Below are 129,208 nucleotides of genomic sequence, written 5' to 3' on the forward strand. Positions count from 1 at the left end.
TATGTTAAAAGTAAGTTAAGGTTGCAAAGTCAAGCACTCAGAATTAAGGAAATGCCAGAATTAAGGTTCCTTGGGCAACTTTAACTTGGCCCTTTGTGAGTATGCATTATGATAAAGTCTTTAATTACATGATCACAAATTGTTTTTTCCATAGGATCCCTGCCTCTCAGAAGGCACAATTAAAGGAAAAGTCCTGAACAGCTTCTGCAGCCCCAGGTTGGAGCCTGCTCAGTGCTGATGGGCTCTTCAGAAAATTTAGATGCCAAACTCTATCAAGTCTTTACTGAGCATGTGCAAATGAAGATGTTTTCAAAGCTTTGTAACTTGGTCAAATTTGAGCAATTTTCCTTGGGAACATCCCTGACACCAGGATGATCTCCCCACCCTGCCAAATTTCAAGTCTCTGCACCGAAGCATGGAAACTCTAGAGCTTCTTAATGTAATGGTTGTAAGAATTTTTTAATGTGTGCAAAACAATGTATTTTTCCTTAATCTCATGCTGAGAAATGGCTGAACCATTTTAGCTGAAACTAAACTACACATTTTAGCTGAAACTATTATAGATAGTGTAGTTAGATGTTCTGTAAAGCTTTAACCACCCCACTCTACTTAACAGTATTGTCTGTTACTCCAGTCATGACCCATCCCACTCCATCCCCAGTTCTGATGATGCACCTCAGTCCTGACCTTCAGTACCTTCTGCTATTCCAGCATTGGGACACTACCTAATTCTACTGTGCAGTGCACCTGCAGCTGCTTCTCTTTCTACCAGCCACAGCAGGGGTTCTCCAACTTTTTTTGCTGAGACCCGCTTTGCAAACATTTCAGGCTGTGACGACCCCCCCCCCACCACCACCACCACGCACACACAAAAAGTGATGACCCCCCAGGTCATGCCACCCTTACCAGCATGCATGGGGGCTGACAGCTTGCGACCCCTCCCATAATAACCTCATGACCTCCTGCGGCTTCTTTGTAGCTCTGCCAATGCATTTCCATCCTCAGTTGTCACATCCTGGGCTAAATTCTGTCCCTTGATGTGCATGCTGAGGTCCCCCTGAAGTCAAGACTGACTGCATGCATATATGTATCTGAGAGCAAAATGTCTCTCTCTCTCACACACACATACGTCCCCAACGATTCCAGCCGTGGGCTGGGCTCCCACACTTTTCCTCAGTCCTGGCCTGCTGTCCTCCAGCTCCTCAATGAGCTGTTCTGACACAAGTTCTGTAAGTCACTTTGCTCCAGTAGGCCAGATATAATTTGCTACCATCACACTGCTCACTCTGCTGGTGTGTTCTACCCCTTCCCCCACCTGTGTCTGTCTTGCCTGTTTACACTCTAAGGGCTTCGGGGCAGGGATTCTGTGTTTGCACGGTGCCTGGCACAATGGGTCCCACCCTTGCTTGCCCCTTAGGCACTGCTGTAATAAACATGATTCATTATAATAATGCTGGCAGAATGGACCGAGGGGGCTGAGAGCAGCTGCTTGCATGGTGTTGTCGTTATTACGTAGTACTTCAATGTTGTGTTGCGGCATGTCACAGAGTCTTAAGCATTAAAGGTCAGAAGGGCCCACAGGATCATCTAGTCTGACCTGCTATACATCACAGGTCACCAGCACCACCCAGCAACCGTACACTAGCCCCAACAAAGTAAATGAGAGTCACAGGAGACTAGCCTGTTCTGTGCCCCAGGCAGAGATCAGGAGGGGCGGAGGTGCACCAGTGCCTGAGGAGTGCAGTGGCAAGGAAATAATTAAGTGAGCTATACCCAGATAATCCTGGCAAGTGACCCGCACCCGTATGCTGCACAGGAAAGCAAAACAAAACAAAACAAGGTCATTGCCAATCTGCCCTGGGGCAAATTCCTTCCTAACCCCACTAATGGTGATCAGTTAAACCCTGAGTGTGTGAGCAAGAACCAGCCAGCCAAGCACCTGAGAGAATGCTGGGTGCCACCTCAGAGCCCTGTTCCACTCCGCCCAGGATTGGGATGTGGGTTATTGTGCTTTGTGGTGCATTGTGGTGTCCACTAATGTGCTATGACACATTGTGCCCTGTGTTGCAGTTTTATGGTGTATCACAGTTTTATGTGCTGTGATGTATGCAGTGTCTGGTAGTGTTGTGTGGTGCAATGTGTTTTATGGTTTTGCAGTGTTATGTTTTTTTGCAATTATGCAGCAGTCTGAGTTGTGTATTTTGCGGTGTCGTTATGTTGTGGTGCACTGTGTTGCAGTATGGTTTGTGGAGCTGTAGTGCTCTGTACTGAGCTGCAGTGTTGTGTGCTGTGTTGCAGTGTGGTTTGGGTTGCAGTAAGGGTTGTGTTGTACTGTTGGGTGTTGCAGTGAGGTTGTGTTGAAGCGTTGCAGAGAGGGTGGTGTTGTGGTGCTGGGTGTTGCGGTGCTGGGTATGTTGCAGTGCTGCAGCCAGGGATCCGTTGCACTGAGGGTGCTGCTCCTGTGTTGTGGGTGTGGAGATGGTGTTAGCATCGTATGCTCTCTCCACTCTCCCCTCGGCTGGAGCCTCCCTGGGAGCCTGAGCAGCCGGGCACACGCTGAGGCGAGGAGGAGCTCCCAGTGCGCATGCGCTCCGTGCCCCCCTTCCCAGACTGGGTCGCGACTACATTTCCCAGCGGCCTCTGAGCGGGCGCTGCCCCTCGCTCCTCCCGGCCTTGCAGTGCGGCCGGGATCCTAGGGGTGGCGCTGCGGGCAGGCCCCCGCGCCGCTTCGTACAAAGCGCTGGGGGAGCGCTTCCCTTCTTCCTGTTTGTCTCCGTCCGACGCCGAGGCTCCAAGCCGAGGCGAGGCCGAGCCCGAGCGGCAGGAGCGGCCATGGCGGCGGCCCCGGGGCCCGGCCGGCGCGGAGCCCGCAGGGGAGCGGCCAATATCCTGGCCCAGCTCCGGCACGGGCAGCTCAGCGGCCGGGGCCTGACCCGGGGAGCGCAGGTACCGCGGGTCGGGGGGCCGCGCCGGCGGGCTGAGGAGGCCGCTGGTCCCCGCACAGGACGGGCCCAGCCGGGGTGGCGGGGAGCCAATGCCTGATCCGGGCAGATCTGGGCTCGGCCGCGGGGAACTGCGTCGGGCGGAGGGGCAGGCTCGCCGCTGGGGCCTGTCAGGGTACGGGCAGCGCTGGGCTCCCCCCTGGGGCCGGCTGCAGCGGCTGCTCACGGGGGTCCGGGCGCTGGCTGGGAACTAGCTGGGGCCAGCCGAGCCCTTCCGCCTTCAACTTCCCCAGTTCCCTGCCCTGGCCCTTCCCGCTGCTAGCCGCGGTCGGGCTGGTTGGGACTTGGCTCGTTCCTCTGCTTGGCCTCCGACCCTCACACCTGCCGTGAGCCTGGAGCCCGCAAAGTCTGGTCTGGCCTGGCCTGGCCTGGGACTAGGCTTGGCTTCCTTCCCGGTTTTAGTACAGCTGATTTTCCTTGTTGGTTGCAATATTCAAACTCACGATCGCCCGGAAGTAAGTTTTTCAACCCTCACCTGGGTACTTTACATCTCCCCACTTGGAAGAACCTTGCTTAGCTGGGAGGCCTCAAGTTCTGTCCCTGCTGTACTCTTCAGTATATAGAGAGACAAGCTGGGTAAAGAAGAGCTCTGTGGAAACTCGAAAGCTTGTGTCTTGCCAACAGAAGTTGGTCCAATAAAAAATATGAGCTCCCCACCTTGCCTCTCTAATATCCTGGGACTGACACAGCTACAACACTGTACATCTTCCCTATATAGGCTAGCTGGGGAGCCTCACCATAGCTGCCCTAGTAGTTCTATGTGGAAACTAGATGAATAAAGAGTCATAAAGTGCTGAGCTGCAGAACTATAGCTGAGTTCTCATTTGATGGCAGCAACTGAAGGTGCGACTCTCCATATCCCCAAACTCTCAACCACTTTTCTAATGAGCTCTTGTGCCTTCCACGGACTACGTTTTCTCCCCTGTCAGCTTTCCTAGCCCAGTCAATATTATTCATGGGTCCATCTAGCACTGCCAGCTAGCTCTACAAAGAATTCAGCATTATCTATAGAGAGGAGAATGAACTTACTACTTGTGACTTACTACTTCCCTTTCCCTGCCACCAGGGTATTTGTGTAAAATGGGTTCTCAAACTGGGGGTTGTGACCATAACCTGAGGTTATTATGGGGGTGGGGGGTTGCGAGCTATCAGCCCTCGTGCATGTCAGTAAGAATGGCATGGCATGAGGGAGAGGGAGTCATCACTTTTGTTGGGGGGGGTCATCACAGCCTCAAATATTTTCAAAGGGGATCCCACCAAAAAAAAGTTTGAGAACCCCTGGTGTAAAAGGACTTGAAGAGAAGGGCAAATATCCCCACAACATAGAAATGCTGTTCTGTAGTGGCTTTTTGATTGGAGGCGGGGATGGGGCAGCTCTCTCTTCTGAACAGAAATGAAGCCCTGCAGGGAATCATGATTTAACCCAAAATGGCAAATTTAAGCACGCTATTGATTCAGTTGGCATGCATCACCTGGTGGCTTTAGTGCTGAGTAGAACTCTAGTTCTGCACCTGTTGAGTAGGATGCCTGTTTGTGTGCTTTGTTAAAATAAAAATAACACTCATCAGGACTGTTTGAAATCACTGTTTTCACTGTTGGTCTCATGGACTATTGAGAACAAAGTCTGTTTCTGGAACTGTTTCTTGACTGGGACTTAGTTTGCTCTGTGCGGTCTGTCTTCTTGGAAAGCTGTACATGGGCAAATCTGGGCTGCCAGCTGCTATTAATAGAGATAAAGTAGCATTTACTTTGAAGGAAAAATACGAAGAATTAAATGAACATTGGAAATGGAGACCTTGTTAATACTATATTGGCCCACCCACTTAACTTTCTCGCTGTTGGATGGGGATTGGGACAAGAGAACTACAGTGGAAACAAGGAGTATTTGTATTTAAGCCTGTCCAGGATATTGTCCGGTCTGAGTAAAATGACTTTTTATCGACTTTTGCTTTTCTTTATATTTTGTTAATGTATGAATTTAACCTTGACATGGCCTCTTTAAAGTGAGTTTTTATTTCCACAGATCATTTTATATCTGTAATACATTCAGGATCTGAGTCATGCCTTGTGTTGTATTCACCATAACTCTAACCTCATGTCATACGGATTTAAGTAAATGGTCAGATGTGCCCATCATAAGAGAATGCACAGCAAAGTGTTCGGTCACTTCGGATATCTGTATACCTTCATTTAAGGCACCCTGTTTCTGCACATGCCTGAGACGTGCAGGAGATAGCGCTAGTTGCATTTTTTTTGTTATCAATGCTTTTATAAAATGTTTGATTAAATGTGTGTAGTGATTGGACAAGTGACTGATTAAACTTGTGCAATTACCCACAGTACTTGGTCAGAACCTTTCTGCTAGCTGCATCCCTCCTTTTATAAAACTCACTTTCTAGAATGTTTTAATCATGACTTGGCTGGATTGAGAAGTTTTTAAAGCTGAAGGCTGAGTGCTCTCAGTGCTTAAGTGCCACAAGAACACTTTTTGTTAAATTCTTTGAATTGAGGGAACAATTTAATTGCTTGACAAGTTATGAACTGTATAACTGGCATGGGGTTAGAACTGAACTATGGCATTAAAAATAATTGTAATGGTGCAATGTTAAATGCCACATACCTGTATCCGCTTGCCTGGAGCTGGGAAATAGAGTATTTCAGCAAGTGTCATAATCTCATAACCTGGCATGTATTTCTTTTGTATTGTGGCAAATGTTGTTGCTATTACTGTATTAAACTCCTGGGTTTTAACTTATTCTGTGAAAGGCTTCACCAAACAGTTCACTTGCAGGGGTGGGAGGGAAACACCTTTCTAAATACATAGTCTGTTTTTAATCTAAGTTCCTTCTCTGTCTCTGGGGGAGGTCCATGTGCAAAGCACTTGGATGTGACTCTTGTTCTGTTTGTTTGTTTTTACAAGCAGCAAATAACTGTCCAATCTCTAGGTGCCTTTTAATCAGTTAAAATTCCACATTATCAAAGTATTCAAAATATTTCCCAATAGACTAATTCATTTAGTTCTTAAGCCCTGATCAGAGCAGCCTTCTCAACTATCCTTCCCTCCTCTCCCCAGATCATCAACTCATCCACTCTCTAGATGCCTGAGAGAAACGGCTGGCTTTAAAGGTATATGGAAAGCTAACTGAGCTGGGCTCTGGTAGCCTGAGGGCGGAGGTGAATTCTAAAGTGAAGGAGAATGCCCTCTGTGTCATTCTTTCCTGTTCATAGCAAGGAAGCTCTTTGTCAAGTGCCTCCACTGATTGTGGAGTACAGTACAGTACAGTAAGGGGACAGGCAGTCTCTCAGGACCTGGTTACCTAAACCATTTAGAGCTGTATAGGCCAAAACCAATACCTCAGATTCCATCCAGATGCTGAGTGGCAGTCAGTAACCTTTCTTGAGCAAAACTTATTTGCTGTCAACATGAAGCTCTAATTAGTAAATGAAATAGTGCTGAATACAGGAGTCCAACTTCAGTTTCTGGGGGATCTCAAGATCCAGTCCTGCATAAGAAACAGTATAGTAGGCCTAGTTTCAGCGACAAAGGCACAGATAAATGTTGTAAGGTCTGCATTTGGAAGGTACAGTTGTTCTAGTCTTACCAGGGGAACAGATGGAAGAGCTTGTCTGGCTACAGCTGCTACCTGAATATCTAGCAGCAGTTGGGAACTGGCGAGACCCCTAAACTATGGACATCTTATAACAGATGGTTGCCACATTCTCTTAGCAAGAGTGCTGATCTAATTCTTGCCAGTTCTTTCTGTTTGCTTCTCAAATCTACTGATGTTATCTGGATTGAGCTACAGCCAGCTACCCCTCGTGCGGACAGGCACCAATCATCAATAAAAGACTACGTCAATCCACTGCTGCATTAGCAAGGTCTTACAATGGAGACAGAGAGCAGAGTAGTAGTGCCTGAAACTCAAACAGAAAAGACCCTATGTTTGTCTTCTCAAGTCTTGACTCCCTCTGAACCAGATACATTTTCTTCAAGTAACAATTCCTCACAGTAAGAAAAAGTTGGTGCTAACAAAGTAAAGAAACTGGGATAAATTGAGTTATCAACCCATCAGAACAGTTCCATTGTATGCAACTTTACCTCCACCATAGTTTCTGCAAATAGACCTTTATTTGTCTTCTGTACAGTCACGGAATAAGATCTGAAACATTTTGTTGAAATTTATCGAACTCAAAACATGACTTCCCTAGCCTCTTGCTTCATCTAGTGTAAGTCATATGTAAACAGTTGTGAAATGTGAGGGTGAAACCAGGAGAGAGGTTTCCTAGGGGCCTTTGTCAATAATCATGGAAAAAATGTCATTGTAAAGTCCAACCAGGCCATTGTGTGTTGCCAACAGACCACAGTGAATGTTCCCTCAGCAGTCTCTGAAAACTGGTCTCAAGCCCTGCAGGACTGCCAAGGCCTAGCTAGAATGAGAATCAAAAGGAGTCTCTCCTCTACCCATGCCATATGATCTGCTGCTGCTGGGAATAAATTCTCCAAGCTGACTGCCATCCTTATCCATGTATATTAAATTCCTCACTGCAAAAGAAAAGTTTAATTCCTCAGAAATATACATGTGGTTCTCACCACTACATATTATCGGTACTCTGTACAAATCTCCCCCCTCCCACCCCCACAACACTTAAGATTTTATCTTCTAAACAGTCTTTTCCATTCTGTTCAAGTACTGGCCCTTTAAAAAAGGGAAGCGTCTTCACATCCACATCACCCACTCAAAAAGCATAATTTCTCTTGCAAATTGACAGCCCCATGTAAGTTCAAGCAAAAGGGAGGGATCAGGCTACAAGCAGAGGAGCAGCTGTGACTCTCTTGTAGTCTCACTGGGCTGTAGCAGTTAGGCCTCTGACAGCTTACTCTTCAGGCTGCTGCTCTTGGTGGTTGGAGGACCTGTCTGGGCCCCAGTGAAATTGCTGTTGTCGTGGAAAAGAATCACACAGCTACATTTTAGAGTTGGATCGGGTGCAGCTTTGATTGTGACACACACAATCACATAACCATAGCTATGGGGAATACTATAGCCATAGGGAAAACCCAGGTGGCTATAGGGAAGTCAAGCAGCATGTCTGGATGCTGGGCAAATGTACTTCACCTGGCTACCAGATACAAAAGACTTATATAGGGGTTGCTTAGGTTCATTTACACATAGATCATATAGTGGAATTTGATTAACAGTTTATACTTAACAGGAAAGACAATCACAATGCACAGTGGGGCACACCAGATGCCCTCACAGGAACGCCCAATGAGTCACTTGATTATACAATCAGGTTTTCAGGGACCCTGGTTAACTCCCGAAGATGGGTGGTGACACAATACTTGTTCAAATGCTAATTTGTATGGAGTGAGTTTCTATGGGGCCGGTAAGACAAAGGGGGGCAGGTACTGGTACTTATCAAAACAGGTGAAGTCTGTTCAGACTTCAATTAAGGCTCATAACAGAGACTTGCCTCTCGGGTGTGGTTCAGAGACCTCTTGTGTGACTTTAACATCTTTATCCTAATTTCAGTTGAGGCATTCTGTTAATGGTTTAGCCTGGGCCTTCTATTTCAGTTTCAGGTTACAACTTCAGGCCAGGCCTTCCATGACCAGTTTCAGGCCAAGCATTCTATTAATAAATGTAATGCTTATTTCTTTGATTCCACACTGTTGATAGCTTGCTACCTCTTCAGGATTGGGGACACAAAGCCTGGGGATGTGCTTATGTATGGCAGAAGGGAGATCATGTCTGATGGTTGACTCTACCAAGGTTTTTCGCCTTCCTCTGTAGCATGGGTCACTTGCTGGTGGATTCTCTGTACCTTAAAGTCTTTAAACCATGATTTGAGGACTTTAATAACTCAGTCATAGGTTAGAGGTCTATTACAGGAGTGGATGGGCGAGGTTCTGTGGCCTAGATTGTGCAGGAGGTCGGACTAGATGATCATATTTGTCCCTTCTGACCTTAAAATCTATGAATCTACCATGCTCTAGAAGTGCTATGAAGTAAGTGGTGGATGTTAGTACTCTTTTATACTATATTTAGTATAGATAAAAATGAGTAAAAAGGGAAAACTTTTAGTCAGTTTCAAGGCAGTAAACTTTCCAGTTTAGCTGTCTGAAAGAATGGTCATGGACTGAAAGGTAACCAATGGATGGGGTTGTTTTCTTTAGAGAGAACATACTAGCTGTGTTCTCAGCATTAGACTGTCTAAATATCAGTGGCCTTTTCTGCACATTATCACAGTTGGCTCAATACTGAAGAGCTTCTGTAATTAAGAGCAATCTTCTGTAGCTGCCATGTACACAAAAACCCTGTTGTCTTTAGTGGGATTTCCATGTGGGGAGCAGTTGCAGTACTGGATCCGTTCATCTAGAAAGGCAGACCCCTTAGTGATAGTGGGTTAACACCAGCTCAAGGACATCTGTGATTGGTGATCCAGCAAAAGGGAAATCTCCTAAAATGTTCAGGCATTGAGCTGCTTGTAATAATGGAAGCTGCAGCATAATATGACACTTTCAGTATAGAAGATGTAAAAAGTAAATTGCTAACATTTTTAAAGAATCTTGCATGTAATTAAAAGTATGAAGCTACCGTCTTGAATCTGACAGGCAATGGTATAGGACACACAGGGGCAATTATGCATACAAGAGCTTGAGAGGCAGGAGCCTTTCAAATTCTTTTCTAAAGTAAGGTAACCTTTGAAAGAAAATACAGCATTGTATTATGGTTGTGCCTATACAAACACATAGCAAAAGACAGTTCCTTCCTTGAGGAGATTAGTCTAAATGGACATGGCAGACAAAGCATGAAAGGAGAAACAGGCACAGAAAGGTGAAATGACTTACCAACAGTCATGCCATAGCTCAGTGTCAGAGCTGGGAATAGCACCTTGGTCTTCTGAGTCCCAGTCCAGTGCCCTAGCCACTAGATCATGTGGCCTCTCAAGTAGTATTAAACATGAATAGAGTGCTATAAACATTTAACTCTTTAAAAGACTGAAGGATATATTGTATATAATCTTAATGGAATTTGGAAAGTCTCCTGTAGGTTTGATGCTCTCATATGTTGAGCTGCCCACTGGAGTCCTTGTTATATTGTTATCTACAAAATAATCTTTGCTGTCATTGAGACATTCAACCATTTATTTATGGACCAGCAATTCATCCCTTTTGATTTAAAACTGTTCTGAAAATTCCTTTAAATCCTGATTTAGTATTTCTGTTACCATCTGTGGTGGTAAATTGAACTGGGCTGTCTTCACTTTTTCAGTCTAATAATAGCTCTTTCTGCAGTGAGAAAGTTGCCTTGAGAAATAGCCAAGTTGACATTGTCTTTGTTAGTGATTGAAAGGCCACAAGTAAATTAGTGAACTGAGATGACTGGGCTCTCCTTAAAATAATGAATAAACACTCCTTTGGCAGTTTTCCGGTGAGTGCTTGCTAAGGAATACTAATCTCAGTAAAATACTTAAACAGTTAGTTGAACAGACCTCGACATTCCCTTTTTTTTTTCCAAATAAAATAAAAGCTTAGAAAAATACATCAGTTTAAAAAAACCCTGCAAAAAGTTTGAACATTCAGAAATCACACATTATTTAAAAATAAGGAAGCATGGAAAAGCATATCTGAGATCAAACAACCTTAATTTTGTCCATTAATACCATCAGCTCTACATCCTTCTCTTAAATTTGTAGACGACACTGCTTGAAAAGCTGACAGGTAAAATACTAAAAAAGTGGGAGACTTGGAGTCTATACAGGGTTCATGCAAGTTAACGTACTTGGGACGCTGGGAGATAATCTGAAAAGATTTGCTGAAAGGGAAGAAGCTGTGAAGCAGGAATGGCTGAAAGAGACTTCAGGGTGATAGCAGATAGCCAATCAAATAAATGTATTTGTAAAGAAAATCCAGTTTTGAGTGCAAATGCATTGGCCCCCTGTCACAGAGCAGAGAAAGGGATAATCCTCTCCGTATAACAGCTTGCACCTGGAATACAGCATCCATTTCTGGGCAGTCTAACAAATGCATTTGCAAATTGAAGCAAGTGCCGAGAAGAGGAACAAAGCTGATCAGGGGCTCGATGTAAATAAATATTTTAAGGTTGGGTTATTGTTTAAGGGCTGGTGTACACTAGAGAGTTTTGTGGACAAAAGTCTGCTTTTGTGAACAAAACAGTGGGGGTATACAGACAATCTGTTCTGCTGGAGTGGTGAAATTGACAAGAAAGCCCCCATGAGAGCTGAGCAGCTGGTCTCTGCTCCTGACCGGGACTGGGGAGAGAAGCCAGGGTGCCTGGACCCCAGTGGGGAGGGGGCGGGGGGCAAGACTGGACCCCACTCCCCAGGGGTGAGAAGCCCCTGATGGCTTCCCCCAGTTTCCACGGGGAACAGGGAGGAGAGAAGCCTGGGGCTAATTTCCGGTGGGGAATAGGGGGGGTGGGTAGCCCACTGGGAGCCCAGGAGCCTGTGGGGCTCTCAGCTCCTCACATTGCCCCTTAGGTCAGTGGAAGTACTCCTGGTGAGGACGACACACTCCACCGACCCAAGGAGGGTCGTGTGGACATCAGCCGTCGCAGTAATTACTGCAGTGGCTGTAAGTCGACTTATGTTAGGTTGACTTATTTTTCTAGTGTAGACAAGGCCTAAGATCATCTGAAAGCTGCAAGTACTAGTTATAGTCATTGGGGTACTACAAATAGAAAGAATGGCATGAAATTAAAAGGAAATGTATAACTTTGTTCTTAAAATGCCTCTTTTGAAAGCACACAGGCTGCTAAACATAATTTAAATCTATTCCTGTTTTAATTTCTATTTAGATGGAATAGTGGGGAAAAGCTTCCTGACTGAGTTATCAGGTTTTGTAATAATATCAAGGGAAGTGATGAACTCGAGTTAGTCTAGACTGCACAAAGCTCTAGAAAAGAGCTCTAGGGTGCAGTCCTGGGTGGGCTGGATGACTGAGGTATTTTATAGCTCTGTGTTTGAACTACAATCTTCTCTAAATACAGGCTTCTTATTAGCTTTCAAATGAAGCTGTATTCTGTGCTTTCAGTTTCACGTTGTTTGGAAACACAGAGCTAATATTTGGTTAGCTTGGTCTGTAGAACAATATACAGCTCGCTGGCAATAAAAGCTGCCAGTAATGGAGAATTTCTTTCAGCCTTGTGTGTGCAAGTAAGTTGGGACATCCTCTGCACTTGGAGTCCAGGTAGTCTGCTTTCTGGTTGAAATCCTCTGCAGAATATGAAGAGCTGTAAAGTTACACATACCTTCATGTTGCAGTTTGTTGTAAAATCTGAAGTAAAGCAAAGTAGTACCTTGAGAGACTTGGGTCCCTCAAGACTTTATGTAATCCAATATTAAAACTAGACAGAAGTGTTTAAAAGTTCTAAAGTTTGGTGACTATAGTGTGTGGACATCTCTAGTTTTCATCGAGTGTAGTTATGGTTTATCTTCAGTTAAGCCCTCTTTCCTCTGTAATGTCATTTAAAGCATGTGATGGTCAAAACTCCTGTCACTGAGAATTGGACCCTCTAGTTTAATAGATACTGTCTTGTCTAGTTATACTGCCTGAGAAACCACATTCACTTGCTCTTCATGACCACTTGATCTCAAGGTGTACATCATAGGGGTTCTCCAGTCCAACCCAGTGTAGATCAACAACCAAAGAAAACCCGTAGTCCTTAACAGAGATCAGTGGTGGATTGGGCCTTCTGACAGTGAGTGTGAAGGGAGATAAGAGCTTAGAGAAGGTAGTGTTCTCTTCTGTGCCACTAACACCTGCTAGTTCAGGGGTTCTCAAACCTTTTTGGTTGGGGCCCCCTTTGAATATATTTCAGGCTGTGATGACCTCCTCTTCCCCCCCTCCCCCCCCCAAAACAGTGATGACACCTCCCATGACATGCCACCCTTACTGGCATGCACGGGGCTGACACCTCACGACCCCCCCATAATAACTTCACACCCCCTTGAGGGGTTATGACCCCCAGTTTGAGAACCCCTGTGCTAGTTGATCACTGCTGTAGACTGTTGCCTTAGAGAGGGCTTTGTTTCCTTCCAGCAGACAAAAGGGATGGCGGGGGAAGGGAGCTGACTTCACATTTACTAGAAATCCATTAGCTAGAGACTGTTACAAAAATCACAAGACCAAGGCCTAAACCAAAACAACTGCAAAGAACCAGCCAGCAATTTGGATTGATATAGATGCTTATATAATATCTTCACATTAGCAGATGACTTTCAAAATACTGAGGTAGTTCTAAAGAGATTCTGCAAATTAGCAGAAAGTTCTGTTGCCAGATGCTAGGACTGAACAACATAGGATGGATCACTCGATAATTGCCCCGTTCTGTTCATTGCCTCTGGCATTGGCTATTGTCAGAAGACAGGATACTGGACTAAATGGACCATTGGTCTGATCCAGTATGACTGTTCTTATGTTCTACCTTGCCATTAATTTTTGTGGGGGGGGGGGTAAGAGGGAGGACTTTATTATCCTAGGAAAGAGGACAGATAGAATTGCCTTGGTAGCCTACAGTCACTGCGTCAGAAAAGGGCAGTAATGACTAATGGACACAGGGGAAAACCCTTGCGTATTAAAACCCTGTCCTAGGCAGATGTTTTGAGAGAGGTATCTGTCTTTACGGCTTGAAGCTCTTGGATCACTGATCTGCTTAGTAATGTATTCTGAGTTGAGCTAAGGCACAGCATCCTTGTAGCATCTCTCCCACGACCTGGAGGGAGGCATTTGGGCTTCATATCAGGGCATTGTCCTTGGACCTTGATTCGGGCTCCTTCTTTGTTATTGATCTATTCCTGTTAGGTGTAGTCTTCTGGCAACAGATGACTTGTAAATTTTTCAAGCTCTGGTTAATTAATAGTAGTGAGGTGTGTGCATTGAAGGTTTGGCTACACTAGAATTTTTTTTGAACTTGGGTTAATTGATTGCCTGTTCTTGAACATACTAACTAATTTGGTTTAAGTGTAGTTGGGACACTCCCCAAACTTGTGTTACTGGCTAAGAAGAATTTGTGCTGTATTCTAAAGCGAGCCCTAGTCTAGACTAGATGCATGTGCATTAAGGAAGATGATAAACTGCTACTTTGGCATAAACTGGGTTTTATGTTCTCTCTCTGTCGGATTTCTAGCTCTCAAGTTCTGTTGTTTTCTATATACATTTTTTATATATAGCCATGTGTCCTTCCTACAGTGATGTATTCATGTAGATTTCCTTTTGCTTACCACTAGTATATTCCCAAGGAAGTTCAGAACCTTCACATTCCAAACACCTCAACGTACCACAACTCTCTAAAGCAGGGTCTGACTGCAAGGAAAAAATGCCTGGTCTCTTGGTTCAGTTACACATTGCAAGTATATTGGTGAAAACACTGTAAAAGTTGCTCTGGGATTTTTTTAAGCTGGTTTTGAAACACTTTACCAGATGCCTGCTACACGGTGGAAAGGCCCCTGGCAGCTACGTAATAGATAGCCTGATGTGTCTTGTCTACCATGCAAGACTCCCCTCAGGGTTCTGCTCCTGTGGGACTGTGCCCTCCACTCCTTTGCATACATCTTGCAAAATCTGGAGTCTCCACTCCATGGTGGGTAAGTGGGGAATTCTTTCTTTCTCCTCTCCACTAGGCAGTAAGGTGGGGGAAGGCTTCTTTCTAGTTTCTGGTATCCAAACAATGGTGACTATGAGGATGGGACACCATTTTCTATTCCCTTCCTGTTTTCTCTCCTTCATCCTTAATTTCCTTATCTTTGCCCCTTCCCAAGATCATGTTGGGTTTCTGCTGTTAAGTGAAATTGCTTTAGTCATGCAGGAGAGTTGAAACTTCTGCCAAGTTACAGGAATCTCCTTAGCAGTAATCTACTCTGATGGTGTGTGGGTATCTGTTATGCTTTACAGTAACACTAAATATTCTCAGACATAAGTGGTTTGGGGCCTAACACTTTTAGCCGTACTGAGCAGTATACTTTGTCTTACCATGTGTAACTGAATTGTAATTACAAATATTTAATTATAATTAGCTTTAGAGTTTATTGCCAGTAGTAGTCACTCTTTTATTTAGAAAAAGAATAACTTGTTTCATTGGTGTCTTGAAGTATTCAGCCAGTGTCACAAACTCTCGATTCCTGGCATAGCTGCTCTAGCGGTTAGCACAGACATGCCAGTTATACTTGAAAGTGTTCTTTATTCATGGTGAAAATACTCCTCCTGTTTCACGTTGCTGTGCTGAGCTTGACGGAGTATGCGATTCTCAAATGTAAACTGAACTGTCTACCTCAGTCCCTGCTTTCAGCAACAAATTCACAATCCAATTGTATCTTTTAAAAATAGGTTATTGTGAGGCCCATTGGGCTTCTGCCAAGCAATCACAGTGTACGGGCCTAATGTATTTTAAAAAATAAACTTTGTCCCTTCAAAGGAAAGTGAGCTTTTTGTCGTTGTTCAGTGTGTAATGTTCCCTTTTAGGTTACTTTTCAAATTTCTCCCTCAGACACACTGAAACTGTTTTCTTCCTTGTTTACTCCTATGCTAGTATCCACTCACGTAAGGCTTCTTGGAAATAGCTCTCACAAAAATCTGAAATTCTAGTTAACTAAAGATAAAGCTTGAAAGCCATGAATGTCAGCCTCTTGGACAGGCTTCTTACCTTAGGCTAAGTACTTCAATGAGCAAAGAGCCCTACCATAAGGGGGGAAGCTACAGGAGTGAAAGCTTGTTGGATTTCTAGTTAGAGATGGATTTTTTTCTGTATCGGGAGCTTCAGTTCAGCTTGATAAGATTTAGCTTTAACTAATGAGCCTGCTGTGTAAGTGCTGTCAGTGTGCTTGGCACTATACTGTATATAGTGATGAAGGTAAGGTCTGTGCTTAAAGGAGCTCAAGCCTAAATCAGATGCTGACAGTCAGGCAAGGTGGAAAGCAAAAATTCTGATTGTGAAACAAAGCCAAATGCTGAAACCTCAGTGTTGTGCATCAGGATGAAACCAAGACCTCTTGAAAATTTTTTGTGAAAAAACAAGACTCACACCCTTGAATAGGCATAGACGAGTGGTTAAAGCACTAAGCTGGAATGTGGGTTACCGAGGCTCAAGTCACTGCTTTGCCTGATTCGGAGACTGGACTTGTATCTGGGTCTTCCTCATCGTAGGTGAATGCCTTCACTGCTGGACAATTGGCTGTTCTAAGGTGGGTGTCTCAGATGTTGACCAAATTTCCATGATGGAGGAGAGAAACAGGTATTTCACTTCTGACGAATCAATATTCTCCGATGGGAAAAAAGGTTTTGGCAAAATTGCTGACTGGATGTAGCTGGCATATACAATACGTGGTACTTGATATGAAAGCTCAAGCTTCAAGTGGGGCTGTGTGCACGTGAATGCATTTTATAGCCATCCATCTGTCCATCCATCCGAGAGGCTACATCTCTAGGGTAAAGCCACATGCTTGACAGAGACACTCCAGAGTGTTTTGAAATGTGGTGTTGGTCTCAGCCTGGGTGTCAGTGTTCTCGGATTAGAACAGGAGAGTTGTTGTTCTGAAAGCATTGCTCAGCACATTTTCCTGATTCAGACTACCCATTGTGACTCAATGACCACAGGAGACAAACTTCATGGTAGCATTCTCAGCCTGAATTTATGCATAAATGTGCAGGGGACAAAGGAGGCTAGAATAATCTTACTGAAGAACCCCTGTTTTTTGGGTAGGAGGTTGTCTCCCTTTTCAGTGCCCCACATCATGCTGATCCTGCTGACAGATGGAGGCTGGACATGGTTATGTGGGTGTTGTTCATGAGCTGGCCATAAGGGTAACTGCAGCAATATAAGGTGCACTGTCTGTGAAAGGAATATCATGGGGATAAACAGTCAGCCACCACCATTTAGGTCTGTTTGGGAGAAAATGCTGCAAGCTACTTAACATGCTAATTCTGAGCTAGTATCCCATGATGCTTGTGGGCTTGTCTTGAGTAGTTGGCTCTCGTGCTGGGTATAGCAATTGCAAAAGAAGATAGTGGGGCATAAGTCAGCTATGAAAGTCCTTTATAGAACAACTAAGGCTTGTCTATACTAGCATTTATTCCGGGAAAAAGTTTTGTCACTCAGGGGTTTGAAAAAAACCCCCACCCCTGAGTGACATAAGTTTTGCCAACAAAAACTATTGTGTGGACAGCACTATGTTGTCAGGAAACGCTTTCCTGCCAACATAGCTACTGCTGCTGGTTTAGATGGTTTTATTATGTCAGAGAAAGAGCTCTCTCCCATTGACATAATGCAGCTACCCAAGTCCTCTTACAGCATGTGCCTCTGTAAGTTTTAAGTGTAGACTAGCCCTAATGTAACAGTCTTTAACCTGGCAGAGCAATGGAAAGGAGCATTCCTTGTAGGATGGTGTGTGTTCTTAAGTTTCAAGGTGTACCAGAAGTAACCTGAAATAAAGTTCAGGACTTTGTCCTGCCTCTTCAATTGTCATGCTAATAGAAGCATGTCATATGATGCATCTTTTATTTTCTTTGTTACTGCCATTGCTTGTGACAGTTCCAGGGACTTAGTTAATGAAGCAAACTGCTTGACAGGGAGATTAGCAAAGGTGTATTCTGCAGTTCCTGAAGCCCTCCAATGGATTTCAGACCTTTCTATTAACTTGCAAATGTTGCTGTTTCCATACAAAAGAAGAAGACTGAAGCCATGTATAGAGATCAATATCTTAGGCCTGGTCTACACTAGAGAATTTTGTCAACAAAAGTCACCCTTTGTCAACAAAACAATCCTGGTGTATGCACTGCAATGACCCTTTTGTTAACAAAACTGCCCTGTTTTGTGGACAGAATAAAATCACCTAGACTAGAGGCGTAGAGCCTTTTCCCACAGTGTTTGCAAAAAAGCATGTGTGTAGACACTGCCCTTAGATTATTTCACTAAAAATAGTCTCCCAGTTATCCCAGCACGCCATCCTGAGTGCCGCTCTGGTAAGCAGTTTGAGCTCGGCTGCCAGCCGTCAGCCTCTGCCACTTCCCTTTGAAAGCCCCAGGAAGTTTTCAAGTTAACTCACCCACAGCGCAGCAAAGGGCAGTCCTGCCTGCCCTAAACTACGGGGGGGCATGTAACTCCTGATGTGCTGTGCAGAGCCAGGGAGAGAGGTACACCCCCCCCCCATGGGTGTACCAGGCCTGTCTCTGCTGGGGGGGGGGAAATGGGGGATGCCAGCTATGAGCTGTCTGTCTGTGCAGCAGCTTCTGCCTTGGGATTGGTTGCTTCCAGCTGCTGTTGTCTGAACTTAGAGACAGGATGAGAGCAGATACACTCACTGAACCTCAACATGTGCTGTCTGTGTGTCTCTCTCACACTCACACTCTTCCCCCCCCCCCCCCAGCTTCTGTGGGCTTCTTGTGTTTGTGTTCAGCAGTGTCAACTTGGCTGATGGCAGTTTAAAAGCTGCTGTCACGCTAGTAGGATGCCCATGGAACGATGGGATTCAGAAACCTTCATCATGTGGTGCTGTGCCTGCCCCATGAGGCATTGCAAACCCTTCCCAAAGCGCCCTGTGTGCAGTTGCACAGCAGGATAGCTACTCACAATGCACTGCTCACCTTGTCGACAAAAGAGCTGGTAGTGTGAATGCACTCCACTGACAGAAGGAGACAGTGAGAACACACAAGAGCAATTTAATTATAGCAGTGACTATGCTGGCAAAACTTCTGTCGACAAACTTTCTAGTGTAGACAAGGCCTTAGATTATGTCTACACGTAAACTGCTACATTGCAGTGTAGACATTCATTACAACAATGGGAAGGATTCTCCTATTGCTATACTTAAGCCACCACCCCAAAAGGCAGTAGCTAGGTTGATGTAAAAATTCTTCTGTCGAGGTAGTGCTGTCTGCTCCAGGAGTTAGGCTGGTTTACTTATGTTGCTCAGGGATGAGGATTTTTGACACCCTGAGTGATGTAGTTGGGTTGACATAACTCTTTAGAGTAGACTTGGTCTTAGATTGTAGAGAGCTGGAAAGGAAGGTGCAGGAAGTCTTTGAGTGGAAATTACCTGGTTGTAATTACTTTACATAAGATAAACTTTCACCCTACACAAGTGAGTGGTGTGATATCAGCATATCTTGTGAGCTGAACCCTTTCTACTAACAGTTCTGTAGGCACGCAGTTTCCAACACTCAGAAGTTCAGCAAGTTTCAGGAATTAGCTGTCTGTCTTTGTACTGTTCTTCCTATCTAATGTATTATACGGATGTGCTGGTAGCAACACCTGTGGTGAAGGTTGCCCAGTATTTTCCATTGTAAGACCATGTTTTCAGTTTCTTAAACTTTGCCAAACTTAAAACAATTGGGCTGAAATTTTCCATGCCAGATGTCTGCTTCAGGCTGAATTTTGTTGGAAAATTTCAGCAAAAACAGTTCAGCTTTTTTTCTCACAACGAGGTTAGGGGAAAAAACACCTTACAATCATTTTGTTGAGAAACTCTAGCTTTGTAATGGAGATGTGAAGTTTGGCCAGGGTATCAGTAGGAATATTCCTGTAGTGTCAAGGATTGGCACACCAAGACCTGGCAAACTCATACCAGCATAGGGCTGTTTAGGGCATTGCTTTTAGCTGCTTCTTTCTGGTCACAGGCTGACAGTAGTCTTGTAAAATATGCAGTCCTGGCTCCTGGAGGGGTAAGCCAGACTCCTATTAAATAGAAGGCAAAAGGGGGGAAGACATAAGGAAGGGAAGGAAAAGGACATGGGGAAAGGAGGGGAATGAAATCTCACATCCCAGGTGGTAGTTGGAATTCAGCCTGAGCTGGCAGAGATGGTGATGTCAGCTGCGTTCTCTTTCCGGCCAGGTCTGGTCAGGACATCTCAGGATCAGGATGATGAAGGCTTGGGGTCCCAGGAGATGGTGGGGTTGGAAGTCATGATGGTGAAACTCACTCCAGTAGCCATTTTTTCTGTCTTCTTTTGGGGTCCTTAAAGGGGAAGTGATGGGTAGAATAGCCCATTCCTCTCACTGTTTTGTCCACCAATTAGGCCTAATTTCCAGCTCACCAATTTTGATTTACTGATTTCCGTTTCTACACTTCTCTTGTTTACTAAGCACCATCTTAATGCAGTCCTTGAGTTATATCTGTAGGTCTTTTTGTTTGGACCAATTCAGCTTTTCTGTCTCGCTTTTGCACTTTTTACCATCAACATTTGTTGTTGTGGATTATTATGGCATTTTATGAACGTACACTTCTCACAGCCAAGCTCACAATTAGGGCAAATGTATAGGCCCAATTATCACAACACGCCCAGGTCAGTGGGAGCACTCATGGTAGTAAAGTTGAGCATATGCATAAGTGTTAGCAGGTTGGGAGCCTCTGAACACAGCATCCTGTGAACTGAATGAGACATATGCTGTGGGAGGAAAAAGAGAACATGATCCTGTAATTAGTGTGTATCATAATGCATACACACAAGGGAGCCAAATTAAGGCTGCAGAGGAAACCTTAATTCTGGCATTTCCTAGCTTGAGTGCTTGAATTAGCAACTGTAATGTTCTCTTTAATGTAGTTTTTTGTATGTAAAATTTTAGAGTGCCTGGCATTGTAGTATGGAAGTGCTCAATACAGTAATTTAGATTTGCATGGTGTAATCCACAGACCGTATTGCAGTGGATTATACTGAGTATCCTCCATTTCCACGTTCTAGGAGCTTCGCTTTCTACTAGCTTTTGTAACTAGTTCCTTCTTGGTAACAGCAGGAGAGCTCAGAAAGCTCTTTAACCAGCTCTTTAAGTTTTGCGTGAACCAAGGTTCTTTCCATCCCGGACTCTGCAGCAAAGGCTCTTTGGTGGTGGTGTAAACTCCTTGTGGAATTGGGAGACTTAGAAATGAGAATTTTTAGAAGGGTTTGTGCAGCGAGTATAAATCTGTGCCCTTCCTGTAGGACCATTTGGGGCAGTTTTATATATGCTTTTCAGCATCCATTCCCTCCTGTGCAGGTCCTGGTTTATGAGAATTTCCACCTAAACATTGTGGAAATTGCTCCATCTCTATATTTTAAATTGAGAGCTCTTTGGTGTTTTTCCTAGTGTGTCTGATTTTGGTGCACTGCCCCTGTTAAAAAAAGCCCTCACAGCCTGTCAAGGACTCCTGCCACCTTCTCCATCCATTGTAAGAAGTATTCCACCATGGAAGATCTGTATTTTCTCTGCTGCTATGCATCCCTAGTGGAATCTGCATCAAATTCTGCATCCAGAATCTTCATAACCCTTTCTTTTAACATCTCCTTAATCTTAAAAGTCCATCTCTCATCCCCCTTCCATTTCTGGTTCTCTTGGATTAAGGTCTTTAAATAAACCTCAATTTTTGACAGCACTTCTGTTTTGGATTAACTGCTAGACAACACTGTAAATTGACTCTACTGCAGCAAGTTACATTGCTGTTTAGGGATTCCTACAGTGGAACGCTATCCCTCCTGCCATAATCAGCAAAAAGGAACTACAAAAAAAGCTTACCTTCCTGAATAAATTTGATTTTATAAGCAGGCCCTTTTTCCACTCACTGAAGTGCAGTTAATGCTCAGTCTTGCACAATGTGGATAGGAGCATATTGGTAGCTCATTAAAGAAAGAGAGTGATGTATTGGTGCAGGTATAAGATATTGTTGCTTTCATTGGAATGACAGCTTAGAATTTGGGACTCTACCACAGTGTTCAAATGGGTCATGAAGAGCAGTGTAAATTATTAGAGGGTTGAACATTTAATTGCTTATATAGGTTGAGGTGTACACCCAGGTGGGCCCTCTCCCCCACTATAGCCAGACTCTCCTCCCCCGTCTCTGGTCAGAATCCTATTGTTTTTGGTGAAATTTAGAAAACCCTGGTTTTTGTGGCAATTGGGTTTTTCTGGTTTTGTGACTTTTTTCCATCAAAATCAACAGTTCTGCCCTTTGATGTCTCAAACATTCCATGAAATCTTGGAATTAATCCGATGCAATTTTCAGAAGTTATCACATTACATATGAATAGAAATGCCATTGAGTTGAGTACAGGGCATTGCTTTTCTTGACCTACCACTTTGATTTGTGGAGTGGTGATTTTGAAGGACGGCTGACAGGGTGACCTGAGGGCCTCTGAAATTTGTTTTCCGTTGGCCCTTCCACCAATATACCAGTCCATAACAGCCTAAATCTATTAACCAGGGCTAACTGCAATGCCCATCTTTCTTTGTAAGCTTTCGGAGAGGCAGATTTTTGCTATAGGGCCATCTTGTGGGCACAGTGTGGTTGTGTTGTCTCGGCTCACTGGTTTTGGGAAGGAGGCTGGGTTTGCTGCTTTTGGTACTAGTAGGAGTCTGTATGTTAAACATAGATCAAAGGTGCCTAGAGCCTTTGATAGATGTCTTTAAATGTATCTCAGTCTAAATACTGAGTCATAAACTTAATCCCAGGAATTTACTGTAACAATAGTTTTAAGGCCTTTTGTTTTGAGCATCACGTGGGATAGAGGTCGTGAGAGAAATTTAAACCTGTCATTGTTTTCTATCTAATTTCATTTAATCTTTCCTCTCCCGCTCTTGAGTTCTACCATAAATTTAGCAGCCTCTCCTTTACTGTTTGAAAGCAGCTTGAAATTTCAGTTCTGTGTCAATGATTCTAGTATTCAGTAGCTCATGTTCCCTTGAAGTCTTTGGGGAGAGGGTGAATATGCTAATTTGGCAACTGATAATGTTTTGAGCACAGATGGTATTTAATTTAATTTGTCATTGGACTGTTTTTGTCACTTTCTGTTAATGGATGACTCTAGAAAACCTCTGATAGTTCCACAAAACTTCAGCAAATTCATGTTTACATCTTCACTATGAATCTTCTGCCGTAGATATGTGCAAAGCTTTCCATCCTGTGTGGCTTCTGATATTAGAAGCAATTATTTGTATCCACAATCAAGGGGAGCCTGATGACACCAGATTTCAGATAAGACTAAAGAAAACATATACAAATAGAAAGGCCTTTCCAGCAGCAAGAATTAAACTTCACCGTTCCAGGCTGTCTTCCAAATCATGATGCTAACCTTTCCTACTGATCTCCCTGACTGGATCCTTCTACATAATGAGCCAAGATTATCAAGTACAATGCTTAAAGCAGTGTTTGTGCATTATTTTGAGGGCAACTTCTAGAATTTGAGGCAATGTGGATCATTACTTTGGTCAAAGAGGTTGTGAGGACGCTTGGGCAGTGGGTATTATTGCTTGTTACTTGCTGTTGATAGAGCCTTTATATCTAATTTTATTTTAACTGCAACCTTTTCTGAACTTCACTGGGCCAATATAATTCCTGAAAGAGGAAACAGGAGCTGCCTGTGATTCTGGCAGCCACCACATGTGAGTCAATGTCACAGGGAGAAACATGAACTTACTAAATTTCATGGAACTATTGAGATGCTTTATAGTCAATACCCATACGTATGGAAAGACATATTTAATATACTAAGTGAACACCCATGCTTGAAGATCTCTCTCCTTTAATGCTTTACAACACCTTGGCAAACTAGTATGAACCCTTTCAGGACCAGTAAGATTATTCAGATGCTAGTTCTGGACCGGTGGTTTTAAAGAAGAGATGATAATCTCTGCTACTGGGTATTCTGATACTTCTGTTCTCTCACTCTGTCTTGTGCTGGACTAATCTTATTTGGTACCTAAATATAGATTCTCGTTTTCTCCTTTTATGGTTCATTTAGGTTAAAATTAGAGAATCCCTTCAATTTTCCTTTGTGTCATATGGACATGTTCATTAGCTAAAATGGAGTAAAAGAAGCGAGGACTCACCAAATTTGGGAGCATAGTAATGGTTGGTTATGAGGGGACATGATGGTGGCACGCAGTATGGGGGAAGGAAAATGTTAGTGCAAAAGCCAATGGCATTCTCCTTTGTTATAGATCACTGAGGCCTTGTTAAAGGAAAGGGATAAACAAGCGAAATGGAATGGAATTCCCCTGTTGTTGCAGAAACTGTATGAAAATAGCCATCCGAACAGCGACTTCTCTCAGTGCCAAAGCATCCTCAAGGTAATGTACACTCAGAAATACCACCCTTCTTCTTGGAAGCCATTCTCTTCAACTGCTGCATGTTAAGAAACTGAACTTCATCCAGTCCTAGCCTCAGCCCTTGAAATTGGGCATGTGGAGTAATGCTGGTCTGTGAAGTGGAGTAAGTAAAAATGCATGTAATCACAAGCCAGAATCATTTGATCATCCAGTTAAACTAAGGCACTTACGGAAACTGTACATTGCTAAGCTGTTGTGAGTGAACATGGTTTTGTTTTTTTGTTTTTGTTTTTTTATCTCCTTGCAGGAAATTTCTCCACTTCTCTCAATGGAGGCCATGGCATTTGTCACAGATGATAATAGAAAAACAGCTCAAGAATCCACTTTCCCAAACACATACACATTTGATTTGTTTGGAGGAGTAGATGTAAGTGTTTGGGGCTTTTGTTAAACGTGGCTATAATAGAGAAACTTCTCAGAGGCTTTTAGCGAGAGTAAGCTGTAGAAGAGTCTTTAAATCAGACTATTTGGGGGGACTCTGAATGCAAATGACCTACAATTAGAAGTGTAGAGCTGGCCTTATTACATTAAGGAGTGACTTACTGGATATCTCCAGATATATTTCCATAGCAAAAGAACGGCCATACTGCGTCATACCAGTGGTCCATTTAGCCCAGTATCCTGTCTTCTGACAATGGCCAGTGCCAGAAGCTTCAGAGGGAATGAACAGAACAAGGCAATTTATCAAGTGATCCATCCTCTGGCGGCCAGTCCTGGCTTCTGGCTGTTAAAGGTTTAATGTTGTTGAATATATGTAGTATTATAGGAGTTCTGTATTTCTTGAAAAGATACATCTTATTAAGAACTAACTAAAGCTGTAACCCAAATACAACTAATATCCCATTAGTAGAAGTTAGAGAGTCTTTTCAAGTGGTTGGTTCTCATTTATCAGTAACTAGGAAGACTGAGTGACTGAGATATATGTGAGTCTTGGATAGAACAACTAAAGATCAGCTGTGAATTAATCAGATAAAAGATATTAAAGATAAATCAAAGTGGCAGCACTTCATGTATTTGTAATGAATCTTTATACTGTGGTTTGCTCTGTATTTGTAAAATTAAATTTGTTAAATGTCAGTCCTTTAGACCCTGGAGCAGCCAAGTACTGCTGTAGCTAAACCTGTAAAATCCTCTTTTAAATACAGTGAGAAGTTGTGGCGAATCTTTGCCTATTCCAACCTACATCTCTTTAGAGATTCTTATTAGCAAAGTTTCTCTTTTTGGTTTAAAAGCTGATACAAAACCATAGTCTTTGCCAGATCTAACTATAGGCAATACTCACTGAGATTACCTGAAATTGGTCTGAACTTTTTAAATTGGCAGACTTTTTAAATTTCCCTTCTACAGGTGAGGGTGTTTTTTAGTTTTTTATTCAATATTATGCTCTTGATGGGCAAACACAATCTACTTAATGGTTAGACGACTAAGTTTAACACCAGTGATTTCATGGTGACCTAGTTCAGTTCTTGGTTCCAAACTGTTGAGCAGCTAGCAGTTGGTTTAATTGGTGTCACATGCACTCTTTGAAGCCAACTGAGATGTTTGGTCTTTTGAATCCTCCTTGCCTACAGAACCTCTTGTTCCCTTCATTCATCTACAAATGTTAATATTGTCTTTCTCTTCTTACTATGCCTTCCCCATCCCATCAGCCTTCTAAGCTCTGGCTTCCCTTCAAGACTTAGTGGTCCCATATTGCTACCATAGCACTCACATGGTGTGCAAGTATTTAGCAGCCAGCAGAGATGACGGTGGGGTATGGTGGCAGGTGGTAAGTAGCAAGGGAGGGGCAGAGATTAGATTAATACATTCATAGATTCCATGGCCAGAAGGACACATTGTAATCCTCTAGTCTTATCTCTTGTATAACAAACTATGGAATGTCTCCAAAATAATTCCTAGAGCAGATCTTTTAGAAGAAACATCCAATCTTCTTGTAAAAGTGGTCAGCAATGGAGAATCCACCATTACACTTAGTAAGTTGTTCCAGTGGTTAATTACTCTCATTGTTAAACACTTAACGCCTTATTTCCAGTCTGAATTTGTTTAGCTTCAGCTTCTAGGCATTGGATCATGTTAGACCTTTGCCTGCTATATTAAAGAGCCCATTATTAGTATTTGTTCCCCATTAGAATACTTTTAGACTGTGATCAAGTCATCCTTTAACTTTCTCATTGTTGGATTCAAGGAGCTCAGTCTATTAGTTTATCACTGTAGGGCATGTTTTCTAATCCTTTAATCAGTCTCATGGCTCTTCTCTGAGCCCTCTCCAATTTATCAACATCCTTTTTGAATGGTGGGCATCAGAACTGGACACAGTGTTCTAGCAGCGGTCACTTCATTGCCAAGAACAGAGGTAAAATAACTTCTCTATTCCTACTTGAGAGTCCCCTGTTTATCCATCCAAGGATTTGAATTAGCCCTTTTGGCCACCCAATCACACTGGGAGTGCATGTTTGGCTGATTATCCACCACATCCCCCAAATCTTATTCAACCATTGATTCCCAAGATAGCGACACATACACAATCAGGGACTCTTGCACTCTGTGTTCCTAAATGTATACACTTACATTTAGCCATATTCAAAAAGCATATTGTTTGCTTGTGCCCAGTTTATCAAGCGATAGATTGCTCTGAATCAGTGACCTGTTCTCTTCATTATTTACCAGTCCTCCAATTTTTGTGTCATCTGCAAACTTTATCAGTGATGATTTTTATATTTCCTTCCAGGTCATTAATAAAAATGTTAAATAGTGTAGGGCAAAGAACCGATCCCTGTGGGACCCTACTAAAACATACCTTTTAATGGTGATTCTCCATTTACAGTTACATTTGAGATTTATCAGTTAGTCATCTTTTAATCCATTTAATGTGTGCTATGTTAATTTTGTATCTTTGTAGTTTTTAATCAAAATGTCATATGGTACCAAATCAAACAAGTCACAGAAGTCTAAGTATATTACATCAATACTGTTACCTTTGTCAAACTTATATCCTTTTTCTGATGAATTTAAGTTAGACAGGATCTATTATACATAAATCTGTTGATTGGCATTAATTATATTACTGTCCTTTAATTATTTTTAATAGAGTCAAGTATCAGCTGCTCCATTATCTTACCTGGAATCGATGTCAGACTGACAGGCTTATAATTACACAAGTCATCCTGTTTACCCTTTTTAAATATTGGCACAACATTAGCTTTCTTCCAGTCTTTTTGAATTTCGCTGGTGTTGCAAGACTTATTAAAAATTAACGGTAATGGTCCAGTGAACTCCGAAGGCAGTTCTTTTAAAACTCTTGGTCGCAAGTTATCCAGACATGCTGATTTAATGTTTTTAACTTTAGTAGCTGCTGTTTAATATCCTTCAGAGACACTAGTGGAATGGAAATAGTGTTATATGATATGACTACATCTGTGTTTTTCCCCCAAAATATAGAACAGAAATATTTACTCAACACTTCTGCATTTTCTGCAACTTTATTGATAATTCTATTTCCATGTAGTAATGGATGAATACTATTATTAGGATTCTTTTTGTTTGTAATATATTTCAAAAACTCCTTATTGTCCTTATGCTAACCATAGATATCGCCTTATGTCCTTTTGCTTCCCTTATCAATTTTCTACAATTCCTAGCTTCTGATTAATATTTATTACTATCAACTTCCCCTTTCTTCCATTTGTTAGGTATTACTTTTGTGGAGGTTTTTTATAGATGTCCAAAAAGCCACATTGAAGAAGAGCATATTGGTTAAAAAACTGACCTGGTTTAGTGAGGAAGCAAAGACATCTAACAAAGTGTTCTTAAACAATTCCAAATTATCATTCACATTTTTCTGATTAAATTATTCTTCCCAGATGATTTGGCTTGATTATTTTAAGATTTGTGAAATTGGCCCTTTTAAAGCTCCAAATATGTATATCACTGGTCTGGACTTTATTCTGCTTGCACATTATAAATGTGATCAAGTCATGATCATTTGTACCTAGTTACCATTATTTTTAGTTCTATGATCAGTTCCTCTTTATCTGTCAAGACAAGATGTAATATAGAATTTCCCCCATGTTGGATGCAACACTTTGAGATAGGAAATTGTAGATAATGTTTAGAAATTCCAAGGATGTTTTAATACTGGCAGCCTTCAACGTCCAGCATCTGTCACTCAAATTGAAGTCTCCCATGACCACACAATATTTTTTCCTACACATTGTAGATAGGCGCATAAGGAGGCAGTCACCCCTTCCCTAGGACGATTTGGTTATCTGTAGCAGACATCAACTGATACCCTATCTTGTGTTTTATTGGTTAGGACATGGATCCATAATCATTCAAGCTCATTTTCTTCCAAGTTATCAGTGACTCAAAAACAGGCAATTCCATTTTTGACACTGCCACTCGCCCTCCCTTTTGCCCATTTGATTCTTCTTAAATAGATTATAACCATTGATTTTTAACATTCCAATTATGGAGATCATTCCACCAAGTTTCAGAAATGCCAGCTAGATCAAATTTATGCTCATAAATGAGCAATTCCAATTCTTTTTGTTTGTTACCCAGGCTCCTACCATTGGTAATTATAGAATATATTCTCATGTCCTTTGATTCCTTTAATGATATTGTGCTGTGTGCTCATATCTTCCCTTTTTTTATCTCCCCCTTTAGTTTAAACCCCTCCTGATTACTCTAGCCAGCCTGTCCCCGAGAGGATTGGTCCCCCTCCTGCTGAGGTGAAGGCCACCCAACTATCCAGCCCTGTGTCCCCATTGAAGGTGGACCAATGTTCCACAAAATCATCCCTCCACCACTTTCCTAGCCAGTGGTTCGCTTCCAGAATCTTCTGCCTTCTGTCTTTCTTTGCTCATGGGCCAGGAAGGATCTCAGAGAGGACCACTTGACCTTCTTCTGCGTGCTTCAGAGTTCCCAGAAGTCATCTACTCTCTGTGAGATATCATGTGATGCAGTGTTATTGGTGCTGTTATGCACCATCACCAGTGCATCCTTTCCTATCGACTTCAAAATCCTATCTAGTCTTTGAGTGAGGTCTTGTGCCTTGGATCCGGGAAGGCAGTACACTGTCCTGTTGTCTGTCTGTCCCTTGCGGAATGTTCTTTCAATTCTTCTGAGCATTGAATTCCCAATAAGGATTATCTATTTTCCTTGGATGGCTGGAGAACTTTTTGTGGACAAGCTTGATTTTCTTACAGGTTGGGTCGTGTTGCTATCTAGGAATGTGTCCTGTACTTCTCTCCATTCCCTTGGACTAGCTGGGTCTTGAGATTTATTGTCATCCACAGTTTCCATGTTGAGGGCAGTTGGAAGCTTCTAGCTGTGGAATTCCTCCTGGTTGTCTTCTTTCTGGTGGCCACAGCTTGCCCATGCTCATCTGTCTCCAAACTTGTAAGATGCTGCCATGATCTATTGCTTCTGGTGGTTATGAACTGCCGGGCCTTCTCACTGACTTCGTCTCTCTCTGACTCCTTAATGGCCAGCTCCTTTTTTTCTTGAACCTGGAGTACTGATGTTTTGTGAACCTAACTGACTAGGAACGCCTCAGCTTTTCTGATTCTTAGTAACGTCTCTACTTGCTGCTCCAGTCCAAGCATCATCTTCTCCAGCACAGCCACTGACTTGCATATCATGCACAGGAGATCCCTTCTGGTTTCAGGCAGGAAAGAGAATGTCTCATGCACAGCAGGTCACCACCAATGTTCTGTCACTAGACAGCTTGAAATCTCAAGTGCTGAACCTGGAAGGAAAGCTGCTTACATTCCCTCTCTAAACTCCCTCCAAATCTCTCCTGTTAGTTGTTTCTGTTCACTGTTTGGGAGGAGAATCAGCTTGCTCTTACTATCACAGTAAGGGAAGAAAATTTTAATCTAAAATTCTTTTTGCTTCTGGTTGTAAGGGCAGTGCTGTGGGTGATTGCCTTTAGGACAGAAATGATGCTAAAATCTGGTGCGTTAGTTTTTACTGCAATCTGTGACCTTGAATAGCTGTTATCAGGGATCTTGTTTGGGGTGGAAAAGGGCACTTGGTTCAAAACACACTTCGGCAAGTTTTGAAATACAGTACTTTATCACATCAGTGCTGAAGGACCAACCAGTAGTGGGACCCCATTGTACCATGTGCTATCTCTGCTATTTTGTTCTTGGAAAATGCAATGTGTATGAATGTGTGTGGTTCTGCAAGTGTGTTTGCAGTGCTTGACTTTCTCCAAAACAAGGGCAATGGCTTAACAGTTAGGTTGCATGAAATATCATGCAACCAGAAAGGCGGTAAATTGAGGCAGCCACATTTTTGTTGGTTTACTCACTCTGTTACCTATAACTCCTTACGAAATCAGATTGATTTGGGGCTTGCTAGAGATGAAAAAACTGTGTGTCTCGGGTGGCTTTTAGATTGAGTCTGTTAAAATGACTCCACACTTCAGTTCATTCTCTTATTTTCACAGCTTTTAGTGGAAATTCTTATGAGACCAACTCTTATTACACAGAAAAAGAAACAGAAAAGTAAGTAGATAGCTATTTAAACTTAAACCTTGTTTTTCAGTATTTTTCCTTGCTCCCTCCCTCCCTCCATTTATTTATATCATTCACCTTTTCATTACTAAACAAATTATTCACATTTCCTGAAATAGGAAAACTTAATGCCTGTCACTCTTTGTGGTGCTAGTTTGAGGGGTGAAGTATAGTCAGTGTGTGTTTAAGCCATAGTTTTTTAGCACCTGTACTGTTTCAATGAATAAATTTGCTTTCCAGGCGCTGGTATGTCCACAAATGTTAGAAACTTACACTGAAGTTGCTGGTGGCTATATAGCTCCTATTTAGTCCTTCCAGAATGTTGTCCCTAGAGTACAGAGCAGTTGAGTGAGTCAGTGGAGAGAATCATATGTGCCAGAGATGGCTATTATGAACAGTAATTTCCTAACTATATAGTAAAGGGCGTGTGCCAAGGTGAACTAACTAGTTTTTTCAGAGTAGCATTTTGTCTGCTGGAGCAGCTCAGTAGGCTCAATATTTGTACTTTACATCTTCCATGACACTATCTGATCCTTGCAATACCTCTGAGAAGAAGTAATATGGTATCCTCCCCACATCTCAAATGAAGAAACTGAGATTCACAGGTGAAATAACTTGCCCAAATCAAGATAAAATCTGTCAAAGGCTTTGTTTACACTGGGAAAATGCATTCTGTTTGAAACCATGTTAGCTGGTTGTGTTTAATCCAAGGAGGGAAAGGTGGGGTTACACTTACTAGAAGACTGATGTTTGTGGAACATGGGTCAGAGTTACAATGCCCCCATAACATGTCCTCAGGCCATTAAACTTCTTGGATATACTGGTTGGGTATCTCATTAGTCATTTCTAGCTGCTTGCCAGTTGCAGCTTAATTTTTTTGCATATCTATTTCAGGCTATTTAACTAAATATATAAAATGTCATACACAATGCTCTGTGACTATAGCATAGAAATTAAGTGTTCAGAAAAATGTGTAATCAATTGGTGTCTTATTTTTGCTCTGCAGTAAGTGATGACCTGATCAAGGACTGCTTAAGCATATTGTACAACACTTGCATATGTGTAAGTATTACCTTTTTTAAAAAAATATGTATGTCGATTTTCTTGGCAAACACACATTTCATGCTTCGGCATTGGTTGCATGTACCCCATTATGGAAATAAAGCATATTTGCTTTAAAACATAATTTCAAGACATAATACAACTCTAGTTTGCAACATTTTCCAAAGTCTGGTTACATATCTGGACCTACTATATTCTGCTATTCACTGTGTTTGGGCATTTGTCTAAATGGTGTTTAATTTACAGGCCTTTCTATAATGCACCACGGCAGTGATTCTGACACTCTATTGTGGGCATTTGTCTACATATTCATATTCCTATCTGAGAGCTATTTTCAGCTCTTGTACTTAGAAATGGAAATATAAAAATTAGAGAAATATGTGCCCACATCTTAATCTGAGTGACTCTGGCTGGATGCCATTCAATAGCCTAGTCAACCAAGGATGTTTGGGGCCTGATCCTGTAGACCATTCATATGCAGAACATTCTTTGTCAATCAGTGGAGTCTGAGGAAGGGCAGCAGGTTAGAAGTCTATCGAGGACTTGGCTCCAAAATTGAGGCCTAAAATGCATATCTAATGACTAAAACACTTTCATTAAGTAACATATTTTCAATATTGTATAGTCATAACCCTTCAGTGGATAAACGAGCGCAAACCTGAGAGCATGTTTAAAATACAATAGTCGTAGTGATATGCTTCATGACATCGCTGAATTGGAGCCATTTTAGAGAAATTGACTTTCTCGTAATATTACCAAAGTATTAGTAACAGTGTTCTTACAACAGTACAGAACCCCTATAAAAGTGGCAAGGGCTGGTGTTTGAGCATTCTTTAGTTGATCTACTAAGGAGGGAAAAACTCTCTTGTGATAGTTAGTTATATTTGCTCCAAAGACGATAGGGTTTGCAATACATACTGGCTGACTTAACTCATTTCAGTTGTAGTGCCCTCTCTCAATTATTGGGATGGGTTTGACTGCCGGGTTGCTTCAGAATTGTAAAACTAATGTTTTGGTGCAGTTTTGGATTAACTCTCTTTATAGCTAGGTATGATATCTATCATAGAATCATAGAGTTGGAAGGGACCTCAGGAGGTCATCTAGTCCAACCCCCTGCTCAAAGCAGGACTAAATCAGCTAAATCATCCCAGTCAGGGCTTTGTCAAGCTGCAGCTTAAAAACCTCTAAAGATGGAGATTTCTCCACCTCCCTAGGTAACCAAGTCCAGTGTTTCACCACCCTCTTAGTGAAAAGCTTTTCCCTAATATCGAACCTAGACCTCACCCACTGCAACTTGAGACCATTGCTCCTTGTTCTGGCATCTACTAACATTGAGAACAGCCTAGCTGCATCCTCCCTGGAACTCCCTTTTAGGTAGTTAAAGGCTGCTATCAAATCCCCCCTCATTCTTCTGTTTTGCAGACTAAACAAGCCTAGTTCCCTCAGCCTCTCCTCATAAGTCTTGTGCTCCATCCCCTTAATCATTTTTGTTGCTCTCTGCTGGACTCTCTCCAACTTGTCCACACACTTTTTGTGGTGGGGGCCCGAAACTGGACACAACTCTCCAAATGCGGCCTCACCAATGCCGAATAGAGGGAAATAATCACTTCCCTCGATCTGCTGGCAATGCTCCTACTAATGCAGCCCAATATGTTGTTAGCCTTCTTGGCAACCAGGGCACACTGCTGACGCATATCCAGCTTCTTATCCACTGTAACTCCCAGGTACTTTTCTTCCGAACTGCTGCCTACCCCGTCGGTCCCCAGTCTGTAACTGTGTAAGGGATTCTTCCGTCCTAAGTGCAGGACTCTGCACTTGTCCTTGTTGAACCTCATCAGATTTTTTTTGGCCCAATCCTCCAATTTGTCTAGATCACTCTGTAGCCTATCCCTACCTTCCAAAGTATCTACCACTCCCCCTATCTTAGTGTTTTCTGCAAACTATGCTGATATCTAATCTATTTGATCAATACCATATTGTTAGAGGTTTTTAAGAACAGTTTGTACAAACGCCTGTCAGGTATTGTTGGGGTTTACTTGTTCCTGCCTCAGAATAGGGGCCTGGACTTGACCTCTTGAGGTCGCTTCCAGTCCTATGTTTCTATGATCCTGCCACTAGTACATGATCAATCTTGCTTGAACTCTCAACAGACAACTTTTCCAGCATTTGGGATAGAATTTTATAGAATAAAAAAAATAGTGAATCAAACCAAAGAGCAACCATACTCCAACCAGTGATTGGGGTGAAATCCTGGCCCTGTTGAAGTCAGTGGGAACTTTGCTCAAACTCTGCTCAGCTGAGAACTGTTAGCAGTTGGATGAGAGACTGAGGACCACATTTAACTTCCATAAAATAGTAGTTGCTTTAATCTCCATCAGCTCCAATACAGAGGTGAAGCCCACAGACGGCTCAGCTGCGCAACATTTGGGGCTTGTTTACGCTTGCGTTTGTGCCAGCAACACTTTTGTTGCTCAGGGGTGTGAAAAAAACACCCTGCTGAGCAACATAAATTTTGTTGGCATAAGCGTGAATGTAGACAAGCCCTTAATCTTGTTACAAGCAGACAAACATTTCAAGTCTAAATGGAGCCTTTCATGATGGGACCTGTAGTTTTGGCAGGCCCCATGTTATCTTCAGATGAGGATTAGCTGAATTGCCAATCTCTCTGGACTGTACGTCACCAAATCCTAGGAGTTGCTGAAAAGGTAACCAAGAGAGTGTTTATGAAATTGGCTTGTTACGTATGCTTATCACATCCGATTTGCTAGTGCAGCCACTTGCTATTGTTGGGTTTATTTTAACCATTCCTCGCTTTCTTCTAGACTGAAGGAGTCACTAAACGATTGGCAGAAAGAAATGATTTTGTGTTGTTCCTGTTCACGTTGATGACAAACAAAAAGACATTCCTGCAAACAGCAACACTTATTGAAGACATCCTAGGAGTTAAAAAGGTCTGTTGCTGGTTTCCTATAACCATGGTTGTGTAACTGTTCAGGTGATTGGGTTGTGTGCTGGAGGGGAAAAGTCAGCTATGTTAATAACGTTGTTTTTTTTTGTGAACATGCTTTGAAAAGAATTTGCCATTCATTACCATGTCATTTAGTATTACAAATAAAATACTGCTGGAGACATATAACCATTGTAAAACCTTGGACAGGATACATTTAAGGTCTTGTCTACACTATGTGCTGTATTTAGGTAAGGGACCAGTGTTGTCAGTTGATCTCTTGACACTGTTGCATTTGTAGGGTAGATGTGCTCCTCTAGCTTAACTTTGAGGATTTCATTCTCATCACTAAGGACTGAAGAATGCACATGTCGGATTCAACTGCTTTCCAAATTGTCCTAAAAGGAGCCTTTTTGCTAGAAGTTGCCAGCCATATGGTGGCTTTTAGTCTGCTCTAACTTAATCTTCAGGACTTTATGTAATGTGACTGGGTATTAGAACAACAGTGCTGCCTTAAAGGAGGTAAGGTTTAAAATATTGGTAGCCAAGCTTCCTTGTGTTAAGAAAAAATACTGTTAAAGTTGGAACAGCATAGATAATAGGTTGAGCAATGAAAATAGGCCTGTCAGTTTTACTCCCTGGTTTTCATGCAGTGTAAGGGTTTCAGATATGGCAGGAGGCCAGCTAATTCCAAAAACCTCTGTTTTTACAAATGCCTGTTGTACTCCTTTAATAACTTCTAAATGGTAGCCCTGAATATATTATGGCCAGTATCCCTTCTTAGAAGTTGCCACTGGTACAAACCTAATTATTCCCTTTCCTCTGCTAATATCTCTGCAGTGGTGAAATACAGTAATTGGATTTCAGTGTCTACTAGTGGCTTCTAAGTAGGGTTTTAGGGTTTGCTTTTTCCTGAAATTCAATATTTATGTAAACTTTGACTAATTATTAAGATGTATATTTTGAAGTTTATCAGTTTAACTTTTTTCTTACCACAGATGAAACTGTATTTTAAAAATATCCAACAGCACCATCTATCTATAGATGCATTAAACTTCAACAGACTGGGGATAGAAACCAACAAAAGCTGAAAACAAAATATCAAAACTTCAAAATAGCTAAAATTGGCTTACTGCTTATTTTTCACAATTCTGTTTTTTTAGTAAAGTGACTTTAGAATAATTTTATCTCTTGTGAATTGGTGAACATGTGGGATCTTAACCAAAGGTTAGGATTCGTAGCCCCTTTCAAACTCCTAAGCAACTTCTGCTACCCATTTACCCTTGTATATGACTAAAACTAAAACAATGCAAAGATGCTGTTGGGGAAGGCTCTTTAATTTGTATATGTTCCCTCTGCTAATGTTGATTTTGGTGAAAAGACTGTTGGTTTATTACAGGCAATTGTCAATGCATTGTTTTGTCTTCTATAGGAAATGATACAGTTAGAAGATATTCCCAATCTTGCAAGTCTAGTATCCAGTTTTGATCAACAGCAACTTGCTAACTTCTGCAGGATCCTTGCAGTCACAATTTCAGAGCTTGACACAGGGAGCGATGACAAACATACACTTCTTGCTAAAAATGCACAGCAGAAAAAAAATTTGGGTCCTTCTCGAGCCGAAGTTAATCAAGGTAAGGTGTTCCAGTTACTGGAGTGTTGCATTCTAAATATAAGTCCAGAGGAATAAAAAAAGAAAGTCATAAACTGTCTCCTCCATCAAGTCAAGAGTCTGAGGGTTCTGAATTGTGTTATTGTAAGTTCTCTGCATTTATTTATGCCCGTTCCTTTAATTCTGCATTCCATGGTCTTGTTCTTAGTGATAGTTTTGCTATCTACAAAAAAGAACAGTTTATTTGGTTTATAATTTTCATAAATTCAGATGCACCCTAGAAGTTTAGCTGAATAGGCATTGATGGTTGGGGGTGGAGGGGAGATGTTTTACTGCCATGACAGGTTAAAATGTCTCTCTACCAGAGGTGTAGCCAGTGCTCATCTGTTTTTCAAGCAAGCAATAGTGGTTTCAGGTGGCTTTATCCAATATCTTTCTGAAGAGCAACTTCTCCTCTTTCTCAGTAAGGGAAAAAATGTTTAATTATGAAAGATCAGATTTTGGTTCTGCCCACAGTCACCTCCCAATTGCTACCCTAGTGTGGGAGGAAAATACCACTTCTCTGGAGAGAGATGCACTCATCTATTTCATACATACTGATGAGGTAGCATAGTGCATTAGACTGGGAAGCAGACCTAGGTTCTGTGCCTGTCCCTGAACTAACTTGGTTTATGACTTTAGGCCAACTCAGTGACCTCTGTCACAGTTTCCAAATGAGCTGTGCTTGTAAAGGGCTATCTAAGAGCTGTGTGTGGATTTATCACTATTTGTGGGCCTAGGATTTCTAAACTGCATTTTATTATGTTTATGAAGACTCTAGTGTATTGATCTAAATAGAATGTCTCTTTCCTTAGAGTTTCAGGAGTTTTTAATTTTCCACATTATGTGGAGTAACCTTTTATGTTTGATATCAGAAGAAGCTGAGAACCATTGTGAGAGAACAGTTCAGACGAAAGTCTGAACGAGAAATTGTATTGGGCGAAACTTCAAAATCCGTCTAATCTTAAATTCTGGCTGGAAAGCCTGAAGCAACATGTGTGCTTCTTTTCAGATTGAATTGGCATTTTCAGAATAATACTGAATGTTGAGGATTTAATATTTTAAGCAATTTTAAATCGTATTAGGCTAAATCTTGGTTCACATTTTGACCTCATAGTTTTGGTACAGACTCTCATATATTAAGGGGACTCAAACAAATAGCTGAGATATTTGTGTATAGAACTTGCTTACATTTAAACTCCCTGATGGGGTCTGAAATTTTCAGAGGTACTGAACACCTGATGCCCTTTTGGAAGCCCTTGGTAGCTGCAGGTGTTTAGCATCTCTGAACTTCAAGCCACCATGTGAGCTTTCTTATTGCTTTTGAGCACTTCTGAGTTATATCTTGAATGTTACCTTACGCTCCTCCTTTGCTGTAAGCCTTATAGGCTTTATCATTGTAATCAATGAAAATGTCATCAAAAGGAAGGTAAACTGGTTTCACTTTTTGTTGTGATGAAACTCTTTGAAATATACCAGAGCCTTGGGCTGTTCATATAGAGATTCCAAGAAGCTCTGGTGATTAGGATCCAGTCCATTTAGGGGTTTGTGTCAATATCTAAACACTCAAATCAGACCACACCTACAGGTGGTAAATTCAGAGTATGAAGCAATGGGCTGGTCAAAAAGATTCTCCTCATGCCTCTCAACAATCTACTAGCTGTGGGCAGCGAAGTGGACTTTTCAGAAGTTCTTTGTAAAGTGTATTGCATGAGAGTGGTCGCTAGTGGATGGTTGCAAATGGCTAGTGTTTACCACAAATAAGCCCTTATGGCGGAAGATTCAAGGACATCTAATATATTAAAGCAAATGCGCAAATCTTCAGACTGTTTAAGCAAACTAACTGAATATGTCCCTGACCCTGCAAATGTTTACCTCTGAGTATTTCCGTAGTTCCTGCACATGTGCTTGAAGTTGAGCTATTTGCATGGTTGTTTGCAGAGTCAGGGTCCAAATGTATAAATAATAAATATTATTAAAATTATATATGAAATTGGGTTTTCTTTTTCTGAGTTCAGAATTCCACGTTTGACATGCTATTGATGGAATTGGAGCCATTGAAAATGGCACTTCTTGGACTAAGGGTCTTGCCTTTGAGTGCACAGGGATGAAGATTAGGATAGTGTAGGATTATATCTAATGGCTGTTTTATTTGATAATGAAGACCATATAATATGTATCTTTGTGAGAGCCTGCATTGAGGGCAAAGTTTTGGTCAAAGTTGACATGAACCAACAAAAACAAATCTAGAATGTAATGCAGCAACATCAATCCACCCTGGATGGGAAAGGATTTAAATCAGCTATTTTTAATCATGCTATTTTTAAATCAGCAAGCAGGAAACCTCAATTTAAATAATTGAAACAAGCTTTCCTGCTTTTCAACTCCCAGTCAGTTTCTTAACTTTGAATAACCTAGTCCATTGAACAGAATTAGCTGAATAAAGTGAAATGAAAAAATTGTCTTTGCATCTATAGAAGAGGCAACTACTGTTAAAGCTGGTTTAACTCTTCAACAAACTGGTTCCAGGTGCTTAGCCAATGACTTCCATGAGTTCAGTGGTCTGCCTCTCTTTAAAACTTAAGTAGCAAACGTATTGGTGAATGTGAGTTTTTTGTTTTATTTAAATGATTTGAATAGGTAATAGTAAATTAGGCCTTATAACATAGGTTGTCATAATTTGAGTTTAATTTTAAACCAGTAGATGAAAACCTGTGCTGTCGCATGGGTGTAATCTGTAAAGTTGTGCGTGGTGGGGTTTTTTTTTAAAGAAAATAAAATGGTGAAGAACTAAAAATTGGACAGTAACAGACTGAATTCCAGTGGTGATGGAATCTCGTGATGTTTTAAACAAAAAGAGTTCTTAAGCATACAGGTAGCTGTTTCCATCACTTCACACTGATTCAGCAGATGTTCAGAGTGGTGGTTGGGTTACCGTATGTGCTGATTGTGATGATGTGTGGGTGGTGAATGAAGACTGGGTGCCGCTGTGAAGGAGAGGGTGTTTGAGGCTGTTGTATGTACTGGCTGTTGTGTTGTGGATGGTTTTGCAGAACTGCAGCAGTTGGGCTAAGTAATGCACTATGAAATTGTTGCCTGGAAATTAGCTGTTGAATAAAGGTGGTGTTTGGTTGAATTACTTCTGATATTACAGTGGACTAGGACTCTTGACATGGCATACTTTATTTACTTATTAAATCATTTAAATTAAATAAATAGGTTATAGTAAATTTAGTCCTTAAACTATGACAACCTATGTTAATTTTAAGCTAGGAGCTGAAAGCCCTTGCTGTTGCCCGGATGTAATTCATAAAGTCAAAACGGCTGAGAATGTAAAAACGGGACAATAAGACTATTAATCCCAGTGATGATGGAGCTTGATGGTATTCTGAACAAAAAGAGCTCTCAGCCATGCTTTGTAGCTGTTTGCACCACTTCATGCTAACTTAACAGACATCCTAGACTTAAAAAATCTACTTTTTAAAAGATTGATTTGTACCCAACCTGCTGCCTGGGGCTTGGTCTACGCTGTCACCAGTGATAGACAGGAGATATGCAAGCTATGTAAAGTAGCTTGCATGTCTCTCATCAACTTACTTACATTGCTGTACCTTGGGGTCTTCACTGCACTGCATCGACTGGAGATGCCTTCCAGTCAATGCACCCTTGCTCCTTTCGGGGAGGTGGACTAACAGCGTTGACTGAAGAGCACTTCTGGGGTCGATCCCCAAGGAGTTGGCAGTGTAGACATGGGTTTAGGGTCCCTCTTGCTGCTGTCGAGAACTCATCAAGAAAACCAGTATCTGGAGCTTGCCAACTGTATAGAACACGATTGTGCACCCTGTTGCATACTTCAATATGCGCATTTTGAAAAGTGGATTTGCCATCTGGAGCAGCCTTTTTTGGTGGCGGTTGACTTTTTATATTGTTGTTTTCCTGTTGTAGCTACGCTTCTGAATATTCCAGGCTTTGTTGAGCGATTATGCAAACTGGCAACAAGGAAAGTATCGGAAACAACGGGTACTTCCAATTTCCTCCAGGAGTTAGAGGAGTGGTACACCTGGCTGGACAATGCACTTGTACTTGATGCCCTGATGCGAGTAGCAAATGAGGAGGCAGAGCAGAGCAGCACAGGTATCTGTCTTGAATCTCGCTAATCATTATTTACTAATCTATAGTTTCACTTTATGGCTTGTAGAATAGCTGGGTTTCCCTTCTTTCTCCTCCCCATTTCCCCTTTCCCCCCCAAAAAAAAGTTGCTTAGATTTGTCTCCAATTGTACTCCTATGGAACATGAGTGGATTTTTGTGCTAATTGGTATGTCCCATTCCAAAGCTTACATCTCAGCTGTCCAAAGAGCACTTTTGTAGCGTTATGCCGATAATCCTCAGAATCCCTCTCATGTGAGAGGTAGGTGAATTTTTATTTCCATTTTATAGATGGGGGAAACTGAGGCACAAATTAGGCAATTTGCTCAAAATCTACAGCAAATTGGCTGTAGCATTGGGATTAGAATCTAAGCATTCTCAAACCCAACTCCAGGCTCAAGCAATTCAGTGATTCTTCCTCATGCAATGGGAAGTAATTTGGATAAACTGTCAGCAACTAAGTAATTTGTTGCAACATCTCTGGCTGAATTAAGAAGATTTAGAATCATACAAATGTAGGGCTGGAAGGGATCTTGAACGGTCATCAAGTCCCAGCCTCCTGGGCTGAGGCAGGACCAAGTAAACCTCAACCATCTCTGACAAGTGTTTGTCCAACCTATTCTTAAATCTCCAGTGAGGGAGACTCTATCATTCTTTCCTTGGAAGCCTGTTGCAGAGCTTAACTATCCTTATAGGTTTTCATAATATCTAACCTGAATGTCCCTTGCTGCAGATTAAGCCCATTACTTCTTGTCCTACCTTCAGTTGACACGGAGAATAAGTGATCCATGTTCTCTTTATAACAGCCCTTAACATATTTGAAGACTGTTGTCAGGTTCCCCCTCAGTCATCTTTTCTCCAGACTAACATGCCCAGTGTTTGTAACTTTTCCTCAGAAGTCAGGTTTTCTGTACCTTTTATCACTTTTGTTGCTTTCCTCTGGACTCTCCAGTTTGTCCACATCTTTCCTAAAGTGCAGTATGCAGAATTGGGCAAAGCACTCTAGATGAGGCCTCACCAGTGCCTTGTAGAGCGGGACAGTTACCTCCCATGTCTTACATACAACACTCCTGTTAATACACCCAGAATATTAGTCTTCTTTTGCAACTGCATCACATTGTTGACTCATGTTCAATTTGTGATCCAGCAGTGCTACCACTCAGCCAGCTATTCCCCATTTTATAGTTTTGCATTTGATTTTTTTCCTTCCTAAATGTAGTACTTTGCTCTTATTATATAATTTTATCCTATTGATTTCAAACCAATCCTCCAGTTTATCAAGGTAGTTTTGAATTCTGATCCTGTTCCAAAGTGCTTACAACCCCTCCCAGCTTGGTGAGAAATGTATTGAGAAATATGTCTTGGAGCTAACTTGGAATTGCTTATTTCAGTCTCATGACACATCATCTTCATTTTTGCTAGCAAGGGTCTTCCAGCAAATATGCTGGTCATACATTTCCAGTACTATGATATTTGATACTGCTTTTACAATAACCAATCCTTTCCTGTTGGGACTACCTCAGGCTCATGTCTCTGACATCTCTTTTAGAATCTTCAGATGAAAGTGGATTAGCCAACACCTCAACAAGAACTCAACTTCCACAATCTATGAAGATCATGCATGAGATCATGTACAAGCTGGAGGTGTTGTATGTTCTCTGTGTATTGCTGATGGGGAGACAGAGGAATCAGGTGAGCGTATACCTAAATGTTCAGGTGTGCACAGAACAGTCATTGTCCCTTTAAATCCAAACATTCAGTTAGCCTAACTGAACTCACCACCATGCATTCCAAGTTTTTGTTTAGTGAAGCTCTGCTGGAGTCACTGGTTAGAAACTACTCAGTATTTTCTCATGTAGTGTTCCTTCACTTCTGGTCCTCATGGTGAGGTTTGTAAACACTTCTTAGTTAGAGAAAGTTCTACAAACAAATATACATCTAAGTACAATCATATAATCATGAATAACCTGTATTTTACAAACCTACATATGGCTACAAAAGAACATAAAAATAAACAGAATAATTGTTCATGGTAGTATCCAGTGTGTGCTTAGCTGCTTTCTGGGCAAAGCATAATCTCTGTTGCATGGAATTCATTGTTCAAGGACATGCAGAGAGGGTGCTTCTAATACATATGGATAGGATGGGGCTATGGCACCAAGAAAATCATGAACTCTGTTAGAGGCACTTAGGATTTACACAATAGGCCCCCGCCCCCCTCCGCCCCGCAAAAAATCAGACTTCATTTCTAGCTCTTTCCATTGCAAGGATGCAGCTTTCATAGTACATGAATATGCTGCAAGAAGTTGCCTCCGATTTCTGTCTATCCCATCCCAATCCCTTTCGCTATCCTAAAGCGCAAACTTCACTGCCTGTAGGTGTCCATTTGAATGCTACTTTTGTTGAGCATGGCTATCTGAGAAGCAAGTGTTCCATTGAAATCCAGGCACGTTGTAATGAAATACTTCTCTGTAATTCCACTATGCTGAGAAATGCCAGCAAAAAACCAATGTGTTCTCCCTCTGCTGCTTCTGCCGTGGTAACAGCCATATAGATCATCAGTTACAAGGTGTTGGTTCATGATCACTGTGATCTTCTGGATAGCTACTGGTGGTCTGCAGAAAGCTGGCTGTTCACATTGTCCTGGCTATCCATGTTTCCAGCAGACAGGAAACAGAACAGGTGGGAGGGGGTAGTGAACTGAAGAGCTAAGACAGACTGTGATTAACCCATTTCAACAGGGAATATACTTATTCCATTGAAGACAGCTAGGAATACAGAGTTTCATAGCTTTTCCGTGTGTATGCAACTATTGTATTTCATGAAGGGATGTTATGTAATCATGAAGGGGAAAAGGGATACCAACAAGTCAGTCTCTCAAAATGCAGTTCACCACTTAACAAAGGGCTTTGCATATTTTAACATTTCCTTCACAAATATAGATGTAAACAAAAAATGGAGGCACAATGGAATTGTCTACTACAGGTAAAGCTCATTGTGGTGGAACTTTCTTTTGGGGGTGATCCAAAATGAGGAATGGATTCCTGCAGGATCTAAGAACTACCTCAAACGTTACCACTTTCTGTGCTAAGTGCAAGATGCATTCTTAATCTACCATTGCTGCGGAAAACACACAGCACACCATACATGAAGTTAATTTAAAATTCCCATACAACTTCCCCTGCCCTCCAGAAAAGAACCAAAGAACTAGATGTGACAGATATTAGTCCTGTCACTTACTGGAAGGTGCCTAGATATCATAGTTGTGGGCACAGGATAAGATCTAGAATAGAACTTTGCTGCTTCAGAAATAACCAATTCAGTTCTGTCTAAGTGGAAAGATACAACAGGTGGGGAAAACAAAGGTCTCAGTTCAAGGAGTGTTGTAAATGTCAAGTATTGCAGTTACTTGCCAATATCCTTATTCCAATGGGGGGATTAAAGGTCATAGATTTGTGACCTCAGTCTTCCAAGTTGGTCAACCAAAGATCTTGCTTCAGAAATTCCATGCAGAACTATGCTACTGTCTTAGGAAGAATTCTCAGAAAGAGAGAGAATTCAATGTGCTAAATTTCCTCTTCCAAAGTACGCTATTGCCCCTAGTTCATTCTTCAGAGGAACTTCCATAAATTCAAGCATCAGTTTAGGCTGTCTTCAGAGAAACTGGGTCACATGTTTCTGTTCCGTGGAAGTGGATAGAATTAATTCTTAGAGGAAACTGCGGTCTTCCCCTTAGGATTCACTACGTCCTCTGTGTGCAGTAAAACCCACGTTGCTCAGTAAAGCATTTCAGTGTCTGCTAACAGGAGATGATGTAGCTGTGTTCCTCTGTGTTCTAAACTGCCTGTTTTCCTTTTATAAAGGCACCAGAGTCAACCAGACAAGTTTAACGTTTTTCTTTTCTTGTCCAGGTTCACAAAATGATAGCAGAATTCAAATTGATTCCTGGCCTTAATAACCTGTTTGACAAGCTGATCTGGAGGAAGCATTCAGCATCAGCCCTCGTTCTGCATGGGCATAATCAAAATTGTGACTGTAGTCCAGTGAGTACCCGTATTTTACACTTTGCATGGTAATTAAGATGCTGCAGTCGTAGTACAGGTTTTTTCCTTGGTGCTGTTGTAGCCCATTGATGGAGAACTTTGCCACCAGAGACGAGGCATTGCTTTGTACCTGGTAACTTGGGGGTAAATTAGCTTCTTTTTTTCTTTTTTAATAAATTGCATGTGGGTGTGACACTTGCACATATCCCTTCATCCTTTCCATTCTATTCTGTTTTGGGGAATTCATGATGAAGTGTGGCTCTTTCTTATTTACTCTAATTGCTTGTCACTATCATGATGTTATGAATGCTTTTTCAGCTCCAGCTTATTCTGAGGTACCCATTTCTTTTCTGCTCATCGTTAGTGATGGTGCCACAATATATATAATTTTAAAGTGGTTTATTCACCCCCCCCCCCCCTTTTTTTTTGTAGGACATTACTTTAAAGATACAGTTTTTGAGGCTTCTTCAAAGTTTTAGTGATCATCATGAGTAAGTATGGAAAAAAAAACCTTACAGTAAATTGTATTTTCAGTGGCATCAGTTGTTCCCTTTTAACTAAATTATTGAGCACCCTTAGCTGTACTTAGGTGCCCTGCCCTGAACTATTGTATTTAAATATCTCACTACTACTGATATAAAGAGACTTTTTTTTGGTAAATGAGAAATAGTGTGAAAGTAGCTTTCATGAGTCAGTAGATGGCTCTCTTCCCTCAGAGTTAGTTCTGAGCCAGTGCCGTAGTGTGGCACAAGCGTTCTGCTGGAGATCTTTTCACACAGAGAAATCAAGGTCCAGGCAACTTGTGATCATTAAGGATCCCATGGAACTCTTCCCAAGCGAGGCTTTTAGTCCTGGTAAAACTCAGGCTTGGGGAATTGTGTTTAGTCATCCTACATTTCTTCCTCTAGCTTAAATTGATAAACTATTCATCATGTCCCATCCTGAAAACACTATTTCAGGTGCTGTGTATGCAGTTTTTCCTTCCAAAGGTGGAATAAAAGTGGCCTCAGTGTACTAGTACTTGCTTAATGGATGTCAAAAATTTGGGGGCCTTTCTCTGGATTGTATCAGACCTACCAAATGTCATTTGCTGTGTAAGCTTTAGCTGCAATGTGTAAAAAATTATAAGGCTTTCGATTATATGCTTAAGGCTGCAACCTATGTAATTATGGGACAAACTGCATCGCTACATGAAATTACCACAGCCAACAAATATAGATCATTAGAATGTGCAGGAAAGGCCAAAATACACTGCATGGAGAAAGCTAACTTTCTTTAAGAAGTGTTCTGTTATACTTGCATTTATTTGATAATTAGATTCTTAGACTTTTCCAAAAAACATTTCCACTGCATGAAAAATGTCAACTTGAAAGGTAATTTTCTGCAGGCAACTTTATAATCTCCTGAAAATAGGGACTGGGAAAGGAAGTGTCGCTTGGTGTAGAAGTGCTTTCTGACAAGGATAAATAAAATCTTCAAGTCTAGACAGAGGCAGTACAGGTAATTCCCATTTCAAGAAACAATCTAAATTACACCTATAGGCCTGGATTCTGAATTGTTTGTAATGTTTCAGGAAGAAAAATGCAAGGATAGAAAATACCAAATTTATCCTAAGAGCATGCCCACATTGTTCAGAATGAGGGAACATAATCTCATCTCGAAAGGTCACAGGGTAGGTGGAGGGAACCCAGATGCTATTCTCTGGCACTTTCAGAAGCTTCTGGTCTAGATAGTAAATAATTCTCTTACACCAATTCTGATTCTATTAATGTGTCACATTTACCTTGTTCTGCTATGGGTAGGCCAAAACTGAGTGATCTCAGTCTCAGAGCTGGGACCTAGAACTATTTCTCAGCCCATCAAACCCTCCCCTCAGCAGCCATTCTTAGCCCAGCAACATCTCCCAGATGGTATAGTAAGTCTCCTCAGATGCTGTCCATATTAAAATGAACACTCTAAAAACCTCAGACATGGCTGAAACAAAAATAATGAAGTTAACCTAGAAGTAGAACATCTTTAGATCATGAAAATTGGAGTCCACTGAAATTGAGTGGAAAGTGTGGGATCTAAAAGAGAAATGCTTAAGAAAATGGATTCTTAAAATTAAGTAACAATAAAGTCAATTCTCTGTGTTAAGGCATATAAAATGACTGATGAAAAAACTTGAGTTTAACTGAAAACCAGATGAAAGCAAGAGACTTGAACTCAGCTGGTGCAGGGAGAGTGAGGATTCACTACATTTATGATCAAGCTAAATCCTTGAGTTACTGGCTAATGAATCAGAGAATTCCTTTTTTTTAAAGTGAGATGTTAGAATTCCATTGCAGAAGTTTACCTGGAAGGAAATAGAGGTACCATGTGGTGACTCCAGCTGGTACTAATCAGCAGGATAAGGTGTGAAAAGCAATAAGGCATCTGAGGAATTTATATTTTTTCCTGGTCTAGGCCCAGCAACTCAAAATAGAAGAGAAGTGCTGGCAGATGCTAAACAAACACATTTAGAGGGGTCTCAATCATTATTATAGCCAATGAAAGGAAAGCCTGTGTAGTCTTTGAAATCACCTTGACTAGCAGGTGGCCACAATAGGGTGTGGCCTAGAAAATAGCTAGATAATCATGATGATGAGGGCCAGGAGGCTGTGTCTATAGTTTAAAAAAAAAGTAATTAAACTTGTTGGCCACTTGCAACTAAACCAGTCTGAAGTTATGATTTCCAGTAGAAATGGAATTTAAAAGATTAGTTCTTGTAACTCATTTCTGTTCAATCAAAAGCATGTTTTCTTTCACAATGAATATTGTAAAATAGAGTGTATACATTTATTTTTGCTCTCTCGAAAATGGCAAATGGGAATTTAGGTTTATTTGAATGACATTGGAATAACACTTTCTCTTTTATACAGTTCCTTGGCTAAGCATTTTATTGGGTGAATCCTTTACATACCTATATCCATCCCTGTTTTCTAATTTGTTTCCTGAAGTTTTTTGTGCCTTTCCAGGCATAGGGTAGTAACGTAGTCAAATAAATTGTAAGCAACTACTGCAAAAGTTGAGTGCTTTATACAATTTAATGTTATTAGTTAATCATATTATTGGGCAACTATTGATAGGCAGCATAGAGACTCTGAGAAATTGTATAAAGTTGTGGAAGTCTATGCTATTGCTGAAATCTATTAAGCTGCCATTTGTATTTTTGAAAGTTAATGCCATTGCAATTTAATCTGCTGGAAGCTATTATTGTGAGCGAAATACCCCTATTTCAGAAGAGCTGAAGGGATGTCCATGTTATATTGTATCTTTGTTCTCTAACTTGATTTTGAGTGTAAGACAAGTGTAATAAAAAAGACAAGTGTAAGAAGCATGGCACTGCTTTTTTAATGATCAGAGGCTGGGACTGAATTTCAGGGCGGACTAGCAATGTGATAGCATGTACTCTTAGAGAGCTACAACCTATTAGCGGGTTGCATAAATAAATGTCTGTTCGTATCTTTCCAGTTTCACAAATAACTTAGCCATACTGTTTTGTTTGCCTTGGAGTTACCAATCGCTATTTCTACATACTGCATCGGCAACATTATGTAAATCATTAATTAAGGAGACAAATGGATGTGCTCAGCCTCATTATTTCTCTTTTTCCTCTCAAAATGATTTCCCCTCCCCCAGGAATAAATATCTTCTGTTAAACAGTCAAGAACTTAATGAACTGAGTGCAATCTCCCTCAAAGCCAATATCCCTGAAGTAGATGCAGTTGTCAACACAGACAGGTAAGGACGAAACTGTAGATTTTATAGCCTGCTATTTCAAGTTTTCTTAAACTGTGAAAGTTTAGTAAGTGCCTGCACTAGAAGTTTTATCTTACCGACTTCTTTGAAATCCTTCATGAAGCCTCATTTCCTTAACTTCAGCAATAAGTTGCACTAGCACAACCACTTGGAAACTATGGTAATGCAAGAGATGTATTTTCATATCACATGTGAAAGAAGCTAGGTGAAATTGCCACATCAGTATCAAATAGAGCAGTGTTTCTCAACCTTTTAAGTAGCAAGTACCCCCTAACTTCTGAAAATTTTAATAAGTACCCCAACACTCAGTTTTCCACTCTGAGAAATACAATCTTTTTCCCCTTTACCACTGGACGACTGTATTTCTCGTAAAGCAGGAGAGTTCTGAGTTCTGCCGTGCTGTGTGGCTGTGGCAGATCACAAAATCCCCTGCTGTTTCTTCCCTCCTTCCTCCTCCCCTTCCTCTATAGAGGAGCAAAGGTCAATGCCAGCCAATCACTATGGCCTGACAGCAGGGTCATGTGGTGTTCTCCTCACACAGGCAGGAACTTGTGAGCTATGAGCAGGCACTAGCAACCCACCCGAGTGGATAGCAGTGCTCCCCGTGGCCTTCCCTAGGGGGGTGTGGGCCTGGGGCAAATCACACTTTGTGGGCCCCTCAAGATTTTTGTGCTAGTAAAATCTGGGGCTGTCATAGTTGTCATTCACTGCTCAGCTACAGCTGTGAAATTGACAAGTAAACTTGTGGGTAGAGCCCAGCTCCAGGACTGGGCAAGCTGCTGGGCTCTCCACCTGGCTTTCTGGACACCGGGCTTAGAGCCGGGGAGGAGAGCTGCCACCTGGGCAAGTTGCTGGTGGCTGCCACCTGGCTGTCAGCCTGAGAGGTGAGCAACTGCCAACCAATCTGAGCTGGGGCGGAGGAGGCTTCCGCGCAGGCTGAGACCCGAGGATGTGGGCAGGCAACTGCTGCCCATCTTCAAGCCAGGGTGTGGGAGGCTCTCTCTCAGCTCAGAGCTGGCGCATGGGTGGCAGCCACCCAGCTGCGAGCCCAGCTTGCAAGACGCAGGAGGCTGCTGCCGGGCTCACACCTGGGAGCTGGGACCAGGTGGGACTTGAGTGACTGCTGCCCAGCAGCTGCCGCCCAGCGGCCTTCACTGGGTTTTTTGCCATGTACCCCCTGCCTGTGTCTCATGTACCCCCAGGGGTACGCGTACCACAGGTTGAGAAACTATGAATAGAGTGTTGCTCTGTAAAGCCATTGCATTGCCAAGTGGAGAGCCAGATTCTTCAAAGGAAGAAATAGTTATCACTATTTTCATAGTAATGAATGGCTGGCATTCCTGGCTATTAGCACCTTAAAATGCACCTACACTCTAAAAAGAGGCTGAGATATGGCATTGTGGAGTTCCACGTTTGTGTCCATGATCTCCATGTTATATGCTCAATGAACCAGTAGTCATGGCTTTTCTAATTGCCAGCCTCACAAACTGGGTGTTGTAAAGCAAGCTGGAAAGTTTCTAGCACATGAATAATCACCAGTAATATTTTTGCAGTTGGGATTTAGGCCCGGTCTACACAGACATTACACCAATTTAACTAAACTGGTTTCTAAATCAGTTTAGTGAAATAGATATGAGTAACTGTAAAAGGGATTTGATTTAAGAGCAGCTAATAACCAAATTAAACTAAATTGATGCAACATGTGAACTGATTTGAGTGGCCCCATAAAGGTGTTATATGATACTGATTTAGTTACATCAGTCTGACTTCTGAAGACAAACCCTTGGTAAACAATTCTGTTCATGTGCAAGACAAGAGTCCAGTTCACTCCCTCTGCTGGGCTCGGAAAACACAGCCAACAAAAATATTTGGGTCCCTAAACCCTACAGGTAATGTTTCAGACCAGGAAGCTGAAAAGGAATCTCTGGCACACAGCAGGATTTCCCATTTCTTAAAGATTGCTCACTTCCTTGTTATCTGCCTTGTTGATGAGAAACCACCACCAGTGTTGACCAAATCCTCTCCTTCTGAGTTCTGCTACTGTTCTGGCCCTGCTTTGAAAGGGAACAAACCTCTGCAACCATTCAGAGGGAAATGCGGCCTTGTATTGCATGTGTGTGCTAGAAGGAAGAGGGGTGAGGCCACGGGTAACCTCTTCCATCCTGTGTAAGCTCCAGAGCAACCTTTTCCCTATTTTCTGATAGCACTAGTAAGGGGAGCCAACTATCCTGCAGCCACTTTGCTCTGCAGGCTCCAGGCTGCATCCGGCACCTCAGCAGACCAGTACATACGCAGTAACAGCATGGACCCGCTTAGTGGGCATGCTGCCTAATTTTTTGAACAGTAGAAAAGAGAATTCTCACCCTAAACCATCTTGCCTTACATCTGCAGGGTGGCTCATGGCCTAAGCACATAGACAGAACCATTCTGTTTGTGGCCCAGGCTTCATGTTTTCAGGTGCCGCGGCCTTTCTGAATAAATGCAATTTTTATGGCAACATGTCTGCATATGACTCTTGCTTAAATACATCTCCTGTTTGTCAAGATGCTGTTAATGGTAATGTGCTTTAGCTGTATGAGTTTTTCCTGTGGAGACTATTAACTCATTTGGGCCTCTGAATTCCCATACAAAAATGTTGTTGTGTTTGCTGAACCAAACTCTCCCTTCTACAAATGTGTAGTGTGAGCTACAAGACCCAGCCCCCTCCATTCTCACTCAGAACTGTCATACCTGCTGCACCTTTCTCTCTCATTTCTTTTGCAATTTGTAATGTTTGAAACCAAATTCTTTGTTTGAAACTTCCTTGGAAACCATTTGTGCTGCAGCTATTGCAGACTGCAGCATCAGAGCTATGTGGGAGCTCTTGTCACCAGTTCTTGTGGGCAATGTGAAATGCTTGGTAATACTGGACTCTTCTTATTAAGCTTTGTGACTAGAATCTAGCTTTATCTCCAGAAGTGCGCTCTGTAGTGACCTGCTTTTGCCAGCTCTTACCTTACTCTCAGATTTGTAATCCCTTTTTTCCACATGCTTTAGAAGTCTGGTCTGCGATGGAAAAAGAGGTCTGTTAACCAGGCTACTACAGGTCATGAAGAAGGAACCAGCTGAGTCTTCTTTCAGGTGGGTTCCGTTTATACTGATGTCTGTGGTTTCTTGGTGGAATGAAAAGACTTGTCAGTCTTCAGAGTTCATGACTGCTTAAGTATTTTATTATCCATTGTGAGAAGATAGAGAAACCAAATCAGAAATCATTCTAAGATAGTGAAAGTGGACTAGAGTGATTATTCTGTGGAATGGGTTTACCCCTCTTCATTTCCATGTTAGAACTAAATGGGCAGGAAAACTTAGTTTAGTCTGAGATGTATGTGGCAAAGTAACTTTTCCCAATGAGTTATAGCCATGTTGAATTAGTGAACCTTCATTTATATTTGTCTCAGGTTTTGGCAAGCAAGGGCAGTTGAGAGTTTTCTACGAGGTGCCACATCCTATGCAGACCAGATGTTCCTGCTAAAGAGAGGACTCTTGGAGGTAATAACCTAGATATCTGCTGTAGCACAAATACATGGTAACAAACTTAGCATGTATCTCCATGGTAATTGGGGGTTTAATTTTTAAGAAAATTCAGGAAGCTTAAAAAATGAGTGCTAGAATTCACTGCAGCAATAGGCAGATCTTATACCTCATACAACACTTTTGAGAGGTGTAGTTCAACCTCTCAAAGGGTTCAACCACTCAAAGCATTGTTGGATTCAACAACAAGATAAACTTTCAAGGGGGTGATCACGTTTGGTAAATCTGTGATTATAGGAACCTGAGATCTTGTATATGATCATAGTTGTTAGGTTTGGTTAAAGCTAAACCCAGGAACTGGTACAGCTAGTTACAGGATCCAGATTCTAAGTGATTTATATCTATCTTTGATTCAAATCTTAGTTACTCCATTGGTCGATGCTATAGAAAAAAATCAGCTGATCTACCTATTCTAAGGCCTGGTCTACACTTACCTGGAAATTCGGCGGCAGTCAACGGGAATTACGCAAGCTATGCGGAGTAGCTTGCGTAACTCCCATTGACTGCTGTACTTTGGTTCTATGAGGTGTCTTCGCTGCACTGCACCACTTGAGGAGGTGGTTTCACTAGGTCAACTTCCTGATCGATTGAGCAGGTCTTCACTGACCGCTCAATCGATCCAGAACGATCAATCTGGCAGCGGTGACTTTACTGCTGTCAGTGTAGACCTACCCTAAACATAAGAATGAACTGTGGATAAACTTTTTGAAGCAGTAATTGGATCACAAGCATTTGAATCAGTTACTGGTGACTTAGACTAAAATGAAGTAGTAACCCACTTTTGTCTCTTGCCAGCATATTCTCTACTGCATTGTTGACAGTGAGTGCAAATCACGGGATGTGCTTCAGAGTTACTTTGACCTGCTGGGAGAACTGATGAAATTCAACATTGATGCTTTCAAGAGGTTCAACAAATATATCAACACAGATGAGAAGGTAAATCTCATGAGAAAAAACAAACCACCTTCCTGTGTGCCAAATATCAGGTGCAATGCTGTGATGTACCTGGGTTAATTTGCCCCTTATCTTTTTCCGGGGAGGAGCAGAAGCAATTTATAATTTGGGGGGTGGGGGCTCAAATTCCTTGTTGCTGGTTTTGAGGAACATTTGACAGCAACTAACTGAACATCTGCTATTGCAGCAGTAGAGAAGCGCACTTGCTGGCTGTTCCTGCTAAAATGACTGGTAGGAAATATGCAGTGGTGTTGTAGTAGTGTTGATCCCAGGATATTAGAGATAAAAGATATTACCTCACCCACCTTGTATTGGGCCAACTTCAGTTAGTGAGAGACAAGCTTTTGATCTTACACAGAGCTCTTCTTCAGGTCTGGGTGTGAAATGGTTGAATCCTGGCATTTAAAACATTGCAACTAGACTTCATAATTACCTCTGAAACCAACAGGGCATTTGTACTTCTTTGGGGTGCTGTTTTAGGTAATCTACAGACTTGAACAGTCAACACATGTTCAGAATGTGAAATGGCATCACTGCACAGTGGTTAGAGACTTAGTTCTTTAAAACAAAAGCTCAAATTCTGGAGCACAGTTATGCAGTGACTCTTTCAAAGGCCATTTGTGTGATCACATAATTCTACTCTTCACAAGGCCTTGTCTGCAAACCTACCTGCAGTGGGCAGCTAATCCTCATTACTGTTAGTGTATGGATAATATACAGCTTGTTAACCACATACAACATTCTCAAAGTGTATGAAACTCTGCTCCCCGAGTGCCTACCTGTATAGAATGTATCACTTTTGCAAACATAGCACTAAAACATCTGTCTTTAGTTTCAGATCTTTTTGAATCAGATCAACAGTTCACTGGTTGACTCAAACATGTTGGTTCGCTGCATTACATTGTCTCTGGACCGATTTGAGAACCAGTCTGATATTAAAGGTAAAGAAAGACTTGGCAGTTCTTTGCGAGATTGCGATCAGGCTTTAAAATCCTTAGAAAGATTGTATCTCAGATGCATGACTTAGCCCATGTGCATACTATGTGTGAGCACCAGTTCTTATTGCTGTGCTGCCCATGTTGCCAGCTGGGATGGCCTTCAGACGCAGACCACACAGCAGTAAGAGAACTCTAGGGCTGAAGACAATCTGTCCTCAGGACAGCCATCATTTTTAAACCAGAAGACTCCCTTGTCTCCTTTCAGAGTGAAGCACAACCTGTCTGCAGCTCTGAACAGACACCTTAGTCTTGCATTGGGTTCAAGAACTATTGACTTGCCCTTACATCCAGTTTAAGAATGTCAGTTTCATTCTCCTGTATCTAAACTCTGCAAACCTAATAATCTGGTTGTCTTCCCTATAGTTGCAGAAGTCTTGTCCGAGTGCCGCCTGTTATCATACATGTCTCAGATGTCCATGAGAATGTCCTTCCTTTTCCGCCTCATTAATATTATTCATGTACAGACACTCACACAGGTAAAGAGCTGACATTAAAATATTATCACTGTGATCATTCATTATATGTATTAATGGGTTTTGGGGTCTGACTTCTTTTCAGGAAATGTTTGTCTTCACTGAGCAATAGAAGTTAAAAGCATTTCTCTTTGATAGTTTGTACCTTGAATGAAGTCAGTACGTTCATTGTATGGAATTGGTGCCTGGAATACTTGCTCTCTCCATTTTTCTGTAACTTAATTTACCATGTCTCCTTTATTTTAGGAAAATGTCAGTTGTTTGAACACAAGCTTAGTTATCTTAATGCTGGCCCGAAGGAAAGACAAGCTACCCTTCTACCTGCACACACTGCAAGAGATGGAATATACGAAAAAATACCCAGGGTTCATCCTGAACAACTTTCATAGTCTCCTGCGATTCTGGCAACAGCATTACCTCAACAAGGACAAAGACAGCACCTGCTTAGAAAATGTATGTGTTTGATCTTCTACTGCCTTAGGAGAGAACCGTGAATACTCTTAGTGGTGCAGCTTGCACAAATGGAGAAATGAGCAGTTTTGAGGGAAGTAAAGAAATGTAACTTTTTACAGTGCTTCTGTAGTGTTTTAGCCAGCCAGTGCAAGGGCGCACATGATCAGAATAGTGTGAGGCAACTGTAGGGCTTGAGTCTGTTCTATCCTCTCATCAGATCAGAGAGGGCAAAGACCTCTTAGGCGCTTAGTGCAGAATTGTTCTCTAGAAAATTTACTGTTCTAGAGCTATGCCAGTCTACTTCAAAATGTCCCAAGCAGAAAGCGTCTACCACCTTCCTTTGGGAGGAGAGAGGGAGCTATTATGCAATTTTCATAGCTCTCAATATCAGGAAGCTCTTCATACTGTTCAGCCCAGCTTTTCCCTTACTTATGCTGATGCACCAGTCTGTCCCACATGGTCATGCTTCCTCCCCGGATAGCCAAGTGATTCAAATACAACTCTCGTAAGCAGTTTAACACAGCCCTTCCTGCTTATGAAACCTTTTGTGGTGCTTGTCTAACTCCCTCTACTTCGTTAATATCCTAGTTTTAGGATTATACCAATTAACATTATAACGCTAAAAGTAAATGATACTCCTCTTTGGTGGCTTATAAGTCTTGATCCATTAAGAGTCTAAAAGGAACTCTTCCTTGCCTCTTTGTGTCTGTTTCAGGTGATACCTAGCCCAGCTGTAATAACAGCTGAATCAGCCTGTGCACCTTCGGGGCCATAGTCAGTGGTAGGTTGGGCAGTACTGAAGGGACTATTCCCATCTCAGTAGCTTTTCTTACAAAAAAATCCTGTCTTTATTGGCTCAACTGCTGGGTAGGTTCAACCACTTTGGTCACCTAAAGTCTTCCTGATATTTAGTCTAATATTAAATTAAGCCTTAATTTTCCTTGTGCTCAACTTGTGTCCATTAGTCTCACATTAGCCTCCCCATCCCCTTTGTAATATAGCTCACTTCCCAACCTCCATGTTCTCTGCATCATTCCTATTCTTTTTAAACATATGTAAATGATTCTGGTAAAGCACGTGCTGAAGCTGAATTCCTTGAAAATAGAGGGGTGGGAGGAGTGTTCAAAACATGTCTAAAATGTAGCATTTGTGTCCATCAGATTTGACCAAACCCAAAATCCAATGGTAATATCTTCATGAATCAGAAGTAAAAAAAATCCCATGGGAAACTTAACAAGCAAACATCCTCTGCAGTATCTAACCCAGGGATCCATTTTTCCTGCAAGGGAATTAGAAATGGAGTCTATAAATAGATGTGAACCTGACTGTCTGGATCGCTTGCTCAGATGAGATGCAAATGTAAACATATGTAATGGAAGTAAATTAGTGTTCCTGGTGGCCTGGTAGCAAGTTGTCCAACACTTCCTATGATATGACCCTTTTTTCAGTGGCTCATAACTTTTTTGCCAAACTTTTAACTGTTTGGGCTGACATTTTCCATGCCAGGTGTTTTGGGGAACTTCAGCCGTTGCTGAGAATGAGCCTAGGGGAATTTTTTGTTCTCATGTTAGAAAAGGACTAGTGACCTTTCCTCTCTCAAACTTGGTGCTCCTGTGCTTTGGAGCAGGGACTTGAGGGTTGGCAGCAGGCTGGTCTTTGAGTCAGATGTGCCTTTTGTCATTGCTGTGAAATGCACCGAAATGTGGCTCTAAGATTTTGGGGGCAATATCTGCTCACACATGCTCAGTAGAGACTCTCTAGGTTTTAGCAGCTATAATCCCTGAAGAGTCCATCCACACTGGCCATGCTCCAGCTCTAGGTTCAGCAGGACTTTCCTTGCATTTGCAGTTCTGGGCTGCTGCGGGCCCTGCCAGTTCCAGGCACCTGAACTGAGTGCATGGAGCCTTTTCTCTCCTGGGCCCTCTGGCCCCATGCTGAGCCCAGGCAGTTGGGAGGAGGCTGCCTGACTAGAATGCAGAGAGGACCTGGCTGGACAGGTGGGAGTGGAGGGACATAGACTGGGACAAGTGGGGAGGGGAGAAGGGAGCTGGCTGGTGTCTGGGTCCCTGAGCCTGTGGGAGGAGACTGATCAGAAGTGAAGCTGTGGCGGGGGGAGGAGAAAGACCCAGACTGGATGGACAGAGATTGGAACAAGGAGGTGGGATGTGGGGAATATGAATTTGAAGGTGGGGATGGGGAAACATGGGTTTGGGGGCACAACTGGAAGTCAGGGTGTGGCAGGAGACAGATTGGATGGGATGAATGGGGACTGGCTAATGAGACTGGGGACAAGGGATAGGAGGCTGAGGAGGAAACCAGAGGGGTGAGGCTAGGGCTGGCTCAGCAAGGGGACTGCGAACAGGTCTGAGAAGCCTGAGGAGTTGAGACTAAGACTGGCTAGGTAAGAACTGGCTTGGGACAAGGAGGCAGGTTGAAGAGGACTGGGCAAGAAGGGATATGCTTGGGGCAGGGTCTGCCCTCCAGTGCCTAGTTGGAACCCGAGATTACTGAGTCTCTGTTCCTCTGCTGTCAGCAAATATCTATGAAACCCACTGGCAAAGCGTCCCATCCCTCAGGCGCTGGTCAACAAACAACTCCTGCTCCCAGTTACTGTTAGCTTCAATGGCAGAGCTCTGGGCAGAAGATCTAAGGGCTCCAGTCCGGCTGATGACCAATGGGGTGTCGGTGTGATGCCATGTGATGAGAATTTATCTCCATAAAAGCTTAAAAATTAAGGTTGCAAAGTCAAGTACTCAAAAATTAGGTACAGCCAGGATTAAGGTTGTCGGTGCAACCTTTATATGGCCCTCTTGTGCATAGGAATTGATACACTCTTTCAGTACGTGATCACATACTGTTTTTTCCCCCACAAACCCCCTGCCTCATTCAGTGCACAGGCAGGACCTGCTCTGGGGATGAGGCAGGATTGTGTAGTGAAAGAAGCTGTTGTTTGTAGGATCCTGCTTCATTTGTTGCAGAAGTGGGAAAGTGTGGTGCTTCCTACCCCCAGGAAGGCACCTTGCTGCCCTTAGCCTGAGGAAGTCTTGTCTGTGCCTGCCAGGGGTCAGCCCCCCAACTCCATCAGCCACAGCAACACAAACCCAGCCCTCTCAGCCGACGCAGGCTCGGCTGCCCCTGTGCAGGTAAGCAATAGGTGCACTTCAACTCCCAAATACTCCAAGTGTTGCTGTGTGATGTCCAGCCCGTTGCACTGGATGCTAGCAGAATGAGCAGACCCGCTGTTCCCAAAGGAACAGTACACCACAGCTTGCTAGTTACATCTTAGGACACAGCTCCCACTTCGCAAACAGCATTTAAGCTTGCTTTCTTTGTAGACAAATCTGTTCATTTAACAAAGAACAGAGATTCAAAGGATAGCAAACAAACGTTGGGATACAAATGTTACATATACAATAAAATCATAACACACTCTAGAGCCTAAACTTGACCGATAAGATGCCCTCATGTCTAATAAGGTCCTGCTTATCCAAAGTCCTTCTCTCAGCTTTTTCAACCAAGATGGCTGAGACCCTCCTCTCATAAAACCGAGCCTGCTGGCAGTTTGCCTTCCCCGATGAAGAGTGCCAGGGTGTCTTTCATCATTCCCAATCATCCCCCTGTTCATTTCTTCTCCTAAAGTCCAAGCAATTTCTTCATTAGCATTTGACTCACTGTGCAAATAGACTTGCGTTGGAAGACACATAATACACGATGGTCAGTGAGGGAGATAGGTTCCACCAGACAGGAGGTGGGAGACACCTGTGTTAAGGCATGCTACCTCTGGGTGACCTGCCATTAACTGCAAGGTTTTAAGAACATAATTTTCTATATAATACATATGCATAGACACGCATCTCTGTACATACTATCCACGTATACACTGCAGTGATTAAGATGATCAGTGTGACCCGGGTTTTCAACAGAACCCATACATGGTACTTTTTGTTAAACTTGTATGTAAATAACAGACCCAGAGATCCCCGTAAGCCTTATGTGCCCCTGTGCCCCCTGCCAGCTGGCGCCAAGAGGTCCTGGGGTCGCAGAAGGTGTGTAGTGAATGAGACTGGGCATTGCGGGAAGAGCAAGGCCAGTCTCATGGTTAAAGCAGTTGCCTGCTGTCCTAGGGAATTGTTTTCTCTCTGCCTCTGCCACAGATTCCTGTGGTGCTGGGCAAGTCACTTAAACCAAACCTGGCACAGTTTTGTGTGATCCTCATTTTCTGTCCCAATTTGAGACACTGGTGCCTGATTTGCAGAAGCAATGGTCACTTGTAGCTGCAGTCACTGGGAGCTGTGCTTGAATATATTAAATGCTGCATAAGGCTAAGCACTCTGAAAAATCAGGTTCCACAGGTCTCAAATTGGGCATCGAAAGTTAGTGCATATTTTTTACCTTAATCTCTCTGCCTCCATTCCCCAGCTGTACAATGGGGATATTATTTATTGTTTGTATTACAATACCACCCATATTGACAGGGTTTTATGAAAATAAATTTTGACACACTCCATCTTTTCCCAGACTGAGGAAGAGTTCTGTGTAGCTTGAAGGCTTCTCTCTCTCATCAACAGAATTTGGTCCAATAAGATATTACCTCACCCACCTAACCTGCCTTCTAATGCATAGGAACAAGGGGTTTGAATTAGAGTTGCCCAGGTAACCTTCCTACAGGCATTTCCTAACCTGAGTGCTTGACTCCGCAGTCTTTTATATTCTTTTAACATGGTTTTTGTGTAAAACATATATAATGCTAATTTACTTCCATTATGATGGTGTTATATTTATATGTAAACCATCTTAATTGATGTTTTATAGGTAACGACTCTTATTTCGTAATAATTTTTATAGTAGTAATTTAACTGTTGCATCTAGCTACTGACGTGTAAAAAACTGCCTGTGATGGGTGTGAGGGGCAAGAAGGAATCTGGCTCAGCAACCTGCAACGTGCTGCTGTGTTGGTTTCTCTGTGAAACCCATCAATGTATTTTTTTTTTCTTTACATTAACCCGGATAAGCAGAGCCCCACTCCTGAGTCTCCTCCCCAAGCAGTTGCTATTCTAGGAGTAGAGCAACAAGCTTGTGTAATAGCAGGTGTTCCTTATGTGAGGCAGCTTACGCCATGTGCCTTGGATGGGAGGAGGCACAGCTGGAGGGGCCTGGGACTGTAACACTGGAACTCCACAAAGCGGAAGAGGGAGAGACAGTGGAATGATGCAGCGATGGGCAGAAGCTGGGTTTATGTTGCATGAAAGGTGCAGACCTGTGATTTCTTTGAGACGTTTCTGATCTTTATTTCGGCTGAGCATTCCTTGTTGGAGCTGAATTACAAGCTAGGTCACTCAGTGCACAGTGGAGCTACTTGCAGTGCACAGGCATGGCATTGTCTTATCTGTTTGTGCAGTTGGTGCACAAGTGACTGTTTCTCATTGGGTGCCCTAATGTCTTGCTAGAGATGCTAGCACGTCTCTGGAACTGTGCCATAGCATATCACGCTCTGCCATTGTTGCATTCCACTTCAGCTTGCCACATGGATGTCAGTCTGTCCTGTCTCTTGAAACCGACCAGCTGGAATGCCTGGTCCTTCTCATGTAGGCACCAGCTGAGAGTGGTCGCTGAGTACTGTGCTGTCTGGAGGGTACGGACTGCCACAACCATTGCTTTGTGCTCTTGGCTCCTTGTCATGACGTGACTGCCCTACGAAGGAACTGACAGTTCTGTGAAGTTAATTAAAATGTGCCCGTTATCCAGTCCTGTGCATACACAGCTGTCAGGTAAGGGGATGACATCTGTGCTCCAGTTGGGCCCGGTGTTGAGCCATGTAAGCAGTTATCACCACAGTGTAGACGCCCACAAGCTGCCTGACTCGGATACCACAATAGTGCATGCTCATTGAGGGGAGACCAAGCAAAAATGTGGCGCAGAAACAGAGTTCTTTGGCTTGGTGCTGTTCGCTTCTAATGGGGAGCAGTAACTGTTGCCTGTGCCACGCGTGGCTGCATGATTTGCCTTTTCTCACAGCTGCCCCCTCCTTGGCAGAAACCACGCCCCACCCTGTGGCCTGCCTTCTCTGTAAGGGGATGGTGCCATCACCTCCCTGCACGCAATGCCAGGTGGCTTTCCTTGTGTGGGCTGAGCTGGCAGCAGGGAAGGGGTGTGCCCTCTTACACTGTGGCCTCCATATCCCACCGAAGTGCCTCATGGCCGGCCACCTTCCCTGCTTCAGACCTGACTGCTGCTCTGTGGAGCTCTGCCCCAGTGTGGCCCCTGCTGAGCAGGAAGCAGGGCAGCCCAGAGCCAGGGAGCAGTGTCTGGGGCGGCGGAGGCTTGCACAAGAGAACTTTCTAAGCTGTGTGAGGCAGGCATCAGCTGCCCCACAGGCTGGAGAAGAAGAGGGAGGTGGGAGTAGCCACTCCCCTGGCAGAGACGGGTGTGGCTCGGGATCGATGCGGGGAGCGAGGGCTCTGAGATCTCTTAGTGTGGAATGGCACCGCTGGCTCCCAAGCCACTATAGTCCTGTCCCATGTGCCCCTCCACAGGGCAGGTGCTTTCTGGGATAAGCCTGGGCCACAGCCACTTTGAGTGCATCGGGCCGAGGTACCTGCCACTTCATTGTGAGCGAGCGAGCCTAGGAGACAGGGCCTTAGAGTACTGGGGCTGGTCGCTCCTGCAGCCTGAGCGAGTCCTGTCCCATCGCTCTGTGTGCTAGTGGATTGCATGCATTGTGTGTAGCTATACGGCCTGTCACACAGACCTCTTCCTTAGGTGCTAACCCCACTGTCCTGTCAAATTCATCTTCACCCCGTGACACCCACTGCCCGGCATGCACATCCTGAACTAGCCCTTGCTCACTCTTCTCCATATCGTTCTGGCCCTGTGTCCTTTAGCCTGCCCACCTACATCTGGACTCGAAGGTGCGCTGCTGGCCTGCTAAAGTCTAGTGGGGCAGGTTCATCTCCACAGGTATCGCCACTGACTGCACACACTCAGCATCTTAATGCCTCTCACTGCAGTGGCTCCTGTGGCCATCCATCTCTCAGTGCAGATCTAGGGAGACTGCGGGTGAGTTCCTTGCTGCACCTTTCCTTAGATGGATCCCCGCTACTGTTGTCTGGTTGGAGGGGAAGGAGACATTTTGTTCTGTGTTTTAAATGTTGTTGTCCCAACCATTGGACAGCAAGAAAGGAAGAGCCTTGTGGTTTGGCGGTGCTATAAAAGTGAAGCTAGGCTTCTGACATTGATCTCTTACATAAAGCTATTTATTGGTGTAGCTCGCTTCAGTACATACGAGTGTCCTCTGACTTGGGCTAGGTAAATTTCCATTGTATGGGATGGTTTTCCTAAAGCAGAGTAGGATTAATGGTAAATTGACAGTTAAAATGTTGGTCCGATGAGAAAATCAGACCTGAATGTAAGATAACTTTCAGGTTGCTCTCTTTTTAGTGCACCAAAAGAGGGAGATTTGGTTCATATTCATAGCTCATATTTTGGGGACATCTCAGGTTCATGCTAATGAACTTCAGGGTTATTTGCAGGCTCTCACCTAATTAGACGTTCTCTCTCTCTCTCCACAGAGTTCATGTATTAGTTTTACCTACTGGAAAGAGACTGTATCTATACTGCTTAGTCCTGACCGGACATCACCCTGTGCCATAGTTAGCTACATTGACGAGGCGTATATGGACATTGACAGAGATTTTACGGAGGAGTGATTCTTCAGACTCTGGCTTCGAATGGACAGCGCTTGGTGGCTCTCTGGCAGACGGCGGATTTTCAGGGAGACGCTGTGTAGTGTGTGTGCAGGCTTGGAACTATGGATGTTACTGCTTTGTTAAAGACTTCCCCACCTCTAATCTCTAAAGGACGAGACTTTGTAAGCTATCTGGGCACCATATTCAGGGACGAATCTTCCAGTTGTTTGGGGATAAAAATAATCACCTGCAAAAACCAGCCTTTTTTCTGGCACCCCCAGGCAAGTGTGGCTAGTTCAAGCCCTTTCCATTGATAGACAAGGATACTCCACATTTGTTGGGGCTTCTCCTCGGGGCCATCAGAATTAGCAGGTTAAAAAGCACAGGACAGGCCCCAGACCATCCAACCCAAGGTCTGACAGGCCAAATGCATGCAGATGTCACACATCTCCCAGGAGCTATCTTTTCAGGGATAGCTGTGTTGGGGGGGTGGGGATTAGGGTTGGTTAGCGTGTGTGTGCGTGCATGTGTGTGTGTTTTGAATTCCTGGATGCTGTAGCTCTGTTCATCTTTTTACCATCCACTTTTGGTGGTAAATCTGTTTAGCCCTCGTCTGTCTGTCTGTCTGTGCTGTTCCATTAGGAGGTAACCTCTGCTGCTGCTCTGCTCCTGTGGATCCTTCCTGTCGGAAGACGTCACAAGTGCTGCAGAGAGCAGCAACATTTCAGTGAGGGTGAAATTGCAGTCCAGGGCCTAGCTTTGACGGGGCACTAACAGATTAAAATTTACTGATTTTTAAACTTGTGACTTGTCCCTTCTTGGGTTACTAATCTGGTTTTAAAATGGCCTTCAGGAGCACTGCGTTTGCCGCAAAGTTCTCCACTCTGGAACCCGGCTAGTGCTAACCAGCTATTCCTGGAAGCCTAACACCACAGCCTAACCTTGCAATCTTCAATACCTTAAATCAACACCACAACATTCATTCTGAAGTGCAATATTTCCTAGGAGAGGTCAGGTTTTTTCTGGGCTTGTTGTTTTAATCAGAGTAACAGTGTTAGATGCTGGGAATAAACAGACTTTTGGTCAAAAATAACTTGCAAAAAAACTTGCAAAAATAAAAAGCAAGCTTGGCAGAATTCTAACGGCTTCACCTGAGCTTGCCATTCCTAATCAACAGCATCAGAAGAGGGTGCTCAAAGCCAGGTGCTGGATACGGCTGGAGGAAAGTCGGTGGAGGGCTGAAGTGGTGTTGAGCTACCGCATTTAAAGCCAATCTCATGCATCTCGTGGCTTACGTTGAGATCCATTTTCCTATTCTTCCCCCGACTGTATATGTGAATTTTAATTATTTTGATTTCATGTTTACACTAATATTTGGTAGCTCAGACAGTTCATGAGGAATCTCTCAAACGTACTGCAGTGACTGCAAGTGAGGGTATCTCTGACCAGCAGTGTCCTGTATCCTCCCCTGGCTCACCCCATCTGTGACCAGCACCTCCTTTTCCAAGACTTTATAGGCAGCCAGAAGGAAGGGAGAACAACTACTGTGTAGCCAGTCTGGGCACAGACACACAATGGTTGGCTTAATGTGTAGGACCTTTGCCAGCAAAGGGAATTAAAATATTTGGATCCCTGAAGCAGGGGTTGAATGTGCAGGATGGATGTTCAGGCTCTGACGTAGGTTTCACCTTCTGGAAAAACTTGATTGTGAAGAATGTTGCCCTGTTTGTATTTGGAGTCATCTTTGAAATGGCTACACTCCTAGAGCTGGGTGAATGCTCCAATGCCCAGGCTAGTCTTACACACACTTTGGTGTCCGCCCCTTGCAGTTCACAGTCAGACTGACAGATAAAACAGGAGAGTCAGGGTTTCGCATCTGGGGCAAGCAAGTTTCAAAACTGCTGAGCAGTGCATCCAACTGGAGTTTTAACTGAGAGTTTATAAGGGGATTTTAATGTCTTCCCTATCAGGGATGTCCTTCCCCAGGAAATTTTACTTACACACAGCTCCAGTAGATGCCACTCCTCCAAAGCAAGTCAGCACATTGGGAGAACCTTTAGCCATGGCAGCTAAAACTCTATTCATCAGCTTTCCCTCGGGAGCACATTTTTTCTGTGCGTTTTTTTTGTTTTTCTTGGGATATTTGTGGGTTTATCTTTGCTTTTTCTTAACTGTAATAGATGTACACTTAAAAATGAAGGCTTCCAATTAAAAGGCTTTTAAGTTATAAGGATGCCTTTTCCCTAACATAGCTCATTGCATCCAAAGATTGATGCTATAAATCTACAGAGAAAACATTGTACTATTAACTTAATCTGTGTATTCATGGAATTGACAATTGGGGGCCAAGCTGTGTCTGCCCTTGGCAATCAGCCTGAACAAGGCTGAGCTAAAACATCCCAAAGTCTATCTTCTATCTAGTGAAACTACTCTTCCCATGTGTTGGGGGGTGGTTTTAGACATCCCCCTCTTCATGTATTTTGGGTTTTCATGACCACAGGCAGCTCCAGGGACTGATCTTGGAGCCAAGCCTCTTTCATCACCTGGTTCTGATTGAACTGGCTTGCTTCGGACAGGTGCACAGAAAGCTCTCTCTCCCCAGAAGAAGTTAAGCTGGTCTCCCTGGAGGGAAGGCTGTCTGACTTGTGAAGGGACAGAGGGTCATTCACAAACTGAGAGTTTCTAACAATTTTTTAGCTTTGTTTTAAGGCACTAAATAGGTTCGGGTTAAAGCTCACACTCGCGCTCTTGGCTTCTGTGGAATTCTTCATTTGCAGCAGCTGCTCGTGTAAACCTTCCCTGCTAGAGGCAGCTGGGTCCTTCATTCTTGCTGTGGTAGCAATCTCTCATTCAGTGGAAACGTCTCAGTGGAATGGTGCCAGGGCAGGAATGTGAATGTGATAGAGGAGAGCTCGCTGAGGTTGCTGCTGTCAGCATGGTGCTTTTCAGTAGCTCGTGATGGGACGTAAGGGGTGGCGGTGAGATCCCCGCTGGCTAATGTTCCTGGAATTCTGCACTATCCCAAATGCATTGCTGAGGTTTGTGCTGCCCGGATTATTGCCAATTTACTAACAGCAAACAAACGTATTAAATGGAAGCTATTAAAGAACTCTATTTTAAAAGAAATGGGTGGAGAAATGTCTTTCTTTGTACGGGTTCTTGCCTGCTGGAGTGAACAGGATCTGTGCACCATGCCGGCTTGAGTGCAGCGCTCCTTCTTAGCTTGCGGTCCTCTCTACAAGCATATGGGCTCGCTAGCAGTCTGCTGGCTCTGGTCACCAAGTCCCTGCCTTGGAGGCTCTCTTGGGTTAAGTTTACACTCCCTGCTGGATGAGGGGTGAGTGCTTGAGATTTTAGCCCCTTTTGACTGGATCCTAAGCTCAGTTTGGCTCGTCCACCTGCACATTTTGGCTCTGCACAACACTTACTTAAACCAGGTTGGAACAGTCTGCATTCAGTTCAGCGCACCCTGTTCCTGACCCACTGGTGGGCAGGGCCTCAGGCCGTGACCTCACTTGTGCGGAGCACCATAAGTGTGCCTGCTGCCTTCACACATGCAAGGCCCAGCGGAGTGACCCCAAAAAGCTCAGTCTAAACTACTGCTAGTGGCTGTAACAAGAGAGAGTGCTTCTGAGCAACGTCTGTCACAGAGAGAAAACAAGCACATACCTCAGAGACTCAACGGTCAGAAGGGACCAGTACAATCATCTAGTCTGACCTCCTGCACAATGCAAGCCACAGAACCTCATCCACCCACTCCTGTAATAAACCTTTAACCTATGACTGAGTTATTAAAGTCCTCAAATCATGGTTTAAAGACTATAAGGTACAGAGAATCCACCAGCAAGTGACCTGTACCCCATGCCATAGAGGAAGGTGAAAACCCCCAGAGCCTTTGCCACTTTGCCCTGGGGGAAAACTCCTTCCCAACCCCAAATATGGCAATCAGCTAAACCTTGAGCATGTGGGCAAGACTCACCAGCCAGACACCCAAGAAAGAATTCTCTGTAGTAACTGAGAACCCTCCCCTCCCCCCTTCTAACATCCCATCACAGGCCATTGGCATATCTACCACCAGTAGCCAAAGGTCAGTCAATTGCTAAACTAGGCTGTCCCATCATACCATCCTCTCCATAAATTTATCAAGCTCAGTTTTGAAGCTAGCTAGGTTTCTTGCCCCCACTGCTCCCCTTGGAAGGCTATTCCAGAACTTCACTCCTCTGATGGTTAGAAACCTGTGTCTAATTTCAAGTCTAAACATCCTGATGGCTAGTTTATATCCATTAAGTTCAGCGCCAATGTGAACACAAGAACTAAGTTCCTCTCTGTCCCTGGTATTTATCCTTCTGATGTGTTTATAGACAGCAATCATATCTCCCCTCAACCTTCTTTTGATTAGGCTAAATAAGCCATGCTATTTGAGTCTCCTTGCATTGACAGGTTTTCCATTTAGCACTTCTCTGCACCCGTTTCAGTTTGAATTCATCTTTCTTAAACATGGGGGACCAGAACTGCACATAGTATTCCAGATGAGTTCTCACCAGCACCTTGTATAACTACTAACACCTCCCTTTCTCTACTGGAAATACCTCACCGGATGCATCCTAAGACTGCATTAGCTTTTTTCATGGCCACATCCTGTTAGAGGCTCATAGTCACCCAGTGATCAACCAATATGCCCATGTCCTTCTTCTCCTCTATCACTTCCGGCTGATGCGTCCCCAACTTAAAGCAGAAATTCTTATTAGTCCCTAAATGCATGACCTTACATTTCTATTACTCCAGTTTACAAGGTCATCCAGATCTTCCTGTATGATATTCTGATCCTTCTTTTGTATTGGCAATACCTCCCAACTTTGTGTCATCCACAAACTTTATTAGCACATTCCCACTTTTTGTGCCAAGGTCCGTAATAAAAGGGTTAAATAAAATTGGTCCCAAGACCACTCCCTGAGGAACTCCACTAGTAATCTCCCTCCAGCCTGACCATTTGCCTTTCAGTATGACCCATTGTAGTCACCCCTTTAACCATTTCCTTATCCACCTTCCAATTTTCATATTCATCCCCATCTTTTCCAATTTAACTAATAATTCTCCATGTGGAATCAGATCAAGTGCCTTACTGAAATCTAGGTAAATTCATTCCCTTTGTCTAAAAAATGTTATCTTCTCAAAAAAAGAGATCAGGTTGGTCTGGCACGATCTACCTTTTGTAAAACCATGTTGTGTATTATCCCAATTACCTTTCTTAAAAATAGGAACTATGTTAGCAATTCTCCACTCATATGGTATAGCCCCTGAGTTGACAGATTCATTAAAATCGTTGCTAATGGGCTTGAAATTTCATGTGCTAGTTCCTTTACTATTCTTGGATGAAGATTATCTGGTCCCCCTGATTTAGTCCCATTAAGCTTTTCGAGTTTGGCTTCTGTCTCAGATGTGGTTATTTTCATCTCCATATCCTCATTCCCCTTAGCCACCCTACCACTATCCCCAAACTCTTCATTAGCCTCATTAAAAATGGAGGCAAAGTATTTGTTTAGATATTCGGCCATGCCTCGATTATCCTTTAATCTCCACCCCATCCTCCATGCTTAGCGGTCCCACTTCTTTCTTTGTTTTCTTCCTATTTATATGGCTATAGAACCTTTTACTATTTTGGTTTTAATTCGCCTTGCAAGGTCCAACTCTACTTGGCTTTTGGCATTTCTCACTTTATCTCTACATGTTCTCATCTCCAAGAGATAGCTTTCTTTGCTAATCCCTCCCATCTTCCACTCCTTGTAGGCTTTCTGTTTTCTCTTAATCATCTGTCTGAGATGCTTATTCATCCAGCTTGGTCTACAACTCCTGCCTATGAATTTTTCCCCCTTCCTTGGGATGCAGTTATGCAGTTCTGATAGTTCCTGAAACTTTGACTTGAAGTAATTCCAAGACTCCTCTGCCTTTAGATCCATGAGTTCTTCAGTCCAGTCCACTTCCCCAACTAATTCCCTTAATTTTTTAAAGTTAGCCCTTTTGAAGTCAAAGCCCCTAGTCACAGATCTATTTTTACCCTCCCATTTAGTTTGAACTGAATTAGCTCATGGTCGCTCAAACCAAGGTTGTCCTCTACAACCAGCTCTGGTATTGGGGAGTAGTGAGGACCCCATAGAAAATCTAAAATGGCATCCCCTCTTGTTGGTTCAGTAACTACTTGGCGAAGGAATCTGTCAGCTGTCACATCCAGGAAAATCTGGGCCCTATTATTACTACTAGCACTTGTCCTTGAGTCTGTATCTGGGGAGTTAGTCTCCCATAATCACACAAAGCCCGAGTGGTGGGAGGGAGCAGGGCCAACCCAACTCAGCTGCTTTGTGTTTTGTCCATGCAGCTCCCAAGGTAAAGGGCCAGTTCATGAGTGTCTCCTCACTTCAGGTTCCATGGCGGCTGAAGAATGGGCACATAATCTCTGTAGCTTTCCCCTTCGATATCTCATCTTACTCTGGAATTGCATCTGTGGGACTTCAGCAGCCCTGCATTCCCAGCCCCAGGCCGCTCTCAGCAAGCAGCTTACATAACAATGGCCACAGTGGGTCTGTCCAATGGTCCATCAAGCCCAATGTCCTGTCTTCCGCCAGTGGCCAGTGCCAGGTGCTTCAAAGCGAATGAACAGAACAGGTCATCAAGTGATCCATCCCCGTGGCCAGTCCCAGCCTCTGGTAAACAGCAATCCCTGCCTGTCCCGGCTAATAGCCATTGATGGACCTGTCCTACATGAACTTATCTAGTTCTTTTTTGAACCCCTTTTATAGTCTTGGTCTTCACAACATCCCCTAGCAAGGAGTTTCCCAGCTTGACTGTGTACTGTGTGAAGTAGTGTTTTCTTTTGTTCATTTTAAACCTCCTGCTATTCATTTCAGTTGGTGACCCCTAGTTTTGTGCTGTGAGAGTAAATAACACTTCCTTGTTCACTTTCTCCACACTGGTCATGATGTTATAGGCCTCGATCATATCCCTCCCACCCTTCCAAGCATCCTCTACTCCGTTCTGGGATTTACTTTTCCCCCTCACTCCAAAGGCAGCGTGGGATGCATCTCGTGCCCTGAGCACAATGAGCCGGGCTGTGACTGCTGCAAAGAGCAAGCTCTGGCCATGAACTTGGGTCACACATTTAAGATACTAGACCATTGCCCTAGTTGCTCCCTTAATGTCCTGAGAACGTGTGCAGCCTTGGCAGGGGGAACATGAGTAACTGTGAGTAACCATGTACTGAAATAGTCGGGCCTTTAGCTCCTGCTGGTGGCTACAGATCTGATAACTCATCTCCCTACTCCCTTGCTCATGTCCCTTCAGAGCAGGGCTGGAGCCCAGTGCCAGGGAGGCGGTGTGTGGTTTGCTGAGCTGCAGTCAAAGCCGGGCCTGTTCTGCTGAGGGTTAGGACATCCCGGCCTGCGTCTCTTGCAGGGGCTAAATGTGAGTCTGGGTTTGTTTGCCAAAGATACGAACCTGAGTTCTGGAGCTGGCCAGACTGCCCCGAGTGCGATTCTAAAGCTGTGTAAATGGTAGAACCATCTCTCCACGCTCCTGTCCTTCCCTCCCATGGCAGCCAGTGAGCTGCTCCCTGCACAGCCACCAGTGCCGTCAGGCACCCACGTCCTCCCCACAGCTGGCTGGTCCCAAAGGGTAAGTAGGCCATAGCTGGTAGCAAACTTCCTGCACCCCTTTCCTAAGTGCCTAGCTCTCTGCACATGCCTCTTGCAGGCCTAGTGCCGACCGTTCTTGGCCCAATCCAAGCCCCGCTGCGTGGCGCTCTGTGCTGGGGCTGCCCTCCCTCCCCACACACGGCCAGGAGCCTCTGCTCTTCGGAAGCTGCGTTTATTCACTCAGTACAGAGACGGCAATGACTGTTGCAGCCAGTTGCACCTAACACACAAGTGTGTGTGATGGCGGCGGGGCGGGCGCTCTGCGGCTGCTACTCCTCGTGCTGGCAACAGAAGAGAAACACGGACTCAGGGATGTTGGACTTGCAGGGGTGGAGTGGGACACAGTCCTGCCCTCTGCAGGGGTCTCTGTCAGGCCCGTCTGAGGCACAGCCCATGGCTTGCTCCCTGGAGCAGCTGCTGGTCCCATGCAGGGCTCTAGCCCTGGCACGCTGCAGCCGCTCCTCCCTGCTGGTAGTGAGTCACCTGTGTGGTCACGGGGCATGGCAGGGGAGGGGAGCAGGGTCTGTTGGCCCAGTTTATAAGCTTGGTGCTGACACAGAGCTGGCTGTAGACGTGGGCAGCTTCTCTGCTCTCCCTTCCCTTCTGTGAAGCCAGGCCCCGCAGGAGGGTTAGTTCCCGCCCGGCGCCGTGAAGCCAGGTCCCACAGCTGAAGCCTTACCTTGGAGGTGATGACGTCCCTGGTGCGGGAGCGCAGCTTGTTCACCTGTGTCTCGGCGATGTCGGCCCGCTCCTCAGCGTCGTCCAGCTCGTGCTGCACCTTGCGGTACTTCACCAGATTGGAGTTGGCTTGCTGCTCCTGGGATGGTAGCACAAAGGAGGTGAGGGGGGCAGGGCTCTGCGAGGACACGCCACGGCCTAGCCTAAGGTGCCAGCAGCTCCCTCTGCTCTGAGTCAATTCCCAGCCCCTCACTCCCTGCCCCTGAGCTGCGTCTGGCATTTCCTGGGCATCTTTGTGCCACTACAGGGACCTCTGTGGGGGCAGCGCTTCTCAGAACCTGGGGTCCCAGCCTTGGAAGCCAGGCCCCATCCACAGCAGGGGCAGGGCCTGGCGGTGATGGTACGTGCGCATGCAGCGCTTCAGGATGGAAGGGCAAGGACCCGCCCCCTGGCTCCGGCCTGGGCTATGGGGGAGCCAAGGAGCAGGCTCAGCCCTGGAAGAAGCAAGGCCCGTGTCCTACCTGCGAGGGCAGTTGGGAGGGTGACTGTGTCCCGCCGCGGAGGCCTGGCACTTACCGCCTCCTCGAACTGCCGCTTGTAGCTCTTGACCTTGCTCTGCAGTTTGTCAATCAGGTCCTGCATCCGCGCCAGGTTCTTCCTGTCCTCCTCGGTCTGAAAGACACCAGCCAGGGCTGCTGGTGAGCCGTCAGCCCTGCCCCACGTCTCCTGCCCTCCCCTGGCCAGGCTGTCCACAGCTTCCCCTCCCCCACTTCCCTGAGGCCCCTACCCCACCTGGACGATCTCCCCTTCCTAGGGGCCCCCATGAAGCTCCACTGCCACAGTCTCTCCCCCTGGACCCCTGGCTGGCTTCTGGCCGCTCAGCTCCTGCTTCCCACCCTGGGGCAGCAGTTGGGATGAGGGGACTGGGCCAGGAGCCCCAGGGTGCCCAGGACTGGGTTGGGCAAGTCTTGCAGCTTCTGCTGTGGGTTTTCTTGCAGCAGCCAATGTGCTGTGCCCAGTGATTGGGGGGGTCCCTCTGGCCTTCTGTGGGACAGGGGCTGGGGAGACCGAGGAAGCTGGGAGCCCCATGTGGGAGTAGGGAGAGGGTGGAGGGGCTGGCGGCCCTGTGTGGGGGCTGGGAGCCCTGCGCGGCTGTACCTGGTAGGTCAGCTCCTTGATCCTCCTCTCATACTTGCGAAGGCCTTTCTGGCTCTCAGCGTTCCTCTTCTGCTCGATGTCCAGCTCCCCCTCCAGCTCGCGCACCTGGGGGCAGAAGCAGGCCAGTCGGCTCTGGGTTTCCAGCTGCCCGTCCTGCTCTCCCTGCTGCCAGGTTCTGGCTAAGCCCCAGCCTCAAATGCCGCCTTAGGCTGAGCTGGGGAGCCAGGCCCTGGCCTGGCCTGGCGGCAGAGGAGCTGGTGCAGTGGGTGGGGGAGGACACCCTATCTGAGCTCACTCTGCACTTGGGACCCCGCTGTGGGTCACCAGGGTTGCTCTGCTGCCAAGATGCTTTCCCTGCCCCACGGCAATGAGGAGGGCACTGGCCCTAGGGGATGGGTCCCTGCTGGAGGCCGTGGGTCATCCTGGCATGAGGGGTCTGCCTGGGCTCAGCCAGGTGAAAGCAGGGCCCTTGGGGCCATAGGATGGCAGGGGTCTCGCCCAAAGCCCCAGGGAGCTGCAGCTCCTTAGCAAACCGGCAGGCAGGGCTGTGCTGCCCGCAGAGCCCTGGCTCCCAGCGGCAGCTGGCTCAGGGGGAGGCTGAGGGGCAGCATAGCACCCGGTGCACACAGCGGGGGGCCTGGGCAGGGCTGGGAACCGGAGCCACACTTGGCTCAGGTGATTAAACCCTTGAGCCCTGGGAAACGTCAGCCGGAGCAGAAAGGGGCCGCCAGCGAGGGCAGGGCTGGCTCGAAGGAGGCGCCTGGCACGACCAACACTTGCCCTGGCCTCCAGCTTCTGGATCTGCTTCTTGCCCCCCTTCAGGGCAATCTGCTCAGCCTCATCCAGACGCATCTGCAGGTCCTTGATGGTCTGCTCCATGTTCTTCTTCATCCGCTCCAGGTGAGCGCTCGTGTCCTGCTCCTTCTTCAGCTCCTCCGCCATCATGGCCGCCTGGCAGGACCAAAGGGAGGAGGGGCCTGTCAGCCAAGGGGATCCCAACAGTGCCTTCTGGCCTTGCCCCCCGGGGCTCTGTGAACGCAGCCCCCCGCCCCCTGAACGCTGGCCCAGGGCCCAAGCCACTGCTGCAGGACCGAGCGCCGAGCCCTGCCCCACTCCTTACGTCAGTGATGGCTTTCTTGGCCTTCTCCTCGGCGTTGCGACACTCCTGCACCGCCTCCTCCACCTCGGTGGTCAGCTGGGCGACGTCTGCCTCCATCTTCTTCTTGTGGTTAATCAGGCCTGTGTTCTAGGAGCAGCAACAGGGCAGGGTTATTGGCATAGGGGGGACGGGGCAGGTCTGGTAACGTGTTCCCAGGGGTGGGACAGGGCAGGGTTTTCACACAGGGCCGGGGAGCTTTTCGCACAGGCCAGGCCCAGATCATGCTGATTCCAGACAGCGCTGAGGGCTCTCTCCAAACTGTGCCGAGGGACGTGGTGCTGTGTGAGGTGCAGGGGGCCCAGCAAACTGCCCCGTGTCTCTCCTGCCCCTCGGGCTGGAGCCCACGCAGGCTCTCGCTCACCTGAGAGTGCAGGAGGTTGACTCTCTCAGTGGCCTCCAGCAGCTCCTGCTCAGCCAGCTTCCTGCCCCGCTCGGCCTGCTCCAGTGCCGCCCGCAGCTCCTCCACCTCAGCCAGCAGCAGGTTGTTGCGCCTCTCCAGGGCCGCCGCCTGCTCCTTCAGGTCGTCGTTGTGGCGCAGGGTGTCGTCCAGCTCGATCTGCAGGTCCTGCCAGCAGAGCCACACACCAGAGTCAAGGGGGAACCAGGTCTGATCCCACCCAGAGTGGGGCTGGATGCAGGCCCAGGGGCCATCAGCCCCAGGCACCATGAGCATCCGTCCAGACGAACCCTGCTTGCGGCTGGCAGGGTTGTGAGCCAGCTCGTGCAACAGCTGGCCCAGCTCCAGCCTAGAGATAGGACAGCAACTGAGGGCTGCGCTCACCCGTCCCCGCAGCACCTGCCCCTTGCCCGAGGGCTGGCGGGACTGACCTTGATCTGGGCCTGGAGCTGCCGCACCAGTTTCTGGGACTCAGCGGCCTGGCGGTTGGCGTGGCTCAGCTGGATCTCCATCTCGTTCAGGTCTCCCTCCATCTTCTTCCGCAGCCGGATGGCCTCGTTCCTGGCCTTGGCCTCTGCGTCCAGCGTGGCCTGCATGGAGTCCATGGCGCGCTGGTGGTTACGCCTGCAAGGGGAGAAGGTCGGGGGGAGGGTTAATCCTCCAGCGCTGAGAGTTTAGAGCTGGGGGCAGCCCCAGCCGTGGCCTGGGCTCCCTGCGGCTACACCCCCTTTGCAGAGCTCTGCCTTGCCTGCAGAGCCAGCGGTCCTGCTGCCCACCCCACCTGCGGGTCACATCGCAGTGGGAGGTGGGCACAGGCAGGTGCTGCCAGCCCCCTGCTCCCAGCCCCGGGGCGACCCTACCTCAGGTTCTCAAACTCCTCGTCCTTCTCGGCCAGTTTCCTCTCCACGTCGGCCTTGATCTGGGACAGCTCCAGCTGGATCCGCAGCGTCTTGCTCTCCTCATGCTCCAATGCCCCCTGGAGACAGCGGCAGATGGGCATTAGTGTCATCGCTGGATGGGGTGAGCCCCAAACCTCCCCACAGGACAGCTGTGGGATGCCTCCCCTCGGCCCAAACCCACCTCAGCCTCCTCCAGCGCTGCCTGGATGTCGCTCTTCTCGCTCTCCAGGGCCTTCTTCACCTTCTCCAACTCATGGATGGTCTTGCTGCTCAGGCTGATCTGGTCCGTCAGGTCGGCGATCTCCTCTGGGCAGGCGGACAAAGGGCTCGAGGGTTACTGGTGTGCCGGGGGGGCCTGTGCGCCCCTAACAGCCGGCTCTCCCACAGCCACCGTCAAACAAAGCACACGGCTTCACCTCTCAACATGGGCCTGCCTGACAAACAGCCACCGGCCAGCCTCGCAGGGGGCCCTGCTGTGGTGGGACATGGATTCAGACCCCTCCCATCCCTACTGCCCACCTGCAGCCCTGGGCCCTCGGGTGGGCTGGCTGAGCACTAGCCGCTGGGCAGGGGCTCTGCCAGCTGCCCTTGTCCTCTGCTGCGCCGGGGGGCCGGAGATGAGGCTATGCTCAGCAGGCAGGCAATGCAGCGCTGGCCCAGGGGTGCCCCGACACCTTGGATGTTGGACACAAAACACTTTACAGAGCAGCCACTAAGTTCAGCCTTGCAGTCGGCAGGACTGGGCCTCGAGCCCCCCACGTCCAGCGGCCAGGCCTGGGGTGGTGCAAACTGCCACACGGTACCAAAAGCATGCCCTGGCTGAGGGAGGAGAGGGGGGCAAATCCCTGCCCGGAAGGAAAGTCTATCCCAACACAAGTGACTATCCCAGGATTTATAGCACAATGCCACGCCTTGCAGTGGTGCTAGTGCAGTGCCCAGGGAGGAAGGGGCACAAACAGCCCAGCCCCAGGGCCAGGCAGGCATGTGGCTCTAAGTGCTGGAGCCCGGCTGTACCTTGCAGGTTCTTGTTCTCGCGTTTGAGGGTTTCCAGGTTGTCCAGCGACTCCTCATAGGCGTTCTTGAGTTTGAAGAGCTCCGTGCTCAGGCTGCGCGACTCTTTCTGCGAGGACTCGAGCTCCGCCTGGGTCTCCTCGTACTTCTGCTTCCACTCGGCGAGGATCCTGTCGAAGTTGCGCTGCTTCTTGTCCAGTGCGGCGGCCGCGGAGTTGGCTCTCTCCAGGTCGATGGACAGGTCCTCGATCTCTGTCTGCAGCCGGTGCTTGGTCTTCTCCAGGGACGAGCACTTGGCATGTGCTGCCTCCACGGCTTCCTCCGCCTCCTGCAGCCGGATGGCCAGCTTCTTCCTGCCAGCAGCAGACAGACAATGACGCAAGGCTGGGCACAGCAGCTCCCCAGGCATGCTGCTGCCACGTGGACACACAGCCCCGGCAGGGGTGGGCCTCAACCCTATTTAATCAACAAGGCCTGATTCAAAGCCCCTGGGAATCTTGCCATTGACGTCTATGGACTTCGGATCAAGCCCATCCTCTGAAGTCTCCTGTCCTGACATGGAGAGGAACGAAGGAATTCCAGGCCCCAAAGCCGCCCCAGCCCTCAGACAGCTGCCTGCAGACCCATTAGGCACATGGCTGTATTTGTGTGTGCGCCCACGGATGCCTTGGCTGATGCACAGATCCCCATGTGAGCCCCCAACGTGCTGGATATTGAAGGCAGTCCCTGGGCAGCGCTGGTGGTTGGCAGCCTGGGGCAGAGAGAACCCAGCTCCCCCACTCCAGGCCAACGGGCAACACGTTCCTTCGCCGTGTCCTACCTGCTGGCGTTGGCTGAGACAGAACGTGTCTCCGAAGAGCCCCGTGGCAGTGTCAGGCTCACGGGGTGCCCTGTCCCTCTGCAGAGGCCTGCAGCCACCCGGGAGATCTGCTCACAAGTGGCCCCAACAGAAGGATGGAGCAGCCGGTTTCCAGTGCGTGAACCTTGCTGGGACTTACTTGGCTTCCTCCAGCTCCTCTGTCCGCTGAATGGCATCCGTCTCGTACTTGGTTCTCCACTGCGCCACCTCAGCATTAGCCTTCGACAGGGTCCTCTGGAGCTCCCCCTTGGCCTCCACCTCCTCCTCATACTGCTCCCGCAGCAGGTCGCAGTCGTGGCGTGAGGCTTGCAGAGCGTGAGCCAAGGCATTTTTGGACTGGAAAGGGAAAGCAGTGGAAGGTGGGAGTCAGTGTTCACGCTTAGCCAGGGAACCCCCCGCTCCTGCAGGCTGTGCTGGGGCAGTGCTGGGTTTAGATCCTTGGGGCCTGGTGCCTCCTGTGATGGGCACGTCCAGCACCGGCAGCAGCAGTGCTGGTCTCCTCACCTGTGTGCCACACACCGGCCCTGCAGTGGCCGTCTCTAGCAGAAGGGAGATCAGCCTCCGTGGCCTCTCTGCTGAGATTGACCCAGGGGCAAATCAGTGCCAGGGGCGGGGATGCATGTGGGGGCATGGAGAGAGCAGCCTGCTGGCAGACAAGACCCCCTGCTCCTCCAGCTCCCTTCAGCAAGGCCCCCAAACAGCCACCGCCTGGCCTTAGCTACTGCTCCGGCCTGGATCCAAACCCCAGCACCAGGCGCAGCGTCCCATTCCCAGGGCCTGCGCCGGCCCAGCCCCCAGCCCAGCCACACTTCAGGACCCGTTTTCTCCTGCTCTGAGGAGTGGCTTCAGCCCGTCACGAGGGCTTGGCTGGGCCGTGTGCCCCTGAGCAAGGCCTGCCCCAGCACAAGCCCAGTGTCAGTTGCCATGCCAGGTGAGATGGCCAACGTGCCAGTCCTTGGCTATCTCCCAGCTCTTCCTAGGGACTCAGGTGCAAACCCTCATTGCTGGGCTCTCCGGCTCTCTTCCAGTCTGGCCAGCTCCTGCACTGCCCATGGCACTGGAGAGCAGCCGCCTCCTTCAGCCAGCCTTACCTTGGTCTCTTCTTCCAGCTGCCTCTTGAGCTCCTCAATGGTCTGGGTAAATGAGGTCTTGCCACGGCTCAGCTGGTTTATAAACGACTCCTTTTCCTCCAGCAGCCGGCTCAGCTCCCCTAATGGCAGACAAAGACAAACGACCATGATGCAGCTGGGGACATGGAAGCTGTGCAAGGCCGCTGGCTCGCAGAGCTCGTGTCCTTCAACTCCCCAGGGCCCAGATCTGACACACCGGAGTGGCATGGCTCAGAACTGACCTGACCGCCTGTGGTTGCAGGGGTCCCAGGCGATGGTTTTGCTTGCAGTCACGGGCCTGAGCCCATCTCTGAACGCCCCAGGGCTGGAGTAGGTTGGACTAGCGTTGCAGTTACAGCTCGGAGTCAATGAAAATGGACTTTATCAAGCACTTCCTGTCCTCCGAGCAGTGAGATGGACCTCAGCCACGCTGAGCAGCCAGATGCTGGTCTGGGCTCCAGGATGGTAGAACCAGGCTTGCTGGTAGAGGGGTGTTGGCCTGGGCAATGGGCCTATTATCCCTTGTGCCGGCGGGTCTTGGGCACCAAGGACCTCAGCTTAATGTCACAGCTGATAGGCACACCCTGATGCACACAGCCCTGTCAGCACAGATCCCAGCAGAGTCTGGGTAGAACCTAGCCCGAGTCAGGTCTCCCACCTGGGATCCCTGGAGCCAAGGGCAGAAGCTGCACTGCTGGGGTAGAGGATGCACACTGCCAGCAGGTAGCTTCCTGCTTTTAACCCGTGAGACCATGGCCCGTTCCATAGCGACACTGATGCCGATGCTACTCTTCTCCTTTCCCTCGGCACGTCACTGCCGCCACTGCTCTGGCTGGCTGGCCGCACTGCCCACCCTGAGTCTGCTTGTCCTGAAGCTGTTCAGCTCCTTGGGCACATTGCTTTGGCACGATGGGCCAGTGAGCACGACTGCCAGCAACCTGCTCCCTGCCTGGAGAGTGTATTGACCCCTCAGAGAGGCAGGACAATCTGCAAGTGGCTGATCCTAGTCCCCTTGTGTAGCAAACCCAGCCTCACAGCCCCTCTCCGCCACTCCCTGAGCTGGGTCAAGGCCTTGCAAATTTACCATTCTCGGTCTGCAGCCGGCCTCGCTGGGTGCTCACTTCGGCCAACTGGCGCTGCAGCTCATCCACCTTCGACTTGGCCTCGCTCAGCTGGTCCTCGTAGGTTCGGCACAGCTTCTCCGCGTTTGCCTGCAGCGAGCAAGCCAGGCAGCATCAGATCTGCAGCCCTGGCCTAGAAAGCTTTGTTCTGCTCAGCTGCTCAGCACACCACCCCGGGAACTGGCCTGCTTCCTCACCCATGGTGTGAGCCCGGGGATCCCCCTTTCTCTAGCCCCCTTTCAGCTGGGTGAAGCACAACAATAGCCTGCTCAGACAGGATCCCCATCAGCCTCTCCCAGAGCCCAGCCAGCATGAGACCCTCTCATGTCTCCCTCGGTAGAGGACCAGGTCCTGCAGCTACCTTCAATACAGAAAGCTCAGCTGTTGTTCTACATCCATGCAGCATCTGGGCTAGAACCCAGGGCTTTCCGCCTCAACAGCTCCAGCCTTTGCTCTGATCTTAGCATCTGCAGAGCAGCACCTAGCATGGCACAGGTACGCGGCTTTTGCCCCATTTGCAGCTGCAGGCAGAGGTTAGTGACTTGGCCAAGCGACCATCAGAGTTGGGATCAGAGCCCCAGGCTCCTGCGCTAGGGGAGGGAGCAGTTGCAGTGTTAGACCTTAGAGCCTGCCTCCGCTTCCAGCTGCTCTCAGGCACCCTCACTGTGCACCCTCCAGGTGGTCTGGTCCCCCCCCAGCGAGGGGCAGCCCCCTTCCAGCCCCCCACACCCGTCACCTTGTTCTTGGTGAGATAATCAATGTTGGACGAGAGGTCGTCCACCTCCATCTTCATCTCACTCTTCTCCTTCTCCAGCTTCTGCTTGACCCTTTGCAGGTTGTCGATCTGCTCGCCCAGCTCGGCCACGCTGTCAGCGTGCTTCTTGCGCAGGGCCGCGGCTGTCGACTCGTGATGCAGCGTCGCCTCCTCCAGGTCCCTGCGCAGCTTCAGGAACTCAGCCTCCCGCTTCTTGTTCATCTCCAGCTGGACAGCCGTCGCCCCGCCCGCCTCCTCCAGCCGCTCACTCAGCTCCTCCAGCTCCCGTGCCACTTCTGCACGCTGCTTCTCCACCTTGGCCCTAGCTGCTCGCTCTGCCTCCAGCTCCTCCTCCAACTCCTCAATGCGGGCCTGGCGGGAGGCAAAGCGTGGCAGGTGCTATGGGTCAGCACCAGCATCCTCGCCGTCCCGGCTGGAGCGAGAACCTAACTGCAGCACCAAGCCACCGCTCTGGGACACACAGCCAGTGCCCTGCTACTTGGGGGCAGCCTAAGAGTTGTCTGTCCCCAGCCTCTGTGGCTGGGATAACGTCTCAGTGCAGGCCTTCTGCAGGGCTGGCTCTGCTGTGCACTAGCAGGGCGGGCGTGCTAACATGACCCCCCTGAAAACTTTTGGAGGGCTGGGCCTGAGTCACACATCTGGATCTAGCTGTGAATCTGAATTCCACCGCCTGGTCCCACCCCCACAGCTCAGGGCAATCTGGCCATGGGGTTCTGGTTTGCTCCTTTGTGAGAGAGGGGCCCAACCTGGGGCATTTGGATCTGCAGGGTTTTGGGGGACTGGATTCGAGGTTCTGGCCTGGTTGAGGACTACATCCCTGCGCAAGAGCCGAGCCAGCAGGGAGCCCCTCACTGCTGAAAGGTCAGGTGCTTGTCTGAGTTTTTAACCCCATTTAACCCCATTTTTAACCCCATAACCCTGGGATTGGCCCGGTGTGCCCCAGCCCTGCTGCTGGCTCGGCTCTTTCCCCAGGCTTCCACTGTGGAGGAGCCCGCTGGCTTAGCGGCTGCTCTGTCCCTCGCCCACTGCTACCAAGCAAACCTCTCTTGTGTCAGGGGTAAGGAGCCACCACAAAGGGATGTGCACGTACAGCGCTGCTGGGCTCCTGGGGGGAGCCGGATGGCTCCATTGGATCTGAAACACGCTCAGCTGAGCCAGGAGCGAGGCCGCAGGGCTGGAGAGAGGGCATGGGGGAGACACACCTTTGCCCCAGGCCCCAGGAAACCAGCTCCATGGGGTTCGGTGCTAGGGTGGACTGCCAGAAGGGAGGGTGGAGTGCAGACCCCTCTGCGCAGAGCTTGTCGCAGGAGGCTCAAGGAGGCAGGCAGGGCTCGACCCGCTCAGGGACAAGCCCTGTCCCACCCAACCGCCCCCTGGTGTTTCAGTGGGGACACCCGGCCTGTTTCCTCTGAACAACATGTCTTTACCTGCAGCTCTTTGATCTTCTTCTGCAGCTGGGCCCCAAGCACTTGCTCATCTTCAATCCTGGAATTCAGCTGGCTTGTCTCAAAGTCTTTCCTGCACAGAACCAGGACAGAGGCCTGCATTACGCACAGGCATCAGAGACGGAGAAAAACTGCCAGACCCCTGCTAGCTGGGCCCAGAGGCCAGCACAGGAGACTTCCCTGCATTCTTGTGACTAGTGCTTTGTCCTGTACCAAAAGGTGAAGGAACCTATATTTGCAACCTAAGCTGTTGGAAGAACTCCAGCAGGGCACCTAATCCAACCCCTATGCATCAGGGGTTCCCCTGGGGGCACACAGCCCATCCATGGATTGGGGGGGTCCCCTGGGGGCACACAGCCCATCCATGGGTCGGGGAGGTCCCCTGGGGGCACACAGCCCATCCATGGGTCGGGGAGGTCCCCTGGGGGCACACAGCCCATCCTAGGATCTGAGGGCATGGGTCAGAGGGGTCCTCTGGAGGCACACAGCCCATCCTTGGATCTGGGGGTCCCCTGGGGGCATTGGTCGGGAGGTCCCCTGAGGGCACACAGTTCATCCAGGGATCAAGGGGTTCCCCTGGGGGCACACAGTCCAGCCTTGAATTGGGATGAGGCAGGTGATATCAACCCCACTGACTTGCTGGTTACATTTATAGCCCGTGGGAGCCGCAGGTGACAGCTTTGCCCAGCAGCTTCTTTTAAAACTTCGGGTACTTTCTGGGCTCCCCAAAGCCTGGTGTGCGGCGATGCAGTCTGAGTGGGCAGGTAGAGTTCTGGGCCTCGACTCGGGAGATCTGTCTCTCCTCCTGCCTCCTTTGGGCAAGTTACTGCGTCCTCTGAGCCTCAGTGCCCCCAGCAAGATGGGGATGAGAACCCCTCCTGTGGTGGCCTGTGCTCATTAGACTGTCAGCGCCGCAGGGCAGGGTCTCTCTTGCCTGTGTCTCTGGGCAGGACCTGAGCAGGCTGGGGACACTGGGTGCTATAGCTATAACAGGAACATCCAGCCCCAGGAAGTGAGAGCCCCAGCCCATTGCGCCCGCAGGCATGCTCAGTCCAGGAGAACGCAGGTGGGTAGGAGGGGAGCCTGCTGGGGCTGGTTGCAGGGCATTTCCCGGGTGCTGGCTGCACTCACTTTTTGAGTTTCTCCTCCAGTTGCTGCTTGTCATTCTCCAGATCCATTACAGACTCCTGCGTCAGCTTCAGATCCCCTTCCAGCTTGCGCTTCGCTCGCTCCAGGTCCATTCGTATCTTCTTCTCTTGCTCGAGGGAACTTTCCAGCTGGAGAGAAGGAAGAAATGTAGATTAGTAAGGGAAATATTCCCTCAGCATTGACACCCCCTGCTTCTCCACACCCTCCTTGCCTCTGAGAAAGGTCCCTTCTCCATTGCTGGGAGAAATCTAGCATGGCATCTAACACATGTCCTCTGCATCAGGACAGTTCCCCCTGGGGTCACACAGCCCAGCCGTGGATCGGGGGGTCCCCCTGGGGTCACACAGCCCAGCCGTGGATCGGGGGGTCCCCCTGGGGTCACACAGCCAAGCCGTACCATGGGATTGCTGTCACCGGTCTTTGCATTCATGTTTTACTCACATCATCCACTTGCTGTTCCAGTTTGACTTTGGCTTTGGTCAGCGTGTTGACTTTGTCCTCCTCAGCCTGCAGGTCGTCTAGGGCCTGCTGATGTGCCTCCTGCAGCGCTTTCTTCTCCTTGGTCAGCTTGGCAATGATCTCATCCAGAGCCGCCATTTCTTCAATCAGGTTTTTAACCTAGGCCAGCAGAGGGAAGAAGAGAGCCCAGCTCCTCAGGAGTTTGGGTGTGCGGGGGGAGGGGGGAACAAAACCCAAGAACACCCTGTCACCACCGCCACCACTACCACCACTGCCTTCATCACCCCACCATCTTCCTCACCACCACTGCCTTCATCATCACCACTGCCATCACCACCACCACCACCGCCTTCATCACCCCACCATCTTCCTCACCATCATTGCCTTCATCACCGCTATCACCATCACCACCACCACTGCCTTTCTCACCACCACTATTACCACTTTTCTCACCACCACCATCACCGCTGCCATCCTCACCATCACTATCACCACCACCACTGCCCCTGCCTTCCTCACCACCACTGTCTTCCTCCCCACTGGCAGCACCCTCCCTATCACTATCATCACCACCACGGCTGCCTTTAGCCCCATTGGTCTTTCAGGTCCATAATGGCTCTCTTCTTAGTCCAACGCTTTCACCAGCTACACCAGGCAAAACCGAAGGTAGTTTTCATGGCATTACCCCGAGCATCACGTCTGCTGCACAGACTGTGTGATGCTCTGGGGCCAGGGAGGTTTTTGCTTTTTCACACATTTAACTTCTACAGAGCCTGGCTGTGTTTTGCCCAGCCCTACCTGAGACTCAGCCCCGCCTCTCACGCTCTAGAGCTACTGCACTCTCACTCCTTGAGCCAGGCCCTGGGTTCCCGCAGAGCAACCACAAGGTTCACGGAAGCCATCGGGAGCATGGCCGCGGAACTCTGTGGAGCCCCCAGTAACTGGCAGCAGCGGCACAGTGGCCCCTCTCACAGGTGGTGCTGGTTACCTTGTTCTCTGTGGCATGCTTCTCCTTCTCCACCTTGGCCAGCGTGATCTCTAAGTCATCGATGTCCTTCTTCAGCTCCGCACATTCATCCTCCAACTTGCGTTTCTTGGAGGTCAGGTCTGCGTTCATCTCCTCCTCGTCATCCAGACGCTCCGTCAGCTCTTTCACTTTGGCCTCCAGCTGGATCTTGGCTTTGATCAGCAGGTCACAGCGCTCTTCTGCATCAGCGAGGTTGTCTTGTTCCTGGGAGAGTGCGCAAGGAAACACATGCTCATCCATTTCCTCTGGGAAATAGCACCTGCCAGGCCGGGGTCCTTGCCCCGGCAGAGACCACTACACCCTCATTCTCCCAGACACTAGCTGCTGATGCTAAGCTGCCTGCTCTGAGAGCAAGCACAAGCCATTCAGGCAGATGGAAAGCGAAGGAAGCTTTTTCTGGCACATTCCCACCCTTTCTCATCCCATCCCTTAGGGCCAAAGGGGAACGGGAGAGCTGCTGCTGCTGTTCCTTCTGCTTCAATTATTTCAGGTGGTGGGAGGTGCTGGATGAACATCCTTGAAGACCGCACTCCAGGGAATAGGCACGGCTTGGGCAGCAGACACTCAAGCTTCCCACCCATGTGCAGCCTGTTCTGGCGGGCTCACCTTTGCAGAGTGACCCCTTCATTCCTCAGTCTCTGCACTGAAACAAGGGTTCCTGTTATGAAGGGACTTTTTGTGACATGGGGCATTTGCTCCGCACTGGGCTAAGGCCTTCCATCGCATTTCACGCAGGCCACTGAATAGCCATCAGATGGCAACCACCCAGGACCATTGCTGCCCTAGACTAGACTGAGGAGAGACCCATTCTCCATTCCATAGTCTGGCTCCTTTGAGCCATCCTGTCCCCAGTGTCAGGCCCTTCTCTGAGCCCGGTGTCCAAGGTGCAGAAGGGTCGTGGGGCCCATCTCGGGGACGTTTCTGGCACTTGGTACTGCCAGTCCAGCAGGGTAAGCCCCTGCTAACCCTCTCTCACCAGCAGCATCCGCACCTCCCCTGCCAAGGAGTTGTACAAGGGGCTTACCGCCTGAAGCTGGAGAGACAGGTCATTCTTCTCCTGGATCATGGTAATTTGTTTCTCTTCGAGCTCCTTCCTCTTTGCCTCTGACTTCTCCAGAGCTTCCTTCAGCTTCTGGAACTCCTCCTTCAAGGTAGCCATTTCCTTCTCGGTCTGGGCCGACTTGAGCAGAGGCTTGATCTTGAAGAAAAGCTTCATCCAGGACCAGTTCTTGACAGCATTGAAAGCGCGGATGTTCCACTGAATGGTGTAGAGCGCCTCCCTGAGGCACAAGAAGAGCAGACTCAGGCACACTGTCACGGTCAGGGACACTCTGCCAGCTATCTCTACAACGAGGGGTCAGGGCGAGGATCCCATCCCACAGACACCTTCTGCTTAGCTGGAGCCCGCGGGGATAGGTTTTCACAATAGCTCAGCGTGTTGGGTGCGTGTCAGGGGCTGGAAACCTGGCCCTGGAGGCAGCAATTGCTGTGACTTATGTACATTATGTGCACATACCGTGCTTATGTACATTAACAGGAGTCAGGTCTGGGCCAGGCCTGGTATGCAGCGTCTCCCAGGGGGCTCTATCAGTGCATCCCCAGCGAGCCCTCCACACTGACTAGGAGACTTCCCAAATCGGGGACGTGGCTTTTGGTCTCCTGCTGCCAGGCCACTCCCAACCCCCATGCAGATCTGCCCTATCTCTGCAGAATGATCCCTTTCCAGGCCCTGCAAGCCGTGGAAAAACACTTCTCAGGCAGATCCAGCTGACATGAACCCACTTCTCCTGAGCTGCTGGGCTGCTTTCCTTGCCAGCAGGCTAGAGAATCCACCACCCCTCAGCCTGAGAGGCCCAGAAAGGAAACTGATCTGGCTTATACAGTTGCCATTCCCTTGCCAGGAGTAATAACACTCATGGATGTCACTGCTGCCTGTACAGCAATGGTAGAAGAGACCCCCTGGGTGGAGCAGGGAGGGGAAAGGTCATTCCGTTCCAGGGAGGAATTTGATATTTCAAAATTTGGTTTTGTTCTGAATTGGAATGAAATTCTCCATAAAAGGGAATGGAGCCCCAAGCTGTCCCAGAGCCATGAGCTTGGGAGTTAAGGCTTCTAGGCCAGGGGTCCCCAAACTATGGCCCATGGGCCGCATCTGGCCCACCGACACATTTTGACCAGTCCGCTGAGTCCATTGGCATTACAATTAAGTGTGGCCCTTCATAACCTAAGACAGGGGTCGGCAACCTTTCACAAGTGGCGTGCCACGTCTTCATTCCCCCCTCCAGGACCCACCCTTCCCCCTGAACCCACCCCTCTCCCACGTGATGTGAGCCCAGCGCCCTGGCCAGGAGGAGCCGCTCCGGTCCACCATAAGAGCAAGACTGAGTGATGAAAGTTTGGGGACCCCTGTTCTAGGCTCTCAGCTCCCCATCAGCTCCCCCACGCAGGCTGCCCAGGAGCTGGGCAAGGGAGCTGGCAGGAAACCAAGCAGGGAAACCAAACTTCATCAAAATTGAGCTATCTCCACAAAATGTTTCAATTTTGATTAATTGGCAAAGTTCGGCAAAAAAGGTTTCACTGGCATTCCACTCAGCCCCACCCCGGGCTTGTCTGACCTGCCGGGCATGGCGGGAGGCTCATCCCTGCCTGCTCTGATTGGACCGTAAAGGGTAAGCACCACTGGCAGGACTGGCCGTCCCTTTAGCTGCTCTACCTCCGGCTGATGATCTTCTGATACTCAATGCGCATCAGCCGCCCACGGATTCTGGCCTGCAGCATCGTCAGGATCTTGGCCAGGCGCTCATCTCGCATCTCCTCCAAAAGGCCCAGCAAGCCGGCTTTGAAAAACACCTGCAAGCCAGGGAATAAGAGTGGAGCCCATGAGCCGAACGGGCACCCAAACCTCTCTGAGCAGCCGTCAGGTCAGCTGCGTGTGCTTCAGGGCCACTCACAGGGGCTCAGGGCAGCTGTTGGCTGCTCACAAGAGCTACCTGAAACAGCTGCTGCAGCCTCTTTGCCCTGCCCAGGGCACCATGTTTCCTTGGGCATATACTCCGGCTCTGCAGCAATTTGGCATCTCACCCACAAGGGGGCAGACCCCCTGGGACCCATTTCTTCAGCTGCTCTATACTCACTCACCAGAGCCCTCCTGGCGACATGTGCTCCCCACTGTCAGGACAGGGTCTAGGTGATTTCTGAGCCAGAGACTCCAATACACACCATGCACTGGGGTGCTCATGGGCTCCTCCCAGGCGGGATTCTCTCCTTCCTCCCAGCCTGCCTCTCCGCCCTTCCCCAGCTACCCCATCAGCCCCTTCCCGCTGCCACATGAGTCACCCCCACCCCGCCTCCTCCAGGCAAGCAGCCTTCCCTGGTGTGGAAGAGCAGGCAGGCAGGGCCGGGGCCTGCAGGAGGAAGCCCTAATCCAGACAGCGCTGGGGGGGATTTGGAACAGGCGCTGCGGGGCAGTGAGCACTGGGGAGAGCAGAGCAATCTCCTCTCTCTGCCGCTCTCCAAGGAGGAGTCCCGTCCTCAGGGCAAAGCAGCAGCCCTAGCTCCTGTCACTGCCTGCCCAGTCCAGAGTCCCTCGCCTCGCTCACCTTGGTGTGACCAAACTTGTACTGTGAGTGGTCAAGGTCCAGGGAATTCAGCAGCTTCTCCGTGGCCTTTCTGCTGTCCACAAACTTGTCGTCAGGAATGGCGGCAGGATTCAGGATCCGATAGCTGCAGAGACACAACAGAGGGGTCAGCGGGGGGGAGCTGTAGCTCCCTCTTATCCCACACAGAGAGGGACCCAGCCAGGAGCACGTCTGTGCGACACAGGCTGTGGCCTTGCTGCACACGGGAAGCACGATGGCACAGGTCATGTGCCGGCGCCCAGCGTGCCAGGCCAGCTCACAGCTGCCTCCTCGCAGCATCAGAGCCCTGGGACAAACCCTGTGCTGGGACCTGCAGGATAAAAGCATCATGTGGGCCGAATGGGCAGGATCAGAGCCAGACCACGCAGGCAGCCAGTCGGGCCTGGGTCTGACTCGGATGCCGATGCCTCTGTGCAGCTCTGAGCTTGGATCACAGGGACAGGGAAGGAAATGAGGTGGGGCCTCGTTATCTCTGGACTGACATTCAGCCTCTGCCTTGCTCTCCAGCCTCTAACCCCAAACTCCAGCATTTGGGCGAGGGACGGACAGGACTCTGCTGCGGCCACGGAGCCAAGAGGCATCAAGGATTTCCTGATGGCCTTTGCCCTGGGAAGCTGGATGAAGGCACCATGCACCGCAGGGTGGGCAGCAGGGGGGGGGGAGCGATGTATGTGCCAGGTTCAGACAAGGAGGCCTTGGGGAGCGGAGCGGGGGGCTGATCTGCCCTCTGCCCCAGCTAGTGCCCAGCAACCAGGGAGGCGTGGGAGAGCGAGAGGGGAGGCCTTACCGCTGCTTGAAATCAGCATAGAGGATCCTGTTGGGGAAGCCTTTGCGGCAGATGCGAATGCCCTCCAGCACGCCGTTACAGCGCAGCTGGTGCAGCACCAGGAAGGCATCCATGGCTCCTGCAGAGGAGAGAAGGCAGGTTGTGTTGGCAGGCCTATGTCGGCCGGACTGGGGCCTGAGCCTAACCCCACGGGCAGCTGGGGAGCTGAAAGCTGAACCTCCAGTTGGAGCTGGATTTGCAGATGGCCCCTGGTTTAATAGCAGGGTTAACCCCCTCCCTGGCCCTGGACTGAAACCCAGAGCTGTGGCCTGGGCCCCTCTGCTCTCTGGGGGTGGCCCGGGCTATGTGCGTCTCCTGTGCTATGGCAGGACACGGGCTCGCAGGGTGCTGGTGCACAGCCTGATTCCTAGCTGTGGAAGGATTCTTCTGCCCTCTGCCGCTCAGGGCAGGAGAACCTGGGCGGCATCAGAGCAACATCCCCAAAGCGCAGGCCTGTTAACGCCAGCTCCTGAGGCGCAAGCCATTTGCCCCTGGTTTTAGAGCCCTGTAAAGTATCTTGTCATTTTTGCATGTGGGGGGCCGATGTGTGGAAAGGGGGCTCTCACATGGCCCACTCTGGGCAGCCCTAGGGCACACGCTGCAGCTGGAGGGGAGTGCTTCCCCGGAGACCCCCTGACCCCCGACAGGGCAGAGAATTCATGGGACCAGGAACCTCAAGGACACCTCTCAGGCCTCCTTAGCTAGAGAGCCGTGATAAGCGGTGGGGGACACGATCCTCAGCACTCAGGTGGGAACAGGGGGAACCTCACGCACGCAGCCCAGAGGAGACGACGATGGGCAGCCATTAATCCGAGTGCTGCACTACCAGCCCCATTCCTGGGTCACCCCGCCAGCGCAGCCCCACGGCCAGGCTGCTGCATACCTGGGGTCTTGGTCTCGTTGGGGATAATGCAGCGGACGAAGTGCGGCTGGGTGGCGCGCAGGTTTGTCATCAGCTTGTTGAGGTTCTCCTGTAGGGCAGGCGCACGGGTGAGGTGGGACAAGCTGCCTCTGCCCTGCCGGGCGACGCCACTTGCCCCCCCCCGTCCCTTCCCCTCCACCAGCACCCAGTATTGGAGACCCCACCTTGCTGTCCCACGGCTGGGGCCGAGTCCCCCTGCTAGACTCTAGCCCCAGTCTGAGCCCAGAGCAGGACCCGCCCCCTCCCCGCTCTCAGCCTGAGGGGCCGGGGCTGGCAGCGATGTGTCAGCTCTGCGGAGTGGGGGACGAACCAGTGACAGTGCGGCCCTGAGCCAAGCCTGGTGCGCACAGGGGCTAGGCAAGCTTCTGCTCATGCCTCAACCCCGCCAGCACCCCCCTGCTCGCCCAGCCTGGGTTCCCCCATCCCTCTTCTCTGCTGCCCCTTAGCCCTGGCCTGGCTCATTTGCTGGGAACATCTCATCAGGGGCTTTTGTACCTTCCCAAGGCTGTGGAAACATCAGCCTAAACCCTGCTTCTCTGGAGAGGTCTGTGGGAGATCAGGGCCTGCAGCATGCGGGAGGTTCGGCATGCCATTCTCCGCAGGGGGTTGCCATGCACGTCATGAGCGGGCACCTGGAGGACGCCCCTGAGCTGGCTTTCACTTGCAGCTTGAGGATGGATTTGACCCCAGGAGTGTGAAGGCGAGAGCCAGCCACGCAGCTCAGCTGGCCTCCCCCACTCCAGCCACACTCCTTGTGGAAAGATACTGACATGCAAGGACAGAGCACGGGGGCCAGGGGGAGGGTTTCCCGCCCGGTGCAGCTTGTCTCTCTTGGGGCACGGCACACAGGGGTTAGCGTGATGCTTGTTTCTGGGGCTTCCTTGCCCTTTGAGAGGCTGCGCTAGCCACCCTAAATCTCTGCCCTTCCTTGTGCCATGCCACACTGCCCCCCTCTCGCAGGCCACGGCAGGCAGACCCCTGCTCTCGGTAGCAGACTCCCTACAGCAGCCAGACAGACCCACTCAGTGGTCTAAGGCAGAGAGGCCTTCCTAGGGCACAAGTGGGTTGAACACGGGGTCATCAACTCTGAAGCACCCCTCTGATGCTGGAGCAAATGGAGACCGGAAGACTGGGGCTAGACCCCCCAGTCACTGCAGGGTGAGATTCTTCCCGCAGGATCTGACTTTCGGCTTACGCCCACCCATCTGGTCTGTTTCCCCAGCTGCCTTAGCCCCCGGCGGGACAGAGACACCGCCAGGGTGAGTGCTCTGACAGGTTCAGGGGCATGTGTTACACTGAGCTAGCCGTTGGCTCAAGCCATCTCCCAAGGTAGGAGAGCTGCTGGGCTGCCGGGGCAGAGCCCCGTAAAATCCACCTTCCTTGTCTTCTGCCAAGGGCTGTCCTTCCCGCAGTCAGGAGTGAGGGGAGAGGTAGCACAGACTTAAAGTGATGTTCATGTAGTACATTATCTAAACATCACTGCAAGTCTTAACTGCCGCTCTCTCGAAGGCGGAGACGCTGCCGGGCAGCACAGCCATCGCGGGGTCGGAAGCAGCACAAGCCTCACCGCAAAGGGGGGCATTTTCTCTCAGGCTGGGACCACGGGTCCTTCGCTGAGTGTGAGAGGGGCTAGCAGCAAGGGGCCGAGGCGGTTCCCGGCCCATCACAGAGCATGGGACCTGGTGCGCCCACTCATCAAGAAACACCAACCCTGTAGGGTCTTTGTGTTTCTTGCAGCTTCAGGGGCTTGTGCGGGAGATGCGCCCGGGCTGTGCGAGGGCTGGAATGGAGTCTCTGAGGGGACCCCCGGCCCTGAGTGTAGGTCTCGCTCTTACCTTATGCAACTGGGACACTGTCTGGAAGGAAGCTGCCTTCTTTCGCTTCTCCTTCACCCCTGACTTCGGTGGCTCATCTGTTGGAGGGGAACAAGGTAAATTCATGATGCCAACAAAGTATTGCTTTGTGCTCTGCTGTGTCTGCTGTACTTGGAAGACACCAGATCGCATGTTGGTGCTGCTCTGGGCCACAGGCCAGCCCTGGGTTTGGGAGTGTGCGAGGAGGGAGGAGTGGGTGTGCGAGGAGGGAGGAGTGGGTGTGAGACGCAGGAGGAGTGGGTGTGTGAAGCGGGAGGCAGATGAATGTGTGAAGTGGGAGTGAAGTGGGAGGAATGGGTATGTGAGGAGAGAGGTGATTGTGTGAGGTGGGAGATGGGTGTGCAAGGCGGGTGAGTGTGGAGGCAGGAAGAATAGGTGGGAGGGGGGTGGGTGTGCGCTGGGCCCAGCGTGGCAGTAGAAGGCCTACGAGTGTGGGGGCAGGGCCATTGGATGGGGGTGTGCGTTAATGGAGGGCAGTGCCTGGGATGCAGGTGTGTGCTGCAGGCAGTGCTGTGTGTGTATCTGAGGCCCCATCTCTCCCTCGCTGGGAGTGGAGACTGGCTTGTGAGTCCTGGCATGGGCAGAATTCCCCATGGCGCAGACTGTGGCAACCCTGCCAGCACCTGGCCCCAGGTCTCTGTAAAAGAGGAAATGGCATCACTTACCCTGGGCCAAGCCTGCAGACTGGGGCAAATTTCTGCTCCCCTCTGGTTTTGTAGAGCTTTCCCTGCTGGGATTCCCCCTCACTCCCATGACACCATCCCCCCAGGCTCCCCAGGACTAAGCTGCAGCACCCCTGGCCCAGGGAGCAAGAGACCGTGAACGGGAATTGACTCCAGATCTCCCAGGAATCCATGCAGGCCCCCAGTCCGCGTCTCTTGGTGAGCAGCTGATGGCCTGTCAGAGCCGATGCATGCCGCAGGCCTGCTGGTGCCAGCAGAGAGCAGTTCTGGGCAGCTTGAAGTGTTACCTGGGGGGTGAAAGTGCTGCCCGGGAGTCAGTGTGCGAGGGGGCAGGGCCACAGCTCACCTGAGGAGGAGCTCACGTAGTTCTCATATAAGCTGCCCAAGAGCTTGTTCTGCGATTTCTGGAAGACGCCCACCACTGTCTCATTCAGGGGGTCTTTATTCTTATCCAGCCAGCCGACAATGTTGTAGGGCACCTGTCACCACAGAACAAAGAGAAGGGGGTTGGCAGCCCACACAGAGGGCCCATGCGGCCTGGGGAAGAGAAGGGCTCGGCCGGGGACGTACCACTCCTGCATAGTGCACCAGCTCAAAGTGCGCCTCATATTTGCGCTTCTTGTCTGGCCGCGGCTTCTGGAAGTTGGGCGACTTCCCGATGTGGTTGTCGTACAGCTTGGCCTTGAAGGACATGTCGGAAGCTTTCGGGAACATGCACTCCTCCTCTAGGATGGAGAGGATTCCCAGCGGCTGCAGGAAAGGATACCCAGGAGCAGGTTGGAGTTCGGCACAGCCGGGAAAGGACAGGCCAGGCCCCACCCTATCGCAGCCCCTTGTCCAATCCCTGGCACAAATGCAGCCATCCTAGCACCTCCGTCGCATGGGGGACTCGATCTACGCTACTGGCTGGGGACATGCCGGCCCTTGCCAGCGAGGGAGAGCCAACATTCAGGTCTCTGCAGAGGTGCTGGGAGAATGTGCCACAGTGCAAACTGTCTCCACCTTGTGATGGCATTTCCCCATCATTCCCTCCCCACATCCCAAACTCTAGTGTGGAAATAGCCTCCACACCACTGCCTTCTGGTGTTCCCCTAACCAGGGAATTTTCCAAGGCACAAGCTGGATTTTTCCTTGATCCCATAGGCCTTCTGCCTCCCTAAGAATGTGTTTTTTCCCTCGTCTCGAGCAGTCAGGGCTAGGCTGAAATCCAGAGTGCATGGAGGGGTCAGCAAGCCACTTAGAATGCCTGGTGGCAGCCAGTTACCATCCCCCTGTAATAAAGGGATCCATCAAATGGTACCGCTCAGCTTGCTGCTGGGTTACAAATAGGGATCTTCAGAGTCCGATGCAACCAAAATGTTTGTGCACCCCCGCCCTGTCTCGCACAGCCACCCGAGCAGTCACTGACCCCCATCTTCATGCCCCATTACCTTCTCAATCAGGTCGATGCAGGCCTGCAGGTCCAGTCCAAAGTCGATGAAGATCCATTCGATGCCTTCTTTCTTGTATTCTTCTTGCTCCAGCACAAACATGTGATGGTTGAAAAACTGTTGCAGTTTCTCATTGGTGAAGTTGATGCACAGCTGCTCAAAGCTGTTAAACTGCAGGCAGAAACCAAACCGCTGGGTCAGTCACAAAGGGGAATGTCGTGGGTCCCAGTGAGTCACTGCCTCCACTGTGCCCATGTGGACAAGCCCAGCTGGGGTCCCAGGCCAGAGCAGGCAGAAAGGAACTCAGCTGTGACTGAACCTGCACTCTGGCTCTCAGCAAAAGCAGAGCAATGCCCGGGGGCTGTATTCATGAACTGACACAGGAGGTCTATGCTCCATACATGCCCATAGCTTCATGGCAGAATGTCCAGAAGCCCTGGGAAAGCTGCCTGTGTGGCTATGGCACTGAGTTGGTTAAATCCAGGTTGCCCCTGCAACCCACCTCGAAGATCTCAAAGCCTGCGATGTCCAGCACGCCGATGAAGAACTGCCTGGCCAGCCTGGTGTCCAGGGTTCTGTTGATACGAGTCACCAGCCACTTGAACATGCGATCATAGGTAGCTTTAGCCAAGGCCCCGACTGCATACACCACCTGCCAATGCAAACCGGGAAGGGCTCGTCACGTCAGGCCTTGCTCCCTGTTGATTTCATTCTGTCTACACCTAGCCCGAGACTGTGCGGAATCAGATCTGCTCCCCTCCTGGCGGAAAGGGGAATGCTTAGCCCAAGCTGGAGAATTGCTGCTCTCTCCGAGGGCCATTCACAGTTTGTCATTGACTCAGTCTGGGTTTTTGTGCTCATGCAGCCATTTATCTTGTGCCTGTCTCTCCTGGCTAAGGGTCAGGGGAGTGTTGGCCCCTTGCTGACACTCAGTGAGGTGTTTGGTGTGCATCTCCCACCCAGCCAGCACCAAAGGGCAGGGGGGATGAGGAAGCAGGATCCTGAGATGGACAGATCCCGGGGCCAGTGGGAAAAGGCCAGCGCTCCAGGCCAGCCTGACTGAGGGAGCCAGGAGGGCGGGAGAGTCCCATCCTCCATGTGAGCTGGAGCTGCCTGGGCAGAGACCAAGGCCGAGCTAAGGACAGAGCAGCCAGCGGCTCACAGCTGGGAGGCCAGAGAAAAAGCCCAGAGAGTCAAGTTGAGCAGAGCTGAGTTGAGGCAGAATGGGGCTGGAGCCGGAGCTGGAGCCGTCTGGGGCTGGGGCAGGAGCCGTCCACGGTGAGTGAGCAGCTGGGAGAGCGAGGGGGACCCTGGGCAGGGCCCGGCGCAGGGAGATGCCACCAGCCCAGAGGCCTCGCAGGCCAGACTGGGAGGGGGATCATGACCCGGACAGGGGCCAATGCTGGGGAGAAAGGTCCTGCCCCCTAGCACCTGGGGGCGTGTGGCCACTGCCAGACCACGTATCCGACCCGCAGCATCCCTGCAGCGCTGCCAGGCCTGGGCAGGCATCCGGGGACATGTGAGACACAGACTGTGAATGTCCCTGACACCCAGAGACGCTGTGTGGGATGCCCCCTGCCAGGGGGGCGTTGGGTGTTTTCCTTTGACCTTTCTCATCTTTTCTTTATTTTTTAATTTGTGGCTGTTTAATAAATTGTATTGCTTTGCACTGTATGCATCAATCAGTGGGTCAGGGAAGCGCCCAGTGCACAGTTAGTATCCCGCAGTGGGGACACCCAACCCCCTGCCCTAAGTGACCATGACAAGGTTGGGGGGTTGAACCCCAGGATTCCTGGGCCCAGCCTTGTCGGGGTTACAGGCACCCCATCACACAGGAGAGTGGGAGGGGAGCCCTCGAGGTCAGGCCGGCCTCTGGGTAAAAGGAGTGGGGGCAAGGACTCGGATCCTTTTGCTAGACAACTCCACCAGGGTAATGTATGAGCCAGGAAAGTTCCCCACAACAGTGAACCATTCCCCCACTTACATAAGGGTACGTTGGAGCCGTCTGTCAAGGATGTGCTGGGATCCAGATTAAATTTAGGGTGATTTAGGAGCCTATGGACTTTTGGAACCCCAGGCTCCCAAGTGTCTAAGTCACTTCTGCAGATAGGAATGATGAGCAGTGTGACTCCCAGGCTGGCATGCAAGCTGGGCGTGCACTCTAGGCCAGGCTTGCAATCTTCCCGCCCTGGACAGTGGGAATCTCCCGAGAGCTGATATCCTGTAAGGTTTCCACCATCTCTAGCCAAAATTCTTGTGAGATTTGGGTTGCAACTGAAGCAGAACCACAGAAATTAGGCCCCTTTTGTGTTTGGATCCAACCCAGGCCAAACCACAGTGTCCAGGGATTTGAACCTAAACCCTCTGCAAAGCAATGGGGTTTGCACTGAAATTCCAGCCATGGCCCATCACTGTAAAATGCAGTGGTCAAAAAAATCTGGACATCAATGCAGTGCACTGTCAGCTTCCAGGTCACACCAGGAATGAATAACCGAGACAGCTGCTGAGAGCCAGCAACAGCAGGATCAGCTTCCGCCATGCCACCAGATGGGGTGACCTCCAGAGCTAAGTGACCTGCGCCGGGAATGCCCCCGAATCCATCGCTCTCTTGCAGGGCAGAAAGCCAAGGGATCCCAGGTAACAGGGCAGGCACGTGACTACAGCACCAGCACACTCACCTGTTCCACGTTCTGACCTTTGGTCACGTACTCATTGCCCACTTTCACTCGGGGGTGGAGCAGCCCTTTGATGAGGTCAGCTGAGCTGATTCCCATGAGGTAGGCGGCTTTGTCAGCACCTGCAATACACCATCAGCCCGGAGATGGGCAAACTCAAAACAAAAAATAGAGACTTCGATGGTGCAAGTGATACTGTCCTAATTCTGCTGGCTTTCGCTATATATAGTCCACCCACCTCCCCGGTGGGCAGGGTCTGTGTTGCGTTCTCCAGAGTAAAGTGTGAAGGTGGAGTTGTGAGGGGCTTTTGGCAACTGGACTATTTTTGCACGTGTGCCTCTCGGAGGCATTGCCAACCTGGAGAATCTCTGTCTAGGAAGATTTGTTTCATCTTAACTATGCAGGGGAATTGTTTCCTGGTAGACCAACGGTCTCTCTGCCAGTGAAGTAGTGCCAGCATGTACCTTGAACTGTGTAACACTCACGGAGTGACGTGCTCAAATAGTGAGAACTGCCCGAGCAAAGGTTTCCTGCACAGCCTTTTCTCTGCCCTCTTGTGTGTAGATGGGACAATGGAATAAAGGAGATCAATAAAACCAAATCATTCCATTGCATAGCTCAGCTGCTTAGACAGAAGCAGACACAGTGTCCTGCACCAAACAGATGCTCAGAGAGGCAAGGGCTGCTGCGGGGAGTTCTGTGCACTGTGGGAGGCATGGTTCCTAGTCAATCGACATCGTCACATGAGGCCCATTGACGTGTGAGAGGAATGTGGGAAAGAGAAGGGATGGGGGGATGAATGGAAGGGGATGGTTTCAATGCTCCAGCCCTGTGATTTGCTGCCCAGCAGTGGAAGGAGTTCATGCACTCTGCTGGGCTCAGCAAAGCTTTCGCCAGCCCTACTTGGCTGTGTGGCAAACTCACTTTCAGTGCCCTCAGCCTCCGCCTGCTCCTCCCGCTGCTTCTGCTTGAACTTCATGTTGCCGAAGTGCATGATAGCACCCACTATTTTATAGCAGCCGTACTTCTCGTCGTTGCTGAAGCCCAGGATGTCCATGGCATGCTGAGGAGTGACAAGCAGTGAGGGTAAGCCTGGCCATTGTCACAGCAAAACCACCCCCACCAGTGAACAGGGACAAGAGCTTGGCAGTTTGACTTGCACCCACAAGGGGCGTTCCAGACTCCCAGGTGGACCCCGGGTCCGCAGGCTCAGCGTGTTCATACACCCCATCACAATGCATCCCCTGTGCAGTGTGGCCTACCCTGAGTGAGCAAAAATCATGGGACAGCCCTGCAAAATCATGATTGGCTGAGAAATCATAAACTTGGGGCTATTTTCATTTGTTGTCTGTTTTTAGCGCCTTTACTTGGGTCACATCTTCTAACTTTTCTCTGCAACCTTGAGGGCTAGAAACTCACTTCTAAGAAAGAAAGAAAGCAAGCAAGCTCAGATTGTCACATAATCACCTGACTCTAGGACCTGGGCCTTTAAGAGAAAAACTAAATACTGCGAGACTCATGACATCATTGTGAACGTTGGCAACAGGAACAACTGGAAGTAGAGTGGGTCCCAAATGTTCTGTCAAAACTATTTTTAAGTGAATTTGTTCACAAAAAAAGGTCCGTTGAATTTCAGTTGCAAATGCTGAATTTTTGGCAAAAAAAAATAGCACCCCAAACTATTTTGATTACAAGTAAAAACTGTCAGCAGAAAAAAAAAATGTCCAGAGCTGGGACACTGTGCGCTATGCATCTGCCATTGCTTTGAACTTCCAGACTGCAATGGCACAAATTATCTTTTGTCAATTATCTCATTGTTCATCTATGTTACTTAGCAAAACTCAGCCTCAATAATTTAACTTCGAACATAAGAGCTGCCATATTGCAGCAGACCAGTTGTCCATCTAGCCCCATATTTTGTCTCCAATAGTGACCAGTACCAGAGCTTTAGGGGAGTGAATGGAACAGGGCAGTTGGAATCTTCCTCACGTCCTCTGTAGTGACAATTGATGTAAAGAATTCATTTAGCTTCCCCGCAATGGCCTTGTCTTCCTTGAGTGCTCCTTTAGCACCTTGATCGTCTAGCAGGCCCCCTGCCTGTTTGGCAGGCTTCCTGTTTCTGATGTACTTAAAAAATTTCTTACTGTTAGTTTTTGTGTCTTTAGCAAATTGCTTCTCAAATTCTTTCTTGCCCTGCCATATTATAATTTTACACTTAACCTGGTGTAACAGTTTGTGTTCCTTCCTATTTTCCTTAGTAGGATCTAACTTCCAAATTTTAAAGGATGCCTTTCACCTCTAACAGCCTCTATTACTCTGCTGCTTAGCCATGGTGGCAGTCTTTTGGTCCTTTAATTGTCTTTTCCACTTTGGGGTGTACATTTAGCGAGAGCCTCTTTGATGGTATTTTTAAATAGCCCCATGCTGCTTGCAGTTCCTTTTAATTTAACATGTCCTCATTTTTATATATTTCCCCTTAAAGCATTTAAAGTTAAAAGCTGCCACGGTGGGGTTTTTTGGGTATTACCCCCTACAAGAATATTACATTTAATTACATTATGCTCACTACTACAGAGCAGGTCAATTCTAGTTACCTCTTGGACCAGATCCTGTGCTCCACTTAGGATTAAATCAAGAATTGCCTCCGCTGGTGGGTTTCAGGACTAGCTTTTCCAAGAAGCAGACATTTATGGTATCTAGGAATTTTATCTCTGGCACCCTGAGCATAAAGATAGTTGTGTTCTCATCCATCCTCCTTGTTCAGGGAAAAGGTCCAGGTAGGGACCGTCGCATTGCGGAAGTAAATGTGTGGTTACGCAGGTGGTGTCGGAGAGAGGGCTTTGGATTCTTCGATCATGGAATGTTGTTCCAGGAAGAAGGATTACTAGGAAGAGACGGGATTCATCTAACGAAGACAGGGAAGAGTATCTTTGCAGACAGGCTGGCTAACCTAGTGAGGAGGGCTTTAAACTAGGTTCGACGGGGGACGGAGACCTAAGCCCGAAGGTAAGTGGGGAAGAGGGACACCACAAGGAAGCAGAAGGAGGAGGGTGCAGCAGGAGAGGCCTCCCGATTCATACTGTGAAAGTAGGCCAATCGGCTACTTATCTCAAGTGCCTGTACACAAATGCAAGAAGCCTGGGAAACAAGCAGGACGAACTGGAAGTCCTGGCACAGTCAAGAAACTACGACATGATTGGAATAACTGAGACTTGGTGGAGTAATTCACACGACTGGAGCACTGTCATGGATGGGTATAAACTGTTCAGGAAGGACAGGCAGGGGCGAAGGGGTGGAGGAGTTGCACTGTATGTAAGAGAGCACTATGATTGCTCTGAGCTCCAGTATGAAACTGGAGATAAGTCAGTTGAGTGTCTCTGGGTTAAGCTTAGAAGCAAGAACAATAAGGGTGATGTTGTGGTGGGTGTCTGTTATAGACCACCAGACCAGGAGGATGAGGGAGATGAGGCTTTCTTTACTCAACTAGGGAAAGTTTCCAGTTCACAGGACCTGATTCTCATGGGAGACTTCAATCACCCTGACATCTGCTGTAAGAGCAATACAGCAGAGCACAAACAATCCAGGAAGTTTTTGGGGAGTGTCGCAGACAATTTCCTGGTACAAGTGCTGGAGAAACCAACTAGGGGCCGTGCTTCTCTTGACCTGCTGCTCACAAACAGGGAAGATTTGGTAGGGGAAGTAGAAGTGGGTGGCAACCTAGGCAGCAGTGACCATGAGATGGTCGAGTTCAGGATCCTGAGAAAAGGAAGAAAGGAGAACAGCAGGATACGGACCATGGACTTCAGAAAAGCGGACTTTGACTCCCTCAGGGAACTGATGGGCAGGATTCCCTGGGAGGCTAATATGAGGGGGAAAGGAATCCAAGAGAGCTGGCTGTATTTTAAAGAGACCTTATTGAGGGCACAGGAGCAAACCATCCTGATGTGCAGAAAGAATAGCAAATATGGTAGGCGCCCAGCTTGGCTTAACAAAGAAGTCTTTGGCAAACTTAAATGCAAAAAAGAAGCTTACAAGAAGTGGAAGCTTGGTCAGATGACTAGGGAGGATTATAAAAACACTGCTCGAATATGCAGGAATGAAATCAGGAAGGCCAAAGCACAATTGGAGTTGCAGCTAGCAAGGGACGTGAAGGGGAACAAGAAGGGTTTCTACAGGTATGTTGCCAACAAGAGGAAGATTAGGGAAAGTGTGGGCCCCTTAGAGAATGAGGGAGGTGACCTAGTGACAGAGGATGTGGAGAAAGCTGAGGTACTCAATGCCTTTTTTGCCTCTGTCTTCACAGACAAGATCAGCTCCCAGACTGCTATACTGGGTGGCACAGAATGGGAAGGAGGCGAACATCCCGCAGTGCTGAAGGAACAGGTCCAAGACTGTTTAGAAGGATTGGACATAAACAAGTCCATGGGGCCGGATGCAATGCACCCGAGGGTGCTGAGAGAATTGGCTGAGGTATTTCAGAGCCATTGGCTATTATCTTTGAAAGCTCGTGGCAACAGGGGGAGGTCCCTGAGGACTGGAAAAAAGCAAATATAGTGCCCATCTTCAAAAAAGGGAGGAAAGAGGATCCAGGGAACCACAGACCGGTCAGCCTCACTTCAATCCCTGGAAAAATCATGGAGCAGGTCCTTAGGAAATCCATTTTAAGGCACTTGGAAGAGAGGAAGGTGATCAGGAACAGTCAACACGGATTCACCAAAGGAAAGTCATGCCTGACCAACCTGATTGCTTTCTATGATGAGGTGACTGGCTCTGTGGATGTAGGGAAGGCAGTGGATGTGATATACCTTGACTTTAGCAAAGCTTTTGATACGGTCTCTCACAGTATTCTTATCAGCAAGTTAAAGAAGTATGGGTTGGATGAATGGACTATAAAATGGATAGAGAACTGGCTAGAGCATAGGGCTCAACGAGTAGTGATCAATGGCTCCACGTCTAGCTGGCAACCGGTCACAAGCGGAATGCCCAGGGGTCGGTCCTGGGGCCGGTTTTGTTCAACATCTTCATTAGTGATCTGGAAGATGGAGTAGATTGCACCCTCAGCAAGTTTGCGGATGACACTAAGCTGGGGGAAGTGGTAGATACCCTGAAAGGCAGGGATAGGATACAGAGTGACCTAAACAAACTGGAGGATTGGGCCAAAAGAAATCTAATGAGGTTCAACAAAGAAAAGTGCAGAGTCCTCCATTTAGGAAGGAAGAATCCCATGCACAGTTATAGACTGGGGACCGATGAGCTAGGCAGCAGTTCTGCAGAAAAGGACCTGGGGGTAACAGTGGATAAAAAGCTGGATATGAGTCAGCAGTGTGCCCTGGTTGTCAAGAAGGCTAATAGCATATTGGGCTGCATTAGGAGGGGCATTGCCAGCAGGTCGCGGGAAGTGATTATTCCCCTCTATTCGGCATTGGTGAGGCCGCATTTAGAATATTGTGTCCAGTTTTGGGCCCCCCACTACAAAAAGGATGTGGACAAGTTGGAGAGAGTACAGTGGAGGGCAACAAAAATGATTAGGGGCTGGAGCACAGGACTTATGAGGAGAGGCTAAGGGAACTGGGCTTGTTTAGTCTGCAAAAGAGAAGAATGAGGGGGGGATTTGATAGCAGCCTTTAACTACCTGAAAGGGAGTTCCAGGGAGGATGGAGCTAGGCTGTTCTCCGTGGTGGCAGATGACAGAACAAGAAGCAATGGTCTCAAGTTACAGGGGGGGAGGTCTAGGTTGGACATTAGGAAAAAGTTTTTCACTAGGAGGGTGGTGAAGCACTGGAATGGGTTACCTAGGGAGGTGGTGGAATCTCCATCTTTAGAGGTTTTTAAGCTGAGGCTTGACAAAGCCCTGGCTGGGATGATATAGCTGAGGTTAGTCCTGCTTTGAGCAGGGGGTTGGACTAGATGACCTCCTGAGGTCCCTTCCAACTGTAATATTCTATGATTCTATGAAATCACCCATTACTGCACTTTTTGCTGTTCTAGGCTCTCTAACCTCCCTTAACTTTTCACAATCACTGTCACCCATCCTGGTTAGGTGGTCGGTACTATATCCCTACTACTATACTCTTTTTTTCAAGCAAGGCATTTCTGTCCATAGAAATTCTATGGTACAATTTGATTCATTTAAGATTTTTACCTTATTTGAGTCTATGCTTGCTTTAACATATAGAGCTACTCCCGCACCAGCATAACCTACTCTGCCATCCCTCTATATTTTAAACTGTGGTAATACCATGTCCCATTGATTATCCTCATTCCACCAAGTTTCTGTGATGCCTGTTATATCAATAGCCTCATTTAGTACCAGGCACCCTCATTCACCCATCTTAGTATTTAGACTTATTGCATTTGTATATAAGCACTTGTACATTTTGTCAATATTCAGTTGCTTGCCTTGATGTATTATATATAAACGTGTCTCTTTTACACTTTACTGTTCCCCAGTGGCTGCTAGCTATATTTTACTAACTTCTTCCCAATCCTCTTTACTGGGATATAGAGTTTCCTCTTTAATACATTCATCCTTAAGAGACATCCTCACCCAAATCAAATGCTCTCCACATGTCGACTTTCCCCCAGCCCTTCGTTTAAAAAATCCCCTACAATCTTTTTAATTTCACATGCCAACAATCTGGTTTCATTTTGATTTGGGTGGAAGTGGAATCCTATCCCTCCTGTATAAGACAACCCTTCCCCAAAAGGTTCCCCAGTGCCTAATAAACCTAAATCCCTCCTCCACATGCCACTGTCTCATCCCCACACTGAGACCCTGCAGTTCTGCGTGTCTTATTGGCCTTGTGTATGGAACTGGAAGCATTTCAGAGAATGATATCATGGCAGTCTTGGTTTTTAATCTCTTACTTAGCAGCCTAAATTTGGCCACCAGGACCTCTTGCCTATATTTCCGTAAGTCACTGGTATCTACATGAATCATGACCACTGGCTCCCTTCCAGCACTACCTATAAGTCTGTCTAGATGTCTCATGAGATCCGTTACCTTCGCACCAGGAAGGCAATTCACTAGGCATTTCTTCTGGTCATCATAAACCCAAGTATCTATATTTCTAATAGCTGAATCCACCACTACTAGTACCTGTCTGTTCCTAATAATTGGGATTCCCTCCACAGGAGGGGTATCCTCACTGTGAGAGGATAACATGACATCATCCAGAATGAAGGTCCCACTTATGGGATCATTTCCTGCTGCTCCAGCTTGATGTGCTCCTACCCTGAGACTTTCATCCTCCCTGACAGCACAGGGACTGTCAGACAGGAGGTAGGACCGTTCTACTGTGTCCCAGAAAGTCTCCTCTATGTACCCCTCTGCCTCCCTTTGCTCCTCTAGTGCAGCCACTCTGGCCTCAAGGGCACATACTCTGTCTCCGAAGGCCGTGAATTGCTTGCACTGCACACGGATGTGTGCCACCCCCCTCGCACCCCTCCCCCATGGCAGATAATCGTACAGGTTGCACTTAATGCAATAAGCTGGGTAACCCCCACCCTGCTGCTGGGCTTCTGCCTGCACTTTTACTCTTGGGACTTTTTTATGTAGCCTAAGCTTGGGGTGTGTGTGTTACGTGCACTGGGTTTCCTTAATTGTGTCAGTTCTTTTTCTTGTGGCCCTTTCTCATCTGCCTTTCTCATCGATAAACCCCCCCGGACTCCTCCCCTGGCAGCAAAACACTCTGTGCAGCGAAACATGAGGCAGCTCCCTCAGGCCCTGGGCTCTCACACCCCCTTCCCACCTCCTACTGAGTTCATGGGTCTAGCCTCTATGGGCCAGCCCTTTGCTCAGGCTTTGTGTAACAAACCGGTGTGTATAGCAGGGGACTGGGGGCCGGGACTCCACGTTCTATTTCCAGTTCTGTCGCTGAGTCTCTTTATGGTGCTCAAAATGAGATACTCACATTTACATGCATAGAATTGCAGGTCATTCTCATGGCTGCATGCGTCAGTGGTGCTCATACGTCCCACTGGCCATTTGCAGGGGAATGAGCCCATCTGTGCATGCAGTCATAGGAACTACACACGCACTGCCATGCCTGGTCCGTACCCATATAAATGGGGTGGAGAAGGTGCATGGAGAGTGCTGGTGAGTGAATGCCTGTGAAGCTCTGAGGCCCTGGCCGTGCAGGTGCTGCAGATGTGCACAGGGTGATTATTAATAAAAGGTCAGCAGAGCTCTCTTACTAAACTCAGCAGTGTCTGAGCAAAGCTTGGCCATGGCCCCATTTCTGTCCAGGAGTGCTCTCCCTCACCTCCCCTCTGCCTGGGCCTCTCCCCGCTGTGTCTCGCAGGGCAGGTACGTACGTCTGTAGCCATGAGCTCCTCGCCATCATCCAGGTTGTCCACAGTTGTTACGCCTTGTGAGCAGAAGTGGTAGTCGTAGGGGTTGAGCGAGAGCAGCAGCATGTCTGAGACCAGGAGGGAGGACAAGGGAAGTGAGCCATGATCCGCTCCACCGCACGCTGAGCTACATTCCAGAGCAAATTCAACTGGAAACACGGGGGCAGGACTGCAGGGGACTCTCGGGTGGGCCTAATCCTCTGCACAGCTCCAGGAATGAGCCCTGGGGCCCAGTGTATCCAGGGCTTTGCCATGGGACATGCTCTCCCTTAGCTGAGTTGTGGGTCTGCAAAGCTGGTGGAGGGCTGGGCTCCCAGGGGGATGCCCCAGACAGTGGGAGATATCTGGAGGCTGCCTGGAGGGCAGAGGGCTCCATGCAGGGGCTAAGTGTATGGGATGTTTGCTACCACCTGGGTTCCCTCCATCTTTGCCCCTAGTGCAACGTGCTCCAGGACGCTGGCCCTGGCTCACCCCACAAAAACCACTGCTTCTGGGGAGGCTCAGCTCAGCTCCCGCCCTATGGCTATGCGCTGCCATCTCAGGCAGCTTGCTGAGCAGCAGGTGCCAAAGGAGCAATGGAAAGCTACTCTGCCTCATGGCTGCACATGTCCTGGTAATGCCCCAGTGTGCCAGTGCCTGCCCACTCCCCCTATCCTGGTCTCGTTGCTTTTCCCCTAGTTTATACCCCGCTCTGCCCATCGCACTGCTGTGGATACAGCCCCCTTGCTGCAGCATCAGGCCCCTGGCACCGCCCTTCTGCTGCTGCCTGATTCCCACAGGCAGGACGGGGTGAGTGGCTGCTCATGCTCGCTGTGTGTCTATGAGCAGGGCAGGAGGAGGGCTGCCGGCCTGGATGGCTGAGGTGAAAGGCTGGAGGGCTCGGGCATCTGAAAGTAACTGCTCAGGGCTGAAGAGGGACTCCCAGCCCTGTCTGGTCTCTTGCCTCAGCTCTCACTCCCTTGGTGGAACCACCTTGTGGGTCTGGCTCTGGAAGGCCGGGCAGCCCTTCGGAAGGCCCGTCTCTTCTGCAGCGCCATCTCCCTCTTGCTATCTTAGGAACACTGCTCGGCTGGAGCCTGATTTAGATGTGGCCGTCCATGCCCTTGTGACCACCAGATAAGATTACTGCTCCACGTGGCTCTCCAGCCCTGCCTAATAAGGCACTTGTTCACCATCCAGCAACAGGCTCAACAGGCAGCGGCCAAGAAGCTTAGCACCCCCGGGGGTTCTGCCAGCCATCTCTCCAGTGCGGAAAGGTTTCCTCTCCCACTTCCTGTCACCAGGCCCCTGGATCCCAGACCTGCCCACTGTGTGAGAGGTGGCTCATGGCACAGCCTGGCAGGGTCAGCTGGGTTTATTCCCGGGCCCTCAGAGAGATCCCAGAGGGCCGTGCTGAGGAATGATTCATCTGCTCTCAGCACCCTCCCATGAAGGGATGTAATCTGGCTCCCTCTCTCCCCCGGGGAGGGCACTGATGTCGCTGGGAGCTGGGTTGCGCCGGCCAGATATAGTTCCCTCTACGTTCTGCTACTGCGTCCTCCTCCGGCTGCTTTGAAGCCGCTTACCTTGGAGCTCGGGTTTCTTCCCAGACAGGATCTGGTAGTAGATGTGGTAGCTTCTCTCGCCGGGCTGCTGGAAAATCACTCTGGATTTTTCCAGCAAGTCTAGAAACAAAGAGAGAAAAAACAGGTGGGACTTTTTCTGGAGCTGATCCAGCCTCAGGACATCAAAAGCGAGAGTTGAATTTGCAGGCACACAGGGCCTTCTGCAAATGGCTAGTTACTCACAGATATCAATGTCAGCAGAGGCCAGCTTCCCTGAGGGGCCAAAATGGATTCGGATGAACTTGCCCTAAGGGAGGGAGGTAAATGCTTAGGCTGGACAAAGGGAGTAAGGCAGAGACAGTTATAAACCGCTGAGAGGGGCAGCTCTTACAAATCAGGTGGCTGGAGGGGGCTCGAGGCTGCTTTATTCTCTCCCCTACGCTAATAGCACAACATTTTGGGGCTCAATACGGGGTGACTGGGTGAAATGCTCTGGCCTGTGCTATGCAGGGGGTCAGACTAGATGATCCACTGGTCCCTTCTGGTCATAAACGCTAGGAATATGGCTCCGCAGAGAGATCGTCCCCTTGAGCTTTGCTGCGTTCTCCTGCCGCACTGAGCAGTGGCTGCAGACGGCCTCTGCCAGGCCCTGGCTCCTGGGCAGAGCTGCGTGATGCAGGGGCTGCCACACAAACTACCTGCATAGTCCTGGCTGCAGCTGCTGATCACTTTCCTCAAGCTCAGAAGATCCCCTGACACTCACAGGCCCCTAGTCGTGCATCAGGGAATCCAGAGAGGACCACGAACTCACTGCGGCTCCGCCATCTCCAGTGCATTATTATGGAGATCAATGGGAACCCGTGGTTTGGTTGAGCCAAACACAGGGGCAGGGTTCAATGAAAGGGACACTGCATGGCCAGTGCACTGGGGCACCTCCCAGTATTGGCACTTCCGGCTGTCCCGGCTCTACCGCTGTGCCAGGCTCCTTCCTGATGCTGCCAGTCGTCGCCCAAGGCCTGATCCAAGCTGAGATGCACCTTGGGCTGCCCCTAACTCCAGCCTCACCTCTCAGGGCCAGCTCCTCTGCGCGTGTAAATTAAATGGCAAAAGTCAGTGAGCTACTTTAGTCAGTTAATACCAGGGAGCTGCATCAGTTTACCCCAGCTAAGGGTCTGACCCTACAGCCAACCCAACTACAGAAGAGAGAGTTGCTAGCTATGAAAATGATTTGCTCTCTATATCAAAACTATCTCCAGGATACATTTTCTGTGTGCACACCACACAGGCATGTGTCTGTACAAGGTGAGCGTTGTTGTCTCTATAAATAAAAACAGCATGTATTAACGAACCCAGCTTGCTAACATACTTACAAAGCGCGAGGAGTTATCATTTCTCAGGGTTTTGGCGTTGCCAAAGGCTTCCATCGCTGGGTTAGCCTCAATGATTTGATCCTCGAGGGTACCCTGGACAATGCAACCAAAGAATGTCAGCTTGTGCAGGTGGCATTAGTAACAGTGGCTCTGTTGCTAAAGATGCAGCTAAGGGGCGAAGGACACAGGGCAGGAGCAGTGCGATTTACTTCAGCTAAATTCACTTAGGCCTTTTCAGTCTCCAGGAGGGCCAGGATAGAGCCTTTCTACCAGGCGCGTCTTATTTTTTTAATTAACATTGGGGAGAACAGAGCTGGGCTTTGAGGCCACGGATTCTGTGGCTTTCGCCCCTCAGAGCGGTGTCTATAAAGGTCAAGGCTAATAGCTGATCTGTATGTGGGAGCCCTTTGTGATGGAGACAGAGCCATCAAGTGGCTGGGGCAGGAAGATCATCCTTCTGATTTTCCTGGGGATTACAGGTTATTGGAGTTACTAACATGTATTCATTAGGATTTCCTTCTCCCTCCAGAGCCTGGCAAGGAGGGCTCGGGGCACTGAGAAAACCTGCATGTGTAAGCAAAGGGATCCAGGAAATAAACCCAAGAAGAGAAATTAATAACTCTCTGAAACATTCCTAAATGAGTTTTCCTTTAAACATGTGTCAGAAACATTCTACACAGGACTGTGGTGTGGTATATAGTGTTATAGACACTGCCTGGGGGGGCGGGGTCTGCAGAACTCACTGATAGCCTCTTCAGAGCAATGCCTCATCTCCAGACTCATGTTCTTGTTATTACATTTGTACGACAGCGTGCCAGGCACTGTACAAACACACAGGGGAGACCATGCCTGCCTCAAGAGCTTAAATAGGCAAGGATGTGAGGGGAAACTGAGACACTGAGCGGTGAAGTAATACAAGAAGCAGAGCTGGGACTAGCACTCATGTCTCCTGACTCATAATCCAGTGCCCTAGCAACTAGACCAGCGATACTCAGACCTCAGGGGTTCAGGAGCCAAATTAGTGATCAACATTCCCCAAAGAGCCACATTATTGTGAATTCATTGTTTCATGTATTAGATCTATATCTATCTATATTATATATCTATATACTAGATATTAGATCTATACCAAAATGGATACAGATATAATTCTCACAGCACTATGACTGACCACATATTATTATTTTATCAACTGCGACTGGTTAATAACATAGTAAAAGCCTCCTGACTGGTTAATAACTTAGATGGATTAATAATGAAATCACCCAGTGTTTTAATAGCATGTGCTGCAAAGAGCCGCAGGAGATACATTAAAGAGCCACTTGCAGCTCACAAGTCTCAGTCTGAGTCTCACTGAACTAGACCATAGCATTATAACTTTGTCCCATGCAGCACCATCATGCCTTAGGTGCTGTCACTCTATGGGATGGTACGGTTTCCAGATGTTTCCATAAACCTACAGTCCATTTATACTATTTATCAGCTGAGTGCTGCTGACTGCTCCAGATACAGTCGGAGAGAACACCGAATGTCATAGGTAGAACCCTCCAAATGCTCAGGGATGTTCTAACAGCCTACTCATTCCAAAGGCATGCAGTGCCTTGTCTACACCAGTAAAAACAGGCCATGTAATTCTCCATTGGTGCAGCTCCACCAGAGACACCAGCAATGGAAGCCATAGTGTGGACAGAATGCAGGTGTCTTTCATCACTGTCTTTAAACGTTTGAGTCCTGACTACATTAAGCAACTCCTGCAGCTTCCCCAGGTGGCACGGCATGGATAGAGAACTACAGCTCTGAGTTTTGCCTGTAAGAGCATACACAGAGAGGCGGCCATCTCTCCAGAGTTAGAGCAATCACTAGCTTTTGTTTCAGGCTCTAATTTCATCCAAACTCAGCAGATAGAGTCAACTGGAGCTGCGGGTGCTCTGCATCTCTGAAAATCAGATGCGAGGTGTCTGCAGCTGGGCCTCTGAAAAAGGGAACCACTCCAAATTGGGGCCACTTTTTGGCCTCAGCCCTCCATGCATCTTGTCCCCCACTTTGAACAGGGGATCAGACTGATTCCTGACTTAGATCCTGCTTTGCACAGCACTCTAGAAATGTGTCAGTGGTGCCCCCCCTTTGCAGGAGGAGGGAGCAGCATCGTTCATGGGACGCTAACCTCTCCCTGGCATCCTCTGCGCTGCCTGCCACTGAGCTGAGAGGCTGCCACCCACACGTGGTGTCTGAGGTTTCACAAGAGTGGCCTGCTTTAGGGGGGGTGGGAGAAGGGAGACTAGCGGTGAGCTGATTTCGCTTTTCACTCCAGGACCAGCCAGCGTGGCGCTTCCAAGCCAATGATAACATACATCACGGGGTCAAAAACAGCCCCCAAAGGCAACGCCCAGACAAACACTTTGCTAACAAGAAGCTGGAGCTCAAGTCTAGAATCTCTCAAGTCAGCAAGCTGGGAAATTTGCTTAAACCCCACACCGCCTCCACCCCGCTACTGGGAAAAAAACCCAGATCACTTCAACTCTGCACATGTACCTTGGCCATCCTTCCCCTCCAGTCCTGAGCCAATGGTATGCCAGCACCACGTGCCTCCAACGCACTGCTATTCCAGGCACACAGCCGTGGGTACCATTCACCCACGACACATGGGCCACCTCTCTGCCTGGCAGCACCATCCTTTTCCTTTCCCTTCATCTGCATGCCCACGACCGACCCAGCGGCTGCTCACTGGGCCCAGTACACTCCTCTCACACCACACACTGGACTCTGAACAGCCATTTTCACCTTTTAATAGCTGCCTGGCTCAGTTCTCTGAGCCAGCAGACACGCTGACTTCCCATCTCACTGCAGTTAGGCGATGCATCCTCCGATGGCTCAGCAACATGGGCCATGGTTTCAGATGTTTGTATCCATGGGTGAAACACCCGGCACAGGGTTTAAAGTATTATCACAGAATCATAGAAGATGAAGGGACCTCAGGAGGTCATCTAGTCCACCCCTCTGCTCAAAGCAGGACCAACCCCAACTAAATCATCCCAGCCAGGGCTTTGTCAAGCTGCAGCTTAAAAACCTCAAAGGATGGAGATTCCACCACCGCCCTAGGTAACCCATTCCAGTGCTTCCCTGCCCCCCTATGACTCGATGATCGCCTGTTCTGTTCATTCCCTCTGAAGCAGCTGGCACTGGCCACTGTTGGAAGACAGGATACTGGGCCAGACAGACCATTTGTCTGACCCAGTATGGCCGTTCTTATGTAAAAGCCCAAGTGATGCCATTATACAATCTATAACTACTGCTCCCATGTTACACCTGCCTAAAGGACCAGTGTGTTGTGCTCCATGGGCCTGGCTTGACAAAGCCCTGGCTGGGATGATTTAAGTTGGGGTTGGTCCTGCTTTGAGCAGGGGCCTGGACTAGATGACATCTTGAGGTCCCTTCCAACCCTAATCTTCTATGATTCTGTGATTCATCCCATCGCCCATTCTCAGCCTCTAGCAAACAGGAATCCCTGTCCATCTGGCTAATAGCCATTGATGGACTTATCCTCCATGAACTTTTCTAGTTCTTTTTTGAACCCCATTATAGTCTTGGCCTTCACAACATCCTCTGGCAAGGAGTTCCACAGATTGACTGTGTGTTGTATGAAGACATATTTCCTTTTGTACATTTTAAACCTGCTGCCTATTAATGTCATTGGGTGACCCCTAGTTCTTGTGTTTTGACTGATATTTTACCTGTCCTACTACCATTGTAAATGTAACCATTTGTGCACCACCATAGCTCCTCACCACCCTCACCCACTTAAACCCAGAGGGCTCGTACTGAAGTCCATACTCAGGTCAATGCCCGAGGAAGTCATTGTGAGCTCAGGCTGACTAGACACTGAGTAAAGGCTATAAGACTGGTCCTTTGTAGACTTGTCTGATTTGTAATGCAGCTTTTTGCAGAGCCACAGACTGGCAATAGCTTCCAGCCCCCCTTCCATTGAGGCAGCTGGACAGACTTGCAGTGAACTTGGGTCTAAAGAAACTCTATCTCCAGGCCAGTGGATAGGAAATCCCAGCCTGGCTCAATGCACTGCAATTTGCAGATCCTAACCCTGATGATAGTGATCTCTCCACGGAGAGAGAAGCTGCCCTATAAAAAGACAGGAAGCCTCCCTGGATCCTCTCAGCAACCACAAGAGTATTTTCTAGCTGCAATACTGCCTCTGACCACGACACATCAGCAAAACTCGGTCCTGTATGCAGGGCCCTGATTCTGATCTCGAGTCAGTTTCACAATGACACCATTCCATTGACATCATTGCTGTTATTCCTGATTTGCACTGGCGTAAGTGAGATCAGAATGGGCCCAACACCACATCATAACTACTTGAAGTTAACAAGGTGCTGCTTAGCAAGCCTGGCCTCACACTTGATGTTTGCCCCCCTAGTCCATGTAACACTTACCCCAGTTTTAGTGGCAGGAGCTTGCTAGAAAAAGGAAAGAAAACTGTCTTTAGAATTCCAGAAGGAAGAGGTCAGAATCACAGAAAGCATCAATCAAAAAAGCAGGGCGTTAAAATTTAGTTACTAAAACAGTCCCAAAAATCGAAGGATTAAATTTCAAAAAATAACCAAAAATATGTTAAATAGATTAGCTCAAGAAAAAGAAGAAAAGCATCAAAAAGCAGGAACAGTTAAATCCAAACCCAGGGAAGAGGAAAGGAAACCAATGCTGGAGAATTGCTTATCCAATACCTGAAGCAGCCAGTCTGCTTCTTCAAGGGCAAGCAAGCTGGGGCTTCAAGTACCCAGAAGAAATAAGCAATTACAAGGGATCTCAAAAATAACCAACACCAAAGAAATGCGAGAAAGAATCAAAACAAGAGCAAGAAAAAGCACAAGATGGAAAAGGATCAAAATGAACAAAAGAGCAAAAAAGAGAAATGGGGGGGGAAGCAAAAAGCAAGGCTTAAAAGAGGCGGGTGGAAATGGAAGGGTGGTCTGTCCCCTTTAACGCTTCTGAAAAAGGAAATATGCTGGGTGAAGGGAAAGGCGGGCCCAAAAGACCCCGTGTGGCTGTTCCGTTTGGTGAGCCACTTAAAAACTCCATTTCCCCAAGATCAGTTGTTTCAAGCCTTGCTTGTTCAAAAATCAAAGGAAAGCAAAGTCCACGAGGGGCCAGATCCAAACACGCTTCCAAACGCAAAAAGTTACAAAAAAAGAATAAGAAAGAAAAAAAGAAAAAGAAAACAGCCAAAGTTTGTTTCAAATGAGGGTCTTACTCCTTTCTTGCCCGGCGTGTCGCCCAGAGCTGCGACAATGGCAAAGTACTGAATGACCCGCTTGGTGTTTACAGTCTTACCAGCACCAGATTCTCCGCTTAGGGTAACAGAAATACACAGATCAAGAAAATGAGGCAGAAGACAGGCAAAGCCTTTACACAGAGACTCAGGAAACACAACCATGGCCCAGCCACCCACCAATGGTGTCAGCCCGGCCTGGCCCTGGGTGCCCATGACCTCTTCTGATTGGCGAACAATCTGCATGGGGGGCAATGTGGGGTTGTCAGCCATCGGGGCCCAGCACGGGCACAATCCCCTCGCGCAGACAGGAAAAGCTCCTGGACTTGGCAGCGGAGTGACCTACCGTGGTGTGAGCCCAGGACAAGCTGCATTGCTGCCCATCTGGGCTTTGCCAGTCTACATTAGGGGGTTGTAGGGCACCCCTCCACCCCCCACCCCACTGCTGAAACTGGGGCAAATGGCCACAGCAGACTTCACGAAGTGCTAGGTGGGGAAGTCTCCCCATCCCCAGGCTACTTCTGTTCCATTGCACTCTTGCTATGAATTTCATGCCCTGAGGATTCAGCTCTACAGCAGCTCAGTGAGGAACCAGCCCCTCCTGCTACATCTGTCTTCGACACTTACACCCCTGCCTGCAATTCAGCGGGGAGAGAGGGACCCCTACAGTCTGTGGCGCGTATTCTGAGAGGGAGCCCACTCTGGCCAGCGGAATGACTCCGGTTTACAGAGGAGGACCCAGGAGCCCAGGTGAGACCCAGGGACTGGCTTCTTTAGCAGGCAGGCTGGGCAATTCCTGCTGCCCTGGGCTGCACCGCCCACTGGCACCAGCTCCCGAGGCCTGGCAGTGATTTCAGTCCTATAGTTAGCTGCTCTCCTATTGTAATCCCAGATCACAAAGAGCGGGGGGGTGGGGGAGCTGCCACAGGACAAGAGCCAAACATCTCCCTCCTCAGCCCCTGAGTTACCTAATTAGGCCATGGCTGAGGCTAAAAATGTCAATGGCTCCTGGCAGCATGGTAGGGCCCTTCAGAGAACTTGATATAGCCCCCATCTATATGTCACTTGAAATTAATCTTGCCTGTCTCCTCCCCCATCACACCCCTGGCTTGTCCTGCCCCCTCCCACATCACCCTCTGGCCTGGGCCTGCCTCCTCCGCCTTGTCTGCCCACCAGTCCTGTGCAAGAGCACCGTGCATGTTCCTCCCCGGGGGCAAGGCCCTTGCTCCCCCAGCTGCACGGGGCGTGTGGCCAGCCCCAGGGCCATGTCTGTGAAATGCGCTGCTCCAGAGGACCCGCTTGGCAGATGACAGCACCAACAAGCCCAGGGTGAGCAGCGGCCCTTGCCGTTGTCCCCAGATGGGCTGCCCATTGAAGGGGGTGTGCAGGAGACTTGTTCGGGGTGCTGGCAGCTGGTGAGGCCTGACTGGGGGCATGTCATGAGGGGCCAGGTGGGTCTGATGGCTGGTAAGGCAGTTAGGCTGGGGCATCACATCTCCTGGGGGAAGGCTGCTTGTCACTGGGTCAGTCCTGGCCGCCTAGGGAGACTGAAATGAAGGAGCAGAGTAAACCACTGCCAGGGCCCCCAAAAACAACTTATATCCTGCAGTGGGGGGCAGGAGCCTAATCCAGAGACACAGACAATCCAGAGAGGAAACAACAGCACGGGGAGGGCAGCACGGGTCACTTACGTGATGAGCATGGACTGGTTCTCACGATCTGCAAAAGAAAGAACCAGCATTAGACTGAAACGTTCCGTGATGGCTTGGAGCTCTGAGAAAGGAGACGTATTTTGTTGTGACATTGCTAGAGTGCGTTTCTTTTTAACCTGCTGTATCGTCCCCTCTTTCCCCACTGTGCTGCTAAGGCCCTGGCCCCTCCACTGCCAGAGCAGCCACAGGTCCCTGCAGGTAGGCGCCCTATTCCCCTCACCACCCTGACTTTCCAGCCAAGTCATTTATTGGTCATTTCACCTCTTAGAGGATTGTTACACGGCATGGCAGAGGCTGGAAAGCCTGGTTCAGGACAGCAAAACGCCAGGGCTGCATGTGGTGATCCCTCAAAATACAGGCTCTGACACCCACCCTGAATCTGTTTTGCTGGAGGAAAGATGCTATTCGTTACTGATCAGTGTTGCCATAATCAGTGTTTTTAACAATGGTTCAGAACCCCGCATTTAAAGCCCAGTACGGATACAGACAGTCAGTTTGTCCAGAGCTGGGTTGATCCAGGCCCATCTCTACTACTGTGCATTAGTTTCTTCTTGCGAGGGGATGCCACTATGCCCCCTGCCTTCCCTCTCCAACCAAGCAAGGTCAGGCCTCCGCTGCGGGGTGAGCACAGGGAGGAGAGGAAGCAAAGAGAGAAGCTTACTGCGCAGCATATCGTTGTAGGCATTGTCCGCAATGGAGTAGATGTGGGGCGGCACCTCCGACCGCCGCTTGCCCTTATAGACTGCTACCACAGGGGAAGTATAGACTGGAAGCCACTTGTACGGGTTTATGGTGACACAGAACAAGCCTGAATAGGTCTGAGAGCAGAAAGGAGGCAAGTGAGTGAAGAACCAAGACCATTCAAAGCCTCAGGGCGCACCCTGTTAGCAGCAGCCGGGAACGCAGAGCTGCACAATGGAGATGGGGGATCCTGTCTGCATCAGGCTGCTTCCATAGTCTATTACAGAATAGGGATGCAAATGGCCTTGCCATCAACATCCCCTGTGCTGCCAACCTACCTTACCTTCATGGTGACATTCCTTCCCCACACCATGGGCAGCTGGTCTTCCTATCACTACCCCTCTGCCCAGGCAGCTGGCCTGTCTCAGTGACATCCCTCCTGGAAAGCCAGCTTTAGCGTTTCTCGTCCCCGGGACAGCCAGCTTTAGCCCTCTCTAGAAATCTTTTCAGAGTTACAAATTTTGGGAAGCATCTGGAATTTTGGTTTGTTTTGCAGACTCCCTGGTGAGCCAGTCCCTCTTCACCAGGCCTCTCATGATCAGTCCGGAGGCTAATTTCTCTTTATTAAGTTTGCCAAGTGAGTCTAATCCGAACACGCAAATTACCCCCCATCTGTCGAAGTCTGCCTGGGGGTTTCTAACGCATCCATGTGGCAGACATGTCATGATGCATACTGAATGAAAGCGCATTCCTGAGGTATAGGAAATCCAGGGCATAGCTGCCCTCATTAGACATGAATAGCCAGGTATTGCCAATAATCTGGGACAATCCAGGCTGCCCAGAGTGAGGGGAGAGATCTATTGTAGTTTTGAATTGTTGCCATTTGAATCAGCATTGACCTCTGCGCTGGGGCAGGGCTCTGTGCGTTACCTGCAGGCCCTGTGCCGGGCTCACTTACGTAGATCATCCAGTGGGCATAGCGGCGCTTCAGGTTGTACAGCACCGAGGCCTCGTTGAGGTGCGTCAGCATGGCCATGTCCTCAATCATATCGAACTTGGGAGGGTTCATCTGCTGGATGTCGTCCTCCTTGACAACCCGTGTCTGGAGAGAGGAAGCAAAGCAGGAGAGCCCGAGTTTGTCCTTTGTTCCTTCCAGCCGGGACCAGGCCTTGCAGTTGCCATTAGCACTGACCGAGCTGTTTGCTCCCATCTGCCTCCCCTTGGCTCGTATTCTTTTATGCAAAGTGATTGAGTCTGATCTCATTTACACTAGGGTAAACACTCCAGATTCACTCCAGTGTAAAGGGACACAGCATCTGGCCCAGGCTCTTGTCTGGACTTGATACCCTCCTGTGACTCTCAGAGGCCAGATTATATCACTGCCCTGGCCGTGTCCCCTGCCCCCCCTCACCTCCCTGCACGTCTGTCTCCACAGCTGTCAGAGCCCCTGCTTTCTGCCTAAGGGCTGCAGTGAGACATCTCTGCTCAGCTGGGTGCTGGGCAGGAGGTGCAATGCGTGAATACATCTGTGGTGACTGTGTTTGGAAAAACAGGGCTGGCCTTTGCTAAGGGGAGAATGGCACGAATGGCCTAGTCTGTATACTGAAGGCAAGGGGGCCAGGGGTATTGGCTGGGCACCTGGGCTCATGGCACAAGAGGGCACTAGTAGGAGACAATTGTGCTGGAGGCTGTGGGGTGAGCTCTTTCCACTCCAGAGGCTGAGTAGCCCCTTCTGGCTCCGCAGACCTGCTCCTCCAGCGTCAGAATCAGAGTGCGGCGCAGTCGCTGCTTTCTGCTCCCGTCGCCCTGCACAGCCGGCCCTGCTCACTGCAGTGCAGGCCATTTACACCGAGCTGACCAGGAACAGCCATGCAGAGCCCCCAGAGCTACCAGTGTCACTGAGGTGGAATTGGCCTGTCTTTGGGGGCCAGCAGGAAACGGCCCCACCTGACTCGCAGGGCCCAGCAGAGTTCACAGGGCTGGCACTTTGGAAAAACCGGGGCCGGATTTTCAACAGCTGCTAAGTGTCTCTCAGCCCCCATCCCATCCTCAGGCGTGCAACTAGCTCCCATGACACAGACTCAGCCCATGCCCAGACAGGGGCCGCCCCGCACTGTCGTTTCACGGGGTGCTTTTCCGAGCAGAGTAGCCTCCAAGTCTTCCCGGCTGCCAGGGCCCCTTCCCTCGCCCCGGTTCCAGTGGCCCAACTGTAAGAAAGTGGTTGTGATAGGGTTCAACGGGTTACCCACCGTATTATAGGGGAAGCCAGGCTCTGCCCTTTCCTTTCCTTCCCTTCCATTTGGCCCAGGGAAGTTTCCCCCGCTCTGCTGTGATGCAGTTAAATAAAGCAGCAAGTTCCCAGCCTGCAGTCCCGAGAGGAGACTTTTTTTTTGTTTCACTGAGCAGCAAAACATGCCACCCCACGGCAAGGCTCTTCCCGAGGAAAAGCCGGGGTACCATAGCAGCCCTTGCTATGGCAGAGCAATGGGAGGGTTGAGGAGGGGCAATGGCAGCGATCAGCATTTCACCCTCCCCCACCAGCCATTGCCAGCGCTCAAGCCACTCCACTTTCTGAGCGAAGAGGGGCCTTTCTCATCCACATCTCAGTTGCCAGCCCTTTCCCTTGTGACATCTGCCTCCAGCTGGGGATGAGCACCGGCCAGACCCCCACAGCCTGTCAAAACTGCCCATATTCCTCCCCCCCCACAGATACGGACTCCTGGCTCCTCAGGGAAGGTTATAGCACGGTCTGGCCAACCCCCACGTTAGATCAGCAATACAAGACCATGTCCTGCAGGGCACAGGCCTCCACTGGGTCCCAGCACATGGCCCGGCTGCTCTAACAGGTCTTCTCCATCTCACAGCCCACTTATGCTATAGTGCCTGCTGCTGGGTGCGTTACACTTTCCCTGAGCAGTAGGGCCAGTGGTCTGTCCTGACACGTGTCAGCTCCAGTAACATGGGGCAGCCTTTTAGTCAGGAAGGGTTCAACAGCTGACACGTCTAGTCCATCACTCGTAACTGGATTTATTTAAACCTATCACTCTAAGCACTGGAATAATGCTCACATTACACAACTGTGCCTGGCTGGAAGAAATTGAATTTAGTATAGGCTATTGGTAATAAGGCTTGAGGAAAAGAGATTTTCATTGCCCCTATTAAGTGAATTAGAGAGAGAGTCTAGTAATTAAAGCAGGGAACTGGGATTTAGGACTCCTTGGTTTTAATCCAGGGTCTGCCCTAGACTCTGTGTGACCCTTTGTCAGTTATTTTAACCTCCCTATGCTCAGTCTCACCAGCTATAAAATGGGGCTAATGATATCTACTGATTTCACAGTCTCATGGTGTGACAGAATTCATGAATCATTTGTAAGAAAACTGTGGGGCTAATTCTCCTCTGATTTATTCTGGTGTAAATCAGGATTAACTCTGTCAAAGTCCAGTACAATGATACTATAAAACCAGTATAGGCAAGATTAGAATTGGGCCCTTGGTAATTCTACTCTCGCATACTCTGGTACAACCCCACTGTAGTCAGTGGTATAGCACTGGCTTATGCGGAATCAGAATTTAGTCAGGCTTACACTGGATATGATTTAGATAGACCTGGTTGGAAAAAATTTGTCCCAACAGTTTTCTGTTGGCAAATGCCATTGCAATGATTTTTTTGTTGAAATTGTATCAATATTGATGAAGTTTCATTTATAAAAAAAACAGGGTAAAAGATTTGAAAATAGCAAAACATCCCATTTCGATTTTTCATTTTGAAATTACTTTTTTGTTTTGAAATCTACTTAATTTTATATTTTAAAAAAATGTAAAAGGTTGAAATCGAATGAAACTTTTCGAATTTATTGAAATGGGATGTATCGGTTGATCTGAAACAGTTTCTGAGGGGATTTCATTTAGTGAAATATTTCAAAGTTTTGACTTTTTGTTCCAATTTCGAACAAAAGTTGTTTTGAAATCTTGAAAGTTTTCATGGGACAGAAAACCTGTTTTCCAACCAGTTCAAGATTTAGACAGATGTAAATTATTGCTCATTACATTGACTAGCACCATAGCAATATATGAAAAGAAATACATAGTTCACTGTATACGTAGGACATGACTCTCCAGTCACTTACTCCAGTTTTACACTAGTATAAATCTGTTGAGTAGTGGTGTTACAGTGACATAAAAAGGTTCTAATGGAGTGGAGACTCTGGCATATAAATTATTTTTGCCATATATTATTTTGGTAAATAAATTGACTGGAGCAGATTCTGATCTTATACCAGTGTAAATCTGGAAAACTCCACTGAATTCCACAGGTCTCATTCTGATCATTTAGCTACTCTATACTGGTATTACACCATTGATTTTGGAGGACTCACTCCTGATTGACACTGGTGTAAATGAGGTCAAGCCCAATGGACTGACATGTGCAAAGTAGAGTTTAGAATCTGGCTCTATCTGTATAACAATTTATTCTTATTTGGAAAAGAACAACTTCTTAGTCACATGTATCTAAAACACTGTAATGAAACTGAGGTACGCAGAGACTGTGGCCCTGAGTGCTATAGTGATCCCTCTAAACAAAGCAGCTAGTTCATTAAAATATTGATCTTTGGACAAAGTTTGTTCTCTGTAATATTGGTGTAAATTCAGAATAACTCCAGATTTACCCCCATTTTGCACTTGAATGGTTTTCTCTCAAGATTAGCTGAATAATTTCATCCAACAGAGCAACCGGCTGTTTGCAAAGCCTGTGCAGACTTCTCCGGTTGGCTATTGTTACAGCTGTTAAGATGCCAGCTGATCACTTGGCCTGGAGAAGCCCTACTGTCATTCTTGCAGTCTGTCATTTACATTTTTGAAACTGAACATTTGATGCTAGTTTATTGAAGCCCTGTCATGTCTGGAAAGTAAGATAGTACATTGTTACATAGCACATTTCTGTGTAACAAAAGCCATTTACACTACTGAGCTGACTGATCGCACATTGATCATTTAAGTGCTATCAGTAGGAACTTGTCTAGTTTCAGATATGATCCATTCACACACATACACCCCCCCCCCCCCCATGCATTCCTTTCCTCTGTGCTTCTTTTCCCATTCCTATGGCTGTCCTTTGAAAACCACTTTAAAAATCAAAACTGTTTTGCTTACGTCTTTATTTTTGGTCTCCACGGTGACTTTGCCACCAGAGGATTCTTTGATTTCAATCTCAACATAGGCTTCCTTGTCATCTGGGATCCAAGCTCGCTTCTTTCCTTCAGGTCCAAAAGAAAAGAAAAGAAAAGAAAAGAAAAGAAAAGAAAAGAAAAGAAAACTCAGTATGTAGTGAAGGGAACTGTTTGCTCTTGTTAATAGGGTTCAGAAAGCAGCAAGAACACAATCTGGCAATATTAAGGCTGAGTCAATTGTTTTTTCTTTCCTATGTCTGTGGTCATTTGACTGGGATTTTCTGGACCTTTTCATGCTGGACATTTATTTAATTTGCCCCAGTTAATGTTAAGATTGACTTAGGTCTTTTGCTTGCTCCATTTGGAGACTCATGTGGAAATCGCAATTTAGGGAATACAAAATTCTTTCCTGCCCCCCACCCCAATTTATTTTCATTAGCCATCCAGAATTTATACTGGAACAAATCCAGGGCTTTTTAAATCCCTGGCACATGCTAGCTCTGCGGTAATGACAATGGCATATGATAATGGAATGAGTAGATGGATAATGTGAAGAATCTGTCACCCAAATCTACGATGCTCCCCGTTCATCACCAAAGTGAAATGGGAGGAGGGTTTTGTGGAGCCAGTATTTCTGTTTCTGTGGAACAGATTATGCTGTGTCCCTCAGTCCTTCTGGACACTTTACTTAGACGGAGATAAACAGCCACCTTGTGATCCTCCACACTGAGAACCACAGTGACTGCCAAAAGCAGCTGCTGCCGTTCACTACCGCTGAGTTATTCTGATCCTCTGACTTCCTGCACGTGAGCGCAAGAGAAGGTCTGCAGGTGGGGGGATCCATTGCTTCAGTAACATATGGGAAGCATGGGACAAAACAATGCTCTAAAACCCTACCAGGGTCAACAACACTGGGAAGGGAGTTGGGAATACTCTGCAAATGAGGCCATGCATGTGAAAACCCATATGAACAGCACGTGCCATGCTCAAAGGTGCTGCTGATCTTACCATCGAATGGGATGGTTTGAAGCTTCAACTGCTCTGTGTAGCTCTTCCGGAGATAGTCAGCTGCCTCCCCAAACTCGCTCATGTCCAGCATAGACATCTTGCCTGCTGGGAGGGAGAAGGCAGGGCAGCCGCAAAGAACGAAGAAGCCAAAGAGTTGTGAGCACTGAAAAGGAGGGAAAGTAGAGACAAGGACTCAGTCCACAGAGAAAATGCCTGTCCACTGGCTGCTTACAGTGGAGAGAGACAATTTTCAAACACGACATTAATGTAAGAGGCCCAGGAGAATAACAGTGGTAATAAACAGCTCCTGTGTAATTACTCCTGCCATCTACATCGCAATGTACATCACGGCTGCCTCTCTTAGCGGGTGGAAAATGAGCTTCAATCCTGAGTCTGCCGAAATCTACCCACTGTACGTTTATATTTCCATCAGCAGCAAAGAAGGCAGAGAGAAAGCCCGTTTTTCACGATCAGTTCTGCCAGCATAGTTCCTGTTCTGTAGCCCCTTTGATGCAGAGGTCGCTTTTGCAAACCCCATAAAAATGCAAAAGTCCCTGCTACAAAGTTAATATTGGAGAACAGGAAAAAGAAGGGGAGAATGTTAACCCTTGAAAGATCACTAGTGCCTTCTAGGTGGCGGCCACAGCAGCTGCTCTGACAAGTGATATTGTGGTATTATTTCCTATCCTCCGTACAATACAATACCATGCAACAGAACAGAACTTAGAAACGCCTCATCGATACAAACATTTTAACAAGTGCTGGTACCAGTAACGTCCCAGATTGCACAGCTCTGAGTAAATACGCTCGTTTCTATGTCCCTATCTATCTCTCGGTCAGGCTGCGCAGACTCGCCCTCCCTGCACCCCCCAGTTAGTACCCAGTCCTTTCTCTCTGTCACTCTCGTCCTGCTGGCGGGGAAGCGGGTTAGCAGCATGGAGACGCATGCACACACACATGCTCTTTATTACCAACCTTGGTTATAGGACTGAGTGGCTGTGTGTGCAGCGAAGCCCCTTTTATTGTCTCTGTCAAGGTCAGAGTGGGAAGAGATATGTCAGAAATTCCCATGTGTCATGTCCACGCAGCTCCATTGGTGCTGCTGTCCTCCTGCCCAGAGAGACACAAAAGGCAAACCTCGCTTTTATCTCTCTGCAAATGCAGGCTGGTTATTTTTACTCCTGTATTGTCAGGCGAGTACAAAGGCAGAGGCAGGCTCCAGTCTTGGGAAGTCGCACTGCTCTCCAAGCCAGCCTGTGCCTTGCTGAACTGCAGGGGAGCGCGGTCAGCAAAGGTACAAGGTCTGTAGCTCTTTACTCTGCCTTCACCTGACATTTTCTGCTCCTCGCCACACCCCTCACTGCCAGGAGAAGTACTGCACAAAGGGTCCCATGCTGATCTCAAAGCCACACTCATCCTCAGCTTCTTCCTCAGCTTCTCCTCTGCCTTTCCTTGGGCCAAACTCCCACTGATTTCAATGGACGTAGACCTAAGAAAGGAGAGCAGGGTTTGGCCCAATCACTTTAGCTCTTTTCTGCTTTTCTTCTTCCCAAAAGGCTCAGTTTAGTTACTGGGAAGATAATTGACTCTGGAATATTTGGCACCCAATGTTAGACACCCAAGAGCTTTTTCTCCTGTTGGAGTAGAATTGCCTTCAGTGATATTTAAAGAAAAAGGGACCAAATCACCCATCGCACCCTCACTGAATTCCATGAGGCCAGTTGAATGAGATCACCATGTACACAAATGCTTTCTGCAGTAAAGATGGGCCTTAGCCTTGAAATCTGCATCAAGACATGAACTGTCGATAGTGATGAGATCCAGTGAATTGGCTCCGCCCTTTAGAGATACACTGGCCAGCTGTGAAATCCAGCTGGGCTTCTGTATCAAACCTCCCCGAATTTTGGAGGGGTCTTGGAAACTGGGGTTCTCCTGTGTGGCCACGTCTAGCTAGTAAAACTAAAGCTCTCCCAGAGGCTGCTTGGGTGATCATATAATAATAGGTCACTGGGCAACTAACAAACAAAGATTTGACATTTGACACACAACAGGGTAGCTGCATAAATGACTTTAGCTCAGTCACTGCACTGGCCTGAGAAAAATTTCTAATGGAGGTAATAGGGATGGGTCTAGACTAGTAACCCAGTTCTGGGAACCCCTGAACTGTGGGGCATAAGGATCCAGTAGCCCAGGTCAGGACCCCTGAGCTGTGGGGTGTCAGGATCTACGAATAGGTGCAGCAAACATGAGTTCAGGTAGGGAGCTCTCCAGGTGAAGGAGGAGAGACGACATGATCCTTGGGGTGAGCATATCTGTTAGTTTGTTTCTCTGTTCGTTTGTTTCTTGTGTGCTCGCCTGCTTGCCCTGTGCTTCCTTGATGATTATGGTGTGGTCTGTTTGGGGGGCTGTGTGCTGAGCTCAGGAAAGCGGACAGCTCCCTAAGAATACCCGAAGCTGCCATCTTTTGATCCTTAATCCTGGAGCAGCAAACAGGGTTGTTTTGCGAGGCAGTTTAGAGAAGGAGTGTGAGAGGCAGACATACCTAACACACGCTCTAAACATACGTCAATCACCCCCTGCAAAACCTGCAAAAACAAAAGCAAGAATAAAAAGAATTCAGGTAGACATCCAGCAGCAGAGTGGGGGCTGTCATAGAATCACAGAAGATTAGGGTTGGGAGGGACCTCAGTAGGTATCTAGTCCAACCCCCTGCTCAAAGCAGGACCAACCCCAACTAAATCATCCCAGCCAGGGTTTGTCAAACCGGGCATTAAAAATCTCTGAGAATGCAGATTCCACCACCTCCCTAGGTAACCCAGTCCAGTGCTTCACCACCCTCCTAGTGAAAAAGATTTTTCTAGTATCCAGCCTAGTCCTCCCCTGCTGCAACTTGAGACCATTGCTCCTTGTTCTGTCATCTGCCACCATTGAGAACAGCCTAGCTCCATCCTCCCTGGAACCCCCCTTCAGGTGGTTGAAGGCTGCTATCAAATCCCCCCTCACTCTTCTCTTTTGCAGACTAAATAAGTCTAGTTCCCTCAACCTCTCATCATAAGTCTTGTGCTCCAGCCCCCTAATCATTTTTGTTGCCCTCCGCTGGACTCTCTCTAACTTGTCCACATCCTTTTTGTAGTGGGGGGCCCAAAACTGGATACAACACTCCAAATGCAGCCTCGCCAGTGCCAAATAGAGGGGAATAATCACTTTCCTCGATCTGCTGGCAATGCTCCTACTAATGCAGCCCAATATGCTATTAGCCTTCTTGGCAACCAGGGCACACTGCTGACTCATATCCAGCTTCTTATCCACTGTAACCCCCAGATCCTTTTCTACAGAACTGCTGCCTAGCCCGTTGGTCCCCAGTCTGTAGCTGTGCAGGGGATTCTTCCATCCTAAGTGGAGGAATCTGCATTTGTCCTTGTTGAACCTCATCAGAATTCTTTTGGTCCAATCCTCCAATTTGTTTAGGTCACTCTGTATCCTATCCCTACCTTCCAGGGTATCTACCACTCCCCCGAGCTTAGTGTTATCTGCAAACTTGCTGAGAGTGCAATCTACCCCATCCTCCAGATTATTAATGAAGATGTTGAACAAAACCAGCCCCAGGACTGACTCTTAGGGCACACTGCTTGATACTGGCTGCCAACTAGACATCGAGTCATTGATCACTACACATGCAGCCCAATGACTTAGCCAGCTTCCCACCCACCTTATAGTCCATTCTTCCAGCCCATACTTCGTTAACTTGCTGGCAAGAATACCGTGGGAAATCGTATAAAAAGCTTTGCTAAAGTCAAGGTATATCACATTCATCGCCTTCCCCCCATCCACAGAGCCAGTCATCTCTTCATAGAAGGCAATCAGGTTGGTCAGGCATGACTTGTTCTTGATGAATCCATGCTGACTACTCCCAATCACTTTCCTCTCCTCCAAGTGCCTTAAAATGGATTCCTTGAAGACCTGCTCCATGATTTTTTTGGGGACTGAGGTGAGGCTGACCGGTGTGTAGTTCCCCAGCTCCTCCTTCTTCCCTTTTTTAAAGATGGGCACTATATTTGCCTTTTTCCAATCATCCGGGACGCCCCCAATCATCTTGAGTTTTTGAAGATAATGGCCAATGGTTCTGCAATCACATCAGCCAACTCCCTCAGCACCCTCGGATGCATTGCATCTGGCCCCATGGACTTGTGCATGTCCAGCCTTTCTAAATAGTCCTGAACCTGTTCTTTCACCACTGAGGCTGCTCACCTCCTCCCCATTCTGTGCTGCCCAGTGCAGAAGTCTGGGAGCTGACCTTGTCTGTGAAAACAGAGGCAAAAAAAGCATTGAGTACTTCAGCTTTTTCCACATCATCTGTCACTAGGTTGCCCCCCCCCCCCCCCATTCAGTAAGCGGCCCACACGTTCCCTGACCTTCTTCTTGTTGCTAACATACTTGTAGAAACCCTTCTTGTACCCCTTCATGTCCCTTGCTAGCTGCAACTCCAATTGTGCTTTGGTCTTTCTGATTTCACTGATGTTTGCTCGAGCAGTATATTTATACTCCTCCCTAGTCATCTCTCTAAGCTTCCACTTCTTGTAAGCCTCCTTTTTGTGTTTAAGCTCAGTAAAGATTTCTCTGGGCACTTGCCATATTTGCTGTTCTGTCTGCACATGGGGATGGTTTGTTCCTGCGCCGAATGCACTGTGGAACTCAGCAAGGCCACCCCAATGTGCACAGTGGTGCCCCGGTGCCAGGCCTACTCAGCAAGAGTAAAGTCGGCCGCAGCAGACCTGTGGTTATGGTGAGGTGTTTGATCCCAGCAGTGATCCACTCCTCTTGGTGTCTGTCCATTGTAGTCTCTGCTAAGGAGCATAATTAGACTGACTTTTTTTTTAAAGTAAATCAGTTCTCTCCCCCTTTTCACAACACTCCTGGCTAAGGATCCCAAAGGCACGCTAATATCAGACACACAAAAAATGCATCTCAGACTCTTCAGTGTGAGATTCTTTTCTTATCACCTTTTCTTCTGCTGCTGTTCTAGTTCCCAGCATACTGCCTCCCACCCCTGTCTTTCTGCTTCTCTCTCACACATCCTGCAGCTCTTCCATTTGATTTTCCTCCTGTGTCTGCCTTAGTGGTATTCCACATGGTCCCCATGGCACAGGCAGCATTATCACTGAACCTTCGGAAAACATTTGTTTCCTCATTTACACCCTCTGCTCCAACAGGGCTTTGAGTATTGCCAAGCCTTCAGGATCTACATCCAGTCTAGCTAGAGAGCAGGCCAGAATGGGGCCTGGCCAGATCTGGTAATGATAACCATTTCTGCTTGCTGGGCTTTACCATTAGAGGGTTTTCTAATGCACACATAGTCTTTGCTGGCATCAAAATATACCCAGTGTGGGTGAAGAAAAGTAATGTCCTTAGCTGCCTGAGTATTTTTCTCTTCCAGGTATCTGTGATGGAACCTACAACAACCTGTTTGCTTGAGAATATGCTCAGACCAAAAAGAATCTACTTTCCCTAGCCAAGACTGGCTTCAGTGCTCTGAGTGCAGCTGAAAGAGCATCCAGCCCTCTTCACAGGGAGGCAGTGTGGCCAACTGCCTAGACTTTGGCACGGGGAGTCCGAAGACCTGAGGTCTGTTGCTGGCGGGTGATCTTGGCAAGTTACTTTGCTTTTCTGTGCCTCAGTTTCCCCTTCTTGAGGTCTCTGATAAGAACTAGTTATTAATTGTTAGTCATGCTGCATAGGCTGACGCATCAAAGCCCTGCTTTAATCAATCCTCAGTTAATATTCATCCCTGTCCAGGGTGAAAATTGGTTTATTAAAAACCCAAGGGCCTGACCCCCCAGCCCGTTGACATCAGTGGGAAACTTTGTAGAGGCCCCATATCTCCCTATTGATGCATTTCTTTGTCCCCATCCTCCAAGCCCAGAGACTTCCGTGGCAGAATCCACCTTGGCCTAATGACCCTGTGGCTATGCTGCTGTGCTGTCCTCTACAGGAAACAAGGAGGCTGGATATGCAAGTCCCATGAGGATGGTATGTTGCATTGGTAGGGCACACCTCCCTCCCTTCTGTCAGGAGACACACCACTGGAGGATCGGGTCCTATATGGCCAAAGGCCCAGATTTATTTAAGCATTGCTGCACTCAGCATTGCAACATCTCACTGACTGAGGAAGCTAAAGTTCATTTTCAAAAGGGATTTAGGCACCAAAATCCCATGGGCAGCTGGAGTTTAGGCTGAGCCCCTCAGCACCTGAACACGGTTAAAAACCTGGGTCCAAGTGCTATACTAGCGTCGACACCTCCCCCGCCCAGACCCCATGGTCAGGTCAGACTTAGCCTCACTTCGCAGATGAGGAAGCTGAGGCACAGGGAGGCACTGCGCAGCACGTCAGCAGCAGGCCTAGCCCATGCATGTTCCTCCGGGCTCTGCTGCCTCCCACGATGCACGCAGTATGGCTGAGCAGAGGCCCGCCACTGGACTAGCTCGAAGGCTGGTTTGTTTTCGGTGACTGCTGCTGTTACAGCAAAGCCCAGTTCTTCCCCCGCCTTGGGCTATTCTGCTGCTGGGCCTGGCGAAAGGAAGAGCAAGTGAGAAACGGTAGCTCCAGCAGCTGCAGGCTTGTTCAAGGTGGAGTTTGTGACGCGGTTCTGATGCTGTAGGGTACTCAGTGACGTGCAGCCAGTAAGGGCTCAAACCAATAGAGGCAAAGCCCTGCAAGTGCTGAAAAACGGGCCTGGGGTGTGTGTCTGGGGGAGTGCCTCTGCCTGAGGGTGAGTGCTTGTAGGAGTCTGTCTGTCTGTCACCGGGATGGGGCGGGAGGCTGACGCAGGAGTCAGAAGGAAAAGAAGCGGCTCCACCTGGTTCCGTACTGCCTCTCTCTCTCATTTCCCACTGGGAAAGCAGGGGAGTTACACCAGTGTAACAAGAGGACCATCAGGCCGTGGCGTCCAGCTTTGGGTGGAGAGGAACTAGTGATGTTGTGACTTGTCCCGTGAGGAGCAGCCTGTCTGAAAGGGGCAGTAGCTGCTTCTCACTAACCTCTCCTGGGCTCTCCTCAGCAGCTGCAACGTCTCCCCTTGGTTGCTTCCCCCCCCTCGCTCTGCTTGGTACATGGGGTAACCTCATGGTCCATGATGAGCACAGTAGAGTGACAGGGATGGGACGGGGCTATTTCTCCTCCCCACTGAGCAGCAAACAGGCCTTGCCTTTCAGAACATGACTAGGCCCACGTGCTCTCCTCTTATCCTCAGTCACAGCTTCACTGGGCAGTGATCAAGAGCCAGGCCGGCCCCTGCTGACCAAGGCTCAGACAGGGGTGTTTTACCATCAGTGCCATTGCGACATGCCCCAAAATAAGTTTCTATCCCTCTGAGACAGTCAGTGTCTGGAGGACTTTGGCATTTGCTATGAATAAGAACAAACTCTCCAGGAAATTCCAAGGGCCTCCTTGAGCCAGCGCTAGCCTCCCAACTCCCCGCTGGAGAAATGGTTCCCATTAGAAATCTCTGATTAGCGACAGGAAGGAGAATTGTTGTAAGAGTTCCACACTTAACATGTCACTGCTATCAGCTGCCATGAAATGTGCTGGAAGCAAGCGCTCCGGCTGCTGATTAGATAGACCCAATCGGCAGAGGGGCTATTTCAGGCATATTTCCATGCAATAAGAGTACCTACTTAAAGGGAGACAATCGGAGGTGACATATCCCTGCGCTAGCTCCCCAGCGCTGCACCAGACTGACAACAAGCCAGCTAAATCGCGCTGGTTTTCGTCACCGAGCTAGTGTGCAGCTGCGATGGCAGAGGTGGGATTCTTGCAACAACAAAATCCAAGCCCCCCCACACCTTGGCACATGGTTTCGAGGAAATGCACTTGCAATAAAACACAGTCCTGCCTTCTGAGAACGCAGCACAACAGGGGCCAGTGCCTGGAATGCAGCCAGTTCCAAGGGCTGCTCCGCTCATACACCTTGCATAGTCCCGGTCTCTTCTGACCATGGGAACTGGGGCAGAGGGAAAATAAGTGATAAGGGCTTGGATCTGCTGCACCTTTCCCTGCTGGTGGCATTTCATTGATAGGGACAGAGTTACTCCAAATTTATACAAGAGGGGGAGGACAATCAGCCCCAAGGTCTTGATTGTAAGAGAATGAAAAGTGAATTTTTGTGTGAAAATATCAGACCTAGAGAGTGATGGTCAGGCCTACCAGCGTGGGCTCTGAGGCCATCAGAACGCCCAGACCAAGCAGGGCTGGGCAGAGACAGTCCTTGGATGGCAGACGGTGCTGTGGGAAACAGTGCTGAGGACTTGGAAAGAGGTACTTGCCCTCTGAGGCAGGCAGCATGGTGCCAAAGGGGCATGTGCTGTTTCCCAGATGAAATGTAAAACTGAAGATCATGTGTGGTCATTAAAAATCTCCTGGCACTTCCCACCAAAGAGTTGTGGAGGTGCTACTCCTGAAGTCCCACCCCGGTTCAAACACTGGCAGAATGCAATTGCCTTTCCTTCCTTATCCTAAACTTTTGTGAGGTGATGATGGTGTATGCTGTTACTCAACTGCTGCTTGTCACCCCAGAGGTGGCTGCATTTTGGTCATGAGTGAAGAGATCTCTATATTGTGCACACATCCATGGGTTAAAATGGCAGGGGTGGAGGGAGGACGAGAAGTGCTACATGAATTAAAATGTAAGCTCTTCAGGACAGGAACTGTCTCTTGCTATATAGCTTGGGTATCATGCTT

At 48.0% G+C, this 129,208-nt stretch overlaps 2 protein-coding genes across 3 annotated transcripts; one reads left to right on the forward strand and one right to left on the reverse strand.

Moving 5' to 3' along the window:
- The first annotated feature begins 2,766 nt into the window (after positions 1-2,766).
- On the forward strand, positions 2,767-65,502 carry TRPC4AP (transient receptor potential cation channel subfamily C member 4 associated protein). Its single transcript, XM_067554505.1, has 19 exons — positions 2,767-2,946; positions 23,924-24,052; positions 24,339-24,458; positions 30,546-30,603; positions 31,619-31,674; positions 34,497-34,625; positions 36,054-36,255; positions 40,218-40,406; positions 41,970-42,112; positions 44,332-44,463; positions 44,896-44,954; positions 48,124-48,225; positions 51,280-51,363; positions 51,681-51,771; positions 52,609-52,749; positions 53,600-53,708; positions 54,129-54,241; positions 54,485-54,691; positions 62,260-65,502. The coding sequence occupies exons 1-19, from the start codon at positions 2,833-2,835 to the stop codon at positions 62,395-62,397; spliced, it is 2,316 nt and encodes a 771-aa protein (XP_067410606.1). The 5' UTR covers positions 2,767-2,832; the 3' UTR covers positions 62,398-65,502.
- A 4,715-nt stretch (positions 65,503-70,217) lies between these two features.
- MYH7B (myosin heavy chain 7B) lies at positions 70,218-121,584 on the reverse strand. Of its 2 annotated transcripts, XM_067554507.1 has the most exons (43): positions 121,450-121,584; positions 120,475-120,637; positions 119,450-119,553; positions 115,257-115,400; positions 114,279-114,435; positions 113,597-113,624; positions 111,888-111,984; positions 111,070-111,093; positions 106,622-106,714; positions 105,495-105,558; positions 105,273-105,371; positions 103,672-103,775; positions 96,280-96,418; positions 95,359-95,477; positions 93,183-93,332; positions 92,681-92,851; positions 91,821-92,000; positions 91,597-91,729; positions 90,529-90,605; positions 88,655-88,742; positions 87,733-87,850; positions 86,907-87,030; positions 86,021-86,157; positions 84,332-84,587; positions 83,269-83,511; positions 82,263-82,439; positions 81,804-81,949; positions 80,655-80,745; positions 79,189-79,578; positions 78,416-78,542; positions 77,314-77,432; positions 76,362-76,558; positions 75,367-75,716; positions 74,534-74,658; positions 74,314-74,429; positions 73,885-74,077; positions 73,418-73,621; positions 73,018-73,143; positions 72,678-72,848; positions 71,898-72,002; positions 71,316-71,411; positions 70,741-70,878; positions 70,218-70,342 (listed from the first exon to the last, which is right to left on the reverse strand). In XM_067554507.1, exons 1-43 carry the CDS (start codon positions 121,543-121,545, stop codon positions 70,331-70,333), a joined length of 5,991 nt encoding a protein of 1,996 aa, XP_067410608.1. In that variant the 5' UTR covers positions 121,546-121,584; the 3' UTR covers positions 70,218-70,330. The 2 variants fall into 2 exon arrangements, with proteins under 2 accessions (XP_067410608.1, XP_067410607.1); XM_067554506.1 differs by lacking the exons at positions 111,888-111,984; positions 115,257-115,400; positions 119,450-119,553; positions 120,475-120,637; positions 121,450-121,584 and having other exon boundaries at positions 114,279-114,350.
- Positions 121,585-129,208: the final 7,624 nt, after the last annotated feature.

The sequence above is a fragment of the Emydura macquarii genome, unplaced genomic scaffold, assembly GCF_026122565.2.
Source record: "Emydura macquarii macquarii isolate MOO-44397 ecotype Brisbane River unplaced genomic scaffold, CSIRO-AGI_Emac_v2 contig_1483, whole genome shotgun sequence".
In the NCBI taxonomy this organism is placed as follows: Eukaryota; Metazoa; Chordata; order Testudines; family Chelidae; genus Emydura; species Emydura macquarii.

Bases quoted from the DNA above. Each gene is read 5' to 3' on its own strand.
- TRPC4AP (XM_067554505.1), top strand. From the start codon at position 2,833: ATGGCGGCGGCCCCGGGGCCCGGCCGGCGCGGAGCCCGCAGGGGAGCG. The intron at 2,947-23,923 runs GTACCGCGGGTC...CCTTTGTTATAG, and splicing joins GCCTGACCCGGGGAGCGCAG to ATCACTGAGGCCTTGTTAAA. The intron at 53,709-54,128 runs GTAAAGAAAGAC...TCTTCCCTATAG, and splicing joins GAACCAGTCTGATATTAAAG to TTGCAGAAGTCTTGTCCGAG.
- MYH7B (XM_067554507.1), bottom strand. From the start codon at position 121,545: ATGGGAATTTCTGACATATCTCTTCCCACTCTGACCTTGACAGAGACA. The intron at 111,094-111,887 runs GTAAGACCCTCA...TCCTTTTTCTAG, and splicing joins ACACGCCGGGCAAGAAAGGA to CAAGCTCCTGCCACTAAAAC. The intron at 83,512-84,331 runs GTAAGCCCCTTG...GCACTCTCCCAG, and splicing joins TGTCTCTCCAGCTTCAGGCG to GAACAAGACAACCTCGCTGA.